At 46.7% G+C, this 139,944-nt stretch overlaps 7 protein-coding genes and 1 non-coding gene across 15 annotated transcripts in view; 3 read left to right on the forward strand and 5 right to left on the reverse strand.

Annotated features, from left to right (window-relative positions):
- Positions 1-1,682: 1,682 nt before the first annotated feature.
- TAFAZZIN (tafazzin, phospholipid-lysophospholipid transacylase) lies at positions 1,683-10,344 on the reverse strand. Of its 2 annotated transcripts, XM_044443768.1 has the most exons (11): positions 10,117-10,344; positions 8,078-8,232; positions 6,974-7,102; positions 6,580-6,625; positions 6,324-6,409; positions 5,844-5,924; positions 5,685-5,726; positions 5,535-5,597; positions 4,649-4,701; positions 4,424-4,501; positions 1,683-2,318 (listed from the first exon to the last, which is right to left on the reverse strand). In XM_044443768.1, the coding sequence occupies exons 2-11, from the start codon at positions 8,184-8,186 to the stop codon at positions 2,217-2,219; spliced, it is 789 nt and encodes a 262-aa protein (XP_044299703.1). In that variant the 5' UTR covers positions 8,187-8,232; positions 10,117-10,344; the 3' UTR covers positions 1,683-2,216. The 2 variants fall into 2 exon arrangements, with proteins under 2 accessions (XP_044299703.1, XP_044299704.1); XM_044443769.1 differs by lacking the exon at positions 8,078-8,232.
- Positions 10,345-11,933: 1,589 nt separating this feature from the next.
- On the forward strand, positions 11,934-32,530 carry DNASE1L1 (deoxyribonuclease 1 like 1). Its single transcript, XM_044443767.1, has 9 exons — positions 11,934-12,031; positions 17,274-17,461; positions 19,234-19,322; positions 20,494-20,583; positions 23,168-23,280; positions 24,212-24,324; positions 26,447-26,604; positions 26,856-26,952; positions 29,527-32,530. Exons 2-9 carry the CDS (start codon positions 17,315-17,317, stop codon positions 29,659-29,661), a joined length of 942 nt encoding a protein of 313 aa, XP_044299702.1. The 5' UTR covers positions 11,934-12,031; positions 17,274-17,314; the 3' UTR covers positions 29,662-32,530.
- A 356-nt stretch (positions 32,531-32,886) lies between these two features.
- Positions 32,887-42,912, forward strand: LOC123029955 (deoxyribonuclease-1-like). Its single transcript, XM_044443421.1, has 8 exons — positions 32,887-33,027; positions 38,323-38,411; positions 39,392-39,478; positions 40,173-40,285; positions 40,862-40,974; positions 41,060-41,217; positions 42,268-42,364; positions 42,464-42,912. Exons 1-8 carry the CDS (start codon positions 32,887-32,889, stop codon positions 42,536-42,538), a joined length of 873 nt encoding a protein of 290 aa, XP_044299356.1. The 3' UTR covers positions 42,539-42,912.
- A 1,198-nt stretch (positions 42,913-44,110) lies between these two features.
- On the reverse strand, positions 44,111-47,243 carry RPL10 (ribosomal protein L10). Its single transcript, XM_044443771.1, has 7 exons — positions 47,223-47,243; positions 47,072-47,104; positions 45,734-45,792; positions 45,375-45,482; positions 45,143-45,281; positions 44,730-44,892; positions 44,111-44,344 (listed from the first exon to the last, which is right to left on the reverse strand). The coding sequence occupies exons 2-7, from the start codon at positions 47,092-47,094 to the stop codon at positions 44,189-44,191; spliced, it is 648 nt and encodes a 215-aa protein (XP_044299706.1). The 5' UTR covers positions 47,095-47,104; positions 47,223-47,243; the 3' UTR covers positions 44,111-44,188.
- LOC123030151 lies at positions 44,946-45,079 on the reverse strand. Its single transcript, XR_006416050.1, has one exon. It is a non-coding gene; the product is annotated as a small nucleolar RNA SNORA70 (small nucleolar RNA).
- A 1,342-nt stretch (positions 47,244-48,585) lies between the features above and the next one.
- Positions 48,586-60,900, forward strand: IDH3G (isocitrate dehydrogenase (NAD(+)) 3 non-catalytic subunit gamma). 2 transcript variants are annotated; one of them, XM_044443763.1, is made up of 14 exons: positions 48,586-48,745; positions 50,560-50,601; positions 51,132-51,143; positions 52,816-52,913; positions 53,036-53,148; positions 54,342-54,402; positions 55,688-55,820; positions 56,567-56,700; positions 57,043-57,145; positions 57,617-57,763; positions 58,871-58,965; positions 59,316-59,376; positions 60,312-60,407; positions 60,667-60,900. In XM_044443763.1, the coding sequence occupies exons 1-14, from the start codon at positions 48,677-48,679 to the stop codon at positions 60,667-60,669; spliced, it is 1,167 nt and encodes a 388-aa protein (XP_044299698.1). In that variant the 5' UTR covers positions 48,586-48,676; the 3' UTR covers positions 60,670-60,900. The 2 variants fall into 2 exon arrangements, with proteins under 2 accessions (XP_044299698.1, XP_044299699.1); XM_044443764.1 differs by lacking the exon at positions 48,586-48,745 and adding an exon at positions 49,127-49,145.
- A 1,243-nt stretch (positions 60,901-62,143) lies between these two features.
- On the reverse strand, positions 62,144-96,234 carry SRPK3 (SRSF protein kinase 3). Of its 2 annotated transcripts, XM_044443758.1 has the most exons (16): positions 96,155-96,234; positions 95,797-95,884; positions 92,157-92,293; positions 90,710-90,818; positions 89,819-89,906; positions 88,560-88,647; positions 86,561-86,667; positions 86,024-86,189; positions 83,561-83,586; positions 73,920-74,055; positions 71,830-72,108; positions 70,289-70,386; positions 69,185-69,292; positions 67,000-67,069; positions 65,683-65,775; positions 62,144-64,612 (listed from the first exon to the last, which is right to left on the reverse strand). In XM_044443758.1, exons 1-16 carry the CDS (start codon positions 96,195-96,197, stop codon positions 64,428-64,430), a joined length of 1,821 nt encoding a protein of 606 aa, XP_044299693.1. In that variant the 5' UTR covers positions 96,198-96,234; the 3' UTR covers positions 62,144-64,427. The 2 variants fall into 2 exon arrangements, with proteins under 2 accessions (XP_044299693.1, XP_044299694.1); XM_044443759.1 differs by lacking the exons at positions 95,797-95,884; positions 96,155-96,234 and adding an exon at positions 92,795-93,076.
- Positions 96,235-103,718: 7,484 nt separating this feature from the next.
- The window catches only part of LOC123030121 (ATP-binding cassette sub-family D member 1-like), a 107,193-nt gene continuing 70,967 nt past the window's right edge, over positions 103,719-139,944 (reverse strand). For 4 of the 5 annotated variants that reach the window (XM_044443751.1, XM_044443750.1, XM_044443753.1 and 1 more), the window contains 24 exons: positions 138,606-138,816; positions 137,483-137,655; positions 135,360-135,511; positions 134,490-134,595; positions 134,016-134,146; positions 133,725-133,901; positions 133,054-133,252; positions 132,709-132,948; positions 130,921-131,082; positions 128,577-128,725; positions 128,350-128,450; positions 126,234-126,451; positions 125,068-125,246; positions 124,105-124,171; positions 122,713-123,034; positions 122,387-122,490; positions 120,075-120,162; positions 118,605-118,774; positions 117,288-117,448; positions 116,990-117,137; positions 111,837-111,901; positions 107,634-107,709; positions 105,753-105,827; positions 103,719-104,501 (listed from right to left, as the gene is read on the reverse strand). In XM_044443751.1, coding sequence (XP_044299686.1) covers positions 104,397-104,501; positions 105,753-105,827; positions 107,634-107,709; positions 111,837-111,901; positions 116,990-117,137; positions 117,288-117,448; positions 118,605-118,774; positions 120,075-120,162; positions 122,387-122,490; positions 122,713-123,034; positions 124,105-124,171; positions 125,068-125,246; positions 126,234-126,451; positions 128,350-128,450; positions 128,577-128,725; positions 130,921-131,082; positions 132,709-132,948; positions 133,054-133,252; positions 133,725-133,901; positions 134,016-134,146; positions 134,490-134,595; positions 135,360-135,511; positions 137,483-137,655; positions 138,606-138,816 — 3,579 coding nt within the window. In that variant the 3' untranslated portion in view covers positions 103,719-104,396. Of the gene's footprint in view, positions 104,502-105,752; positions 105,828-107,633; positions 107,710-111,836; positions 111,902-116,989; positions 117,138-117,287; positions 117,449-118,604; positions 118,775-120,074; positions 120,163-122,376; positions 122,491-122,712; positions 123,035-124,104; positions 124,172-125,067; positions 125,247-126,233; positions 126,452-128,349; positions 128,451-128,576; positions 128,726-130,920; positions 131,083-132,708; positions 132,949-133,053; positions 133,253-133,724; positions 133,902-134,015; positions 134,147-134,489; positions 134,596-135,359; positions 135,512-137,482; positions 137,656-138,605; positions 138,817-139,944 lie in introns of those variants that run through there. The other variant, XR_006416045.1, reaches the window with a different exon arrangement.

Below are 139,944 nucleotides of genomic sequence, written 5' to 3' on the forward strand. Positions count from 1 at the left end.
TGTGTCGCAGTTTGGGGGAAAAAAGACCATCTGCCCCATAAGCTCTCTGGATATACTCAATAGCTGTGCTAAGACTATTGGCTATTTTCATGTATGCTTCATGGGTCTCCTCTTAACTGAGGCCACAACTCTTAATTGCAGGAACAGTGAGCTAGACATGTACAGTAACAGAGCTAGGGGTGGGAAGCCTAGTATTGCTGTGCAGATGGCAGGTAACTATTTTTCTGACCAGAACATCTAGCCTGAGGAGGAAACCTAGAGCACACAAAAGTCTAAGGGAGCAATCCTGCATGGAGGAAATTTTTCTGTCTAAACAAGTCCCAGGGACATTGAAGTTTTTTCTGTCTAAACGTGCATATGATCGCACATTCATCTTGGAATTTCTTTTGGACTAACACATTTTACCATTTTAAGAGTGTTGTACCTAAAAGATTTGTAATGACATATTGAGCAACAGCCTTCTTTGTAGTTTTCTAATATAGAATTATTCCCTATAATTATTGATGTACATTTACCTTTATTACAGAGTGTTTTCTGTCATCACCTCCGTTTCTTTTAGTAGCTAAGTGAACTATTTATTTAAGGTTAGCTGCTCAGCATTTGTGTTCACTTTTGTCCTCATAGCATTCATTACTCTAGGGAAATCATGCTTAGGATGAGGACGGCACAGGCATAGCTAATTGATAAGAGTGTGCTGCTCTTAAAGATGCCTATAGCTGGTGCGTGATGCAGCAGCTAGAATGCTTGTGGTAGTTTGGAATGTCGGTCACGTTCCATCCATTCTGCATCAGTTATACTGACTGCCTATTCCTTTCCAGGCCCAGCTAAAGGTGCTAGTATTAGCTTTTAAAGCTTGTAATGGCTTGAAACTAGGCCTTCTGAAGGACCACTTCTACCATTATGAACCTGCATCTGCCTAACCTTTCTGATCAGCTTCTGAGGCTCTGCTGTCTGGTCAACCAGTGAGAGAAACAAACAGAGCCTTTCCTTCAGTGGCCTCTTATTTTTGAAATGTACTCCTCCATGAAATGTGACCTTTGCTGATCTTCAATAAAACACTAAAGACTTACTTTTCCCAGTATGCAGTTTGCTAATTTTAGCATACTGCAAAACAAAACCAAATCATTCCACTGAGGCTTGCACAACACCACGGTCCATTTCTGTCTATTTCTCATTCTACCACCCTTAAAGTCACCTTAACTCTATCCCTTAAAAGGGCAATCTCACTCGGCAGGACTTTTGGTTAGGATGCCATCCACCTAGCACGACTGCTTTGAGCAAGAATTATGGCAGGCCATTCTCATCACTTCCTGAATATAGGAAAGGCCATGGCCAACCTGGGTGACATTTTCAGAACAACCTTCCATCAGCCTCTAACAGTTGTAATTCAAGCAACTTCACATTGGGAATGTTCTCTGTGTGGTGTTCAGCTTCTTCTGGTGTGGAGAGATGCAGAGGTAAAGTACAGGGTGACCTGTCTCCTTTTCAACACCATGTCTTCTCAACTGACTGGAAGAGAGAGGGCCTTTTCCATCAACAGAGGTGTGTTGCCGAAAAAGGGGTGTGTTGCCCCTTTTGCACATGTACTTCTCTGCACAGAGCCCAAATGTGTACAGAAAGCCATCCTCAGTCCTAACCCTTCCTTCTCACCATGTCACCATAGAACTCAGGACAGGCTGCAGCACGGTTTGGAATAATTTACTGGAAAAAGGCCAAGTATAAAAGTCACCTACAGACCAATATTCTACAAAAGGGGAGAAACTTGCAGAACCCATCACCTATTTCCTCCAGCCCCCACTGCACTGAACAAGGGAAGCTGGTGCAGAGCAGGATCACTGCAAGGAGGGATACAGCTTGCCTTACTCCTCTCCCCACCACAACTCCTCTCTCTGCTCCTGTGCATGCATCGTCAACATCCACTAACTGGAAGCCCCAGCAGCACCTCGGGTTTCTGGCAACAGGAATGCCTGCATACAACAGCAGTTCTGAGACCCACTGTTCAGGAGACAGGCACAAGACACGGCTCAGCAACTTGCATCCAATCCTCTGTATGCACCACCAGTCCGCTTGTGGCACAGGCAGCAGGTGTGGGAACATTTCACGCCAAAGTGAAGGACAGAGGTAGTTCGTGCAGGGTCCGCCCTTCCTATCGTGCTCAGGATTCCACAATCCACACTTCAGTGGAAGGGCCTCCTGTGCTCATCCTAGCGCTATGGCTAGCCTTGCAGCTTGAAAGTCTGATGCAGTCTCTCGGCCTGCTCCTTCAGCATCTGGATCTCTTCCTGAATGAAGTCAGTCAATGCTTTGCGCATCTCCATCTGCAGGGAGAAATGGCCGTGGTCAGCAAGCCTGGGCAACCAGTGCTGGAGAGGTGCCTACGCGAGGATGTGTAGTATGGCAAGAAAGAGGGCGGCAATGCAAGAACTCTGCCCCACCTCCAGTCCACAGAAGTCTATTGGCCTGGTTCACATGTATATATTTGCTTGTTTGTTCATTTTTTACCGCCCAGCAGCCAAGGCTGTCCAGGCAGTTAACAAAAGTTAAACAAAGGTTTAAAAAGATACACACACACTTAATTTAAAACAACGAAACCATAAAAAGACTACCCAGCAATCCACTGGGTAACTAACTAGCTATGGTGGGTTGATGCATTATGCAAACACAGACCACTTACAAAGGATAGCTTGTTTTTTGTGTCCCCCCCCCAAAAAAAACCCCACCCTGACAATTCAAGGGCTTTTTAAGGGATGTTCGGTCTACAACAGATTGTTGTGCCATCTGAACCCAGGAATCTAAACCTACTGTGGGTTGCAGGAAGCAGGAAGCGAGGCGTTCAGCAAGAGTGGCAACAGTCCCTTGCTATTCTTGCCAAGCTCTTCCAAGCCACTGCCAGTGACAACCATTCCATGAGCAACCAGGAGGCACCTTGGGGCAACTGTCATTGATTCAGTGCATCCTGCAGTAATTGCAAGCCTCCTTTTTGCTTGTCACAGCCTTTTTCTCCATTTAGCCTCCCCCAGAGAGCACTAACAGCAAGCTCTGAATTGATAGCAGTGACAGAGTATGCATGTGGCACACTGGAATGGCTGTCACGATTTGCCTCGTAAAATAAAAATGCACCCTAAATATACACACTTCTTTTGTTTGGACCTGTGCAACTGCAAAGGCACACAGTTCCATTTGACTGGAAATGGGAAGCCCGACTGCTCAATATCCTGGGGCATACTTACTGTTAAAGTGCAGCAGGTACCGATACTGGCTTCTGACCCAGAGAAGCCTCCAAATTATTGTGAGTTTACTTTGCTTCAACATGACAGCTATCAAAGGGCAAGCTGTTCAGTAAAGCAAAGGTACAAGTGATCTTTGCTTTTGAAAGGGGGTAGGTAACATTTCCTCTTTACAGCAGGATCTTCAGAGTTTGACTGTCCTTTCCAAATTTTCTACCTGTCACTAAGATCCTGGGTTTCCAGGAACACTTGGCGTTCACCTGTAATACTAGATTTTGACAGCTGAAAATAAGAATTTAGGTAAGGCTAAATAGGATACTTAGGACAGGGCAATATATGGATTTCATCTATATTATATGTCCATATTATCCTGTCTAGCAAACTAGCCTATCATAGCATAGGGTGGATTAGCATGACACACAAATCTACCCATTGACAGAAATAGCTCTATGAATGGACCTGGGTTTATGCCGGAACATAATTTTGACCCACAAATAGTGATTTTTACTAATTCACAAAGGAAAGTAGACAAAATTTTTATTTCCCCAGTTCCCATCCATTCCAGCCTGAACTCATTATCTTCCCATGCAAAGACACTCTTCAGCTTCTCTTACAGGTAAGTCTTATTCTTACAATCTTTCCCCATCTAAGAACATGGCTGTAGGTTCCCAATAGAGGGCAAACAGTTCCACTTCTCAGAAAAATGGAGTGGCCAGCACAGGGAAAAGGTTGGACACACAATCTTCATCCAGTGGGGGAAATCTGACAGTTACCTATCTCAGCAAAAGTCCCTGCTTTGCCAGAGCCATTTGCTGCAGAGCAAGGGCAGGGAGCCTCAGACCCAGGAGCTAAATCTGGCCCTCTTTGGGGTCCTCAGATGGTCATGCCCCTTCCCTTCCATCAATTTGCTGATGGCATTGCAGCTTCTGTGCAGTTAATTACCACTCCAAAAAGGATGAAATGCCTCTTCTGAGACTTACTTTATGGCAATTAAATCTTTAAGGTACAATATGTTAGGCTGGGGGTGTTTTTGGAACCAGGAACTTATCTGAAATGGAATTTGGCTCTCCAACTGTTGGAGGCTGCTGCAAGGTACATGGCCTGAATGTTTATCCAACTCAAGACTCCCAAGCCCTGCAGTGCTTCAAGCGCTTAACAAAGCAGGCGGACACCTAGTGCTCCTCCTCCACACTCACCGCTGACTTGTTCTCTGCCCGCAGCCGCTCTACCAAGGGCCGAGCACTGAATGGCTTCCCAATTAACACAGTGATTTTCTGTAATGAGGAAAAGAGCGTTAGCAAATGGAATGCAAAATCTCTTCCCTTTAAAAGTAATTGGGTCCTTTGCTGCATGGAGTCGACCTGGCCACTCCTTTCTGCAATGCTAGTAGCACCTCCTTCTGCACATCTGAAAACACTCACCTGTCCAATGCGGGGCACATAAGGGGGTGCATTGGGGAGGACGTCGTTCATTCCTAGGGAGAGTGGAAGACAACATAAAACAACCATGCTTGATCCTAGTCCACCCCTTGCAAAGAGATCAGCAGTGTTTTCAAAAGTTAGAGAGGGAATAATTTTGGCAGGGGCTGAGAGAAGAGCTTGAGTCCTAGTGTGTCTGTGTGATCTTCTTGTGCTGATTGCAGGAGTTGGTTGCACATATGCACATTTTCATGTTCCAATGACAGCAAAGAAGCTTCTCAGAAGCTCTTCACTGATGTTAACATGTCATATTCAACAGAGGGGTAATGGGGAACATCTCTGCCCCCACCCTACATCCATGCTGAGAGGAACACTGGTGCTTACAATGAACTCTTTCTGCTGCACAGAATGAAAGTGACACCAAAATCATCATCCTAGAACCAGAAGAGGTGGTCTGTAACTTTCCTGGTTAAACTGGCCTTCCGCTAGCTCCTGCCTGTTGTGCTGGACTACAAATCCCATCATCCCCAGCAGAATTTGGGGGAGGCCGCACTGACCTGAGTTAAAAAGATAGATGGGGGCCATGGGATAGGCCTGAGCAGAGCTGGGGCCTAAGAAAACAGACTTGTCAGGGAGTCCTACTTTCCCAGTGGAGGCATGACAGAGTGTAAGCTCTCTTTGGGTGGCTCCTTGGTTTCCAAAGCCACTGTTTTGGCAAGAAGAAGTGGCCCCTGCCAAAATTATCCTTTTCCACACAGCTGTGAAAGAATCTGAAAGGAGCAGGCATCCTGAACACAGAATCCAGCAATCCTAATGCACATCCACCACCAATGGTCTGCCAATTACACCGTGTTCCTTTCTTCTCCCACTCGTCTGATTCAGGTCTCACCTACATGCCAGAGGGGCAGAATAATGGGATGCAGGTGGCACTCAGCCAGAAGGCGTCCAATACCTGAAAGAAATAAGAGGAAGGAAAGTCAGAACAGACAAATTGCCCCAATGCTCTCTTCTTCCTCCTCCTCCTCCAAAAGGTACTTACCCCATTTGAAGCGCATGAACTCTTGAGTCATGTTCACCTTGCCTGAAAGAGGAAGATGGAAGAAATTCAGGACAAGTAGGAGCACAGGAAGAAGCCCTCAGAAGCACCTCTGGAGGAAGGCTGCACCCAAACATGTTCAGACGGCCAGGTATTACTTACCTTCTGGGAACACATGTACCCAGTCTCCATGGTTGAGCTTCTCAAGTATGTAGTCCATGCCTTTCTGATAGACACCGTCTCCTGCAAAGAGAACAGACGGGTCAGTGAAGGCTCCGTCCTAAATGAAGGGCCAGCACTTTTCCCACACTGTGCATTCCTAAGCCCTCAGACTGCTCCAACCTGACCATCCTGAAGATTAAATCACAGCCACATTTTTGCCTGTAAGTCACTCTTTTCTTTTTTTTGCAGAGTGACTGACACTCTTTCTCTTCAAAGTCAAGACTGCTATTTTCCTCATGTGACAAATGGCAGATGGAAAACTGAGGCAGAGAAAAGGACATTGAGGAAATCCTACTTCTCAGGTCCAGATTTGGATGCCACTACCCATGGTCCTGGTCTTATGTAGACAGCCATTCTATTTTTACCCAAGGGGTTGCTTGCCCTGGCTACCTGCATCTACCAAGCAAGCCATCTGCTTACCTCGACAGATAGGGACACATCGCCCAAGGCTAAAGAAACGAGAATGTAGCTCCTTGGTGAAACAGATGTCTGCAGCTGTTGGGGTCCTTGAAGAGCAGAGAGAGAGTCATAAACATGGTCAGTCAAAATTTCACTTGTACTCTTAGAAATCCTAGGAACCCAGAATGGATATGATGGGCAGTGTGTCAGAGATCTAAGAACTTAAAGGAGTCCCTTTTCTATTTTATTAGGAACAGCTGCCCCTTCCCATTCTTACCAGCGCATCTTCTGCAAATTCCAGACATGTCGTAATTTCAGGATACCTGCAGAAGAAACAGTGGCCTTAACAATGGGAACAATCCAAACCAAATCACTGCCAACCTTCTGTGTGTACAAGAAAAAGTGCTGCAAACACAGAAGTCAGCCTTAGGGCTTACCTTTCTAGCCCTAAATAATAGCGAATAAAGCTTCTGTGATAGAATTCCTAAGTGGTGGGGAAGCATCTTATTTCTTTAATTTCTGTACTGCCCAAAGCTAAAGCTCTGTGGAGGGCTAACAGTCCACTGGGCTCCAAAATCCAGGAAGGCAATTGGCCTAACCAATCAAAGGGAAGACAAGTGCAAACCCCTTCCTATCCACAAGGTGGCAGCACTTTCTTTCCAGTACCATACCCCACAGGTGCGGATCATCCATGCAGGACTGGTGGTTGCAGACAGTGAGGAGCGGGGTGCCTGGCTGGCGCTTCTCAATTAGCTCATATAGTACTTCTTCGTTATGGACATTCAGCTGATTCATATACCCTGAAGGGAGGACAGCAAGTTGAGAGCTTGGTAATCGGAACAGGAACTGAGAAGATGAGTTCCTAAGAGAGATGGAATCTGTCTAGAATCCCAGTGCTTCCATTCAGGAGAATACTTAGCATTCAAAAGGAACTCTGGAGAATTTGAAGCAATTTGCAAGTCTACATCTACCTCCCAAGCTGCCCTCTACTGCATCAGATCACCAGTAGATAGTAATGTTGCCCGGCTGCCACTCTCCCAGTTTTCAGGCAGGTGGCTTTCCCAGCCCTGCTTGGAGATGCCGGGATAGAATCTGGGACCTGCTGCATGCAAAGTCTGTGCTCTGTCACTGTGCTATGTAAGAAGAGTATGCAGCGGCCAACCAGCTGCCTATGGGAAGCCCACAAGCACATTATCCTATTAAACCTCTTTAAACAATTCTTTAGAGTAGGTCATTATTAATACGTCCAGATTTGGCAGTGGGGGGTGGGGCAGAGGAGCAGAGAGAGTAGCTTGGCAAGGAATGCCTGCACCAGTTCTCACTGCAGAAGGGAAGGTAGGCAGGTAGGGGAGAAAATGGGGGGAAAGGGCTTCCGAAGGCCAAGGCTTATCCCAGACCTCGCTCCAGGGCTTTGGTGGCCCTCGGACAAGACTTCTCAGCCTGTGAAGTGGCACAGAAGACAGGAACATGATCCAGTGGGACATGTTGCTAGACCCCTCTCAAGATCCCTTTTTGCCCTATTTCCATTGTCCTTGCTAATCTAGTCCTGATTCCAAGAGCTTCTCTCTCCCAATTTTGCTGCTCAAAGAAGGGAGAGATCTTCTTGTGTCGTCCTGTGCCCTGAAAGCAGCACCCATCCCAGCCACTTTGCTCCAGTCACCCAACTGCATGGTAATGCAGCTGGCTCAAGGGAAGCCCCTCTGGGCCTCTGGCTCCCAGCGTGTTCTTGAACTCGAGCGCCAGCCTTGCAGGGAGTGGAGGCTGCACATACTCACTGGTCCAGAAGCAGCTGTAGGTGCCCACCAATCCCATGACCAGCCTGCTGGCCAAATTCCAGGGCAGATGTGGGGCCCGGGGAAAGGGCCATTTCACCTCAAGGGGCATCTTGCCATCCCTGGCAATCCTCTTGAGGCACCAATGTCAGCTGTCCCTGCCAGAGAGGAAACAGCAAAGTGCCTTTAGCTGTGCTGTTCCCATGACTCTTAGCTCAAAGTACTCTGTGCTACAGCCATCCCCCCCCCCCCACAAGAGATCTGCTTGAACTTGCAGCCAGCACCACACCCCGTGAGTCTCACCTGTCTGTAAGGGCTGTTGCAGTATGAAGAAAGAAAAAAAAAAAGATTGCCCTATATTTCTGCCAGGAGCCAGTGCACCCACATAGCATAAGGCCAGAACCAGAAAGTCAGACATCACAATTGCTCTTTTTTGGTACCTCCCCTCTCCATAGATAAGATAACAAGTATCACTTTTCCTCTTCTTGAATTAAGTCAATCACCACAACAATTAAGTGGACTATACAGTATAACTGAAGGGGCTACAGTCACCCATGCATATGGTGCAATACTATATGACATAAAACATATGCCATGTTGAAACTGCTGCTTTTCATTCCACCTGTAACTAAATGATTACCTAATCACTTCAGTTGCCTTGATCCATCCTGGCCTCAGAAAAACTAGTTTGGGAAATGGAAGGGTAACAAAGACCATTAATAAGCAAACAAGCAAGAATTTTTGCTAATAAACATAAAGGAGAACTAGGAAATATTTTTGGGGAGCCCCCTAACCCCCATCATACCCGATTCACCTGTTCTTTTTTAGACTGGTCCTTCAACCTGGGAGCTTAAATACACACCCCTGTGAATGACCAAATTAATCTGTGAACCTCCTAAAGAACTTTAGCTACTAGGCAGTATAGAAATGGAATTAATAATAATTGATTTAGCTAATTTTTTAGGTAGCAGCTGGGAATTGGACAGCCACACTGAGTACAAGGATCAAGGTAATTTATTGTCTATTATTAAAATAATGACAAGGTACATTAGGGTTGTTGTTATCATCATCAGGTTGGAGCAATCAAACACGTTTTCAGGATGGTGAAACCAAACATAAACTTGCTCAGAGGTTTGGTTAAGGCAATAAATGAAGCAGAAGAACACCATTACAGTGCCTGTGATTTAGCACAGAAAAGCACATCTAGCTATAGAATAGTTGGGGGCAGGGGAGAAGATACATTTGGAGATGCTTGGCACTGGAGAGCAGCTGTCAGTGGATTTTCAGCATGAGAGATTTTTGAGCAGAAGCTATTTGTCCAAGAATTGAACTTGGAATTTTGCCAGCAGTCACCTTTAATGTTCACAATCTCTCTGCCAAGTCAAATTGGGGGGTGGGAGAGAAGCAGAAGCATGCAGAGACTGGCTGTTTTACTTAGTTCCAGCAATGCTGACCACAGGCAACCCAATCCTTTTCTGCACACCTGATCTCTGCATGCCTCTGCTGCCCTGCTTGCCACTTTTACCATCAGCCAAGTGCTTCCTCCTAGGTGTTAAGATGACAGAAGGGAACTGGGGGCAGCATACAGCTGCCACTTGCTCCCCTCCCTACAGGCAAGCCTCACACCCTACCCTAGTTATTCCCAAACACATCTCATCACTTCACAGTGTCACCAAATATATCGCTATATTGAATCACAAGGGATAAGCATCCTATGCTAACATAACCCGTCTGCTTTGCCATCCCCAGAGCTCAACTTCTGTTGGTTACTACATTGCCTCTGCAAGGCCTCCTACCTACTGAAACAAATGTGAAAGATTCAACAGGTGCAGCATCCCCCATCTTCATGTGGGGGAATATGGTACCTATTGAACTTCCTGCTGCTACACGTTACAGGCCTCCAAATCCCATGCACACAGCAGGAGGGGAAAAAAGATGCCGAATCGATCTATCACCCAATTTCTTTTCCTCCTTCCCTAGTCGGACACTTGCGCTCCCTGTCCCACTTCATCCCTTTCGCTCATCCCTTTCAGCCCACTCACCTCTTCTTCCTCGCTGCTGCCGTCAAAGGCGGCTGCTCTCAAGCGCCTTCTGCGGTGGAAAAATAGCAGCTATCCACTTATCAGCCGAAAAGGGAGCCCCACTTTTTCAGCCTCTCTGCCCACACAGGCATATTTTAAGGCACTGGGTGGGCTGGAAGAAAGAAAGCGGACCGCGAAGCGCTCTCACGGAATCACGACCCGGAGCCGCTGCGAGGGCTCCCGAATGACGCATCTTCGGGCAAGCCCGTGGATGTAGCAAAAGGGTAGAGGGACGCGGGGACTGAACTTCCGGTAAAAAAAAAGTGAAGACTGCGAGCGGCGTCGCTCTATCCGTTCACATCACTATGGCAAAACCTCTTCGGGTCGGGAAGTTACATTGCGGAAAGTCAAGTTTTCGGAATGATTCTGTTTTAATACAGCCTGAGATACCGTGTGACTCTAGATAAATGGTTAGAATAAGAATAATGCTTATTCTTTCAGCATTAAGAATAAGTTAGAATGAGCAATATTTAGGCTGTATAGGGCTTTCCTCCCGCTGTATAAATATGCACAGGATTGCACCTTTATATCGCCGACATTCTCTGAGTTCTGTATTATACATTCAAAAAATAAAATGTAAGCATTAAAACAAAAATAAACGCGACAATGAATCAAGCCAAGTTTTTTAGGCTAGGAACCTTGTGCGTCCAAATAGCGCCAGCTGAAGGCACAAAAACGTTCTGCTTCTCTTTTATGCGTGTGTACATATAAATATATGCATATTCATTAGTTCTTTGAGGCTGCATCCTCTCTACTACTGGCAGGAGAACCGGTGGTTTTCCTGATGTTGCTGGGCTGCTGTTCCAACAGCCCCAGGGAGAACGGCCAATAGACAGGAAAATGAAAGTTGGAGTCCAATAGCATCTGGCAGACCTCAGGTTCCACACCTCTACCATACACACCTGGGAGTAAGTCCTATTGAACTTTATAGGAGTCCTGAGTAAGGATGTATAGGACTCCACAGTGAGGTGTGAACAGGCATAAGAGTAAACATAAACATTCACTGTCCGGGACAGTATTAAGCACATTAAACCTATTGGGTTCAACCATGTCTGTGCTGTATTGCATCTACAACATTTAAGTTTGCTGTTCACAATTTTTGATATAATGGATGCTGGGGTTTTGTATGTGATCTGGGTGACATTTTGCTGTTGGAAGTGGGAGACTGAATGATGCTCCTTGTCCTCACATTGCCCCCTAAGGAACCCAGACCAACTAACTGATTTTTGCACAAGAGGCAGAAAATCCTGCCTCCCCATTCCTGGAGGTAAAAATACTACAGTAATAAATTAAATGCCAGGTTGGTGCCCTTTCAGGACAGCCAAACTGTTCTGCCTCAACTTTCACTACCTAATGGTACAGCAGGCCCTGGATATACCAATCCTACATGCAGCTTTCTTGCACGTTGCTATGTAGGAAGATGATATTTTGTAAGGCGGGAAGAGCTACTTTGACACCGGGTTTCAGCGCTCAGTTTCCTTCCAACTGAACATGGCCAGACGTGCTGGCTTAGTAGGACTCGGGCTGTGCTCGGGCTGACACCGGGGCCTGGTGGAGGTGGTAGGCAGCAGACTGGCAAGCTGGCAGTGCTTCTTCAGTCATGCCCCGGGTGCTCTCTGCACATGCTCGCGTAAACCCCCAGCAGGGGCTTCTCTTTCCCGCGGCCTCGCTGGCCAAGGCTGAGCCCCGCCGCGTCCTGCCTGCCTGCCTGCCGCCCTTGCCGGGCTGCGGGCGGCAGGGGCGGGCCGGCGGCAGCTCCCCTCCCTTGCCTGGATATGGGCTTGGATTCTGCGAGCGAGCCCGCCCTGCCTGCTGCCGCTGCGGCGAGGGAGGAACAGCAAGAAATGCGCCTCGTCTTTTTCCGATCGCGATGCGAGTGAGTGCTGGGAGAGAGGCGAGCGGGGGACGGGGTGGGGGGCTTGGACAAGAACGGCCGAAGGTTGTCGGGAAGGGAAAGGGACAGCCAGAGCAGCCGCCACAGCGTCCGTTTCCTTCCCACCTGTGTGGCAAGCGATCCTCACTCGCGGGAATCCACCCTGAGTTTAGGTATCGACCTCCGAGTGTTCCTGCTGCGAGGGAAGCTGGACCCCCATGGAGTCCCGCAGGATCAGGCCCATTTCACCCACCCAGCTAGTGGGTTGAATAATCGTCCTAAGCACTTTATGCTTCGTGCTTCCTGGAAAATATTTGCTGCCTGCAAAGCGACCGTCAGCCTTATTCTCGAACTCCACACTCTTAAGGGATCGGGGCATAAGTCTTCCTGAAATCGACCAGGATTACTTCTAGGTAGATATGTTTAGTCACGAGCTGTTACAGAGATTTCAACGAGGCTGGAAGGCTGGTCTATCAATAGACGTTGGCAAGTATCCTTAGGCTCCATGAAGTGCTGAGCAAAAGGGCGGAGCTGTCAAAACAGGTGGCCGTCTGGTCTTACTTTCGACACAGCAGCTTCCGAACGTTTTCTTAATGGCTGTGAATTGAAACTGAAATAAAACAGGTTGGGGACTGTGTTGCCAATACTGTATAATACAATAATCATAAGAGGGAGGGTTTCTGGCGCAATCGTGAAATGCAGTTTCTGTAGAAAGATACTTCAGTTTTGCTCTGCCTACAGCAGGAGCTTATGCTTCCCATTGAGTTCAGCTGGTCTTATTTCTGGGTAAGGATGCAGATTCTGGGTAAGTGATCCTTCATGGATCACTGCCTTGTTGTGGTGAAGGGGCTTGTGTAGCTCAATGAAGCTATGAGCTATGCCATGCAGGGCCTCCCAAGACGGGCAGGTCATAGCAGAGAGCTCTGACAAAACGTGATCCACTGGAGAAGGAAATGGCAACCCACTCCAGTACCCTTGCCATGAAAACCCCATGGACAGTACCAAAAGGCAAAAAGATATGACGCCGGAAGATGAGCCCCTCAGGTCAGAAGGTGACCAATATGCTACTGGGGAAGAGCGGAGGGTTAGTACTAGTAGCGCCAGAAAGAATGAAGCGACTGGGTCAAAGCCGAAAGGACACTCAGTTGCACATATATCTGGTGGTGAAAGGAAAGTCTGATGCTGCAAAGATCTATACTCCATAGGAACCTGGAATGTAAGATCCATGAATCAAGGCAAGCTGGATGTGGTCAAACAAGAGATGACAAGACTGAACATCGACCTCTTAGGAATCAGTGAACTAAAATGGACAGGAATGGGTGAATTTAATTCAGATGACCATCAGGTATACTACTGCGGGCAAGAATCCTTCAGAGGAAATGGAGTAGCCTTCATAGTCAATAAAAGAGTAGGAAAAGCAGTACTGGGATACAATCTCCAAAATGACAGAATGATCTCAGTTTGAATCCAAGAAAAACCATTCAACATCACAATAGTCCAAGTCTATGCTGCAACCACTGGTGCTGAAGAGGCTGAAGTTGACCAGACAACACCTTCTAGAATTAACACCAAAAAATGATGTCCTTATCATCATGGGGGATTGGATGCTAAAGTAAGAAGCCAAAAGATTACAGAAATAACAGGCAAGTTTGGCCTTGGAGTACAAAATGAAGCAGGGCACAGACTGGTACAATTTTGTCAAGAGAATACGATGGTCATAGCAAACACTCTTTTCCAACAACCCAAGAGACAATCTACCAGACAGTCAACACAGAAATCAGACTGACTATGTGCTCTGCAGCCAAAGATGGAGAAGCTCTATACAGTCAGTAAAAACTAGACCAGGAGCTGACTGTGGCTCAGATCATGAACTTCTTGTTGCAAAATTTAGGCTTGAATTGAAGAAAGTAGGGAAAAGCACTAGGCCACTCAGGTATGACCTAATCCATATCCCTGATGAATATACAGTAGAGGTGACAAATAGATTTAAGGAATTAGATCTGATAGACAGAGTGCCTGAAGAACTATGGACGGAGGTTCACAACATTGTACAAGAGGTAGCAACTAAAGCCATTCCAAAGTAAAAGAAATGCAAGAAAGTAAAATGGCTGTCTGAGGAAGCTTTACAAATAGCTGAGGAAAGAAGGGAAGCGAAAGGGAGAATGAAGGGAAGCGAAAGGGAGAAAGAGAAAGATACACCCAATTGAATGCAGAATTCCAGAGAATAGCTAGAAGAGATAAGAATGCCTTCTTAAATGAACAGTGCAAAGAAATAGAAGAAAACAATAGAATAGGGAGGACCAGAGATCTCTTCAAGAAAACTGGAGATATGAAGGGAATGTTTCATACAAAGATGGGCATGATAAAGGACCAAAATGGCAGGGACCTAACAGAGGCAGAAGAGATTAAGAAGAGGTGGCAAGATTACACAGAAGAACTATACGAGATATACAAGATACATCCCTGATAACCACGATGGGGTGGTCACTGACCTTGAGGCAGACATCCTGAAATGTGAAGTCAAATGGGCCTTAGGAAGTCTGAGCTAGTGGAGGTGACAGTATTCCAGCTGAGCTATTCAAAATCTTAAAAGATGATGCAGTAAAAGTGCTACACTCAAAAGGCCAGCAAATTTGGAAAACTCAACAGTGGCCACAGGATTGGAAAAGGTCAGTTTACATTCCAATCCCAAAGAAGGGCAATGCCAAAGAATGTTCAAACTACCGCACCATTGCACTCATTTCACATGCTAGCAAATTTATGCTCAAAATCCTACAAGCTAGGCTCCAGCAGTATGTGGACCGAGAACTACCAGAAGTACAGGCAGGATTTCGAAGAGGCAGAGGAACTAGAGATCAAATTGCCAACATACACTGGATCATGGAGAAAGCTAGGGAGTTCCAGAAAAACATCTACTCCTGCTTCATTGATTACGCTAAAGCCTTTGATTGTGTGAATCACAACAAATTGTGGCAAGTTGTTAAAGAGATGGGAGTACCTGACCATCTTATTTGTCTCTTGAGAAACCTATATGTGGGTCAAGAAGCAACAGTTAGAACTGGACACGGAACCACTGATTGGTTCAAAATTGAGAAAGGAGTTCAGCAAGGCTGTATACTGTCTCCCTGCCTATTTAACTTATATGCAGAGCACATCATGAGAAAGGCGGGCCTAGATGAATCACCAGTTGGAATTAAGATTGCTGGGAGAAATATCAACAACCTCAGATATGCAGATAATACCACTCTCATGGCAGAAAATGAAGAGGAACTAAAGAGCCTCTTGATGCGGGTGAAGGAGGAGAGTGCAAAAGTTGGCTTGAAACTCAACATTAAGAAAACTTAAGATCATGGCATCCGGTCCTCTCACTTCCTGGCAAATAGATGGGGAAGAAATGGAGGTAGTGACAGATTTTATTTTCCTGGGCTCTAAGATCACCGCAGATGGGTACTGCAGCCAAGAAGTTAAAAGATGCTTGCTCCTGGGGAGGAAAGCTATGGCAAATCTAGACAGCATACTAAAAAGCAGAGACATCACCCAGCCAACAAAAGTGCGTATAGTCAAGGCTATGGTTTTCCCAGTTGCAATGTATGGCTGTGAAAGCTGGATCATAAGGAAGGCTGAGCGCCGAAGAATTGAGGCTTTTGAATTGTGGTGCTGGAGGAGACTCCTGCGAGTCCCCTGGACCGCAAGGCGATCAAACCAGTCAGTCCTAGAGGAGATCAACCCTGGCTGCTCTTTAGAAGGCCAGATACTGAAGATGAAACTCAAATACTTTGGCCACCTAATGAGAAGGAAGGACTCCCTGGAGAAGAGCCTAATGCTGCAAACAATAGATGGCAAAAGAAGGGGATGGCAGAGGATGAGGTGGCTGGATAGAGTCACTGAAGCAGTTGGTATGAACTTAAGTGGACTCTGGGGGATGGTGGAGGACAGGAAGGCCTGGAGGAATGTTGTCCATGGGGTCGCGATGGGTTGGACATGACTTCGCGACTAACAACAACAACAAGGATGCAAAAGATTTCAGCCTCCATTTAATGGGAAGCTTACACAGCAGTGTTGTCCCTCCAGGTTTCCCAGACCCAAACCCCAAGTTTCTAGACCTCAGGATTGCAACAGAAAATAAAAATGTACCAACAGTTTCACAGTCACAATCAGCCTAGGGACAGTTGATCCCTTCAGTCCAGCAAGAAGGACCAGTACTGAGAGGTTCCAAGACCAAGTACCTTCTGGTGGCAACCCTACCCTGATAGTGGACCATGGCAGGCTTGTCTGGCTGCTGTAGAACCAAGCAGCACTGGGCCACTAGTATTATTTCCCCTGCTTTCAGGAAAATAAGCAACAGTGTGCTGCCAGAATTTGGTGATGTGACAACACAGCAATAAAGAAGACCCAGCCATAACATGCAGACTGGTGCCATCTCACTTCAGCACTGGTGAAAGAAGCCTGAGGGCAGCAGGCTGGCTTAGGGGGCTGAAAGGAAATGATAGGCACTTTCCTCCTGTTCCCTGAATCTGTGGTCTGAGCAGCTGCCTTACTCTGCCCAGCAGTAGGGCCAGCCCTGGAAGTTGCTGTTCTTTCTGAGAGGAAACTTGCTACTGATTGGGTTCAGATTACACAATAACTCACTCTTGAGGGTTGTGTGTTTGTTGTTGTTTAACTGCGGTTTGAAACACGGGTTATTGTGTTTCTAAACCCAGTCGTGATGACAAACCATGGTGAACAACCTTAGCTTGCAATCTAACAACAAACCATGAATTGTTTGTGGTTAACAAGTCATAGCTTGTTAGTGCAGCTTGGTTCAGACAACAAAATAAACCATGTTTCAAAAACAACATACACTTCAGCGGTATCCCACACGTAACCCTTGAATGTTGATTATCCTGTTGTCTGAATGTCAATGACCAGCTGCTGATGTCAATGACCAGGCTTGAACCATGCTTTGTCTAGTGTTCTGCTGACCCAGGAAGCCTTAGGTGTCATGCTTTTTGCTGCAGCCTTTGGCTCTTTCATTTGTGTTCTCCTTTATTTATTAGTACTTTTATCTTTAGCATAGTCAGATCTGCAGCCAAATAAAAGAGAAAACCTGAATATGGGCAACTGTTGTTTACGTGTGGCTTTTTTGTGGACACAATACTGATCCCACGGCCCTCTGACCGGCATGTCTATGGAGTGCACAGGTCTCACCACCAATTTCCAGGTCACTCTGCTTTTCCATCTTTGTCTCATCCATGGTTTCACACAGAATCTATCTATAGAAGAAGGAGCCAGGCTGAATTCGTCAAGATGGGACCCTTGTGCTTCTGGCGGCCCACCTTGCTCCTCTTTCTGTTATGCCCAGCTGGAGCCCCCTTGAAGATTTGTGCCTTCAACATGCAGCGCTTTGCCGAAGGAAAGACAGAGAAAGCCAGCGTCGTAGACACGCTTGTCAAGGTGGGGCATCAAGATGCAACCTGGGCAGATGTAGCAGCAACCATGGAAGGGAGGGAACTGGTTAGAAGAAGTAGCTCTCAGCTGCAGGATCCAGTTCAGCCTCTCTCTCTTTCTCTGAATGTCATTACAACGTTTTCATAGGACCAGGACTTCGTGTATTCTGTAGCAAGTATTGGGTGCAGAATCCAGTATTCAGAGGAATACTGTGTTTTAAAAGCAAGTTTCTAGTCTGTATGAGTGCAGCAGTAAGCATGAAAATACATGGGTAAATATTTGGGGAGAAACAAATAAGCAATGCAAAATAAGCAAATGCAAGAAAACTTGTTACATTTGCAAATAATTTAAACAGCTTTCAAAAATTCATTTTTATATGTTCAATACATATCCAGCTCTATCCAGAATACAGATGTACCTCAGAGTTGGCCTAAATGGTGCCTTTTTAGACTGTGGAGACAGGGGTTCTTTATCAAAATACTGCCCCTGTGGAAAAAAATCCTTAATCATATGAAAACTGCATAACATGGAGAAGGCTGGGATAAGATCTGTTGTCCCTTCATGTTCTCAGTGAGGTGGTCAATCCATGTCTGGATTATACCACTTTCTGATGGTAGATGAGGGTTTACAAGATGCAGTGCACCTTCATAGAAAAACAATTCCAGCACATAGAAAATGTCAGCTCGCGCTCTCTCTCTCTCTCTCTCTCTCTCTCTCCCTCTCCCTCTCCCTCTCCCTCTCCCTCTCTCCCCGGAGGAGTGTTCGGTCTAAAGTAGTACAGTCCAGGTACAAGTTTACTGCTTGTGAGAACTATACCCATAACATCTAGTTTCCTCTCTGCAGGGAGATGTTACGTTTTGTGGTAACAGTACAAAGGTTCATCTGTAGTACATTTCAGACCCCCACCTGAAGTATGAAGAATATTGCTGAGGAAGAGTCCTGGCATATGTTTTGCTGTTGCTGCAGACTAGACCTAAAGATACATTCTAGAACAGGTTCTTTGTTAAGCACAGCAAAATGTTACAGAGGCAGACCTGTGCCTTAGAACATGAGCCACCTTGAACAGTTGCCTAGGGAGGGAGGGAGGAGCTGCCTAGGTAGAAGGAAGGAGTGCTGAAGTCTTTCACTGTTCACAAAATCTGCTTCCCCAGTTTCACATGCAAACACCACCAGTTATTGATCTCTTATTTTCAGAAAGAGAAAAGCAATTGTAGGGGAGTGGTGGTTCAACTCCTTCCGTACTTGAAATCCTGTCCCCATCTTCTCGCTTTTCAGCTACTTAGCACAACCTGCATTTTAAAGACCATTTGGGATATGCTTCCGTTGACCAGGTTTGCATATACCAAGAAGTTGGCATACACAAATTTCTCCTTGGGGCTTCTTGTGGAGGTGGCTGCAATTTTGAACATTTAAGCCATGGCAAGCATATGATGCAGGTGCTGTTGCATGAGGGTGGGTTGCTGTTGAGGTGGTTGATAAGTCACCCAGAACTCCTCTAACAAACCACACTTGCTCGGTTTGCACACAATAAGAAGCTACAGATGCATCCTGAATATTCAGTATGCAGCCATCACCATGCCAAGAAGTCCCACAAAGAAATTCACCCATGCTAACTTCTTATCTGTGACCTGAGCCATCATCTATCACTAGCAGCTTAGTCAGGGCAGGTAGGCAAAAGGGGTGCTGAGGTAAATCTAAAGAGAAAAAGAAATTAGCCCAAATTTATAATGGACTCATGTGCTCCTTTCTGCCCCATCCCCTTCTGGCATGCCCCACAGATCCTGGCTCGTTATGATATCTCTGTCCTGCAAGAGGTGATGGATGTAAAAGAAAAGGCAATTCCTGCCTTGGTGGACGCTTTGAATCGGTGAGTCTGACAGGACAAACACAATAATAACTAGTTGATGGAAATGTGGACTAAAGGATGACTGACTTGTTTTTTTTTAATGTTTTTATATGCCTTTCTCATAATCAAAAGTGGCTCTATGAAAGCTTTACTGTTCTCTGGAAAGAATATGAAATGGGAAAGAGGTGAACAAGAGAGAAGTTGAACAGTGTGGATAAGGAAAGTAGGGCTAGCCCAGATAATTTCATGTACACAGTGGAAAAACCAGAAGGACAAGTGTTTTGTTTTGTTATTGTCGTGATTTTGTCTTTTCATGCATTTGTTTTATTACTGTTTTAATCAAGTTTTAGTTATGATTATAAGCTACCCTGAGTGCCCTTTTTCTTTCTTGGTGGAAAGGTGGTGCACAAATACATACCCCCTGTCCCCAATTACTTTGCTCACAATTCATCTGAGTTTTTTCCTGCTCAGGAATTAGTTCAGCAAATTTCTGGGGGTTGTATCTGAGTAGAGTAGATCCACAGAATTGCATGGCATTTAAGTTAGATGAATATGGCATATAACCCCCGTGGGTCTGCTCTGAGTACAGTCAGATTGGATTCAACCATGTGGGTTGCTTCTTTGCTGCCCATAATGCTCCAAAAACCTGTGGTTTGACTTTGTCTCATGATGCTGCTAGGTCAGAGTTATGTCTGTGGGTGGTGGTGAAATAGGATGGGAACACTTGTTAATTGCAGTGTAAATGAGACATAAAGGAGCCTGGGGGGCAGGGGAGTTGCTTTCCATAGCCATGAGGTCTAAGCACCTCCTGGAGGAGGTAGGTGTTCAAAGGCCATCAAATATTTCTGGTGGACCTAAGAGAGGCAAGAAGCACCAATGAATGCCCTCGCACAAAGACAAACTGCCCATACTGAGGGAGAACTGGAAACAGGCATTTTATAGCTCAGGCAGCACACAGGATTGGCTCTCCAGAGTCACCTGACTGACTCCCAAGAGAAGGGCATTCTAGACATGGTGATAAGTGTGAGTTTCTCATCAGGGATGCTGGCAGTTGTAGCCCAAACATCTGGAGGATTCTTGGCTGGGGAAGGCCACCTTACAGTCTTCTGTGCCAATTGATGCCTTTCTATACTGACATATGACTTGTTTTGCAAATATGCTCTCCTTAAATCCAGCTCCCTTCTCCTGTTAGGTTTGATGGTGGCTCTGGCACCTATAGCTACCACACCAGCCCTCTGCTTGGCCGGGGCAACTACCAGGAACGCTATGTGTTCGTATACAGGTAAGTATGGATAATTAAATGGATAATATAAGCGCCTCTCCCTTGTTATTAAAGTGATTTATTTATTAGTACTACTGGCATTGATGCATTACTTGTATATTTAAAATACATTCTCCTGCTTCTTGGTGAAAAAAATCTCCTGAAGCAGCAGGCACATAGTCACTTAAACAAGACGGTCCTTGCCTGCAGATTTACAATCTAAAAAGAAACAACACACAAGGTGATAGGTGTGAAAGGATGATTTGAAACATGGGAGTAAAGAGATTTGAAAAGGTAACAAAGAAAATTACTTAGCCCAAAGGAGGGGAGGGGCCAAAATCAGTTAGCACAAGGTATGGGGAAACAGGCACATAGGCAGGAGGGCCAAATACTTGCTGATTGTTTATTGACAAGCTGGGCAGAACAAAATGAGCCTCTTGTAGCCCACCAGGGGCAGGGCTGGATTGGGAAGAAGGGCCAGTGTTGGGGCAGCGTGGAGTAGGTGGGCGGAAAGAGTGTAACCTCTCAGTACCCTATTAGCCAATTAGGGAAAAGGAGGAGGGAACAAGCCGCTTTAAAAGGGGTGTGTGAACATGTGCTCAGGGGAATAGGAAAATGGAAAGGAAACCATTCCTTTCTGTTCCCTTCATTGCAATAAAGTTTTAAAAAGAACTGCATGCCTGGAATATTTTTCTCATCTGACGGAAAGGAAAGAGTGATTATAACAAAGGTAAAGGGAATGAAAGGGGAAGAAGAGAAATAAAATAGCTTTTCAGCATGGCTGGTGAAATAGTCTCATTTCTCTTCTCAGTCCTTATTTCCCTTTCCTCAGTATTTATGTAGAATGCTATACTGTTCAAAGCATTTCAGTACATTATCTCAGATACAGTATCTTTGAAAATATTGTAAGTGGTTAGTGTTACTACCTCCCTCCTCCGTATGTGTGACCAGGCATAAGAAGAATTGAATCTTAAAGGCTGGGTGGTCCATACGATATGTTACACTTTTAAAGGATTTTAAACCCCCTCCTCCTATTACATTTTGTTTCATTTTATTTAATAGACAGTCCTTTGTTGTAATTTTGGTTCCTGCTTCTCCCACTTGATGCATGACCAACAACTTAATTCAATACCATTGCTTGAAGTTGTGGGTTTGTGGCTGAAATATGGGAGATTTCTCACAGCCTGTATTTGTAGCCACAACAGGATGGGTGGCCAGAAGGTAGAACTGGATCTGCCAGGATCTCTGGGTGATTTGCAATAGATTGTCGAAGGTTTCTGATTGCTATCAAAATGACTTTTCTCGAGGGCTGCTGAAATGAAGAAAGCTTGGGGATGCTAGGAATGGACTTTTGAGTGACAGGATTGTGAGCTCAATTCAGTCAGGTACTGAAAACAAATTTGTAGGCTTGGAGAGCACTCCGGGCACCTGGTTCTTTAATTCCAAATGCATGTCTTTTGCACCTGGCTCTGGTGGGTGGCACTAGTAAAACAGCCTTACCTTTCTAAATGCCTTCAAGATACATTGGATTACAGCTCCTATTTTTTCAGCCCACAGTGCCCATAGCCATACTGGCTGGGCATGATGGGGAAGGTTGTCTGACACATTTGAAAGTGAGGAAGACTATTTTCTTCTGTTACAATGTGAGTTAACGGTGCACTGATCCTTTAAGTAAAGTCTTGCCTTACCTTGCCTCTTATTTTGACCTAGGCCACTGATGATTGTTGGATTTCAACTCCCATTAGCCACAGCCAACATGACCACATTGTTAGGGATGATGAGATTTGGAGGCCAACAACATCCAAAAAGGCTTGTGCTCTTCCCTGCTGGACTAAGATGGAGTGGTCCTCCAGATATTTTATCTAGCAACTCTTACAAACAGTAGCAACTGGTTATGCAGAGGCATATGATGTATAATACATTACAAACCTATATGCTGTCTGTTGAACATAGATTAGAGAATTCCCTCCAGATGTTTCGACCCTCAACTTTGGGAGCTGAAATCCAAACCATTCAGGAGAAAGAAGGCTCCACTGACAACACAACAACCACAGTGAAGGTGACTCCTATTTCAGCAAGGCTTCTCATCCATTGTAGCCTTCCTTTTCAGCTTTATAGGAGCTATCCACAGTGCTCCATGATGGCAAACTTATTCTGGGCATGGGGCACAGCCCCAGAGATAGTTCCCATAAACTGCAAAAGAGAAACTGCAGCAGCCCTGCTGACTGAGGAATCACCAGCTGCCGCCTCTCTCCCTCCCACCGTCCCAGAAGACAGGCTATTTCTGCTTGTCTTCACCTCCTGACACATTTCACAGCTTGTTCCTTCTTCCCCCTTTTGCTTCTTTAAAACATGCTAGAGAGACTGTAGTTTGGTATTGCGACACACCACATTAGACAGCATCCCAGCCTCAACACAATTTGACTCATGCTTCAACATGCAGTGGGTTCCCCCAGCACCTGCGTCTTGCTTGACCCACTTGTACAAACAAATGGAAAATGGATCACGCATCAATAAAAGAATGCCAACCCTCAATCTGGACACCTCTACATATGTTGTAGGTGCAGGTCCTCCCTCATTTATCCATGCCTTTCCTTTTCCATAGGCACCAGAGGATTCGGATGATAGACTCTTATAAATACGAGGACAACCATCCAGACCGGCCTGATGTCTTTGCACGGGAGCCCTTCATTGTCCGCTTCAGTGTTCCAAACAAAGGTGAGTACCCAGGAGATGCAGGATGGCTGTGGGAGGGGACAGCTTGAGCCTCTAAAGGAGAAAATCATGACCTCCATTACTCCTCGGCAGGGTTGTAGGAGAGCCAGCACTTTTGGATTAGCAGGGTTACAGTGGAGTGAGAGCCAGTGTGATGCAGTGGTTAAGAATGCAGGATCAGGACTCAGGCAATCTGGGTTCTTGCCCCTGCTCAGCCATGGAGCTGACTGGGTACTATGGGCCAGTCACAGATTCTCAGCCCAACCTACCTCACAGGGTTGTTGTTGTGGGGATAAGATGGAGAGCGGGAAGAGTTATACAAGCTGTGTTGAGAATTCTGTAAGCTGTGTTCTTTGGAAGGAAAATGGCGGGATAAAAATATTATACACACAGGCACACATGTATACACATTGGATCCCCATGGGCACATTTGGAAATGTGAGAAACTATAGTGGGCACTATCATGAAATGGCTGCTATGAGTGCTTGCCTAATTGTAAAGGGAAAGTAACATACCTGAGAAACTGAATACAAGGCAGACACAGGGTCTGGGCCCTAAATGCTATTCTCTGTCTTTGTGACGCCACTTAGAACAACAAAACATTCATTAGATTGTGTCTTTAGGCACTCAGGCCAAGTTCAGACCTAAGAGAAAGTATATTTTCTTGATACATAGAAGAACCACAGTGAACTTCAGGCTTGTGTACTCCTCTGGAAGCATCTCCTTTTTGAACAAGCCATAGATTGTCATTGCATTAAATGGCAGGGAACTGTGGTTTGCTTAAACTATGTTCAGTGATAATAAGCCAGGAGAAAACGTTAGTTTCAGAATTTGATGTGATCTGGAACCATACATGGTTGGGTTGGGTTTAGCATCCAGTGTGGCTTGGTTCTTCCATTCTTTGTGGTTATTTGCTCCTTTTCCACTCTCCAAGAGCTTCCTGAACTGATGTTGATACCACTGCACACGGCACCTACACACGCAGAGGCTGAAATCGATGCTCTCTATGATGTTTTCCTGAATGTAAAGTCACGCTGGGGCATGGAGGTATGGGTAGGGTGCAGAAAGGCATGGCATGGATGCTGCCATTGAAGAGAAAATGTAGGGGGGGTGCTGTGTTATGGTGCATCTGAACAGATGTTGGTCTTGCTGCTTCAAACACCAGGACCACAATAGGTTATATCTGAGCCATTGCTGACTCTGCAATGTTGACCGTTGTTAACTGTGTATAATGCTGCTTAAAGGTGGCTTTCCCGTCTTGGTGCCCTCCAGATGTTTTGGGCCACACCTCCCCATGTTCCTGGTCATTGGCTGTGTTAGCAAAGGCCCAGGAAGTTTCAGGAATGGGGTGGGGCATGGAGGGGAATTAGTCATGGGAGTAAGCAGGGAACGTGAGGGCCCTCACCTGGATGTTAGTGCTCCTGCATGCTGCAAAGCTCTGCCTTTTGCCCCCACCCTCTTTTCCATTTTCCCCAACCTGGTGCCTGCCAGATGATTGTGTCTTCAGTGTTCATCAGGCCCAGCCAGTATCATCAAGAAAGCTGGGAGCTGTATTCTAGCCAGTCATGAAAGACCAATTATCCCAGACCTTTTCCCCATCCTCTTCTTTCATCAGCTTTAGCCAGCTGAGCGGGACTCCTTCTCAGCACATAGAAAGACAGGCAAGGATACCAGAGAGGAGATGGATTGGGTGCTGGGTGGCTGCTTGAGGCATTTGAGAACTGTTCTAATGGAGTCGCTAACAGGGCAGCTGTACTGGGAAATAAGTTTCAGGAACTGGTGTGTTCTCCTAGGTAAGTACAACACAGGATTGCTGCCTAAGAAATTACGCTGTGAACCAGGCATTCTAACTAATTAATTAATACATATGTTAATATTTCTGCCATACCTACTGGTTTGTCGAACTTTAGAAAGACTGCATTACTATTATTATTTGATTGATTGGTTTTAAAAATGTATATCCTGCCTTGCTTTACAAGAACATGAATTGATTACTAAAAAATGAACAACAATAAATGTAGAGGAGAACATTGTAATTTGTCTTGGTTTCCTCATAACGGGAAGAAAGGTGAGATTTAAGTGCAATATCATCATCATCAGGCACCCACACAGAGTCAAATGCTCCATTATCAGTAGCAAAAAAAGATTCTTAAACAGCCATCAATCACCACAAAAAGCTTCCCCTGAAGCCACTTTTTTTTTTTTACCAAATAGTGGCCAAGTGGACTTTCCTAGTGGGTGAAGGGTTCTGCACAATAGTTTCACAATTTAAAATGTTCTGTTTTTCAAGTCTGCTGGAAGAAAACAAAAGAGGGTGGTGTGAGGCAATGTAAGATCTTCAATGTTGATTCAAGTATATGGGAAGAAGCATATAGGAGAAGCCAGTCCTTAAAGTAACAAGTTCCCTAGAGTAAGAATCAATGCCCTGAACTGGGATCAAAACCAAAAAAGTGACCAGCAAAGACGAAACAACACTTGAGATATGTATGATGTGTTCATAATATTCTACTAGTGGTATTTCAGTCATGTGCTACGTTTCGGGGGATTTCAAAGTTGGGCCTGCATGACGCATATTGCAGAAGTCCAGTCTGGAGGTGTGAATGACTGAGGCAAGGATCTCAATAAAATTTATTATTATTATTTCCAGTTCATTTCTCACCTCTGCAGCCAAGGTACTAAGTGGCTTTAGGTAAGCTGCTGTCTCTCAGCCTCAGCCACCCCATCTGCAATAGGTGGGTATAATACTGAACCACACTGTGGAGTTGTTATATGGACTGCAAGATAACAAAAACGAAGTGCTTGGAATATACAAACAGCAGCTCATATGTACTAAGTTGTTGCTGGTGCTCTTAAGAGCATAGCCACCAACTTTGAGATTAGGCACCGGCAATTTTATATGTATTATTTGTTTGTTTATCATTCCACCCTTTTTCCTCCATGGAATCCAAGGCAGCTTACATGGTCTCCTCTGCATTTTGCCCTCATAGCAGCAACCCTGCAAGGCAGGTTAGGCCAAGGCCTCCCGAGGTCCAGTCGAGCACTCTTAACCACCACACCAGCCCACCACTTGATAGAACATAGTTGGCTGATGTAGGATTTCTGCATCCCATGTAATTCTTAAAGAGCCTAGAAGACCTAATAGGTTTTTTGCCACCCACCCCCTCTACAGGATATGATTTTCTTGGGTGATTTCAATGCTGACTGTGGCTACGTGGCAAAGAAGCGTTGGAAAGAAATCCGCCTGCGCCAGAAGCCTGACTTTCATTGGCTCATTGGGGACAAAGCTGACACCACCGTTCGAGAGAACACCCGCTGTGCCTATGACAGGTGGGATCAGGGTTGGGCTTTGGGTATTATCTCTAGGGCCCTGCTCAATAGCATGGGTGGGAGGGTCTCCAAGTACTGCAAGGCTGGCTTGCCCTCTAAAGAGGGGGCCCTGTCAGTCCATTGCGTTTATTGTCTAAAGTACCTGTTTGCATTACTGGCTGGGATCCAGGAACCCTGGAGTGGCTTGGGTGAAATCCTGTATAATCTACTCTACTTTAACCCATGTTTCATTCTCCTTTACCTCTAAACAGGATTGTAGTACATGGGCAGCGCTGCTTGGATGCAGTTGTGCCTGGATCAGCTCAGGCATTTGACTTCTCCAAGGAATTTGGGCTCTCGGAAGAAGAGGTACCAAACAGGTCTTTGGGGCATGTAGAAATCCCATGGTTACTATGACCTGGTTCACACATAGCAACCAATCATAGCTGTTTAACCCATAGTTAGTCGGGGCCACCCAGGAGTAAAGGAGCAAGTGAGCATGTTGTTTCCTAACTGATTGCCACTTCTGTTACGTTTCCTAGTTACATAACAATCCAGTATCCCTTTCTTTGGTTATATTCTGTGACATGTGAACCTGAAATGCTGGGTTGCTGAGGAAGAAACAGCCCAGAGTTTTAGCCTAACAATGTGCAAAATACCATCATTTAAACAAGGGCTAAATTTATTTTTATTTAAAAATATGTTTTGCTTATAAAATAAATTCAAAGTGGCTAACTGAAAAAATAACAACATGCATGAAACACAGCAACCCCCACCCTCAACAACAAAAATCCAGATTACTAAAACCAATTTCATGCCATCAAACCAAGAGCAGAGTAATGCACCTTGGCATTAAAAGATGATGAAATTTCAACCCATGCTTAGCAAAATAAAAAGTCTGAACAATGAGAGAAGGAACCAACTAAACCCTTGAAGCTTATGAGGGAACCAACTAAACCTTTCTAGTGAGGCTATTTTGCTGGCTGGAGACCATAATAGGAAAGGCCTATTAATGCTTGTGAAAGTGGTGGGATGCATATCAGGGTCTCCAATGTGGAATTCCAGGAGCACATAGGATTGTATGGGAAGAAGTACTTTTGCAGTTATCTTGGTCCCAAAGCTAACAGTCTGAATTGCAAGTGGAAACTGGAAGCCAGTGAAGAATTATGGGCCAATATTTACTAGATCAAGTTAGCCCCCAGAGAGAGAATTTGACCTGGTTCATACATCACAATAAGCCAGGCCAAAACCAAGTTGTGGTGACTGGTCAATCACTTGCCAAGCCACTCTACTGCTGGCAGATGATCGGGCACTTGCCACAGTTTGTCTCCCCTGCCTGCTTCTCAGAATGTCTCCCAGGAGTTTTTGTAGCAGAACTTGTCTGTAGTCCCACTGTGATGAGGCTTACCTTACTTTTAGGGTGCAGCAGCCTAGGGTTAGGGTTCTGTCTCCTTTCTTTAATACAGTACTTGGGGAAAAACCACACACCATTAGGTGCTCCTTGCAGCCTGTTCTTCTACCTAACACAGGCATGTATGTATGACTGACTTACCACTGTCTAAGCACTTGCACCTCCAGTTCAGAACTGTGGCAATCCAGGAGGTGAATTTAAGCTTCCTCCTCCTATTTTCACTCTGAAATTCCTCTCCCTCTTTCAGGGATGGTTAAAAAGGTGGGGACATACTCTTTTTTTCCTTTCCTCTCTCCCCCCTCAGCAATATTTTGAAAGGAAATTTTCCTTTCCCAAATTGCCACAGTCCCACATGGGGGCACAAGCACTTACTTAGAAGTCAGTCAGTCACACAAACATATATAGCTGTGCACATGTGGCTCTGAAAGGAATAATAGCAGTCAGCTGAAATGCTGAGCTGGAGGAGGAGGGGTGGAAAGCACTGCAAGAAGTTCCTGGCATTCATCAGGCGAATCAATACCCTTTCTGACAATGCAAGCACAAGTCACCGTGCCGGGTGTGGATGTCACAACAAACTATATGAACAATCCCAGAAATAAGGCAGATGCTCCCAGGATGGCTTGTGCATAGTTAACAACCCATGCTGAGGAAAGCACACCATGTTTGGACATCCTGACAAGCCACCCTGAAACGATCAAGGGTGTCATGTCATCCTAACCAGAGTTGTCAAGGAACCCATGTTACATGTGGATTGTCATGTCATGTACACCAAGTTGCTGTCAGGTGCTATGGAACTCAAGTACAGGTTCCTTACACCCTGCAGCATGGATTGGGGAAACAAACTTTTGAAATTCAAGCCATTGTGCTAAAATCACAGCTTAGAGATCAGGTATTGGAGATCAGGTGATCGGAGTGGTATAGAAAGACTGCCAACCCTAAGTGAGTACATCCTTGTGAAACAAGCCCTTGCAATGTCCTGCTCTAGCTTCAAGGGCACTGACCAATTCCCTCAGTTGGGGCAACTTCATGGCTTTATTTACTAATATACAAACAAAGAATACGGAGACAGAGGCAAACAGCACACACATGCTTGCAGGTGCACCCACACAAGGCCGCAGATCTACTATTTCCTGTATCAGATCCTTGAAAGAAAGAGAACACCCATGTGTTGTACTTTCAGTCAATTCACATCCTTCTCCCTCTGTCCACTCAGGGACTCTCTGCATAGGGATCAAATGCGTCTTTGGAGGTCAGGATCAGCTGCCCATGAAGTTCCCACAGGAGGGGTTCCCCTAGGGTGGTGAGCTGCAGAAGAGGATGGGGTACCTGACTCCTGAAATAGCTACACAGCAGAGGGGGCTTCAGTAGGTATGGCTTGCATGGCTGCACCTGGACACCTTCGGTACCCCTAGAAGAAACCTTGCATGGAAGCTTTAAAATCTGCTGCTTGGAAACACACTTTTCTCATATTAACAGCAAGGAACAGAAATGCTACCAAGCGCCTCATCCTGTTTCTCTCTCCACTGTTCCAGGCTTTGGAGGTCAGTGACCATTACCCTGTAGAGGTGGAGCTGTACTCAGCCTGCCAGGGGCTCCAGCCCATCCATCCAGCTGGCCTCGTGTTGCTGGCCGCGACCGTACTGTCTACCTCCGGGCATGGCTTCTGAAGCTCCCTGGACTTGACTGTGCTGCCTCTACAGTATTCGAGGTGTGCAGGATATGTTTCCCTGGAAAAAAACACTGGTCTAGAAGATGCTGTGAGAAGTTGTTGGATCTCAGGACTTGCTGAGTCTGTCTGCGCCTCCCCTGTATGGTAAACAATAGACTGCAGGTTGCACAGTGAACAACCATCGGGCCCTGGGCTGACTCTGCCAACCCAGGTTGACCCTCCTGGCCAAGAAGGAGTATCAAAAGTTCAGCTGTGCCCAAGCATCAAGGTCTTTTTGTATTCTGGCTTGTGCCAGAATAATTTTTGCGTATTCTTTGGTCCTTCTTGACTCCCAGCTCGCTGCTCTGTCTTGCTCAGTGCTGCCTCCAGGTTTTTGAGGGTGCTTGAGCAAGACACACTCAGTGGGCTCCTCCCTCAGTGAATCTGCTTTCTCACTTCTCCACCACCACCATCTGTAGCTGCTCTTTCCCTTCCTCTTTTCTCTCATCATTGCCTTTGCTCAGTTGCTGGACAGGAAAGAGTCATTGAGCAAGGAGGCAAGGCTGTCTCCTCCTCTGTTGCTGGGCCCAAGTGAGAGGCAGCTGAGGAGCAAGTCCAGGGCCCTATTGGGATGTGGGCCACTGGGGACTGCTCTGGTCCTGCCTCTTGGTAGTCCTGCTGCTTTGACCTTTCAGGGCTTCCTACTGGCTGACCACATGGCTCCTGCCCATGGTGAAGCCTCAGGACTGGCTCTGTCCTTAGATTAGTGAGGGGACTGCCTGAGGAAGCAAGTGCTGGGGAAGCAGCCATGCCACCCACCCACAGAGGCAACAGTGAAATCCAGTTGATGAGGAACAGCCCCACCCAGCTTGTCTTCCTCTCTCACCAACCCAGAGTTCCCCTGCATGTGGGGATGGGTGTACATTCTGCTCTCCAGTGTGTGCAGGATGCTGCTTCCTCACTGGTCAAATCCACACAGGCATTCAGAATCTCTTCCCTCATCTTGCTACATTAATGCAGTATTTCAGCTGTGTGGAAATCCCACTCTGCTTCTGCATGAAGCAGAGTTCTAAGGAAGGCACCCCAGTGGCAAAACCTCTCTTGGTGAGAAAAGCCAACACGTTAGTTTTCTAGGTAGGGGGCATGCAGCATCCACTGCCAGCATTTTGAAGCTGTGCTTCACTCCCAGGAAGGTTTGGGGAACTGACTTTGGGGATCTAAGTGTGGAGGGATGCTTTTTTTCTGACTGTAAATCTTCCTTCCTGGAACTTGATGCCCTCCAGATATTTTGGGACTACAACGCCCAGCATTCCTCATCAGCTGAGACTGATGGGAAATGACATTCAAAGCATAGAGGTTCCCAGGTTAGGGAAGGCTGGTGTAGATCTTCTTTAGATCAGGACTTCCCCATTCCTAACACAACTCTCTAAGATGTTTTTCAGTGTAAATCAAAAAGTATCTTCACAGCTTCCCTATTGCTGTTAGGAAGAACTATTTAGCAAATTTAACTTACATTGACCTCTGTGTTTTCTCCTGTCCTCCCTGAACAGAGTGGATTAACTAGATCTTCTACAAATATACTTACTGATCATGATCTGTAGGGTTAATTTAAAAAGAACTGATCATGTGTATCAGTCTTTCTGAAGAAAAGAGGTCAAGGTCAAAGAGAACTTTATAAAGGGCATAAAAGTAAAAACTATATTCTGAGATCAGGAAGTGGTATTCAAACTTCTTGTTTGTCTTCGCTCAGAGAAGAACTGGGGATGTAGAAGAAATCCACAACAAATAAATTCAGATTTCTCTGAATTCCATCTGCAGATCCTACTGCACCTCAGCTTTTTCAAGTCATTCTGGGTTTTTTTTAAACATTTCTGCCAATGAGAGGATGGTGGAACATAAAATATCTGACAATCTGTAAAACTCAGAACAGATTTATTAAAATCTGTACATCCCTAGGAAAAACCTACTCAACTTCTCGATGACAAATTTGTTTGTTATTCCACCCTCTTATACTGCATAATCAGTGTAGACTTGTGTCTACACTATTAGGAAGTGCATACAGTATAAGCAGCAGCCCAAACCTGATGCAATCTGAAATGCCTTTGAAATTGGTAAATTCAGATATCCAATTTAAAAAGCAATAGGGTAAATCATTATAAGCACTGTGGAGCTTTTATATTGTTTTGTCCTTCAGCTGAAGTTTTGTTCTCTCTTTAGCTATGAAAAAGGTGAATATGGATTGTGTATGTTATTGGCATTTCCATAATGTTTTATGAGAAGGCTTTTAAAAGACAGTGATAAATACAGAGGAAGTGCCTTTTCTGAAGGTCTTCTGTTTTTTCTGTACGCCTTACCTGTTCTTTATCTTCCTATATTCACTGCTGCCTATAAAAGCTTTGGACATTGTTGTGCCATAGTGAAATACTTTTAAAGAGCATTGATTTGAATGGAGAGCATGTAGACCTCAATAGAATGATGCACTGTTGATTAAACCATCCACAGGCATAATTCCTGGTTTGTAATGAAGGGCACAGGAACATCTGCAAAATGTATTGTTTTGTGCTCTCTCCCATTTACTTTCACCTCCTGTTATTTGTGAGGTAGCACAGTCAAGTGTCTGTGTGTTTTGTTTGATCAATTGTATTTCCTGTCCCTTGTTGGCACTAATCTTCCTTGAGATGCTTTAGAATTTTTTTAAAAATACTATCAGCAGAGCACAGAAAATGCACATTTTGATGCAACATTTCTTGAAAGGATCCTGTATGACTTGATAAAAACACACCCCATAATACTATCCATAATACTATCCATGCACATTCACTTGGACAGAAACAGGGAAAACCAACAGGAGAACCAGAAAAATATCAATAAAAGAAGGAATGAATAAACTGGCTTGTGTGGTTTAATTAGATTTTCAACTAACCTGACAAAGAGGTGCTCCCAGGAAATTCCTGAGCCTTCATCACAAGAAATTGCCTCATTCAAAAAGATGATTTATGAATGCTTCTGGGTAAAGAGGAGAAAGTAAAGATCTTGTTTCTGGGGTTCCATTCTTGCTCAGCAAGTGATATCCTGCTGGCGTGGCCCAGCACTTTCTCTGCTCGATCAGGTCATCACATGTCAAACTCAACCGCTAGCACAAAGGCCCATGTCCTTCCCTGCCCAGCAGGTTGCTGATGCTGCTGAATAGCTCCTCTGGACCAACATTCTCCTCTTGGACAGCTTGATAATTTGCATCCAGGGCATGGCACAAGCCTTCACCCTCCTGTTTACCTTCCTAGGTGTGCAGTTTGTGCTTGCAACCTTCAAAATCTGCGCTTTCAATATACGCAGCTTTGGGAGAGCCAAAGCGGCAAACCCAAGGGTCATGGCAGCTCTTGTTCAGGTGAGTTTGTGACTGGTTCAGGTGAAGCCAATGCTGGTGGCTGTGCTACATTTCTTTCAGGAGGGGGCCAGCTCCCGGCGCTACTAGAAACTATGCCCCGCTCCCCCAGCCAAGAAGACTAGAGACCAATGCAGCGATGCAGAGGCAAAATCCTAACGCACAACCAGCCCTTTGGAAAGGCTGCAAATGCAGCTCGCCGGCGGCTGAGCACCTGGGGCCCTCTGGTGGTTTTGGTGCGCGAATCCCGGCATGCCGGGCCACTGGCGGGCTGAGCCGGCCGGCCGCGGAAGGCTCAATTAGTGAGTACGCATTAGCAAGGAAAGAATCCCAGCCGATGGCATGCTTGTTCCGTAGTTATTTTAATTAGGTGAACGCTTGATTGTCACTGATGTTTTAACCTTATTTTTTATGTTATTAGGTGCTGCCGCCAATATGTTTTAAACCCTAGATTTTGATACAACTAAACTAATGGGTTTTGTCTTATTTCTGGGTTTTTATACACACACACACTATTATTTTTATTATGTTTATTTGGTTATTGAACTCTGATAGCTTATTTATGATTTCATTGTTATTGGTCCTTTGTAATTGTGTATTGTCATGTGTTTTGGACTGTTTTCTGTGGTCTGTGGATTTTAATATGTCAGAGGGGCTATATGGGGGGCAGCATATAAATCAAATAAATAGATAGATAGATCTATTTGGAACTTGCAACAAACGGATCTTGGGAACAGAGGCATCATCTTGGGTCAGGCACAGCCCTGATTCCCAGTACGATGTGAAGACCTGCTCTTGGACATATTAAATGTAAGCTTCACATGCAAATATGTAACACATCCTGAGAGTATAAGTGCTACTTTAAAGTCTCTCAGCTTGGTGTGCAGACCCTTGGCAACTCAGCCAGGGCTGGGAATGGGAAAGCCCTGGTTTGCCAGAACGCTGTGTGTCCCAGTAGGCAACCTCGTGGCATCCAGATGCCCCCTCAGCCCCAACCAGCATGGCTACTGGTCAGTGAATTATGGGAGCCATCTGGAAAGCAGCAGGTTTCCTACTGTATTTGATGGTATCCAGCTGTCTCCACCTATGATTAGAATGGAAGCTGCAGGCAGAATGGGTTCCCCCTTCCCTTTGTGCCCCCCTGGAAACCTTCCACAGCAGATGCAGGGGGAGGGAAGTCAGAGAGCAATTTTATTAAGCCTGTGTAAGTCTGATCACGTGATGTTGGATGTCTCCCGCTAAGCTGTGTAGACCAATGATTGGACAGCACCCAGGTGAACACGCATTCAAGCAAAGGGCTTCTGAATTCTTTCTCATGGTCACTCAGGACAGAGAACCCATGAACTGCATCTGAGGAATAATCAAATATGGAATGGGGAAGAGGATGGTTGGGCAGGGTTGGCTTAAGGCACTTTGCACCTGTGTGAACTAAGGGGTGCACCGTTCAGGTTCCTTTGCAGTGCTGCAGAGGTTGCTGGGGTGAACATCGTAGAGCAGTTGTACTTAGTGCTGGGTTTGCACTCCTCCATCACCTGCGAAGCAGAAAAGGAGCCAGGGCTGTAGCCCTCTGCAGGGACACGCTGCTTCCTGGGCATGGCTAAAAGTATGGCAGTCCTCAAGAGGTTTGCATGTGGGGGGAGTGGAGGGCAAAGGCCTGTCTGCAGTGACACTCCTGATCACACTGAGCGCTAGAGTCAGGCTGCCACCGCCTTGTCACTTGATCTTGCCCTTGCGCCTTTGGCAGCAGTTTGATCAGAAACAGCAAGCCAGCCAAGCTCTTCCTCAGCTGGAGATAAAGGTGTGTGTGTGTGTGGGGGGGGTGGGTTGGCCCTGTAAATATCCATGTGCCAGGCTGTTTGCTTAAGGCCCAAGGGCAGGGCCTGCAAAAACAAACCATGCTGACAGTCCTAATGTTACAGAGCAAAGGCCAGCAGGGGCCAAGGAGAAATAAGGCTCAGTGTTCCCTGTGACTACAGGGTTTTAATGGGATTAAGCCTTCCAAAAAAGTTTTCAACACTGTTCCCAATTAACTGGGCAGCAGATGCATAAAAGTTACTATTTTTTGACGCAAATACCTCTGAAAATGGGAGTGTGTGGCATCCAAAGTGGACCATCGCTCCCTTTTGTCTCTCACAGAAGGAAATACCTCTCCTAAAGCAATCCCTGCATTGCTCTGATGTGTGCATTATTGAAAAGCAAAGGGAGTGTGCCTCTTGCTTCAGAAAGTGTTTTTGTCAAATATTTAAATGCGTGCATCTAAAGGACAGCACCATCCTGGGAGCAGGGAAGAAAGTGCAGCAGGTGATTCACCGCTTCCTCAGCTCTGATGAGTGCATGCTGGACAGAGCGGAAGGAGAGGGGAGTGGCTTTTTTATCCCCCATTCCTGACTGGTTTCATAGTTGATCATCATTATTTCTCTTTCCATTGCCTTCTTGAATCTATATTGAAAGAACTGGGTGATACATATCACAGGCACGGTTGTAAGGACACTTGTGTTGCATGGTGCCCTGGAAACATAGGACAGTGTACACGTCTGTCTCCATGAATGGATTTCCTTTGTGGATGGTGGGGGGCCATCTGCCGGCTGTGATCCTCTCGGGGCAGTGGTGAAGCCTTCTGCCACTGTGTCCACAATGCTCTGCCATCAATGAGAGAGCCAGTGTGCAGTGGTTAAGAGTGTGGGACAGGGACTCAGGAGACCTGGGTCATAGTCCTTGCTCAGCCATGGAGCCAACCAGGTGACTTTGGGTCCGTCACAGACTCTCAGCCCAGCTACCTCACAGGGTTGTTGTTGTGGGGATAAGACTGAGAGGAGGACGGGGGAGGAAGAGAATGATGTAACTTCTTTAAAAAAAGAAAAAAGGTGGGATATAAATCTAATAAATGAAAACAAAGGCTGGGGAGCATTCCAGGGATGAACTGAGGAACACTTTGCTTCTGCCAAAGGCCCTGTTTTCCTTGGAAGCACCCCTGCAACAGGGAAACAATTCATGGCAGCCCTGTGGTTCACTAGCCAGGAACCCATTACATGGCCAGTCATATTTTCCATGGAAGCCATTTTGTATTGGTGCCCAGAGCAGTTTCTTGAATTCCCAAATGTGATCTCAGGTCTAACAAGGTTGGGGACCCTTGTTTTCACAAAAATAATAGATTGAAATGCATTCAATTGTTCCTGGGCAGTTCGAGATACAAAGGAATTACCCAAATGTGAAGAGAAAGCAGATCTAAAATACTATTTGCTTGTCTTCCTTGTTGCCTTTGCATTACCAGCAATGTTCAAGCCCACTAGGTGGCATGGCTGGGCAACAGCCAAACCCCCAGACCAGCATGAGGCTTGCTGATCACAGAGAATGGCCGGGAGAGCAGCCAGCTTCCTGGCATTACTCCCAGGAGCCCAACAGACCCCTCACAGCCTGTGGCTCCCTGCGGTGCACACCTGAGAGAGCTTTAAAGCAACTGCAGTGATAAGGCCAAGAGAGAATGAGCAAGGCCATGGACAGCTGGTGGCCATCTAAATGTTCTTTCCTCTAATGGCCATGATCCCACCCCATCAGCTAGGCTGCCTAGGCCTGATGGGAGTTGTAGGCCAAACCATCTGGAGGACCACAATTTGCTCAACCCTGATCCAGAGCAAACAACTATCCAAGTCTCCATGGCCCCTTGACTGTGATGGCCAGGGCATCATCACCATCTTAATTTGTACGCTGCTTTCCCACAAAAGGTGCTCAAAGTTGCTCACAATGCATTGAACTCTGCATTTATATCCCACCTTTCTTCCTATTCCAAAGACCCAAGCTGGCTTACAAGGTTCTCCTCCTCTACATTTTCTCCTCCCAACAACAACCCTGTGAGGTAGGTTGGGCCAAGAGTCTGTGAGTGTTCCAAAGTGCCTCAGTCGGCTCCATGGCTGAGTGGGGATTCACACCTGGATCTTCTGAGTCCCAGCCCAGCACTCTTAACCACCACATACACTTGTTTTTATATTTAAAAATGACAAATGTGTCTCAATATTCAGCTGCAATGATACAATAAGAAACACCCCAATGATTCATTTCACAAGTACCAACACCATTTCAAATTCATCACAAAATAGATAATATCCATAACCAAAATATTATACCATTATTATTTATCACAAATGCATCAGGTAGAACCAAATACAGCAATCCTCTCCACTGCACTGAAGCACCAACAATGCACACAGGGGTCCCTCAGGTGTGTCAGGTGAGGAAACAGTGACCGGGGCTCTTACAGCCAGCAGCAGCTGATCTGCCCCATGTTCGCTGGTGCAGTTCCCGAGCAGGCTTTCCCCATGGGCTCCAGAGAGCCTCTGGAAACTGCAGACAGGGCTGACACTACTTTAAGCAGAGTGAGGCTCCCACCTCAGGCCTTGCAGGAGAGAAGCTGCATCCCTAAGCTAGCCTGATGCCCTCAGGCATTGTGTGCTGTTCCTTCACCAACACAGGAGAAGGATTTACCTGCCAGTCCAGTGGGCTCTTGTGCCTGGGATGGGACTGGAGCCATCTTGGACTTCGCCTCAGGAGGCAAAAGGTCTTGGGCCAGCCCTGGCTGCAGAAATAGAGCCAGCCACTCTGGGACCCATTTTGCTAAGCCAGCACTCACCATGTCGCAGCTGATCTCCCCATGCCAAGGGGGATGGAGTCTTGCCTCTTCCCCTACATGCTGGATCAGTGCATGCTCTGGGGTTTGAGGAGCCTTGGGCAGGACTCCCTCAGTGGGCCTCTCTCTCAGCAAGCCTATCTTCTGAGGAGCTCCTCTGTCTTCTCCTCAGTCGCAGGCAGTCAATGGGGAGTGCCATCTTCTGCTCCTCCTTCCTTCACAATACCAGTTTTCCGGGCCAGAGCGAGAGGCAGGCGAGCAAGCGGGTTGCAGTGGGGCAGAAGAGGAGGAGCCGGGCTGGTGGGCTCTTGTCACTGGGCCCCTGTAGGGGCACAGACCTTGGCAGGGGCCCAGGCACACTTCCCCTTGACACTGCTCTGCATGTTCCAGATGCTGCCTGCCAGCATGCTGATTTCTCAGCCCATGTGGTTACTCCCACATAACAATGGACTTAGTTCTTAGCTTGACGGAAAGGGCAGGCAGCAGCTGCAGGACGGTAACGCAGGAAGGATCTCTGTCTCTGCTTCTTCAGTGGCATGTGATCCACAGCCTCTCCTTGGGCATTAGGATGGCCTCCCTGTTGGCTCTGAGAGCCAATACCCACAGTGCTTCAGCAGCAGAGGGGACACTGCGACATGTTTTTTTCTGACCCACCACTGTTCCTCCCCCTCCGCCAGATCCTCTCTCGCTGTGATATCTCTGCTGTACAAGAGGTGCGTGACTCCAAGGGCTTGGCCATTCGGATGCTGCTACAGGAGCTGAACAGGTATCAGCTGATGCTTCCTCCAGTCGTGATCCTCACATGTACCAGAACGAGGCGTATCATGGCCAGCCTTCCCTGCCCTAATAGCACAGAAGGCTGGGTTGAGGAAGACTCTTTATCCCAGATGTGCTGGCGTGTTTTTACAATGCTGCAAGTCAGATGCGGAGCAACCCTGTTCTGTCATTTTGTCCCTCATTAGCAAAAGCCAGCCATGCCACTGGGGAGAGCAGGGACAGGTGGCCACTTTGGGCAGCTGAGCTTGGGTGGCACAAAAGGGCAGCACATTGTTTTGGGGCAATCCTAAAGCATATTTAGTGAGAAGAAACAACCCTACAGTTGTTCCCTATGACCCATGTCAGCTTGGGAATACCAGGAAGGGCAGGACGTTTTCCTGTCTAAACATGCATGCAATTGTGCATTTATTTATTGTTTGGTTGGTTCTGATCTATTTTTACTGCCAGGGAGAGGGGCTTCTGGGATTTTCTGCATCAGGTGCCTGATGTAAAAGTAACCATTGGCTGCTCTGCCTCAGGTAGCAACATGTCCTGGGCCAGCCCTGCTCATCCCTTGGTTGTGTCCCGCTGTGGCATCTCACATGTCTGCCTGCTCCATCGTCAAGCCCAGTCCTGCTACCCAGCTGATTTTGGATTCCTCGAGGCATTATATGTGGGGTGCTTTTGAAAGCAGTGGGACTGTTGGCAGGCACTACATGCCATGGTCTTGTTATGCCAGTGCTGCACCCATGGATGGCAAGATGGCGGGGCAGACAGCCCCTGGAGATTGGAAGCATCAAATGAAAAATTTGGGGCTCTGTCCCAACTGGGACTGCTTCCTGCACCGCCTCTGGTAATGTAGAGCAGCAACCATCATCATACCGTGCAAGAGGAGGGAGAAGGGAAAGCGCATGCAACTCCTGACTGCAGTTCCTGTTCTGGGAGAGTAGGCAGGGCAGCAACATGGCACCACGGCTCTCTTGTGTGCAGGTGTGACCCTTCTCATCACTACAGCCACCTGGAGAGCAAGAGGCTGGGGCAGGGCAGCTACAAGGAGCAGAATGTCTTTGTGTACCGGTAATTCCTTTTTTTTTTTTGGGTAGGGGGCAGTTTTGCAAAGCCCTTTCCCCAGTTTCTTCTGAGAGTGAGACAAGTGCTGCAAGACTCTGATATTTCAAGCCCCACCCAATGAACTTCTTGGCTGCACAGTGATACAAACCTGGATTTCAAATATGGCAGAGGTCCAGCTTTTTGTCCACCACATCACACTTGCGCATTATGGTTAGGCCCCACAATGCAGATGGGGATCTGAGACCTAGTTCTCACTGAGGTTGGAAACCAGTGTTTGAACTGAGCCACTTCACACTGACCGAATCATACATAAAGAGATGGATCCCTCTATGCAGAAAACTGGCATGGCAGGGTAAGGACTAGGCTAGTTTTTATGTAAATATATACAGATAAAGCAAGCTGTATCTACCTATGTGTGGGAATTCAGTCGAGACAGCCCACCCACCCAGTAATCTCCAAAGTAGTATAGACCCAGACACAAATGGAACCCTCTCAGTAAGAACCAGTTTGAATGGCTCACTTAAGAGCATGCAAGCAGCCTGCAACAAACCTGTCTCCTAAATCCAACTGCAGCTTCGTATACAGTGAGCCAGACTATGCAAGCTAATATGCAGGGGGAAGCTCCCATTCTGGAAACTTGTGAACTACAAAGCTTCCTTGGACACCTCCTCTTTCTGTTACCTGTTTTTCTGATTGACAGGATGGATGTTGTGTCAATCACAGATTGGTGCCAGTTTGGGGAGGAGGATGTCACCGACTCCAAGGCCTTTGCCAGGGGACCCTTTGCTGCACGTTTCCATTCTCCACATACAGGTAATGCCCAGTTTCTCCTAGTGGAGCCCAAGAGAGTTCTGGACATAATGACCACAGATTCCGAGACATAATTCTGGACTAAAAAATGCTCCATTTAGCATCCAGTATACATTATGCAAGTTAACACATTTCTATAATTTTGTGAGCTGATTTTACTGTTTTGCAAAATTTGTTCTGCTGTGTTAAGGATGGGAACATCAAAATATGCACGAAACTGTAGCCTTGTCCCTGACCACTCCTTCTTGAAACCCATCCCACTTTTGAAATTTCAGCTGGCATTTCAAGTGTATCTTTGCTGCCATAAGGTTTAGAAGCATGCGCTTTAAAAAGAGAAAAAACTCAAATGCCACACCTCTGGTATCACTTTTATGTTGGGATTGGTTTCCTTTTCAGCCCCAGAGGACTAAATGGTGTTCAGAGGTGAGGAAAGAAAGGGCGGGGGGGGGGGGAATACAAATGTATCTAGAAACTAGGATGAGAAAAGCAGCTGGTATGTTTTGGGATAGTGGAAGAGAGTTAGAGGCGCACATTCTACCATCCTCCCCTATTACCTGAACCACTATCATTCACCTGCAGCCATAGAGGACTTTGTACTACTCTTGCACCACGCTAGTCCTCGAGAAGCTGCCCATGAGCTTGACCTGCTCTTTGGAGTGTGCCTGGAACTGATGCAGCGGTGGAAAACTGAAGTATGTTATATGGGGTGTGGGTGGAGAATGTTGCTCAGATGAGCCAGTGATTCCTCACATCCTTCCCCTGCCACAATCCAAGCAGAATGTGATGGTGCTAGGAGACCTAAATGCTGCCGGTGCCTACATCCCAGCAAGCGCTTGGGCTAGGATCCGCCTGCGCACTCACCATGCCTTCCACTGGCTCATCGGGGACAAAGAGGACACCACAGTCAGCCACCGGACATGCTATGCCTACGACAGGTACCAAATCCGTATTTCCAGCTCCAGCCATCTCCATTCTTTAAAGGAATTTCTTGTCATTCACAAAAGCAACCCATAGCCGCCAGCCTTTTGGGCAAGCATGGCATAAATTATCTGCAGCATATTGTAGAATGATTTCTCAAAATGGCTTGCAACAATAGACACCAGCATTACAAACTAAAATGACAAGACACACAATAGAAAGGGTGCAAGATATTAATTTTTCAGGGCCAAAACAATGTGGTGAGCTATAACTAGGCATTTAAATGCACTTTGGGCCAGGCTGATTTTATTTATTTAAAACATTTGTATGCCACCTATTGTGCCTTAGCATCTCTAGGCAGCTCACAATCAAATTAAAAACCATTATAAAAACTAATTATGCAACTAAAGCCCCCTGAAATCCATAATCAATTAAAGTCAAATAAAATACAAATAAAGGTCCGTGGCATCCCCGAGATGTTTGTAGGGGACAGGATAGAAAAGCTTTTAATTAATAAAATATAAAAATGTTTTTTTTTTAAAGGTAGGTCTTTGTCTGGTGCTGAAAGGAGTATAAAGAGGGCACCAGGCGAATCTCCTTGGGGAGAGTATTCCAGATATGGGGAGCAGCAGCAGCAAAGGCCCTCTTCCTACTCCTAGCAGCCCTCCCTCTCACTTCCCCAAGGGATGGCTCACACAGGAGGGCCTCCTACATAGATCTCGAAAGCCATATATGAGTGTAGGCGCTCCTTAAGGTGACCGGGGCCTAAGCCGTTTAGGGCTTATATATCAGTACAAGCACCCTAAATTGGGCCTGGGCTGATTCCCTTTCTACTGTTCATGCTTGAAGAGGATTCTTCTACCTTAGGACAATTGATGGGTTCAGGACATTCTTTGCCCTTACTTGTACAGTGGACTATGGTACATACACAGTTCCTCTTAGACATACCAGACTCTTACTACTGCAACAGATTGCTCTGTTTGCTCAAGTTATGCACTCACTTCATGGGGTCCTGGGAACGAAGCCTGCCCAGTTCCTTCTCACACTGTTGTGCTCTTCCCTGCTAGAATCATAGTCCACGGAGAAGAGCTATTCCGTGCTGTTGTGCCCAGGTCAGCCAAGCCCTTCAACTTCACAAGAGCGCTTGGACTCTCTGAAGATGAGGTGAGTAGTCAGTTCATCCCTCTTCGATACCCACCGCAAAAGCTGCTATCATAAACAGAAGAGTTCTGGAAAACCCACACCCATCTATTATTTCTACAGGCTCTAGAAATCAGTGACCACTATCCTGTGGAAGTGAACCTGCGGCTTACCCCCAGGACCCAGGAAGAGCTTTAAGTCTTTGGTCAGCCTCCTGTTCCTTGAGGCTAAATGCAAAACAAGAGGAATATGGAAGAAAAGAACCACTAAGGTAGCACCTACATTTAGGCACCAGATAAACACACATTAAGCAAAACTCTGTTCCTGAGATGTTTATGGCTATGGCAATAGACTTTTAAGAGTGGAGGAGTCTAATTTATTGTACGCGTTTTAAGTTGCATTTTCTGCCACCAAGTTGAAGTTTCAGAAACAGACATGGCTAAAATCTTTCCAACGGCTGGAGCATCAGGCCCAATCAAAAACCTTGCTCCTCCCCACATTCAAAGGTAGGTGAACACAAAACCATCATGTAGTCATTTAAGTTTTGAGATTTAGTACAAATGTGCTTCCTATTTGTGTATGATTTCCCATTTGTAGTTGTGTATCTTACACTTCCTCAGTCCAACTTGCTTTCTATACCTTTTTAGTTTCAGCTGAAATGCAATCAGTTCCAAGACACCACACTAGTGAAACCAACAGCTGAGCTAAAGCAACTGTATGCCTTTACAGTGTAAAAGGTGTTTGAATTTGGAACTTAAGGGGTGAATGACAGGGTCAAGCACCTTGTGGTCCTCCCAGTTTTGACCTATAACTCCCATTATAGGGAGTTCACCTTTAGCTATAGGGCTATAGTATAGGGCTTCACGTTTAGCTATGTTAACTAGGGTTGCTGAGAATTTGCAGCTAAAGCATCTGGGGGGCCATACTGCCCACTCCTTTATACACCCTTATTCTGCCTTAAAAAGTCAACAGACATGTTTATTAAACCAAGAGGAAAAAATGGTTTTCTACCCTAGATTTTAGATCCAGGGAGCATCATCTCCCTGCATCAGGCATTGGCAGCCATACAGACAAAAATAGTGACGGAGGCGTGGCAGGCTACTTCCTGGGTTGAGAGGATCTGCTTCTACCATTTCTGTGATCAAAAAGGGGTGGGTGCCTCCAGGGAGCTTTTTCTACATATAAAGATCACAAACACAAATATTGTGAGAGATGCTTGCCACTCACCTCCCCAACAAACACTGCACAAATAGTTTAGCAGGAGCAAGCAACTTGCTGCTCACCAGAGGGTTGGCCTACAAAACTGTCTTCCTCTCTTACTTTAGTCTATGCCAGCTAACCAGATGGGAGTTGTAGGCCAAAGCATCAGAAGGGCCACACGTTTCCCATTCTGGATTATAGCCATGTATCCAACTTTAGCTATGTATTGCAGGGCTAGGATTGGTAATGGAAGATAAATTGCTTGAAAAGTAACTTTCCCAAAATGACCAGTCTTACCTAAAAGAAGCCAGTACTCTAAAGCATTGGTACACTGGTACATCCTAATTATGTTCTCCTGCAAGTTTTCTGGCTTTTCTCCTTTTTCAGGTGCACACATAACATACCAAGGGGGTCAACACTGTGGAAACTGCCTTGAGCCATTGACAGGATTACAAATTCTCCCATCAGTTCAGAGGTACCTTAATTTTGGTTGTAAAGAGAAAGCAAATCATACCATGTTAGGTTATATGAATTCCAATCTTGCCCACACATTAATGATCACACAGCAGCTAGATAGAACTGTTTATTCTCATGAAAGTTTGCTCAAGTAAAGAACTGAGTAACACAGCCTAGGAATGCATCAGGCACTCATGCTGCATGAAGCACACGCCACTTGTCCAAAGGGCCCCTGTTGGGGATGTACTTAACTCCACAGCCATCAGGGATAAGGCGCTTCTCAGCCACCATTTCCTCAAATGCATCAGCATTGAATTTAGTGAAGCCCCATTTCTTGGAAATGTGGATCTGGAGGAGAGGGATGAGAACAGAAAAGTAACTCAGCATTTCTAAATTGCCTCCAAGTACTTTTCTTTAAAGGGCTGGACAAATGAACCAACATCCCCACCCCAGCTACCACTGCCTCTAATGAAGCAATACAGATCATAAGCAAGCTACAGTCAAGTTGTGTTATGAAGAAAGAAGATTTCACATACACCCTTCCACAAACAACTGATATCAGTTGGTGGAGACTGACACATCTGTCTTGGCTTTAAAAAGAACCCAAAGGCCTCACTAGTCAGCTGAGAGATTAACCCTTCTTCAGCATCTTATACTGAAGCACCACAATGCCTTTACATCTACATGTCCCAAAGACAAGTCACAGCAAAGTAGGGTTCCAACCATAAATTACCTTCTGCCGGCCAGGAAACTTGAACTTGGCCCTGCGTAGCGCTTCAATCACATGCTCCTTGTTCTGCACCTTGGTGCGAATGGACATGATGACCTGGCCAATGTGCACGCGGGCCACAGTGCCCTGAGGCTTGCCAAAGGCTCCACGCATTCCAGTCTGGAGCCTAATGGGAAACCAAAGCATAAGGTTTTAGTCTATGGCTTGACTGAAAGCCAAAGGTGTTCCCAAGGTCCCTTAAGGTGCTCTGTACAAGGAACAGAGCACGTACACAACCAAGGGACTTGCTGTGCGCAGTCAGTGCACACCATCCACTGACAGCAACAGGGGCTGGTCGGCTTAATTGACTGCAGGCTCAACTCCATCACTTCCTTGCAAGTTTAATGTCCGAATCAGATCTATTAACCATTCCTCACCTGTCAGCTCCAGCGCATGATAACATCTTGTTGATACGGATGACATGGAAAGGGTGAAGGCGCACACGGATGTGAAAGCCATCCTTGCCACAACTCTTCACCATGTATTTGTTGGCACAGATGCGGGCAGCCTCTAGAGCTGTGGGGAGAAGCATGTGGTGAATGGGGCAAGTGATACAGCCACAGAAACATCAAGGGCTAGTTACATGACCCGCTTGTGGCCAGTCCTTACCTTCTGATGACAACTGTTCATATTCATCTGATACCATGTGCCCACAGAGTGGGAATTCATCAACCTTAGCCTTCTTCCTGCCCAGGTCAAAGATTCTGATCTTAGGATCTGGAAGAAAAAAAAGCAGCCATTACATGAGGACACAGAAAAATAAAGATAATTCTCTGACACTGCCAGTCAAATGTGGGTAAACCACTGGCCAAATTAGGTGCCATCCATTTTGAACAAGCTGCTTGAGTCTTATCAAGAAAGCCTTCCTCAGGTTGAGTCTATTGCTCTTTTCCCAAAGCACAAATATGCATTTATAATTCATCTTATGCAAAAACAGAAATAATCTAGTTCACCATCACCTTACTTACCAGGAACACCTCTGCAGAAGCGGGACTTGGGGTAAGGCTTGTTCTTGCAATATCGATAGCTGCAGTAAAACAACATGATGGTGAGGAGCATGTCTTAACAGTGATTGCAACAGCTAAACATTTAAGTAGGTCAAGTTCTGGCATCCCCATCTCCTGGCCTGGTAAGTTAAGTGACACCCTTAATTCCTAAACATCTCCCAAATGGCCAAAGTGATTCCTCTAGGAAACACTGTCCCTTGTACCAAAGGCAGTGATCAACTAAGCAATCAAGAATGGTTGGAGACTCAGATATTTACTAGAGTTGTAAACTTGTATGTAAACCCTAAGTTTACCTGCCTGCAAAAAGTTTACTAGCCTACTGGGTCTGCAACAGAAGTGTTGGGCAGAGAGACATTCTACTCAATTGTCTCCATGAAATTACATGCACTCACCCTGCACACAATTTCTTATCTCCTATGGCTACAAGGCAAATAATTAAGTTATTAACAAGGGTTCACAAACACTTGACTTTATTTACTGGAGAAAGAGGCATGGCAACAGACTGGAAGTCTGCAGTTCATTTTTATTTCCCTATGAATTCACTAGGTGGTCTTAAGCAACACCACTTTCGGCCTTAACTCTTCTTCAGCGGGGGGGGGGGGATGTTAGCCTAAATTTACAGTGTTGTCCTAAGCATATCAATATATACTTAAAATGTTCTGCACATTTGTAAGCACGATGTACACTCTGTACCTGCATAAGTCACATACTAGACTGTAGGAAGCATCACAACATCCATTCCCTGCTTGTGGACCTTCCAGGGTTTTGTGGCTGGCCACTGTCAGAAACAGGATGCTGGCCTAGTCTGGGCTGTTCAATATGAATCTCCCAGCATGATAGCTGGCAGCCACCACATAAAAGCTACCTTGCTAATCAGATAAATTATGATATAAACATAATTTAGCGTTCCCCAACCTAGTGTTCTCCAGATCTATGTTCTACAATGAGATTATGGCAATTGCAGCCCAGCACATCTGGAGGGTCCCAGACTGTGAAAGACTTCTTTAATACAATATTCTGGCTCCCACCAAGAGGCCAACTAGATGCAGTCAGTAACTCCTAAACACATCAACCACCAGCAAAATTTAAGCTTGTCGCAGTTAGTGTCTGTTGATAGGTTTTATCCTCGAGAATCACGATTCGTATCCTGGAAGAGTGGAAACTAGAAATCAAGGAGGTCTCCCGAATAACAGCGCATTGCCTCCTCTTCCCTTCTCTTTTTCCCATCAGTCCTCAATACAGCCAGCCACCTCCACTCGCCTGCTTCGCTGTCTACCCCGGGGCGGACAGAACACTCACCATCGCGCGGGTCGGCGGCCCATGGTGACGGCTCTGAAAGAAAGACAGAAACAGAGAGTCAGGCACAGGCCACAAAGGGGCAGTGGAAACGGGTCTGGGGCCTACTGCGCCTCCGCCGACCAGAGCAGCGACGCAGCCACCTCACACTCACCTCGCCGAACGGAAAGAGAGTGGAGACGCGCGTGCGCGCCGTTTATGAATGGTGCCACTCTAGGACTGCTAAAAACCATAGATGTGGAGCCATGTGGTCGCCTGTAATAGACCGCGGAGTCATAGAGTCTACATTATAGGCTAGAGTGGCATTAGGCTCTCCCTGGCTTCCCGATTGATTTGCGAGGGTGTGTTTTAAATTCTTGGAAGCGGAAAGAATTATGAGGGGTTTCTATATGTAGGGTATGATCTTGTCTGTTTCGACAGGGTCAAATAGTGGCTAGGCAATGCTGGGAATTGTAGGAATTTATTCTGCGTAAATATATGGAAGGTTGAGCTTTTAATTGGGGAAACGAAGGCAGATGGAAGTGCGATTATAGTCAGCTGCAGTGCAGGTTGAGTTCCTTGTGGCCTATCGTTTGCTTTCAACATTTGCTTGCTTTGTAAGCCGTCCAGAGACGCAAGTAATGGACGGCGTACAAATTAAACAAACAAACATAATGTGAATGTGTACCTTTTAAGGGTGCAATCCTATGCTTGTTTAGACAGAAGTCTTACAGCTCCCAACATGTCCCCGCCAGATATGTCTATTGGGTAAGCCATTTAACAAAACTCTGACTTACATCATTAAAAATACTGAATCAAGCAGTAATCGAATGCCCATTTAAACAGAAAAAGTCCTACAGTTCCCAATATTCTCTAGTCAGCCATGCTGTTTAGGGACTGCTGGGAGGTATGGCTTTTTTAAGTTGTAGGGCATAGCTGTCAATGACAGGACATTTTGGAGAGCACTCATTCATAGGATCATCATAACTCGGAAATAATGACAAGTGGCAGCAACAAATCTTCATGAAAGTACAATCTCATCCTGGTTGGGAAATGCTGGGAATCATACGACTTTTTATTGGGGCACAATCCCATTCTTGTTGGGGAATGTTGAGAGTTTATTTCTTAATTAGATTACTATTCTGCTTTCTTCTTACAAACTCAAAGTGGCTTACATCATTCTCTTTATCCTCCTACTCTCAATCTTATCCCCACAACAACAACCCTACGAGGTAGGTTGGGCTGAGTCTGTGACTGGCCCAAAGACACCCAGATGGCTCCATGGCACAGTGGGGACTAGAACCCAAGTCCCAGGCCTGCATTGTTAACCACACTGGCTGTAGGTGTAGACTTTTTTTGTCTAAGCATGGATAGGATTCTGTTCTAATTCTGCAGAGCAAGAACGAGACGCACTCCCGATAAAGGTTTGCTAGGGATTTCAGACTCCCACTTTTCCCCTATCTGAAATGGGGGTAACAGGAAGTCAGAGAACCTTTTCTGCCCATGCGCTGTTTCTACTATTCGCGCGGGGAAGCTGTCATTCTCTCTCGCGGGATTTTATGGCAACTCTCGCTGTGAAGGTTTCTTCAATAGTACATCCGGACCGCCACCCCCAAAGGAGACTCAAGGATGGCAGCTTCGGTAGTTTTGAATACCACTAAGCATCTCTGGAGACCGGTCTTGCTGACACCTCGTTCGGTGAGAGGACGACTAGCTTACGGTTGTGACATTGACCTTGTGGGAAGCGAAGGCAACTCAGGACCACTCTGTTTTGTCCACGGGGGTGGGAAGAGGCACTGCGGCATTTCTGATTTGTTAGAGAACAAATAGTAGGCGGGACAAAAGGAGAACTTGGCTCTGCCATTGGGTAGATGCTCTGAATGAGGCGTTCCCAGAAAGATACCTTGGTGCGGTCTATTCTCCAGAGGGGTGAGAGTAGTTGCTTTAAGGATTGGACTACGCAGATACAGTAGACGAGAATTAAAGGGCTGTGTTGAGTCTTCTACAGATCAGGAATGGGGATATGTCAAGTTTTGCTTTCTAATTATTTTCGAAGTTAGTATTTTTAAAAACCCCGAGATGCACCAACAAGATCTAGGTAGAAACGACTTGCATTTCGAATGAAAGAATGGAATGCCATTGAATGATTGTATTTGAATGCCGTCCTATAGTCCATTTTAGAACATTCTGAGTCTGGGAATCTGTTTTCTGTCCTTCAACTGAGCTGTCTTCATTTCAGCAACTGAGTGTAGGTGGGAGAAGTAATTGTGTCGTTGGTATTACCAAATATCTGGGATACAGAAAGAAGCTGATCTCTTGCAGAACGTGCACAAATCTGCCAGTAGATACACAATTACAAGTACCCATTTTCTAGAAGGCAAACTGGTGAGGCTAAAAAAAACAAACCCATGTCCAAGAAGCTAAGTAGAAGACAGAAATGGTGACTGCATTCTGAGATGCTTTTGAATGCTCCACTTCCTACTCTAGTACCTATTTCACATGTCAGACTTGTGATTCTCTCAGAGGAACTCGTGCTCAGCATGGGCAAAACACCTTGTCTCTCTTCCTTCTGTTCTCCCCAAATGTTTTGTACCATCCTTGAGTTTTCCTTTTTTACTTCTATGAATGGGCGGGGGCATGCATCAAAACAAAGCACTATGCTACAACCACCCAACATTTTTATTTTCTGAATCCTGAGAATATTCATGGAAATAAACATTGCTGCTGGAATTCAGCACTTTTATCTTGCAGTATATTAGGCTCTCAGTTTAAAATAAAATGCATTATTTAAATCAGAAACATGTTTGGGGACCAATGCAAGTGTCTGTGGAAACCACCCTGAGAACACCAAATGTGTAAAGCTGCAGCATTGACAAGGATGTGACTATAACTAGGAGCAGCAAAGGAATTACAGGATTGTGCTTCCCTGTGTCCTGCCCACGGACATGCTCCATTTAAGTCTATCTGCCAGTATATCTTAGCTTACAGAATAGCACTGTTGGCATATCTGAAATGTTCCACTATTGTATTTTTTTTCTTTTTGTGGTGATGGCATATCCAGCATCATGTGAGCATTACAGGGCTTCTGCTGAATTCTGATGCTTCTCAACTAGTGGATCTTGGATAAAGGAATGTGCTTTCAAACATGTATTTGTTGTGTGTAGTTTGATTTTGATCAACATGTGCAACTGTCAGTTTATTAAAAAACTGCTTGACTGTGAATTAATTTGGGTGTTTGTGCTTAGCATAAGGTTTTGCACAGTTCTACAAAATGGTGGCTTTAAAAATGCAATCAAATCAGCTGATCAGAATACTGTTCAAAAGATCAGGTGCTGAACCCCATGCTTGGCAAAGAGAAATGACAAAGTCTCATTCAAGGCCAGAATTCTCTGGGGCCAAGCAGGGTGCTTAACCCCAGCTAAGTCCTATTCCCCTCTTGTAAGAATTTATACCCTTCTAGATTCCCAAATCTTGTTCCTTAGTCTGTCCTATTTTTCACCTCTTCCTCACAGGTGCAGGCTGTAACAGATGGCAGTCGCAGGAACGTGGCCTCGGTGTGTATAGCTTGCGTGTGAGCATTCAGTATCTTTTAGCCTGAGGGCTGAAGGCAAAAGGAGTGCAGCCAAACACAGCACGCCATTTTACTTTAAAGTTCTTACTGCCAATAAGTAAACCCTATGAATGGCATTTTAGTCAGTCAGATTGGGGGAAAACTGCAAATGCCTGGAACCCAAGAGATGATTGCTGGTTGTGGTGGCAGGGGGGTGGCCATCTATGGTCCCAGGTAGCATGATTAAGCTGCCAGGCCTAAGGTTCTGCACTTCTGCTATGCAGCCTTAGTTTCAGAGAGATGCTGAAGTGAGTGGGGCAGTCATGTGTTGTTGGCTGTCACTTCCCCCTTGCCGAGGCAGGTTCATTTACAGCTGTTTTAGATGCCTGGACTACTGTAAGGACATAAGAGATGGTGAAACACCAGGCTAACAAAATAGTCAAGATGCCTTTTAGTTAAGGTTGCATTTTCTAACTGCTGCCTAAATACATCTTTTTCTTTCCCCAATATCTGTTCCTGTCATGCCTCCTACAGCAAACAACCATTGTAAGTATTTTTCCTACCTTGTCAATACTAAATCTAACTTTCTAGCCAATATGCAGAGGCCTCAACTGCACCTATCAAATATTCAGGGGCTGGAAGAGACCTGAGCTGGATGGTGATGGGCAAGGGGTGATGGCTGATTGTGTGCTTCTCTTAAAAGTGAATGGTGAGAAATAGGTATGGTTCTGAGGTTGTAGGATCTGCATATGCAACAGAGAATGTGCTTTGCTTGTATACAGTGTACAGTCATAAAAACAATGGAAACACCTGTGCTGTATCAGACCACAAGCACATCTAGTAAATAAGGAAACAAATGAATACTCCTGTTTTTCTCAGTGGTTGGGTGGATCATCCAAGGGCCTGAAGGCAGTAGTCCTGCCCCTACTGTACTCCCGAGCCTTGGTGTTCAGGACTGGCCATGATGCCTTTAGTTGCTGCATGAATTTTTCTGATCCCCCTTTCCAAGCCAGTTTGTGTTCCATCAGTTATGTGTTGTGTGAAGACATGCTTTCCTTGAACCTGTTGCCATTATATTTATTGTTCTTTATATTATATTATATTATACATTATATTGTAGGGTGAGCCCCCCAAGTTCTAGTTTCATGGAGCCATCAGTGGCAACCAGTCTTGATGGCTATATGCTGTATGTATCAAAAGCAGCATGCTCATGTGTGCCAGTTCCTGGGGAACATGGACAGCAGGGTGCTGCTGCTCTTCTGCCCTGCTTGTTTGCCTTGTGGACAGCTGGGTGGCTAGTGTGTGAACAGAATGTGTGCTAGATAGACCCTGGGTCTGATCTAGCAAGGCTCTTAGGCTCTTACAGGAGAAAGATTGCAGAAAATTATCTCCCCATTCCCATCACACTATGCATAATTTTATAAAATTCTGTCATGTCCCTCCTTACCTCTGTTTCCCAGCCTTTCTAAACTATAAGGAAGATCCCAAATGTTTTTTTCCCTAATATAGAACATACCCCAGCCGCTAAATCAGTGTCTTTGGCCTTCCCTTTGTTTTTCTCTTCGCAACATTCTTCTCAATATTCTCTAGCGATCCAGATTAGTCCAAACTGTTTTGTTTATTCAATAGTCCTGCCGCATTAGCTAAGGACTCTCCCTGAGTGTTCCAGGTGTATAGGTTATATCATGCCTTTAGGATAATGACTGGTTTATTTTTAATCCTGTTCTTTAATATAATAATTCCGGGCATGGAATTGTTCTTATCTGACGCTACAACACATGCATTACACAAAAGTAAATCTCAGAAATTCATGGGACTAACTCCCAGGTAGGTGCGCATGCAATTGGAGATATAGTTGATGTTTTCAGAGGCCATGCAACTCTGAGATCTCTTTCCTGGCTCGTTTAGCAGTGGTTATGTGTAGACAAGATTCTTTTGCCCCAGTGTGCATTACTTTACATTCATTGCTGTTTAAATGTCCACTCTTCCAACCTTGGCAACTTCTTTTGTGGTCTTATTCCTTGTATCACCAGTCCAAGGAATTTGGACCAGAAGCACGGGAAAGTTTCTTTCTAGAAAGGGGCAAATTAGGATTGATGTTACTAGCCATTTTTCTGTGCATTGTGCAGTCCTGGGGATATCTGGGGCTAATTGGAGATGATGAGAAATGTCTGGATTTTGTTCTAGTCTCCCTGTACCTATTTCTCTTTTTTTACAGCCTCCACCTGCCAAATATGGGGGACGTCACACTGTCACCATGATTCCCGGAGATGGCATTGGGCCAGAACTCATGCTTCATGTCAAGGAGTTGTTCAGGTATCAGCTCCCTCCCTCTCCCCAGTTTCCAAGCCTGTGCATCAATGGAGACCTCTTATGCCCCACAGAGCCATGATCAGGTTCCCAGTGACTGCCCCAGACTTCTCTTATCCCTCCACCAGGCATGCTAGTGTTCCTGTGGATTTTGAAGAAGTTCTGGTGAGCTCAGAGGCATCTGAAGAGGACATCAAGAATGCCCTCATGGCCATCCGTCGGAACCGTGTGGCCTTGAAAGGTAATGGTGGTCTTTTCACAGTGGACATAGTCATGCAAGTAGAGTCATTCTGCTAAAAGGAGGCTGAAAAGATGAAGTACCTGGAGTGTCCTGTGTATCAGCTAACTGTGGGTGGGGAGCTGCAAGGGCCTGTTGAGCAGAAGACAGTCTGGCCTAGACCCGGGGTACTGTACCACATGGGCTAGAGGGCTTGCTAAAAGCCAGAGGAGAGGGGTGGGGGACTCTTGTTGGGTCATGGGTTCTTTAAGCAGAAGCAGGCGCCACACTTGTTTTCTCAGCTCAGTGTTTGTGGGGCATAACTGCAAAATGGGGTGGCGGGGAGCTTGCAACCTCAGTGGTGGATTGGCTTGTAGCAGGCATGGGGAACAGGTAGTCACTGGTGGACTGAAACTCCCATCAGCCCTAGCCAGCAGAATCAGTGGTTAAGAGTGATGGGAATTACAGTCCAACAACAACTGGAGAAACACCTGTTCCGATGTCTGTGTTCTGTTGGTCCTGTGGAATGGTGCCCTTTTTGTCTCCTGCTTTCTGCGATGGGGTCTTAATTCCAAAGTGGCTGGCTTAATTCTAAGGTGAGCTGGTGCATGTGACTGATGGTGGTTGGGACTGATGGCTATCTTGCCCGTTAGGCTGAGAGATATTATTGTATTATGCCATATATAGGCATTACTACTAGGAATAATAATGCACAGCCCCTTGATACTATGGATGGTGCATTCCTCATGGTAGACCATGGGGTGACTTTTTATTTCCAAATGCTTTTTGGATGACAGACATTTTTTAGTTCTTTCCTTTTCATCATCTAGAACGAGCCCATTCTGGTTTTGCTGTAACAATATGTGAAAAGACGAGCTTGAGGAGCCTCTGCTATTACTCATGCCTTAAAGCAATTTTCCCTGGAGGATTGGTGCCACTCATTCCCATTTAATGGATAGAGAGACAGAAGCTGACAAACTGTGTATTTTCTCCAGAATCTCAGAATATTTGTTGACAGTTTGGAATTCTGAATATCCAGATTTCTAAGCTCTGGTGGTTTATCCACATCTATGTGCATCATGGGTTCCTATCCCTAGACTTAAGACAAGGATTAGCACAGACACTGTTATTAGGCTGGCCCATCTTATTGCATCTTGCTTACCAGGGCCAGAAATGGGTCCCGTTTTCTAACTGGTTCTTTCTTCCTGGCTTTATAGGAAACATCGAGACAAACCATAATCTACCACCTTCCCACAAGTCCCGGAACAACATATTGCGGTAAGATGAGAGAAGGTTAACCAAATGGCAGGCAGAGCTTTGGAGTTTCTTTCACTGGGCTCTGCACAGCTTGAGCTAACCAGTCACAGAGAGTGGCTCACCAGGAGCTCCATGAACCAGACTGGTTCTTGTGTTGACTGCCTTGGACTGCAAAAACAAGGGGCTGATGTCAGACATCTGGCAGGCAACAACCCATGTCTGTCAGACCACACTGCTTAGAAGGTGAGGTCGGGGTTGGACAAGGGGCTGGGCTTGAGGGGCAGGGTCATATGCTGATTCTTGTACATTGCATTTCTCCCTGTGCATTTGATTTCTCATGAGGCTTGATGTCCCATGCTGTCTTTTCTGCTTTCTCCACCATCTCTTCAAGGATTAGGAGGGTCCTGGACAATGCTTTTCTTCATGTTGCATCACCTGTACCCGGTTCTGCTGGCAAGCAACTGATAGGCCAGAATAATGGCCCTTGCCATGCTAACGCCGTGGCTGGAGTTGGGAGTACCAAGCTGGGTGGTGCTTCATTTCTTACAGAGGCCCTTGGATAGCTTCTAGGAAAGATTTGAATCCTTTTCCTAGTATCTTTTCCCCAAAGTTTTTAGTACTCATTAGGGTGCAGCTTATGGCACCTCCAGGGACCTCAGTTTGCTTTTCTGCAAAAGTAGGGGAGTGCTTGACTGCATGATGCTATATTTGATAAGGTCATTGGAGTGAAACTGGGTCTGGGCAGCCCACACAGTTTGGGCTGGGAAAGAAGCTGCAAAACCTTAAGCAACAGCTTAGTAGTCCTTCCCAGGAGCTCTTTCCCAGTCTCTCTGCCTCTCTCCAGAATCTTAAAAATTAACAGCCAAAAGTATGAATCTTGGAACTGGATGGAAGATGTTATGCTAAAATGTATGTGCCTGTGTCCTTCATTTCTGTGTGGCTTGCGTGGCAGTGCTGCCTGTCCTAAGAGCGAGGCTTGTGTGTCCTCCCATGCACATTCTGTGTAGCAGCATGGCGAGGCTTTCCTCCTCGTTGCTGAGCAGAGCGCCATGCAGCACAAGAGGGGCAGGTGGGTGTGCAGGCCTGTATTCCCGTGCCCGCTTCTCCAGCTCCTGTCCAGGCATGTCGGAAAAGCCTGCTTCCTGTGGCACAGGTTGTCCTCCCGCAGCAGGGCAGGACTATTGGTAGCAACACAACCCTCTTATTGAGGCTACCGGTGGGGAAGAGTGGGTCGAGTGCCCTCCAAAATGCCTTGTGCGTGAAGTCTGTGCTGCTGACCTGCTCCTTGGCATTTCTGCCTCCACAGCACCAACCTGGACCTCTTTGCCAACGTGATCCATTGCAAGAGCCTTCCACGAGTGGCAACCAGGCACCGTGACATCGACATCCTGATAGTCCGGGAAAACACGGAGGGGGAATACAGCAGCCTGGAGCACGAGGTGCCCGTTTGCAGAGGAAGCTAAGCTCGCCTTTGGCATCCCCCGGCCACCCTCACCCGGGGCTCGACCGTCTTTGCATGAGGGCTCATGAGTGCCTCCTGTGGCACGCCTGCTCCCAGCTTATGACAGCTCTGCAGTGGGTGTTGAAGGATGGGAATGGGAGGGTGCGTCACCGTACAGCAGGTGACCTTCCACTGTTCATAATATTCTGCATAGGGGCTGGCAGCTGGCAGTGCGGGAGCTCAGTCTGGCCTCGGTCGCTCCTCCTCCCGGTCTCCAGGGTGCCTCTCCTTATGGTGCACCTCCAAGTGCTTTCTCCTACCCAAGTCAAGAAGCTGATCTTTAACAGTGTGAACAGCCACGCAGTTTCCCCATGCACCTCTTAGAAGCAGCTGCCAAAGCAAGGCAAACGAGTGAGCACTTGTGCTTCAGTGCATGAGGGTTCTGCTCATGAAGGCAAGAGCCGTTTGATTTTTGCCTTGCTGCATGGGGCTGAGAGATGGGCAGGTGCAGAGCCCACAGCTCCGGCTGCATTAAATCTAGGTCCTCCCTTGGAAATTACATATGGCAGATATTTTGGAGGGGAAAGACACAAGCAAAGAGTTTGGTGTCTAAAGACAGTGGTCCTCTCTGGCCAGCTTTGCAGAGGTCATGCCTAGTAGGTACCCCGTCCTGCCTAGCCTCCGGTTCTTCAGTCCTGGGGCTGGAGGGAGCTCCAGGGATGCTGATGATGGCACTCTCCACAGAGTGTATCTGGTGTAGTGGAGAGCCTGAAGATCATCACCAAGACCAAGTCACTGCGCATTGCTGAGTACGCCTTCAAGCTGGCGCATGAGACCGGTCGCAAGAAGGTGACTGCCGTCCACAAGGCCAACATCATGTAGGTCATGGACACATGTAGTGGGTTTTTTTACATTTCTTAGTATCTGGGGATGCGAAGCAATTGTGTGGGAAAGGAATGGGAATTCTCTAGCTCAGCTGAAGATGCTTCCAGTTCTGATGCCTGTGTGATATGGGCTACTGGGTCTTGGGAGCATTTTCCTCCTAGGCCATGCGGTCAGGAGCAGGCAGGGAAACTGGCTCAGTTCTGTGCTTTGAGCAGCTCTGCTGAGCTTCCTGCACTTGTCCAGGACCCCACAGGGCTTCCTCTGCTGCGGGTGGCAACTCTACAGCAGGCTGGCCATCTTCTTTGCTGACACCCCTTCTTTGTCCTCCTGTAAAGGAAGCTGGGGGATGGTCTCTTCCTGCAGTGCTGCAAAGAGGTTGCGGCCAGCTACCCAAACATCACCTTCGACAGCATGATTGTTGACAACACCACAATGCAGGTACTGTGACGCTGGCCTGGTTTCATGCCCATCTGCAGTCTCGTAAGCCTTATATGAAGAAAATCCAACCTTGGTTTTCATTTGCTCTGACAGTACAGAATTGCCCTTCAAATTTCTCCAGTAGCCTCTCCCAATTTTCCAGTTTTTCCCAAATCCACAAACCTTATGTGCAGAGCCCAGAAAATGAGCACAGGTGTTGGTCCCACTGGTCTGTGCCCACAGACCATTGGTATTATCCTCTCTGCAGTCAGTAGGACTGACTGTTGCATTTTCTTGTGATCAAAGCAATATAGAATTCCTTGGAGATAAAGGAGATTGAAGTAACATTCACTGGAATGATTTAAATTCAGAGAGCCTTTATGCATGATATTGGGTAGACCTGAAACACATTTATTTCTGACTGGGTTGGCTGAGAGAGGACTTTCATAGCAGCCATCCACGTTGCTCTCACTACTTTCTTTGAATCTCTAGCTGGTGTCCCGCCCGCAGCAGTTTGATGTTATGGTTATGCCTAATCTCTATGGCAACATTGTGAACAATGTCTGTGCTGGACTGGTTGGGGGCCCAGGCCTAGTACCAGGAGCAAACTATGGACGCGACTATGCAGTTTTTGAAACGGTGAGGACTAGAATGACGTTGAGATTTTGAGAGGGATAGATATCAAATGTTCTGGTAAAGTGTGGGGTGGGTGATGACACGGGCAGGAACATGTAGTTGCCAACTGACCAAATGTTTTCCTTATGGGCTTGTGCAAACTTAATTGTGTGGGGTGTTCTTTACTGTAATTAAGAGATTGAAAGCAGGCAACAGGACTACATTCTTTGCTCTGGACCATTTTCCACACCTGTCTTAACTATGGTGAGATACAAGATTAGCACCAGCCTTAAGTAGGGTTAAGGCCAAGCAGGATTCCATCTTCAACAGGATTGGAAACCAGCTCGGGTGTGTGCAGTGATAGGGCCAGATACACAATGTAGTGGAGAGGAGGACAGTTCGAAGCTGAGGTTTGCAAGCTGGACACAGGATCCTGAGGATATTTGCAATTTCACTTGCAACTCTTCTTGTTGCCAGTGGCATCATTGCAATGCAGAACTGTTTATGCAGCAAAGGCAGGCAACATGCCCTGTGTAGCCTTTGACTGCTCTTGGCAGCCTGCCAGCTCAGGGAGCCCATCTCTCTTCCCTGCAGCCCAGTGGGCACCTGGCACCCCATGGGATCTGCCAGGTAGAAAAGGTTGCTCACCTCTTCTTTACAGCATGGAGTGGGACAGCAATAGGCCTCTGTCCCAAGGATCCTGCAATATAAGATTTGACCATGGGCAAAGAAGCTTAAAAAGTGGAGGTGGAAGTCAGTTACCTAGACATAAAATTTAGATGTCCTCAGAATTGGCACCTGAGTTGTAGAAGCAGGTGGGGTGCTCGATTGTTCTGGGCCCCATGTTTTGGGGGGGGAGGGCAGCCCTGAGCATCTCCTCTCAGCTGGACCCTCAAATTGCGATTGGCAGCCATGTAACTGGAGAAGGGATCTCTCAGTGAGGCTGTGATGACGGGTGAGGCTGGCATCCTAGCATCTTTTTAGCATTGTCTGGAAGCAGTGGAGAGCAGATGAGTTTGAAAAAATGTAGCACGAGAGAGTCTCTTGAGTTTTGGAAACAGCCTTGTTCCACGGCTCATGTAGTTCAGTGGCTAACACATCGCCTCTGTTTCTCCCCGCTTCTCTCTCCAGGCCACACGCAATACTGGCAAGAGCATTGCGGGCAAGAACATCGCCAACCCTACAGCCATGTTGCTTGCCAGCTGTATGATGCTGGATCACCTCAAGTATGTGTCTGAGCCCTCTCTCCCCATCCCGGCTGCAGCCGTGTGCTTCCCTTCAAGGCCCAATTAGTTCAGCTCCTAGCTGCAACAGCTGGCTTCACATTTCATTTTGGTGGCAACATTTCCTGGGTGACATTGGAGTGGGAGGTGGTGAAAGACCGATGTACCCTACAAGGCTGTTCTGAGGAGAAAATGTGAGCATTCCCTATTCTGCCCAGAGCTCCTTAGAAGACAGGCGGGCTAAACATGGGTTAGAACATATATCCCAGCTAACGTAAGAATGCAGGTGGCAGTGGGGCAGCATACTGTATTTGGGCACGCCAGACACCCCTTGGGTTTGTTGTTCATTACAGATTGCACAGCTACGCATCTGTGATCCGCAAAGCAGTCCTGGCCTCCATGGATGATGCAGATGTAAGTTGCTCCAGTCTCCTAATAATAAATGAAACACTGGGAATATGAGGAGTTTCTCAGATATAGAGTGACTGGGCGCCTCTCCCTTGGGCCTTTACATATCAGCAGAGGGCTTGAAATCCACTGTAGAACTTCTTATGCTAGTTTGCTATTCAGTCTGGAGGGGAACCCAAAACCTGTGTGGTCATTGCTGTGTATGTTTGAGATGCTCTTAAAACACAAGTTGTAACCATTCCCCAAGAACTAGCAAATGCAATGAGAAAATCTGTGCCTCTCCCCATCTTCTGCTCAGCTCAGGAGAGCAGGCAGGGCAAAGGAAAAGGCAGCTTTTCTGCCTCAAGTCCTCGCTCCCCATAGGATAGCTATGCCTGGACCTTGAAGAGAAGCCCCACTTCAGGAGGAATAGGCTGCTGCTTCTGACACTTGGCATGAGGGGCAGTGGTGGCACAAAGCTGATGGGGCTACTCTGAGGAGGCTGGGCCAGCAGCCACGCGGACTGGCAAATGCACACACACACAAATCTGGGGAAGTCAAGACCTTGTCGCTTAGCAATTGCATTCTAACTGGCCTTGCCGTAGGGGTACACAGCCTGTTTATACCACAAACCTGTGGTGGCTTTATAAATATTTCTTTTGCAGAAGTTATGATGGTTAATGATTTTTTAAACCAGGTGAGATCTTAGTGCACACACATCCCTCGACCTTTAGTTCTGTGGGTTTCCAAGAGCATGGAAACATAGGATAACTTTAGCTGGTTCACAGTAGCAGCACTTTCACCATACAAATATATGGTAAAATAATTGAGAAGGGAATCTCCAACTGTATTTTTAGGCTAAAGGTCGAGCCGGATTCTGAAAATGCTGGAGACAATTATTTGATTGGAGCAAGAGTGGTTGGAACTGTTTCTCATGGAACTTTTTTCTTTCTTGTCTCCAGACTCATACACCAGATATTGGGGGCCAGGGAACAACTTCAGCAGCTGTACAGTCAATTCTGAAGCAGATCATCAATGCCAGCCCTAGCGTGGCACAGGTGAAGAAGGCAGCAGCATTCCACTCTTGGGGTGGGGAGGGGGAAATGTGGTTTGTGGTAGGTATTGAGGAAGAGAAGCCTTCCTGCATTGAGCACAGCGAAAGCCACTTTTATGATGGGAATTTGAGTAGGGAGATAAGTGTGAGTATAAGTGTGATTAAGAATTATAAGTGTGATTAGACAGAATGAGAGGAAAAATGATCTTATTTCCAAACTGCTCATGCTGGTCAATGGATTGTTCTTTTGTTTTCTCTATTAGTGATATCCTGAATCATAAGGGCAGCAACAAAGGAGTTTTCCCACACCAGCCGCAATGAAACCAATTCCCTGCTGCCACGTCCACGAAAGAGAGTGGAGTGACCCTTCTTTTAGCAAATGGAGCTGTCCCTTCCATTACAAGTTATTAAAGCACAATCTCCATCTTTTGTACATAGTGTGCAAATTGACAGTTTCTCCCCACCTCCCCATAGGAAATAAATGTCATAGTGAGGTCTCTCATGTTTATGCCTGTCTCTTGCTTTTAGGCTGACTCGTGTTGGAAAATGGATTGTCAGGATGAGGGAAAAAAGCAGAAGGGTTTGGGGTACGATTTGTGTGGGGGGGGGGGCAACTAGTGAGTTTTACTGAACGAATCTGCAAGCAAGGGCAGAATAGCAACAATTAAAAAATTAGGAATACCTGGTTTTGTAAGGAAGCAGTTGCTTAATTTCAAGGTACCCGAGTGTGTTAAAAACGCTAGTTTTTTGATGGCTATGCTTTGCCCAATCAACTACAAAAAGGCACGCTTACTTTTCAGGCTTAACTTTCATAACACAAGCCATGTCCCATGCCTTTGATGCATGTAAGCCTCTAAGCATGGAGGTTTACATGCATCCTGTGCATGGAATAAGATGCACCTGCCACATCCTGCCACCTAGATGGCCTTCTGGGTAAGAGTTAGAGAGGGAAGTAGGTTGGGACGCGACCAGGAATGTGCATACAGCCTGTCAGGCAGCACACCCCTTTCTGCCCTGTGTGAGGCCCAGTTGCAGATGGAGCAGGGCTTGGAATAATGCTTTGGCCTCCCAGATGATGTCAGGTAACCATCTCTTAATGAAACTATGCAGTTAATAGTTTCAGTGTGGAAGGAAGGAAGTTTTGCTCTAAGGGAGTGGATATTTTTCAAGAGGCAGAAGATTTCTCAGTGTGCCTGGTCTTGCACTTCTGTTAGCAGTGGAGAGCACCAAGGAACTGCAGGATACGAAAGCTGTACCCCATTCCTTATAGCCATAAGGCCTAGAAATTTGCCCTTCTATTTAGCAACCGAAAACAGGCACTGTGCAGGGCACAGCACCCATATACATGTGATGCACAGAGACCACAATGAAGAATTATGCCTGCAGCAAACTTGTGCATCTATAAGTGGTGCATTTTGTTGCTCATCTGGGCCCTGTTGAACTGAGTGGTTCTTTAAAAGAAGCATGAATTCTCTTTTCAATGGCAAAATGGACAGCTTCAGGCTGCTGAATTCTAAGATTCCACTGTCCTTTTCCAGCACTGCTCACAGATCTGCTTTACTTCCACAGCAATGCATTAAAATGTAATACCAGAATAACCACAGTACTTCACTTCAGAGAAAGAGTAAAAAGCTCCATCCCTTTACCCTCACAAGAGTTAAGAACCTGTTCCTGACTGGGTTCTTCCCTGCCATGGTATTCTTAAACATAACTTGGCCTTAGAAAAGAAGAGGCAAAGGCTACTGCAAATGTTTTAATGAAAATTCTTGAATTTAATCCCTGCAACAGCACGGGGAGGGGGTGGGTTCAAAACAGCCACACGCGCACACACTCTTTCTCCCTGGACATGAGCACACACAGGCCACACCCAACACCAAGGCTATGGCTTTGCATGAAAGAGACTGAAGTGCAAGGAAAAAGTCTTGTCTCCCTTTCCTTAGGCCTGGTTTCCTGCAACCCAACTTTGGTTTAAAGACACTCCTCTTAAATAACATTGTACCCAGATGGCTCCATACCCATGAACAGCCTTCCTCACCCTGCTGCCCTCCAAAGGTGTTTGCATTGCAATCAGCCTGGGAATGATGGGAACTGTGGGGGGCACCAGGTCGGGGAAGGCTGTCCGAGAAGCTCCAGATCTACTTCTGCTGAAATATTATTCCTTGGTTCCAGTACTACAGATTGGATTCTGGTTAACTTAGTTGACCCTATTTTGTACTGAAATCAATGGGACTTAAGTTTAGTTAAATTGTGTTGGATCCGACCAGATGTCCCCCTGGTAGAAGAGACTGGAACCTTGGGTTTATGCCTGCCACTAAGTATTTTTAGCCCTCTGTGTCTTTCCTTTAGTCATAGTTCTTTTTTGAGTCCAAACTATTTTAGGGAATGGCCAAGGAGCCCTCTCATCCTCACTCAGTCCTTCATCACAAACAGTAGATAGGCTCCTTCTTGAAGGCACAAAGTAGCCTGAACATTTTGCTCATCCTGAGCTAAGCTTTCTGGAGCAGCTGTTCTCTCTGCCTTAAAAAATAATTAAAAGCTGACCACATGTAGCAAAAGTGTCAAAAATATTAATGGGGTGGTTGTAGCAGCCACTTGAAATGGTAACAGTTCTGCCTTTCCTGTACATCCACAGGGAAGGAGGGAGTTAGAGGGTAACCACACAAGCTCAAACAATATACAGCTAATATCCTCCTTTTTCCAGCTAGGGATAAGGCTTGAAATACATTCTGCAAATAGCTTGGCTATGAGCATTGTTGCTCCCCACCAGTCGCAAAAAGTGGGGCAACAACTGTACTGATGAAGGAAATGGGCAGCACAGGAATAAAAGTTAACCAGAGACAACCTTACTTCTCCAAGGTACAAAAAGTTCGGCTTGGTTGAAAAGAAAAAAAAATCACTTACCAATTTGCAAAAATGTATTTTTCATAATGAGGGCTGGCAACTTGTTTTTAAAGTTGTGATGGTTGGAATATCAGCTTTTGCATGGCTGCTTACAACTCAGCCTTTGGCTAATGTAAAACATACGTATTAGGGACTGCAGCATTATTTATGATTTATATGTCTAGGCAGTGGGAAACAGGACTCAAATATCTGTGGAATAGAAAAGGGTTGATCACCACTCTGGGGAGTCTTCCAGCAAATGCATGTACGTACAGTTAGATCCAGTCTCTGGGCGAGAGTCAGCTTGGAACAGGAATCCCTCCCCCGTCCCACTTTGCTACCTACCCACTGCTGCCCTTTTTTGCCCCTCCCACTGCTTCTACCATAGAGATCCTATCCCAAGGCCTTATCAGGTTGCGCAAATTCAACTGCTTGCAAAACAGTTTTGGTTCAAGAATGCCCCAAGCCTCCTTGGTATGGAAGTTTGGAGGGCACCCACCAGAACTACATGGCGCCTGTGCCATTTCAGGCTGGGGACTCAAACTTAAGAGGTCACACCATCACCTCCAACTTCTTGCTCAAACACTCAGGAACATCTTCCAGTTCACCTTCCAAACTGTATCCATGTATTTAACCTGCACCTCACAGACACCTGCTGCAATCTTTTCCTTCCCTACCACTTCTCACTAGCATGCCAACAGGGGTTAGGAAAGGCAGGAGCCTTTGTTCCTTCTGCCCTAAAAGGGGGGATGCACATGCGTGCACACGCACACACACACTCTTGCGAGGAGTTCCCAGACTAATTAAAAACTATTGGCGTCAGTCAAGGGCACCTGGCAAGATGACCGTTGAAAGCACCAAGAAGGCAACTTCTCTGAAAAGAAGTGGTGAGGGGTTGGGAAAACTTCTGGCTGTGCTTCAGAAATGGGTTCTGGGGTTCCATGTCCAGCCCTCCAGCCCCTCCCTGCCATGAAACCAGCCTCCTGCCCCCTATCCTGGAATGGCCTCCGCTTAGTGGCAGGAACCGTGGAAAGAACAAGGCCTCCTCCCTTCACGCCAGGGACAGCACGAGGTGCTGCGCCAAGGTGATCCACAAGGGCTAGAGGCCCTTACTTCACCAAGCACTTGGTCTGGACAGTTAGTCCTAGGAGTGGAGCCATGGATGCTCCAGACACTGGGCCGCCGTGGCACGCTCTTCGGGGATGTACTCCATCATGGGCAGCAGGAAATCTGTGAACTGGGCAGCCTGCTCAAGGGGCCACTCATATTTCTCCACCAGGACCTCATAGAGGCCCCAGTGCTTCAGGTTCTTAATGTGGCGCAGTTCCCCTGGGGAAGAAAGGCAACAGAGAGTCAAAGACTGGGGACAGCCAAAGATGAGAGCTTTTTGTACGAGGGTTCTTCAAAACGTTTCCACACTTTCTTTTAACTCTGTATGTTAAGAATTTCAAAAACAAATTACATTACTTTTCTACATAGTCACCTTTCTTTGTGATGCATTTTCCCCACGTCATACCAACTTTTTAATGCCATCAGCAAAAAAATATAAAATATAAAAGTGCAGAAACTTTTTGAAGACCCCTCATATTTCATACTGAAAAATAACACTTTACAGCATGTGCATATTCAGCGAGTTTGCATGCCCTCTCTTATTGGGTATTTGATTGCAGCTTATGCTGGCTACAGGAAAGGGCAAAGACTTGTGCAGGACACTAAAGCATTAACTTCTGAACATGGGCCACTATTCAGCAGGCACTGCCCAGGCATTTTCAAGTGTCTCTTTTCAGACAAAAAGGCTGGAAACTTGCACTTTACAAAATAAAATAGACACTGGGGTCCTCAGGACGAAGGAAGTAGCAGCTTGGGCCTGACCACAGGAGGCCCTGTGATGATTCATGGTGCACTGGCCATACCGATCTAAGCTACTGTGTGCATCACTCTTCTACGCGCTCGAACAAGCAGGAGTTCTGCACAAGAGCACATCCTGCTGAATTGTGTTCCATATTGGAAGGGAAGGAATGGGCAGCAGAATGGTGCCAATTAATCCAGCAATTAATTGTGTGGTGGAACATAGATTGCTTGTTCATGAAATCAACTGGACTCTGGAATCCACCACCCTGAACTGTTGTAACCTTCAGGAAATTTACTGCTGGTGGGTACAGAAAGCCCACAGCAGACTCCGTGGTGTGCAACATTCATTCATTCATTCATTTGGAGAACTTATATGCCGCCCTACTCGCATAAGCCTCGGGCTTTAATGGCCCTTTCGTCCAGTACTTGGTTCTGCTGTACCCAGGGTCCTCTCTCACAACCTCACTCCCACAGAAAGGCTTGGAACATACAGGTCAGGAACATGCCTCCTCCAGATCAACAAAGAGACATGACATTTCCCAGCTCACCTCGCCGATTGAAGTACTCCCGTGAATAGCGTCCCGAAAGAGCAAAGTGGGGAGGGATATCTCCCAGTAACTCAACAATGTGCGCAATGTGATCTGAAAGAGGGAAAGTGTCAGAGCCATGGGGCCTTGAAGGGAAGGCTGCCCCACTGCTGCCACAGCATCACCCCCAATACTCCATCCATGGTACAGCTGATCAGCAGGGAAGAACTTGGGCTGTGGGGGTCACTCCTGGGGAAGGAGCGGGTTGGATAAAGGGATGGAACCCAGGCAGGGGAGGCAAATGCAGTTCCTCCTCATTAATGCAATGCCAACAGACATTGAGGGTTGACTAATGGATATGGTGATCTTGGAATAATGCCTTCTTAGAAATATCTGCTGGAGGAGAGCTTTGTGAATACTGGGCTGACAGAAAGACACACAAATGGGACCTGGATCAAAGCAATTCAAAACTTTCCCAGGAAGCAAGACTGACAAAAGTGAGGCTGCCATACTTTGGTACATGAGAAGGGAAAATTCCCTGCAGAAAGGCCATCGTGCTAGGGAAAGTCAAAGGCAGATGAAGAGAAGGAAGACCAAGGATGAGATGGCTTGACTCCATAAAGGAAGCCACAGCCTTGAACTTGGAAGAATGGAGCAGGGCTGCCGAGGACAAGACAGAGTCGGGGGCTTGCATTCACAGGGCTGCCCTAAGCTGGAAATGACATGATGGCACGTAACAAAGGGATGCGGACCCTCCTGGGACTGGCACTGAACGGAGGCATGGCTGGGAACCCTCCGAGGGCCCACAGCCCAGCACTGGCCCCATGCAGGTGCTCCTCCTCCTCATCACTGCAACCCGCCTGTTCGGCTGCCTCTTGCTCTGACCCAGACAGCAGCCCTGGGGAGGAGGAGCAGGTGCTGCGCCCTGCGGCCTCACTAGCCCTCAGCCTGCCAAGCAAGCAGGTGGTGGGGAGAAGAAGTCAGAGCACCGGGTGACAAGGGGAGACGCCATGCAAGGGAGAGGCCCTCCAGGGTGCCTTGCCCCAAAGCCTGGTGCCAGCACTGCACCTCCCTCAGGCTGAGGCCGGTTTCTCCCTCGCCCTCTCCCACCTTCCATGTGAGAGCTCCTTTTCTCCCTATTTTCCTTTCTGTAGTAGGACAGAAGGGCCAGGCGGGTCCATTCCCCTCCAACAGGCCCCTTCACTTCCCCTTCTGGCAGAACCCTGCAAATCAGCAGCAACATCACCAGTGCTCGGGGGGGGGGGTTGTTTTTTTTACAATTATGCCAGCCGGCAACCCCAGATTCAGTCCTCATCAACTCAAACAAGAGCTTCTTACCTTCATCCCTGGTGTAATCCTCGCCAGAGTGGGGTTCAAAGAGGTAATCGCCAGTTGCCAGTTCAAATGCCTGCCCAAGAAAGGTGGGAGGGAATTATTGGGGGGGGGGTTGTACCCACACTTGGGAGTAATAACATCTGTATTGTTAAGAGATCTCCCCTCTCCCTCCACAGTCAACCAGTGTTTCAGATGAACTGATGTCTGGATTTTGGCCCTCAGTGGGTCCTGGACCCTGCAGACTGCCACCAACCTCCAGGAAAAGGCAGAGAACTACATGAAGCTCCAGCCACTCGCCATAAGGATTCAGATGGGACTGTCTGGACTCCAGTGGGGCCAGGGACAGGTTTAGCCTCTAGTCCAAACAGCGAGGGAACTCTTCTGCTGGCACTGCCCCGTTCCCTGCAGAAGCCAGCTTGGCAGGAGCTGTGTTTGCTGTTGGAATAGGTGGCATCATATACCAAAATCAGATCTTGGGGACACACAGAGAGGTATTCTCCAGGCATGCTGGCACATTTTGTGAGCTGCTTCATGCAGCACACAGATGGCAGGCAATGTCTGCTTCAGCAATTGCTGTGTCATCACCAGATTAGGTATTTGTGCCGAGAAGTTGCAGAAAGGGGAAAACACCCACCCAGCCAGCCACAGCTCAGCTGCTGGGATGTGGAACGTGTGGCCCTCTAGCAGCTTTTGGACAGCCGCTCCCATCAGCCCCCACCATGAACTATGTAAGCTGGGGTTGATGGGACTTGCAGCCCAAAACACCCAGAAGGCTAAGCATTGCCCACCCCTGCTCCACAAGAATGAAATAAACAGATATGGTAACAGCATCATATGGCGCCATTACAAGCAGCCTTTGGGAGAAGGAGCTGCTGCATCTGCTAGGCCTGATTTCTGCTGGCTTGGATTAGGGCTTATTAAATGAGTGGGGTGTTTTTACAAGTTGTCCTTTTGTATGTTGTTTCAAAGGACATTTTAAATATGTGACAGTATTAACAGGACCGTCAATGAAGGAAGGGGATTTAATCTGTTCATCGTCTAGCTTATAAGTTATTTGGTTTAAAACACGGGCGGGAAACTTTTGGGGGGTTCATGGCCCTCCTCCAGAACCTACTAGGGGCTGCCCTCTCCCCCACCAATGAATTTGCTGCAGCAGAAAGAAAAGTGGAAATACTGTGAGGAAACCCAGGCATGCAGGAAGTACACAGCTGGGTGGCAAGCAGACTGGTGACCCTGGAAGGGCTCCTTGCACAAGGGCTGTTCGTTGTTGTTGCAGGAGTGGTGGCAGGAAACAACCATGTGAGGGGAAGCATGGTCACCCTGCCTAACTCCACACAAGCTTGCATGTTGCTCTGTCATGGCAGCACAAGACTCTGCCTGACTGCAGAGGAACTGCAGCATAACAGATGATTTAATAAACTGAAGCTATCACACTGTGGTTAGAAGGGAAAGCCAACCTTTCCTATTTTCTTTACAATTAGAAAACTGCAGGGCTATTTCCACTGTTCTTCTATTGTGCTGGGAGCATATCTCTTCTGTGCTCAGCCTCCGAATGGCCAGGAAAGCTGCAAACCTTTCTGGAGCTCTGGAGGCCTACAAGCCCATATGTATGACATACAGAGACTATGAAAAAGAAGTAAGGCAACCTTCCAAAGCTTGTGTTGCCATCAAAAAAGAGTGGGAGACACACAAGAGATGATCTTTTAGAGAAAAGAGTAGCCCTGCTGGATCAGGCCCAACCCCAGAGGAGTCTGGCATCCTCTTGTCCGCAGGAGCTACCCAGATGGCTCTGGGAAGGTCACTAGCAGGAGCCAAAGACAATGATAACTTTTTTCTGTTGCCCTTCTCCGGATATGTGCATGTATTTAGTGACACATAAATAAATATGTGCATTTATTTAGTGGCACATTAAACCTGGAACTACACCCAGCAGCCATGGATAGTGTGTCTCAGAGCAGGTTAGCAAGAGTCTCCCCGGCCCTACCCAGTCCTCCAGGCCCTGCAAGAGCAGAGGGTAATTCTTGTCAGAATTTAGACACCCTTCCCAGGGCTCTGCTTCCAACCATATATGCTGCTGCCTTCATCTAAAAACTGCAGCCCTGAGTAATGCCAACAAAGCCACCCACCACCACCAGAACTGAACACGGAAGGGAGTGAGTAGCCGTTGGGAAGGGGGCCCTTAGCATACCATACATGCTGTACTCCAGATATCGGCTGGAGTGCTGTAGTTGGCACCAATCAGGACCTCCAGGGCTCGGTACTGTCGGGTCTGAATATCTTCGGTAAAATGTTTGTGCTGAGGAAATTAAGGATATGATCAATATCTCTCTCCCTCTCTGCACGCACATGCACACACACACACACACACACACACACACACACACAGAGGGGGAGGCAGGGAACACAACACAGATGCCACATGCTGTGCCATAACAAGTTAACTGAAAGGTAAATGTGCACATAATTCAAGAGCCTGTGGTGGGCAGCTCCTTCAAAGAGCCACCCCCAGAGACCAAAGCAAATGTCCCTTCCACAATGACATGCTTGGTTCAGTTCAGACGGGCCTGGGAGCAGCACCCTGTTTCATCCCACCTCCCCAAAGGCAACAAAGCTCCCCGTTCCTGACAGCACACGAGTCTCACTACTTCCCCATGCAAGCCTGGCCACTTCCCAACTTCCTCTGAGATAATCATCAAAGCACTCTCTGCAGTGTTATTTAAAATTCTACACGGTGTTCTCTACCAGTATGTTTTAGCAAACTGCATCCCACCGGAGGAGCCACTGTGGTACAGTGGTGAGAGTGCTGGACTCTTGCCAGGGAGGTCAGAGTTTAACCCCGCCCTCACCATGAAGCCCATTAGGCAACCTTGCTGACAAGCACTTCTTTGCAGCCTATCCTACCTCACAGGATTCTCATGAGAATGCAGTGGCGGTAAACTACCTGGAACTTATTAGAAGACAGGTGGGCTATACATCAGTTACCACTTATTTAATTATTTGTAAGATGGGAAAAACTGACATTTTCCACTTAAGTATTTGTGATGCATTCTCTTCTTTTGTTGAGGGTGATTATTCCTCTATGTGCCTTCCAGGCCTGCTGCAAACACCTTACTTATTAAGAATTCTATCCACAGTGATTTAGACTGCTTCCAACCTGTTTCCCCAATTCCCTAGAGAACAAGCCCTTAAACAACCCACATGCACTCCAGCCTCTGCAAAACCACCCCCATCTCCCCATGGCCAACCCGACCAAAGCAACTTGTCCTGTCTGGCAGATGGTGGGGGCACTCACCACCCAGCAGGCATTGCCCAGATCTGCTATCTTCACTTGGATCTTGTCTGCATTTTGGGGCTCCAAGGGGTTCACCAGGTATTCAGAGGTACCTAAAGCTGCTCAGGCAGTCAAAGATGGGGAACAGAATTAAAAAAAAAAAAAAGAAACCAACAAGCCACTGCATGAAGCAGTAATCTGTACATCCACCTTACCTCTCCCTGCTAAAAATGAAGCATCTTAATCTGTCCACGTATTGTTTCAGAGGCACTAGCTCACAACATTATCAGTGTCTAAAATGGAAAATCCAAAATGGCACTCCCTCTCAACCTCCGTTTGATATAATAATTAACTGTCATTTCGCTACCCCTCATATGGGATTGCTTTATTCCCTGATGCAAAATGGCCGCCAAGGTGAAGAGCAACAGCTGGACAAAGGTTTGAGTGTCTCCCGTGAGGCAGGGAAAAGCCTGGCCAGAGTTCTGTGGGACACCAAGGGGTTGACTGAACCCCTGCTTCAGCCAGGCCAGGGCTCGGTCCCAGAGCCAGTCCTGGCACACGATGGCTGCTCCCTGAGGGGCTTCCAGAGCACCACCAACCTGCTCTGTTTGCAGGTTATTACTTAGGGCCAGTGGCATCACCTCTCCTGGGTTTTTCCACCGCTGCTTCTGTCTTTCCTCTTACTGGAGAAAAACCATGAAGAAAGGCAGAACAGCTGCAGAAAGCTTGTTGGCTGGTACTGCTAGGAATCCCTCGCCTGAAAGCACCCCTGGCATCACCATTAAGAAAAGGTTGCCTCTGACCACATAAGAAACATTTTTACCCTTATCACCAAGAAGATACAAGCAGCCTCCCTTCCCCACAGCATCTGAGATCAGGTCGCAACGCACCATTTCCAGGCAGGCTGAAGCCTCAGCACCTCCCTTTCCAGAGGTTAACTATTCAGCCATTCTGCTGGCATGTGGTACTGAGTCACCAAAACCCCAAATTCATTCAAAAATGAAAACTCCCCTGCGATCCCCAAACAGGGGCTGCCTGCCAGGCAGGGGCTGCCTGCTAGGCCTCTCTAATCAGGCTTGCTGGGGACAGACAATTCTGCCAGTTCTCTGCCTCTGTTGAGACTGAATTTTTCAAAATCAGAATCATCACAGTGGAACGACACCCTGAAAGAGCTGGGGAGCAGAACATAAGGCCCTTCAGCTGTTGTTAGACTGTAATTCCCATCACACTCTACTGGCTAAGGCTGGGACTGATGGGAGGTGCAGCCACTAGGTCCCCACCCCTGCAACGCATGCAGAAATGTGTTCTCTTAAGAAAGCAGGTGATTCTGTCTCTGAAAACATTCAAAAATTGAATCTTCCGACCTGAAAAGAGGATGAATCTTTCCAGTTTTACCTCAGGGAGAAGGTGCTCCCATTGTGTCACAACTGTGGCCAAGGCCAAGGCTCAGCATCTGGTACCTGAGAAACTGTAGATACCCAGATGAAAGGTTAAGCTTGCTTAGAGTTTGCTCCCTGGACACCCTGCTCTGGGAGCCTCCAGGACTGGCAGGGGATACTCACTGCTGGGGGAGAGGAGCCCTCCACGCTCCCGCTGGTTAGAAAGACCTGACAAGGCTGAGCCGGAGAAGAGGGACCCTGAGAAGCCGGAGGTTGCCGAGTCAGGGCTGAAGTGGCGGCTGGCTGAGCCTGGTGGGGAGTGCCCGTTGCAGCTGTCGTAGGTGTTGTGTGTGTGGAAACCAGAAGACGATGTCAAGCTTTGGGGGCTGCAGGCCAGAGAGCCCCCCAAGGGCTCTGCTCCTTGAACAGCGGAGACTGAGATGGGGGTGCCACCATGCAGCTCTGCAGGCGAGGAAAGAAGAGGATTGGGGTTTCTCAGACACTTTCCCAATGCTGGGCAAAAGGGCGAAGCAGTCATCATTGTCACAAGAAAAAGCAACAGAGCTCCACAGAAGCCACATTATCTGAACAAGGTCATACTACCTGCCTGCTTTTTTAAAAAATAGTATTTTTACCTTGTTTTGGTATTACTGTACTGTATTTTTATTGTGAACTACTTAGTATATAAATGTTAATGTATTCAGTCAACTAAAAGAATTATATGTAAAAAAAACCCCAAATAGATCTATGAGCACTCAACAAGAATGATATGGGTAAAAAGACCTCTAAGAGACAGAGGCAGGCAGCCAAGAAGCACCCCATAAACACTTGGAATGAAAAAAATCAGAACCCAGGTATTACAACAAATAGTGCAGGGTGAATAAAAAGCAATGATTTTTTGAAAAATTAAAAATGAATTTTTAAATTTTAAATGAACATTTTTAATTTAAATTGGATTTTTAAAAACTAAAAACTTTTTGAGGAAAAATCTAGCTAAATATAGTTTTCTACTTAAGATGCAGTATAATCGAAAGGTTACTCATCATGAAATAAGGTTTAGGGGTTTTTTATGTAGCGTGAGGCTGTATGTTCATGAAATGTTTAAATTTTTGAGCAATGTCATGTTCTTCCAGAGGTTTCTGTAAGATCATTGGGCAATTTTTCTATCTAGATTATCACAAATGCTTGGTTTTACAGTTCTCAAAACTGAGAATTTGTCTCTGTGGAGATCACATGCCTCTTCTTCACAGCAAAATGTTATAAAATAAACATAAAGAGAGGAGAAAAAGACCTTAATCTTGTTGTCCCTTCGCAAATCTATGTACAGAGAATCAACCCCTTCCTTCTGAAGTGCTAAGTTTCAAAAAATGCAATGAACAGAAGGTTGTTAGGAGTGGAACAGTTCTGCACAAGAAGTTAAATGTGAAGAGGGAAGGCAAGCAGTAAAAATGAAAGTGAAACCTTTTGAGGAGAATTCTTCCCAAGTCTCTGGATCTTTTTGTGCATAGCCTGAGGTTTATATTATTCTCTCCCTCAAGGAGAAAAATATAATTACAGCAGGCTGTGAAAGAGACCCAGTTTGGGAATATTTTAATGAAGTACCTCTACCTACAGGTAAGACAGGCATGCATGCAAATTATGTAGAAACCCATGACTTAAATCTAATCTTACTGACTAGTGATTTAAATCTATCCACCCTGGAAAAGTGCTCACAAGACATATATTCTCCCTGAAGTGCTGCATCCACCTGTTCTGGGAGACTGTCCTACTTCAAGCTCTGAGGAACCCTCAGGGTGAAACATCCTACTGCAGTAAAAATAAAATTCGTTTCACTCCAAACTTCAAGACAAAGGGTAGGTTAGACTCCTTCTCACATCTAGTTTATGTGCAGTGGTGTCTTTATTGCAGTACGGAGAAGCATCTAGTCCCTTAAAGCCCCTCCTGCAGGTTGAAGTGGTGTAAAAAACTATGCATGATGTGTGAAAGGGGTTATCTCAAGAAGTAATTTCATGCCAGATGAAAGGATGCACGGTCAATTTAGAAAATTCACAATTGCAAGCTGGGGCAAAGGCTGCCAACCTGAACAGCTTTTAAAGGGGTAGACAAATAAATGGAGTGCGCAGCTATCAATGACAACTGGTCACAGATGTTTAAGCTGGGCAGAAGAGCAAGGCACAAATGGAGAATGTGCATGCAAGCGCGTGTTCATCTAAACCTTGCAGGCTTGACCACACAGAGGCAGAACCACAGGGGGTCCCCACCCACAACCTCACCTGGGGTCCACGAGGCATCACCGGCTGCCAGTTCCTCCAGCTGTTGAAGGTCCCGAAGGCGTTCAGCCAGGAGCTGACTCTGCCGTTTCTGCTTTCTCTTCAGTTTCTTCCTCTTGTTCTTCGAAAGCTTCCCATTCTGGGAGATGAAAGGGCCTCATGTCACAGCCCTGTCCACTCATAATTCTGGGGCTGCATGGGAAAGTGGGGTGGCAAGGGGTCGGGTGGAAGCATGCCAATAGCCATGTGCCTGCTCCTGATGCTTGGAGGCAGGCATGGGGGGATTAGAAGGAGCAAACCAAGGCAATCACCTGGAAGCAAACGGGACAGTCAGTGGGCAGGGGAAGCCCAGAACAACAGGGATTTTGGCCCACACCAAAACACAGCAAATGCAAGAGGGTAGCCATGTGCATACAACTGAGGGGGAAAGCATCAAAAAAGGCACTGCTGATCTGTACGGTGCACAAGGAAAAACCTGTCTATTAACAGTGCAAATGTTAAAAGTGAATGGCTGGAAACAAAGGCCTTAGTCTATTCTGCATTCGAGCTATTTCACATCAGATTGTCAGCTGAGGGCTCATCTAACTGAAAACTCTCCCAAAAAAATGCTTCCTCTGCAGAGAAAATAAGCATGTCAAGGAATGCTAAGTGAATGCTCCCTGCATCCTGACACACAGGTTTTCTATGTGCAGGATAGATTTACTTATTTTGGAACGGAGGAAAGTTTTCCCTCATGTCTGCTCCTGGCAAGAATCTAAACTGGCATAGCCCAGACACAGGTTGGCCACCTTGCATGTCCTGCGCCTAATAAAGGAAGAATATCCTATCAAGGAAGAGAAGCTGGAGTAAAGGCACAAATGAAATGTAACAGGAGAAGTTACAGCAGGATGGGGAAGGGGCGTATGAAGTAAGCTGGATGGGTCCAAAGGCAGAGCAGTTGCTCAAGCCAATCAAATGTTTGGCGTGCCGGGAAGACAGGGCAGGGTTTGAGAATGGAGCTTGTGCCCCCACTGAGCCTACAAAGCAGGGATGGGGGAACATGAGGCCTTGCAAGTGCTGCTGGAACGAAACTTCCATCATTCTTAACCATGCTGGCTACAGCTGATGGGCACTGCAGTCCAACCACACCTACCGAGCTACACGTTCCTCATCCCTGCAGTAAGGGGCCTGGCAGCCCATCTCTCAGGATGCAGAGTCACTCTTTAAGCTGGTAAAGCTCTTGGAGCCAGCCTTTGCTGGGCCAAAGCCAAAACGGGCAGAAGCAAATGAATCACGTACAGAGACAAAGGCGCACTTGGTGACAGAAGTGTGAACTCCGGAGAACAGGCACAAGGCATGAAAAGCATGCAACTGGGGATGAGAAGACAAATAAACCATAATGGGTGTGCAAGGGGGAACAATCTTGCACTTGCACAGGCAAAGGAGGATATAACCGTGTGTGTGTGTAGATGGAGATGTACAGATGTGGATACATGCACAGGTGTGTTTGAGATGGAAAAGTTAAATGGGCGTGTGTGAAAAGGTTGCGGTAAATGCATGTGAAATATGACCCTCTCGGTTTCCAGCACAGCAAGCAATGACAGGATCCATTGCCAATGCAGGAGAGCAGCTGGGACAACTGTGGGCATCAGCAGCAGGAATTAGGGGATCTTCGAAGGACATTTTCTATGCCACTTCCATCTACTTGCAAGTCCATGAACTGGTACCAGAGGTTCCCTTCATGTATGCACCTGGGAACTACATTACAAAATACGGGCATCTTGGTAATGAGCTGTGGGCTCGCATGCAGAGAAATGCCCAGGGCAGACTAACTGAAAGATGGAGGCTTCTGCCACGCGAGCCAAAGGACCTCCATCTTGGGCAGCCTGGTGTGTCATAAGGAAGCAGGTGGGAGAATCACACTTTCTCCAGCTGCAATTCTGGTGGGACGTGCAATTAAAGTCTCCCCCAAACCAGGGAAAGTCAATGGCAGAGAAAGAGAGGAAGCCCAACTAGGAGAGGGATCAATTCCACAAAGGAAGCCACAGCCTCAAACTGAGAAGAGCTGAGCAGGGCTGTCAAGCACAGGACATTTCAGTTGCAGTAAGTCAGAGATGACTTGACAGCACATGACAGCAAACAACCTCATGCCTTCCAGGGGTCTTGGACTACGACTCCCATGATCAAGTTGGCAGGGGCTAATGGGAATCCAAAGCCAGCAGGTTGGTGGAGGCTGTACAAAAATGAACTTGCCAGGATTATTTTTTCTACTGACAATTTTGTCCAGGTTGGAAGTAGTGCACTCAGTTTTTGCATCCAAGGAATGCAGAGCTCATCCTTGCAAAGTGCAATTTTGTAGTGCCAATGCCCAGATTTCAGAATACCTTCAGAATGGCCCCTCCTCTCGGATGAAAGTGAGGTTTGCATCTTGAGCGTTCTCTCACACAGCTGGGGCCTGCCAGGGTACTCTGCATGGGGTGGGAATGGGGCCTTTCTTAGGGCATCCTCCCCCTCACTTTGTGATACTTTACATCAGGGGTGGGTGCAAAGTAGATTGAGGTGCGATGGTAGAGCCCTGGGTGATCTGCACTACATGAACAAGGGCTTCTGACACCCCAAACCCACCACAACTGGCTTCTTTCCCCAAGCCTCCCTACACTGGGCCACTGAGCTGGTGGTGGGGAACCAGGTGTGAACATGTGGGTAGCAACAAGCATGGTTGTTGACCATGGTTTATCTAATCTCAGACATGACTACCCACATTTCAGTAACCCATGATTCAACAACAACCCAGACTCAACCCTTAAGTGTGGGTTACCATGCAGTAGGAACGAAGTCAATCTATGCCACATCATGGTTTATTCCACTTGGATATATGGCTCAGTGGAGGGTATGTATGTTAATACAGCCTAGCTGTGACAGTCGCACTAGCATGGCTTCTCAGCCCTTACTGTGGCACAGGCAGGATGGAAGGAAGCATGTTGCTGTCCAGAATTTGTGACACAGGATTTTGAAAAAATGCCTGAGCAAGGAAGGGAATTCAAGCACGTGGCGACAAGCAGAAGCTTGTGTGTGTTACTGGATGCGTGTGCACATGGAGGTGCAAGCTCAGGAAATGGCTGGGGGCCAACACGAAGATGGGGAGCTAGAGGGCTGCTTCACACTGAGTCCCACACTTGACAACAGCATCCATGGACAACTCACACACATCCATGAAGCAGCACTGATCAGGCATCACAAACAGCCCTTTCCCATCTTCCAGGATCCATGCCATGGTAGTTCCAACTAAGCCTCACTGATTCAGTGGGAATGAAGTCAAGTTACACTCATTCCATTGACTTCAACAGCCTTCTTCTAGAACAGCGATGGCGAACCTTTTAGAGACCAAGTGCCCAAACTGCAACCCAAAACCCACTTATTTATCGCAAAGTGCCAACACTACAATAAAACCTGAATACTGAGGTTTTAGTTTAGAAAAAACAACTCACAGCCAGTCCGAGCAAATATATGTCCTTGGCAGCACAATGACTGGCCATGCGAAAGCTCAGACAAGTTGCGGCTAATGAGTCACAGCCCATGATGTCATTGCCTGGGGCCTCTACTCCTTTCTGAGCATGTGCATGGCCCCTATGTGTGCTGTTATCCGATGCTCAGCTGCTGGGGTGACTTGGCTCATTTGCCGACAGAGAGGGCTCTGCATGCCTGCTGTGGCACGCATGCCATAGGTTTGCCACCACTGGTCTACAACCACCCTGATACATTGCAGCGGAGTCAGCTTGAATATTCGACCATGAGCCCTGCACAGAGGAGTGATGCATGAACTGGTCCTGGGAGCCCATACAAGGCTGGTGCTGCATCCACCACAGTGCAGAGTGTGGACATGCAAGCCAACAGCCTCATGAACTCAAAGGTGAAGGCAGGGGAGTGACACAGCAGCCCAACGCTGTAATGTATTGTGTGGCTCCAATTCATGGGAGCTCACAAAGCTGCAAGCAATGCTTATGGCAGACCAACTGGGGAATACACCTAGATCCAACATGCTGCTGCTCCATACATAATTCCTCATTCCTTCAGCCTCTTCACTTAACTGGGTAGCAAATGGGCCTGTCTACTGGCCAATTGTTTTTGTGAACTGGAAGGACTGGGCAGAGAGAGATGTAGGGCAGAAAATGGCAGGGCTTTGCTCTTCAGAGTCTCCTGCAGGACTTTCTGTCCTGCACTGCTGTTTGAGAGCCCATAACTGGGGAAAGTAGCTTGGGCATGAGCATTACAGCTGAGCATCCAGACACAACAATTCAATGCACGGCCACCCTGTGTTGTGTCTGCATTTCAGCCTGGAGGTAGGGACTTACATGGCTGGACCTTCCTTCACACAAGTACATCCTCAGGCAAAGAAAAGTAGCATGTCAAGGGGGTTAGCCTGGAAGCTTTCTCTCTCAATGCTAGTTTCCCATGTGTAAGGATTTTTAATTTTACTTTTTAGAACCAGCCTCTCTGAATCAGCCACCGCCACCGCTGCAGATCCCCCACCCGCCCGCTGACTCCACCGCTGCCCCAAAGGACGAACAGCGGCCACCGCGGGACCGGGGATTGGAACGCTGCCGGCCTGCGGGCCCTCCATCCTGCTGGCAAGTTCTCCGCGAGCCCTGCCCTTGCCCCTCCCACCCCGGCGTGGGTGGCAGCTGCACCAAATTGGGGGCGGGGCGCACGGAGGGGCCATGGCATTAACTCGCTGGCCACAGCCAAGGCCGATGGCATTGGGCCAGCAGCCCAAGGGCGACAGCCCAAGGGTGTCACTGCCGTTTGGGACCGTTTGGGACCGTGCAGGGGCTGGGCTTGCCAGAGACTCAGTTCGTGTGTGTGGGTGGGTGGGCTTTTGTAACTGGGTGGGTTGGAGGGTTTTAATTGTATTTTAATTGTATTTTATTGGATTGTTTTAATGGATTCACGCCTGGCTGCTACTATGGGGTTGCCTGGGGAGCGCGTGGGCGCCACCATTGGGGTGGTCTTGGGCAATGGTTGATATGGCGTTGGGGGTTTAACATGTCGGCACAAAAGGAGAGACAGATGGTTGACACCTGTTCCCCCTTCTGGTTATTCCCCCAACCAGAAGGTTCCAGGTATGCTTATCAACTGCCCTTTGGGCCTGACGGTGCTGTTGCTTAATGCCAGGTCAGTCCATAACAAAACATCCCTCACCCATGACTTAATTGTGGATGAGGGGGCCGACCTGGCTTGCATTACAGAGACCTGGGCGGGAGAGGGGGCAGGATGTGTCCCTCTCTCAACTGTGCCTGCCTGGGTATCTGGTCCAGCACCAGCCACGCCCGGAGGGGAGGGGAGGGGGGGTCGCTTTAATCCATCGAGCTTCAATTTCCCTTGCGAGGCTTCCTGTTCTCTCGAGACTGGGTCTAGAGTGCCTATACCTGGCGTTGGATGACTGAGACAGATTGGGGATTCTGCTGGTGTACCGTGCACCCTTCTGCCCATCAGACTCCCTGCCTGAGCTGAGGGAGATTGTCTCGGACCTGGTGTTGAGGACCCCCAGGATGTTGGTCCTGGGGGACTTCAATCTCCACGCCGAGACTGTTCTGATCGGGGCGGCTCAGGACTTCATGGCCTCCATGATGGCCATGGGGCTGTCTCAACATGTCATAGGCCCGACCCATGAATGTGGACACATGCTGGACCTGGTTTTCTCGACGGGGCAGGAAGAGGGTGATCTGAGGGTAAGAAATTTAGGTCTGACTCCCTTGTCATGGTCAGATCACTTCCTCGTGAGGTTTGAGCTCGATGCCAGCCTTTCCCTCTGTAAGGGTGCGGACCCTATTGTGTTTTTATTTAAATAAAAAATTTCAACCTAAAAAAAAAAAATTCAACCTATTGTGTTGGTCCACCCTTGGAGCCGGATGGATCCGGATGGATTCCTTAAGGCTCTGGAGGAGTTTCCGGTTGATAAAGCTGGCGCTCCTGTTGATGCTCTGGTTGAACTGTGGAATGGGGAAATGGCCAGAGCTATCGACATGATTGCTCCTAAGCGTCCTCTCCCATCCAGCAGAGCCCATTCATCCCCATGGTATACATCTGAACTATGGGCGATGAAGGGAGTTGGGAGACGTCTAGAGCGTAGGTGGAGGAAATCACGACATGAATCTGATCGAACACGCTTACGAGCTCATTATCGAGCCTATGCTGTGGCAGTGAGGTCGGCAAAAAAGAAATTCTTCTCCGCTTCCATTGCCTCCTCACAGTGCCGTCCAGCGGAGCTCTTTTGAGTGGTACATGAGCTGATACATCCTGGCCCTAAGAAAGATCCCATACCACCCTCGATAGCCCGCTGTGACGACTTTCTCACTTTAAGGAGAAAATTGCTCAGATTCGTCATGAGCTGGACTCCACAATTCAGATCCTCTAGGGGAGGTGCCAATGACTCCGTCCGGTCAGATATTATTGGATGAATTTCAGTTATTGCGGCCTGATGATGTGGACAAGGTGCTTGGACAAGTACGTCCCACCACCTGTTTACTTGACCCTTGCCCGTCGTGGTTGCTGACCAAAGCCAAACACAGGATTGGTGCCTGGATCCTGGAGGTCATTAACGCCTCTCTGAGGGACGGCCGGGTGCCTGCCCCTTTAAAGGAGGCAGTAGTCAGGCCAGTCCTAAGGAAGGCGACCCTGGATCCAGAGATGGCCGCCAATTGTAGACCGGTGGCCAACATCCTGTTTTTGGGCAAGGTGTTGGAACGGGTGGTGGCAGGACAACTCCCAACACTCTTGGATGAAACTGACTATCTGGACCCATTTCAGTCCGGCTTCAGACCCGAGTATGGTACTAAGTCTGCCTTGGTCACCCTGTATGATGACCTGTGCAGGGAGAGACACAGGGGAGTGCGTCCCTGTTGGTCCTCCTGGACTTCTCAGCGGCTTTCGATACCATCGACCATGGTATCCTTCTGGATAGGCTAGCGGGACTGGGAGTAGAAGGCACTGCTTGGCAGTGGTTCCGCTCCTACCTCGACAGTCGATTCCAGAAGGTGGTGCTGGGGGACTTTGGCTCTGCGCCATGGCAGCTATGCCATGGAGTACCGCAGGGGTCCATTTTGTCACCCTTGCTATTCAATAACTACATGAAACCGCTGGAAGAGGTCATCAGATTTGGGCTGCGGAGTCATCAGTATGCTGGTGACACTCAGCTCTACCTCTCTTTTTCAACCAATCCAGGTGAGGCAGTGGCTGTACTGAACCAGTGCCGGGCTGAGGTAATGGGCTGGATGAGGGCCAATAAACTGAAACTTTATTGAATAGCAAGGAGGTCCTGTTGGTGGGTGGTTCGAGCTCCTGGGTAGGTGACTTAGACCTTGCCCTGAATGGGGTTGCACTCCCTCTAAAGGACAGTGTCCACGCTTGGGAGTGCTCCTCGACCCAGAGCTGTCCCTGGAAGCTCAGGTGACTGCGGTGGCAAGGAGCACTTTCCTTCAGCTTCAGTTAATCCATCAGCTGCGTCCCTACCTGGAGGACAACTGCCTAGCAACAGTGACACATGCACTAGTTACTTCCCGGTTGGATTTCTGTAACGTGCTCTAGGTGGGGCTGCCCTTGAAGACAGTCCGGATACTTCAGATGGTGCAAAATAGAGCAGCCAGGTTGCTGACGGGGACTGGGCGTTATTCTCATATAACCCCAGTCAGTGGCTTCCCATCAAAGTCCGGGCTCAATTCAAGGTGCTGGTTATTACCTATAAAGCCCTAAACGGCTTGGGACCTGGATACCTAAAGGAATGCCTTCTTCCGTATTTGCCTTCCCGCCCCTTGAGATCGGCAGCAGAGGCCCTCCTCCGGGGATACTCCGTGAAAAATATTAGGAGGCAAAGTACCCAGAGGAGGGCTTTCTCTGCGGTGGCGTCCTGCCTATGGAATGCGCTCCCCAGAGAGGTCCACCTGGTGCCGTCGTTATTTGTTTTTCGGCACCAGGCTAAGACCTTTTTATTCCAACAATATTTTAATAACTTTTAATATTAGCTATATTTGTTTTAATCTGCAGCCAGGGTGGATCTGGAATTTTATTAGTATCATGTTTTATATTATTATTTTTATTTATTTATGTAAGTCATCCTGAGGCTCTGCGAAAGGACGGCATATAAATATTCTAAATAAATAAGTAAGTAAGTGAGCGAGCAGGAGCCAAGCAAGAACACTAGATCAGTGTGCTGTATTAACTGGGGCAGGGGTCGGCAACCTGCGGCTCCGGAGCCACATGAGGCTCTTGAATGCCTCTGCTGCGACTCCGTCGCTCGCGTCACAGCTGCCGCCGATCCGCAGCCCATGCCGGCCGATCCATGGCCCATGCCGGCACAGCAGCGCAGCCACCGCCAACCGGTCCACAGCCACTGCTGACCGGTCTGCGGTCCGTGCCGGCACAGCGCTTGGATAAATCGAAGAAAAGAAACGTTTCTGAAGAAAACCAAACGTTTAATGATACTTTGATAGATTCATTTGCTTTTACTGCTGACAAACTTATAGGGTTTGCTGTTTAATGCATGGAGCCCTTTAGCACTGACTTTGACTCTTCAGAAAGCTGTTCTCCTATTCAAAATATATGAAAGGAGTCCTACTAGTTTATAATGTAAGATTAAAAATAACAGTTTTTAGTGAATGAACAAGAGCTGCAGCTAAATCATAATGAAGATATATATAGCATTAAGGTTAAAAACGATATATGCAGTGTTATCTTCATTTTAGATGTCAAAAGGGTTTTATGGCTCCCGGTGTTTTCTTTTGTGTGAGAAACGGGTCCAAATGGCTCTTTGAGTGTTAAAGGCTGTCGACCCCTGAACTAGGGGAATGGCAACATTTTCCACAGAAGTCCTAAAATGTCTTGGGTGGCCTGATGTGAATGGGTCATAATACAGAGGTACAGAACTGGCTTTTTATTTTATTTGTATGTATTATATGGATACCCTGCCTTTTTGCTCCAAGGAACCCAAATCAGCTTACATATTGCTCCCCTCCATTCTACCCTCACAATAACCCTGCAAGGTAGATTAGACCAAGAGTCAATGACTGCCTAAAGTCACCGAGCGAGCTTCATGATCAAGCAGGGACTAGAACTGGGATCCCCCTACGTCCAGCCCAGCCCTCCAATCACTGTGCTGCATGTGCTTTGGCTAAAGGGCTGAAAATCAACCCTGGCACCTGCAGTTAAATGGGGCCGGCAGCACACAATGCAAGAGGCCTGTGTCTGGCAGCTTGCAGAGCTGCTACCAGTCAGAGTCAGGTGCACTCCTGGGGCTAGTATTCTGATCTGGCAGACTATGTACGTCTTCTCCTTCCTACAAAGAGAGCATCCAGGATTCTCTCTTTGAGAGTCCAACAACTTGCCCTGAGAAGAGCCCACGAGCAGCTGGGGTTGCTCTTCCTTTTTCTAGGGTTGGCTTTATGTAAGAAAATGTCCGCAGTAGGTAAATACAGGTGTGGCTCTAGAAGCAAACTGCCAAACCAGGGGGGCAGGGGGGAGGACGGCCCACCCATCCACGCAAGGAGAACAGCTGATGGGTCCTGGCCAGCTAGCTCCATGGAGCGAGTGAGCCCTAAAGACAGGCAATTAAAAACTTCATTTTCCCCACTGCCCCTGGAAGAGGGAGGACACCCAGAGTGGGGGGGACTTACCAGGCTTTCCTGGGGTGCAGAGCTGACTGAGGGAAGAGGTGCACAGATGGAGTGAGGAGAGAAAAGGGGGAGAGAGAAAGAGACAGAAATGATTCCCAGAATCACAGAGCCAGGAAATCCAAGGCAAATAAACTTCAGTCGCTAACACTAAGAAGGTGCAAGGTGCATGAGGAACAGGATCTGGGGGTCAAATTCCCAATGTGGCTGAGCTAACCTTGTAGGGTCAGACCTACCATTGTAGAGCCAGGGAGTGAAGCTGTAATTTATCCACATAACCCTAGCTTTCCCTACAGCCATGACTGACACAGTCTTGAACAGGGAACTGTCATCTTTGGCAACCCTTGAGGCCACCTGTGTGATCAAATAAGCCACTTTGCTACAACCTGGGGCCCTCCAGATGTGTGAGACTACAGCTCCCATCATTCCCAGCCAGCAAGTTTCTCTCTGGAATTGCAGTCCATCACATCTGGGAGGTCCCTAGTTGGGGATGGATGAAATAAATCTTGCAGAATGTCCAGACTGCAGGTTTCAGACTTGTCATCAAGCTCTGCTCCCTACAGATGTGTTCATTCATGCTGCTCCCCAGCAGCCAGGGCTTGAGTGTTCCCAGAAGGCAATGGTGCCTTCCAGAAGTGTTGGGCTGCAGTCCTCACAGAGCTGCCTGGGAGGTTATGGGAGTTCTCATCCAACACATTTGGAGGCAATCAGGCCAAGGCAAGGCTGGACTGCAGTAAAACAACTGTGAGCTCCTAATGGCAACAAAAGAAGAAGAATGGAGAAAGCTGCTCTACTTGTGTATGTGTGAAGGGGCAGACAGGCCAGGGGCAAGTCGATGCAGCTTTCCATCCTTTTTCCTTTCGCATTTTGTTGCCCTTTGCTGTGCTGCTTAGAACAGCATCTCAAGCTGCTTCCCAGCCTGTGTTCTAGTCTCTAGTCTGAGGATCGGCCACTGGGATCCCTGAGGTTCCCTCTGGCTCTGCAGCAGGAACCAGGTGGGCCCTTCTACTGCCATGGCAGAGGCACAAAAGGATGGGGAGTCAGGAGTCATCCTGGCACTTCAGTGCGTTGGCGTGGTCGGCTGTTGTGGGGGTTGCCTGCCAGCACATATTGTCAGGAACTCCATGTGCCTCCTGTGACTGAGCCGCCTGCAATGGTCCATTCTGTGAAGCTGAGCCTGGGAATATCCCTTGGGCCATCTGGATGTGCTCTCCCACGTTGTCCAGGGCCTCAGGAGCACTGCAGCAGCCTCCCCACCTGGGCTGAGGAAGTCCAGCCATGTCTGTAGCAGCTTTCTGACCCTGCCCTCTCCCCAAGAAAGCCTGAGAAGACAACTAGCTCCTGGCAACCTCTCCACTGTCCAATAACCAAAGCTCTCCAAGGGGTTCTCAGCAATTCATAAACACAGGTAAGGTGATGGTCTAACAAAAATCACCTTAGCATGACTAAATGTTTCTTGGTATAGAACCAGGGGCTACACCTGCCCATCATCTTCATTTTTGCCTGGCTTCATTTGGCCCTTTCCATTGGGACCACTGATTTCTGCAGTCCTGTTCTACTGAAGACCTGTGCCTTGGTACGAACAGGCAGATCTAGTTGGGTCTGCAGTTTTGCCTTGTAATTAAGTACACTTTACAAAAATTGTCAATTTACCACTGGTCATGGTTGGAAATGTGTACTTTAGTCCAATTAAGACATTAAGCCTTGGTACTAAGCCCAGGACATTCCTCTTGGTTATTGCTACAGCTGAAGTTTTCAGGCTTAGGGCTCTGAAATAGAGGGTGCGAATTTGGGCCATTGATTCATAAGCCTCAAGCATGCCCTGAAAATCCCCTTGCTCTGGCTGAGCTGGACATGGAGGGTCATGGAAACCTCCCTTGTTGGGCTGGCATTCAATCTACACTGCCAGGAGCTGGGCTGTGCACACACCTTCCTCCTTTCCCAGTAGCCTCCTGTAAAGATAGGCTAGTCCTGGGCAGCAGCTTTCACAAACCACCTGATTTTAACTTCCTTGTGCTTCTCACCAGTCACCTCTCCTCTGCCTCAGCATTCAGCTAATTTTTTTGTGTTATGCTTATGAAAGAGTCTCCTGACAATTCACTTTCCTCAGTATCACTGTCTTTGTGCTTTCTGCTCTCATTGTCCCACCCGCTTCTTTCCTACAAGTATAATATTAAACTATGTCCATCTATCTTGCGTATTCCATGGCTACCTAACACTGTTGCATTCACCAAGTGCTTCATACTGTAACATAAGCCACAGTTCTGCAAGCTGCTGCTGCATTCTTATTTCTAAGCTGCCCAAAAGCTATGCTTGCTAGCTACGACTTCTGAGTTTTTCACCTGTCCCACACATCTGCTTTCCTAACACAGAAGGGGGAGGGGGACAAAGCCAGGAATCACCCTGTTTTATATATAGTGTTTGCATAGGAAGACGATAAAGCACAGCTCGGACATGATTAGTTACCTGCAGAGCCCGAGGGTGGGGGCTCCCCAGCCTGCTGCCAGAGGGTGGCCTCAGCCGCTAAACGTCGCACGTAACTCTCATCTACACACAGCAGGATGTTCTCTGGTTTTATGTCTGTGTGGATTATTTTGCACTTCGTGTGGAGGTAGTCAAGGCCCTGCAACACCTGAGAAGCGAGAGGCACACTCAAATGGAGCAAGTGGTGGTGTTCTCAGGTACTCCTGACCCTGAGCGCCTTTGTGGGGAAGCTCCAGCCCCAGAGCCCTAAGGGGCATGCAGCATCGCCCCTTCTGATCAGCACATAGGACAAAGCCTTTGGATTGGCCAGGCCAGGCTTACTGTAAATACCAGATACTTGTCCTTGTGCTTTGATCAACAGACCAGTATCATAGTGAAGATAATACAAGATAGTATTGTAATCTAGATCAGGGCCGCCTTAAAAAGGAAAGGTATGGCCCTGACTGCACAAGCCAAACCTGCCCCCTCATCAATCGCCCCCACCCCCACCAGCAACATTACAATGAATTCTATTTTTACCTGCAGTAGGATACTCTTAACGCAGGGTATAGGAAGCCCTTGGTAGTTGGATTTAATGATCCATTTCAACAGCTGGTGCCCTAAAACTTCAAGGACCATGCAGACATCTGGGTACAGGCCAAGTCAAGGAGAGACAAGGGCTGTAAGAGTGACTTGCTTTGAATGTGTCAGAACAATGCTTCTTGAGCCCCCTTTTCCCAGAATATGATTAATTTAAAAACATGCCCTAAAGCAGATGTGGGGGGAAAGAGACACACGAAACTTTCCAGTGTTCTTGCAGTGGTAGTAGGTGGTGGTGGGAATGTTGAATACAGACCTTTTGAGGCACCGGATTGTTGATTATGGGCCACAGTGAACATCAAGAATCTTTCTAAACAACCAGAAGACCTGAATTCCTTTTCAGAGCCCCCCTCACACAACAGATGGGCAGACTTTCAGCAGCACAGCACTGGCCAATGGCCATTCTCTTCCACTGTTTTTATTAGACAGGCAGCAAAAGAAAAGGGAAGCACACAGCATGAGAGCTGTTCGCTAAATGGCAGGGAACTGACACAGCAGAGGGGGAGCCTGGCTGCTGTTTACCAGCTCCCCTGCCCTACCCTTCACCACATCTTTTCATTCTAAGATGCTATGAGAAAATGCTGGGAGGGACAGAAAAGCCAGGAGCACGGCCCTCACTGGCTCATACGATTGCCAGAACATTCCACTTCAGAGAGCAAGAGGAGGATTGCAGGGCTGGACACTCTCCACCACCCTAGGAAAATCACTGTCAAACAGATGTTGGAGAGAAGTGTCCTCAAGTCAGAACTTCCCTTGGCATGCTAGTTTTCTATCTGCCCGAAGAAGCTGGCACCAATTTTTGTTTTCTGGGGAAGCATTCAGGCTGCCTTGCACCTGAATGGAGAAGAAGAGTTTGGTCTAGATTAGGGCTTTGGCAACCAAGTCAGGCATTTTTAGAAGTAACATTTTTGGAACCAGAGCAGATCCTAATACAGTGGTGTCTCTGCTCACAAATGCCTTGGTTCACAACCAAATCAGGTCACGAACAAAAATTTCATGAAACATTTGACTTGGGTCATGAACTCCACATTGGATGGCAACCAAGATTGCAGCTATCTCCCCCACCCCCCCGAGTGGGGAGATGGCCACAATCGCAGTTGCGTTCGTGCAGGGAAGACGTGCGTGATCACAGGCGCACTCCTGCAGGAAAGATGGGCACAATCCCGGCCATCTCCCCCACACAACCAACACGATCACGGTCATCTTCCCCCCCATCCCCCGAGTGGGGAGATGGCCACAATCGCAGTTGCGTTCGTGCAGGGAAGACATAGAGGAGCTGACGACAGAAGAACTTGCTGAACTCCAGAGTGAGCAGCAGAAGGCACTTGCTGAGGAGGATTCCACTGAGGAAGAGGAAGACAGGGAGGAGTTAGCAGTGATGTGATACAATCCATTATGAAAAAATGGAATGAGTGCCAGGATTTCTTTGAGAAGCAGCACCCCAACGTAACTGTAATGAACAGAGTGTTGAATCTGATGAACGATAACGTGGTCTCTCATTTCCGGAGGGTTATGCAGCGCAGGAAAAAACAAGTGACTATAGACAGATTTTTCACCAAAATTGACCCTGCAGCTAAGAGACAAAGAGAGGAAACCCCTGAAAGAGATCTCCCCAGTGTCCTTATGGAGGGGGACTCTCCCTCAAAACAATAATCTTCCCCGCACCTAAGTTAGTGTTCTGTACTGTATAGTTCTTTGTTACTTTGTTGTTCTTTGTCACTTTGTTTCAATTTTTTTCTGATTAAAAGAGAATGGATTAACCTTAGAGAATGGATTAACCTTATTTACATTGAACCTTATGGGGAAATTTGACTTGGGTCACAACCAATTTGGGTCACAACCAGAGTCGTGAAACGGATTAAGTTCGTGAGCCAAGGTACCACTGTATTATTGAACAGGAAGAGGCATGATTTTTGTGGGTTACCCCTCAAAAGGATACGGACACCATTGATCCCTGAGATCTTGAAGTCATCAATCAGCTGGACAATGTTCTCACGCTTGGGGTCAGTGGGATCAGAGTCCCGCACCTGGGAGGATGGAAAGAGGTGCCAGGTAAAAGGAAGGGAAATGAACCATCCAGAGTCCAAATTGCTCCCCTCTAGCTGCCAGTGCAGAGCCAAGAGAAGTGGCATCCGTGGAAAGTAGCTTCCTGGCTGAACTTTTCAGAAGGTGGGGAAAGTAGGCTGTGGTCCACAAACCTACCTCAAACAGACCATCATGGAAAATGAGTTGCTGACCAGGCTTCTAATCATTTCTCAATCAGCTCCCACCACCACCCTTGGATGAAGAAGGGTTGGGCTTGTTAAAATGAACCTCAGCCCACACATTTATTAATATTGTGGTTGGAGGTGAAGGAGTGTGTGTCTAAAGGCACCCTGGAAATGTAAAAAACACTATATTTATACAACTGGCACCTCAGGGAACAGTTAGCCTAGAATTGTGCCACCATATGCCAGCTCTCTAAGTATAGTGAGCTTTTTTAATGTGAGGGAGCACTCCGTCACTTACCTGCAGGCTGAATCTGCATAATCTCCAGTGTATGGTGTGCACTGATTTATTTGCAGGATTGATATCCTGCTTTTCTAACAAATACTCAGACTTGCTTACAGTCAAATATAAAGGGGAAAAATCCACAAAGCCACAACAAAACTCCAGGAAAGCAATACAAGAATGGAAAGGCAGAAGCAGCATGAAAGACATTGTCCAGCAAAAACTTGCTAGAAAAGAACAGCCATGGCTGCCTTTCTAAAAGTGAGCAGTGGCCTGCCACCAATGGGAAACTGGTCCAAATCCTGGGTGCCAGGATTTGAAGAGGTCTCCTCTCCGGCCTAAATGCAACTGCTGTGAAGGGGAAATTGCTGTGCTAGCAGAGCTTCACTGCCTTTTTCTGCTATTCCAGCAGCTGTGCAAGTGGTGGGGGACCACTCTGTAAGCCCAAGATCTGTACGTAGTATCTGGGCTTAGGCCCCCAAGACTCAAACCTGGAGTGCATGGAACAATATTGGGGACATGTGCAGGGTACATTTCCCCCACTGCAGTGCCTTTCCTGCAAGGGGGGCGGTATCTGAGCAAAAGGTTAGGGTTATGTTAACCCCACCATCTCCCCTTCTAGGAACTAGGAATAGCTAAGACTAATCCTTGAAGTACAGCTCACCTGGAATTGGAAGGGGGCAGGGTGGGGCAAGGACTGAAACTCACACATTTCAGCAGCTTTATTTCATCCACAGCTGTCTCTGTATAGTGGATAGCACTCTTCACAACCTTCAGGGCCACAAAACGCTTCCGCCTGAAGTGCAGGAAAAGGACGGAGGGAATGGGTTAGCCCTGGCTTCCCCATCCTTTTAAAAAATGCACATTCCATGTTATGGCCCCCCCAAAGCAGCCTCAAAATTGTTGAGTAAATGCAACAGCTTCCACTTCTAGGAGGGTCTCTTGCTCATTCTCTCTTTGCCCACCCATTCACACAGAGGGAGAACCCTGGATTGTCACCTTTCTATTCAAGCTCTACACACACAGAATAACTATTCCCTTGCATCAACCCACCCTTCTGCATTCCCAGTGATGAGCTGCTTAAAAAGAATGGGTTTCCTTCTACCTTTGGCATTCTTATTGGTTCAGAGTGGGAAATCTAGTCCACATTAGTGACTGTGAGCCTTGAACTGCAGGGTATCAACTATTTTGGAACAACTACGTATGAGTAAAGGTTACAAGTTGACACACACACAGGAATCTCATTCCCAATCTCGTTTGTCTTTGTGCTAAGGTACCAGACAGAGCAAAACACATACAGTTGGCTTTTGTGACAATAATCTCAAGAGCAATTTTTAAAAATAAGTTTCTTGTCCTTCGAGAAACAGAGAATATCATGAACCTGTCTCAGCAGAGGCCCCTTCTCCCGATCTGTTTAGACTAGAAATGATTTCCTATGTACTTCTTCTTTCCTCCCTTCCCTCCCTCTTCACATACCTTCTCATGACTGCACCTCCATATTACCATTCTGAAAATACTACTTCTTTGCTTTTCCAGGGAAGCGAGGGACATTTGGCTAATACTCCTGGCTAATATATCTCCCTTCCCACAAATACTCACTGAATGTCCCAACAAAGCCAGACAGTAGAAAAGTGCCCCCAGCCAAGCTTCCGCACCACGTGGTAGCGCCCGTTGAACAGGTCCCCAATCTTCACTGGATAATACCCACCTAATGAAGAGATGAAGCGGAAACCAATTAATTATGGCAGCTCCTAGAACCTTGGCCTACAAAGAGGTCCTACACACCTTCCTCACATCTCTTGCACTTACCTGCTTGGAGCTTTGGTCATCTACAGAGATTCTTCTTCAGGTGCCGCTGCCCAAGCAAGCTAGGCAGGGGACTGAAACGGAGAGGACTTTCCCAGTGATGGCAACCCATTTTTGAAATGAGCTTTCCAGAGAGGTTCACCTATGAGAGGTTCTCCTTTCCAGAGAGGTTCACCTGGCACCTATGTTAAATATTCTTTTGGTCTCAGGCAAAAATAGTTTTTTCTCCTGGCATTTTTAGAGACTGAGTTCCAGGTATTTTGGTGGTTTTACTAATTTCTGTACCATTTATTATTCTGTGTCATACTATATTTTATTATTTTAACACTTTGCACGTTATACTTTTACCTGTGTTATAAAATGGCATTTTTGTTTTTTGTAACAGGCTATAACCTGCCCAGGGAACATTGGGAAGATCTGTTGTTGTTAGTCGTGAAGTCGTGTCCAACCCATCGCGACCCCATGGACAACATTCCTCCAGGCCTTCCTGTCCTCCACCATCCCCCAGAGTCCACTTAAGCTCACAGTGGGAAGATTAGAAATATACTAAACAAATACATAAATAAAATATTCAGGTTGTTCATAAAAGAGATTAATATATTTCTGTTATTCTTAAGGGCAGGAGTGCTGTGCCTTAACAGCTGAATTCCATTTTGAAGAAGCTCTAAGAAGTCACATTTTGGGGTGGGTGGGCCAGCAATACCAGCAAATTTGAGAGTGAAGCCCTTACTGCCAATATCTAAGCCTTAGAAGAGGCTTTCCAATCTGATGAAACTACACAGATCTACCCAAATGCTCAGTGGTCAGAGAAAGGTCAGTAACCATCGGGGGAAGTACAGAGAGCCGGACTAGTGACCCCAGACATGAGCTTCTGCCCCCTGCTCTAGAGACGGAAGACAGCCCTCAGCCTGTGGAATTCAGACACTATTTCAAAGTTGTGTTTAGCAGCTATTCCATTTTTCATATTTACTTTATAGAAGCACAAAGGCCCAAATCTGGATTAGAACCCCAGCATGGGGGATGGGGGACAGGTAGGAAGTTTTTAAAGACCTGGGTTCCTGTTCCTGTTGTAGAGTAAACACTATAAAAGGCATCACTGCTAGACACAGGTTGAAAGTAATGTTTCAACTTGGCCCCCAGAAGACTGCAGGGTCCGAGCTCCCCACTCACAATTCTGAGCAAAGAGCGCCTCCCCTGGCTGGGGAGAACATTCTGTCCCACTCCCATGATGCCCAAATACCTCGGCAGTAATCTCGGGGGTCCTCTTGCTCCTCATCATCAGATCCCAACTGCCCCCCTCTGTTTGCAGCAGGGAGAGGCAGGGTGGGTACTGGAGGGGTATGTGGAGTGTCATCTGAGCAGGAGGGGCTCTGCGGCCTGGAAGGGGGTTGTGGAAAGAAAGGAAGAAACAAGACAAGCAGACAAAGAAACCCATCAGAAGCCACCGAGATAGTATCTCCTACTCCCAATGCTAATTAATTTCATTTTTAGCCTGCTTCCATACTTAGGAACATCCATGTAAGACACGCTTTGCCTAATCTGGATTGAAAGCCACCTCTGGAATGAATCACTTACAAATTAAAAAAAACAGATTCTGGTGGCACCTTAAACAATCTCCAATTTACTGTTTCTAGGGTCTACAGCTCACTTCATAAGATGGAGAATTAAAGCTTGAGTAAATGTGTCCTCATCTGCTCATATTATTCCCACTAACCTCAACTCTCCTTTCACCTGCTCTGTTGAAATTTAGTTTGTAAGCACTGCAGGGCAGGAGCCTATCTTTTTTGGTTTACATTATTTTGTAAGGTACATCAAAAGCACAATAATAAATAAATAAAATAAAATTGAACAGCCTCTTCAAGCCATCTTTGTACATACCTACTGCTTCCTAGTCCCTCCTGTTCTGCCTCTCCCATCTCAGGAGACATCTGGTGGCAGAGTCACCGTGGCCAATCAGAAATCAAAAACAGTTGGTAAAAGGGCTATAAGTACCCCATCTACCACTGCTGATGTTCCAGCTCTTGTCCAAGGAAGTGGCAGGGGAATCTGCTCAGGCCTTCCCCTGGGCGAAGAACTATTCCTCCAAGGAAAGCTCCTGGGTCTGGACTGGAGCTGCTCCCAATTCTGGTGCAAATGCCACGGCCAGCCTTGGGATGCAGCCAGAAGATTCTGCCTAAGCAACAGCATGCTGGTGTCCGGCCACCTTATCTGTTCCACAAGCTCCCCTCATTAGTAAAAGAGGCATTAATACTTTGTGAGCTCAGAGGCTTCCTTCCCGTCAGAGCCCAAATGTGCACAGCAATGAGGGGCGGGAGTGGGGTTAAAAATAGCCCAACAGCCCCCAGCAGCTGCAGCCCAGGATGGGAATGGAATCTGGGTGGGGGGGATGGGACCGGCAAGGGAAAGCAACCAAGCCTTGCACGGCTGAGGCCTTGGTGCCGCCAAGGTGATAATCCCATGTCTGGACCAGACTATTTAATACTCTAGGCTGCAGGTGTGGATTTGCATGGCTAGATGCTCCTCCAGAGGAGGGAAAAACCCTCTGAGTAAAGTGTTCCAGCTACCCAGGAGAAGAGATTTGGCACAGTTTCTCTCTAACTTCCTAACACCCTATGTAGGGAATTATTATTACTTTTGAGGTGTGTATTTGTGGGACAACAAATCACTACACAGGAGGTACATCTGGAAGTACCAGTAACTCACTGGTACTTTCATCATCCACTAACAGGTAGCAGTGCTCAGCCCATCTCCCACACTTCCCTCAAGTTTCTAGTTAATGGGAACTTGCTCCCATCAAAGCAAGGCAACAACCTCCATTTTGCATGCAGCTGGTTTCTTCACTGGTCTTTGGCTTTGTCTTCAATGCAAGACAAAATGCTGAACTATCAGAGGTGATCTGCATCATGCTACCAAGTGATAAAGAACTGTGTGGAACACCAGGCAGTGGTAAAATATAGGGTGAAATACATTATTGTTTGTTTATTTAAAGGTTTTGTAAAGTAGCCCATTCAATTAGCCAGATCAGGTCTCAGAACAACTTACAAGTCAAGATTCTTGTCATCACCATATAATTAGTGGAAATGTTTGTGTTTCTAATGTAGCAATAAGAAATACTCCAGTTCCTTACATTTTAGCTGGCAGTAAATCCTATTATTAGTGCTACAATCACCTCATTTCTTTACCACTCGTTGAACTCAGCAGGAGTTCTGAGTGGCCATGTACAGAAAGCACCATACACAAGTCAGTATATAAAATTTGCATAGCTTGAACACTTAAGTACACACTTCTTGAAAATGTGATGGCAGCAACACTTAAAAGTGTGTAAGCTTCCCAAAACAAGCAGAACTGTCCCCAAATTATCATGTGTAAGGCTACTCTCTGTCCCAAGTTATACAGATTTCTCAGCTGTAAGTCCATCTGTCCTTCTCACCATCCTTTTCTCCCTGTGTAGCAGTGGGGGGGGGGGATTCCCTTTCAGATGTTTTTGCCTTCTGAAAGGACTCAGCAAAGGGCCAAGGATCTGAATCACAGATTCACTAAGACAATGGTAGGCTAACTTTTGGAGCCATGGGCAAATTCGGCAATTTGAGACACTGTCATGGGCATTGACACAAAATGGCTGCCATAGGAGATATGGCAAAGGACAGGTGAGGTCTGAACCCCAACAATACTAAGCAACTCCTCTGAACCCAGACTTATCGGCAGCAACAGAAACATCTTTCACATAAGGAAATGTGTTAACAAACAAACCCATGACCAACAAATGTATAAAGGGCGGGGCATGTTGGTGAGTGCCAAAAAAGTTGTTTGGGGCCATGCCATGCTGCTTACACCTGCACTGTGGCTGTCCCCATCAAGTCAGACTGGGCAGTGACCACAACATTACCTCACCTTAGGAATTACCTCACCTTAGGACACATAGTTTGGTTTGCTTGTTCAAGTCACCTGGAGCAGTTCTTCTGTCACAGCCACCAAGGTGCAAAAGGCACCTGATCCACATTCATGAACTCAAAAGCTTACTGTAGGTCACAGCTTTCCGAATGAGCACACTGCTTTTCAGCATGAGCACTTCCTCCACCCACCCACCCACCCACCCACCCACAAAAGGTCCCTGCCCCAGAAGCTCACACTATAAATGTTGGTAACTGAGAGACAAACAAGAGGAAAGTGGGAGACAAAAGTCTCAAGCTGTTCAAACACAGTCAGTTAATTTAGGCTTTGCTGATTATGACCAAGGATATCTCATCTGAAACCTGAATTTTCTTCTCTATTATCTTTGTGTACCTCAAGCATCATTAAAGCCCATGATGCAATAAAAGAGTTATATTGCCACAAGTGTACTATTAGATCTGCACTCTGTTTGGTTTTCCTTGCAAGGGACTTAAGGCTTCTGGAAAATGCAGCTTTGCAAAACACTTTGGTTGGTTCATGCATACAAACAGGTCACTTGCTTTCTCAACAGCCCCTTATGCGAACTGACTCCTCTAAAAACTGCATCACTGCACCTCTGGGGGCACTTTAGTCCTCTGAGTCGCCCTTATACCTGCGACGATGGCCCATTCACACGAGCTGGCCATCATGCAAACAAACGTGCATGTCTAGGCCAGCCCTCAAGAGGCCATCCGCCGTCCTGGCACACCCACACCCGGTTCTTCTGTACCTGCATCAGTCTTTTCAAGAAGCCCCGCCGCCACCACATAAACCAGGCTCGGCTGGGGGAAATGGCAACTCGCACCGAGAACAGCGATTTGCGGAAGAAAACCAGTCGCTTGCACTCCCTCTCCCCAACAGATCGGGCGGCTTTACTCACTGCCCTCCCGCCAAACCAAGATGCCGGATCAAGCGAGCTCCATAACCCCCTTGTCTCGTCCCACACTCACCCCGTGGGGGTCTTGCTCTCAGCATGCGACGGGGGCGGCGCTTTCTCCTTCTTATGTTTCTTCTTTTTGCCCCGGCCGTTCCCCGGCCCTGCAATGAAGTGGAGGGGGCAGCAGAAGAATTAACACACAGCGGTGCTGGAAAGAGACCCTCTCCCTACAAAAGTTTCCTGAGCAAGCTTGCAAATGGCAGCAGAGTCCAGCCAAACGACAACCCCCACCTCCTTCTTTGCACCTGCTGCAAGCCCCTCCTGGCGCAACCGCCGAGCCTCCTAGCCAGCCTAAAAGTTTTCCGCTCACTCCCCCGCCCCACAATACGTGCCCACCACACTTTTCTGGGGGAAGCCGCGCCCCCCCTTACCTTTCTTGCTGCTCATAGCCCCCCCAGCACCTGTGAGCTCCATAGAAGCCAAGGAATCCCGACTGCGCCTGCGCGGGCCGGCCCCTTCCCACCCGCAGGAGCACCTTCTGCTCCACCACGTGAGGTTAAAGGGAGGAGACTGGCCGCCCTTCGCCCTGCTTTGCGCTGAGTTATGAGGAAAGGGAAAGCGGGGCAGGGGAGGAAAAGGCGAATGGCAGGTTTATACGTTACCAAAAGGCAATTATACAAGTTATGTATGTGTCCGTAAGATCATGCACTGCTTTTTAAAATGTGAAAGCTAGATCACGGCACATCCAGTTTCATCATCCTTGACAACCGTCATCCAGAAAAGGTGGATCACTCTATGGCCCCAGTGTTACGGATGGAGAAAACGGAGGCTGTCATCAGAATTCTTTCTCAAAAACAATAAATAACAAAAGTTCGAAAAATGCTTCAAAATCCAGATTAGTGTCATACTATAAAGACAACCCAAAGCTAGGAAAAATGCATTCAAGATCTCCCTATTTGTTCATCATGCAAGAGGTTACTAAAAGCCAGAGTGATGGTCAAGTCAAAGGTCCTTCTGGTCCAGCATTTTGTTTTCACAGTGTCCAGCTAGACATTAATGTGTCCAATTCCCCTTTAAAGCCATCTGACTCAGCAGCCATAACTAGATCTTGTGGTGACAAATTCCATATTACAGTTTCTTACTTTCCTGTGCTCTGTGAAATATTTTCTCTGTCTGGAATTTGCCATCAATCAGCTTCATGGATAAGCCCAGGTTCTCCATACCCTGCAAAATTATGTACACTTCTATCATAACCTCCAGTTACTCGCCTTTTTTCTAAGCTAGACAATCTCACCTATTGTAACCTTTCCTCACAGGAGAGTTCCTTTAACCCCTTGCTCATTTTAGTTGCTACTTTTCCCAACTCTGCAGCATCCTGTTCTAAGTGCAGCGATCAGAACTATACACAATATCCGAAGTATGGTGACACCACAGATTTGTAAAAGGCAATATAATTTTGGCAGTTTTAGTTTCTATTCCTTTCCTAACTATGCCTAACATGGAGTTTGCCTTTTCTCCAGCAGTTCCAGTATCAGCATTTTCATCAAGCTGTCCCCCAGAATCCCAGGATCACTTTTTCCATCTTATCTCATAAAATCCCACAGTCCTAAGACAGGCATCTCCTTCCATTTAAGGACACTGACCCACCCAAGTGGCACTTTCCCTGTGCAGGCATTATTTCTCTCTGTTTACATGTTATGCATATGCACATGCATGTGTATTTACATACAGAGAAGAGTGCATATACTATCACACATGGCTGAATGCACACAGAGCTGTTGTAGTGCTTGGAAAGCCCTTGTGGGAGCCACACTGACATTGGGCTCCTGATAGAATCTGGCAATTTCTCATGTTCATACCTAAGAAGTGAAAGCCTTACCTGTTAACTTAAGTCACAAAGGATAAATGAATACTATCAAATCACACATTTACGTATGTTGTTTTTCGTTCTTGTTGGGCCCACAAGGCAACTTCAATAAAGTTAGCAGCAGGTTGCAACAGCGGGTTGTTGGGCCCTCAAGGCAACTGGTAACGTTAAAGTAAAGTAGGTTGCAACAAGCAGCTAAACCACATAGACTACACCGTCTGTGACTTCTCAAGAGTTACAACAGAGCAGAAGGCAGTTGCAAAAACTTGATTTGTGATGCTGAAGCAACCAAAGAACAATGCTGCCCACCCGTGGTGTAGGATTCAGCAACTGGAGATCTCTGGGTCAAATCTGGCCTGGCTGAGGGGCCTGGCTGCAGTTGCCACCCTTGAACCTACCAATGTGTGGGGAGAGCGTATTTGTTAACCACAGAATTTGACATCAGCAAGAGGCTGAGATATCTTTTCTTTCTTCTGGCCCTCCAAAAGAACAAGCTGTTGTCCAGGGCTGCCAAAGCACCTTCCACTTTAAACTGGCTCTCCCACTTCCATCATATTACAGCACTTTTGCATTTCCTCCACCCAGGAATGGTTGGACTGCACTTCCATCATGCTTTATCACTAGCTATCTTGGCTAGTACTGATGGGAGTAGCAGTCCAATACCACCCAACAGGATTAGTAGCTTTATCCTGTGCATTTTCCATCCCCCTTTTAAAGCCATTCAGGATGGCCATCACTACATCTTGCAGGGAATCTCCTTGTATAATGGTTTTAGTATAAGGAAGGACCGTGCTTTTTTTGTAAAAAAAAAAAGTGCCGGAACTCAGGTCTTGGGGTCACACTTTTACACAATGGTTGCCGCCGGCAGGAAGCACTCAGTGCGTGACCACACAACCGATCTCAAGCCGAGCAGCACCCTCACAATCAGCGCCAATGATTTTTGCCTCTGACCTGCTACGCCCAACAGGGCAATTCACAATCACTTGGAAAAATCTGTCAAAAAAAGGTGCCCGGTTCCGGTGCGTTCTATGACAAAAAAAGCCCTGAGGAAGGACAAACATCTCTCTCCACTTTCTGCACATCATGCATAATGCGTCATCTCTTTATTGTGACTCCCTGAGGCCATCTTTTTTGACAGATAGACAGTTCCAGACATATAACCTTTCTTCATAGGGAAGTTGCTTCAGTCCATTAATCATTGTATTTATTTATTTATTTAAAACATTTTTATGCCGCCCCCATCGCAATGAAGCCTCGGGGTGGCTCACAACAGAGAAAAAATACATAAATAAATAACAATATAATAATAAAAAAATTATTTAAAACCTCCGGTGCATATCGGCTAAAAATTTAAAATCCTATAAATACAAATAATTTAACAATTAAAATAAATTTTAAATAAAAAGGTCTTAGCCTGGCGCCGAAAAACAAATAACGACGGCACCAGGCGGACCTCTCTGGGAAGCGCATTCCATAGATGGGGCACCACCGCAGAGAAAGTCCTCCTCTGGGTATTCACCTTCCTAATATCATTCACAGAGGGTTCCCGGAGAAGGGCATCTGTTGCTGATCTCAAGGGGTGGGAGGGCATATATGGACGCAAGAGTTCCTTTAGATATCCAGGTCCCAAGCCGTTTAGGGCTTTATAAGTCATAACCAACACCTTGAATTGGGCCCGGACTTCAATTGGGAGCCAGTGGAGCTGATGGAGAACTGGGGTTATATGAGGACAACGCCCAGTCCCCGTCAGCAACCTGGCAGCAATATTCTGCATCAATTGAAGTATCTGGACTGTAGAGATACACGTAGAGCGCGTTACAGAAATCTAATCGGGAAGTCACCAACGCATGTGTCACTGTCACCAGGCAGTCGTTCTCCAGGAAGAAACGCAGCTGATGTATCAGCCAAAGCTGAAGGAAGGCGCTCCTCGCCACCGCCGTCATCTGAGCTTCTAGAGACAGCTCAGGGTCGAGGAGCACTCCTAAGCTGCGAATCCTGTCCCTCAGAGGGAGTGCAATCCATTTAGGACAAGGCCCAAGTCCCCCATCCTGAGGCCCGAGCCACCCACCAAGGACCTCCGTCTTGTCTGGATTGAGCTTCAGTTTATTGGCCCTCATCCAGCCCATTACCTCGGCCAGGCACCGGTTCAGCACAGCCACTGCCTCACCTGGATTGGTGGAAAATGAGAGGTAGAGCTGGGTATCATCCCCCAGCACCACCTTCTGAAATCGGCCGTTGAGATAGGAGTGGAACCACTGCCACGTGGTGCCTCCAACTCCCAATCCTGCTAGCCTATTCAGAAGGATACCATGGTCGATGGTATCGAAAGCCGCTGAGAGGTCCAGGAGAACTAACAGGGACGCACTCCCCGTCTCTCTCCCTGCACAGGTCATCGTACAGGGCGACCAAGGCAGATTCAGTGCCGTACCCGGGTCTGAAGCCGGACTGAAATGGGTCCAGATAGTCAGTTTCATCCAAGAGTGCCTGGAGTTGTCCCACCACCACCCGCTCTAGCACCTTGCCCAGGAACAGGATGTTGGCCACCGGTCTATAATTGGCAGCCACCTCTGAATCCAGGGATGCCTTCTTTAGGACTGGCTGGACTACCGCCTCCTTTAAAGGGGCAGGTACCCGGCCGTCTCTTAAAGAGGCGTTGACCACCTCCAGGATCCAGGTCCCAGTCCCGTTCTTGGCTTTCTTAAGTAGCTAAGATGGGCATGGGTCTAGTAAGTAAGTGGTAGGGCGTACTTGTCCAAGCACTTTTAGTTACCTTCTTCTGCACCCTTACCAAGCATACTACAATACCCTTGCTGGGGCTTGACATTTAGCCCCCTAGACAAGTGTAGTTGCATTTCACATTTGTCTCAGGGCATTTGATATTGGCAGTTTTATTTCCCTTCTCCTAACTATGGTCAACACAGAATATGCCTTTTTCATGGATCCACACTCCAGATCTACATTTTAATTGGGCTATTTATCAAATCCCTAGATTCTTTTCTTGGTAGGTCACTGCAAGTGCAGACCACATCAGTGGATATGGGAAGCTGGGTTTCTTTGCCTCAGCATGCATCACTTCACACATGCTTGAGTTTACTTGCTTATGTTTCGTTTTCTGAATTTGAAGAGAACTTTTCAGAGCTTTTCTCAATTCCTTTTCTGTTTTAACTGTCCCAAATAATTTGCTGCCATCTGATCCCTTGCTTGCCCCTCTAGGACATGGTGACCTCTATCAGAAATGGCTCACTGTTAAGACAGTTCTTTCAGAAAGTAGTGTTTTGTCCTTGGCAGGACATGGAAGCGACAATTGCCGTGCCATCAGCTGGCTCTGATCTTCGGAGATCAAAGTATATTTGAAACCAATGCAACTCACTAAGAAAGTGCTAGTGTAATATCCACATTACAGTTCCACATTACAGTTCCAGTATCCACATTACAGCTTAGCTAGGAACTTGCTGTGTGGCCTTTGGCAATTTATTTAGGATCAGCTCCTCAGTCTGCAAAATGGGACTTAGTGACCTACTTCACAAAGCTCATATATTTCAAAGGTTTTTCTAGATGCCTTACATGCCCTCATGTCTCTTAAGACCTGCAGGAGAGACTTTGCTCCAGGAGCCCTCTTTAAAGGAGATAAAAAGAACAACTACCTGGAGCAGGGCCTTCTCTGTGGTGGCGCCCAGATTATGGAATGCGCTCCCTGGAGAGGTGCGCCTGGTGCCGAGTTTATATTCTTTTCAGCGCCAGGTCAAAACCTTTTTATTTAATCACTATTTTACACATTAATATTTTAATTGTGTTGAACAGTCGTTTTGATGTTGTCCTTTATGTAAATTTTTATTGAATTGTTATTTACACATGTGATTTTATTGTATTTCAATTTCATGGATTGTGAGCTGTCCCGAGATGCCAAACAAAAGTTTTAAATAAATAAATAGATAGATAGATAGATAGATAGATAGATAGATAGGGAACATTAAGCACTTTTCACTATGTAGCAACATATTTGGTATTATACTAACCAGGGCCAACATCAGCAGCTGCCACGGCTTATTGCTTGATGCCTGATCAAAGTTTTCTTCTGGTCCAGCACTCCAGGAAGCACTGGTGGCTCAAACTTCTAATTTCCCACAATGCCCCTGATGTTGCATCACTACGGCAAGAGTGAGCTGCAAGCATCACCAATGGTGCCACTTGAACTGAAGTGTTGGGCTCGGGTAGAAGTCAGGCACATTGTGGAAAAGAGATCTGGGCTAATTGTGGAAAAGAGATCTGGGCTAATCAAGATGTTGGTGTGACTGCAACTTTGCTCTTCAGTGAGCTTGAACTCAACTGCAGTTTTTAAGAACTACAGTGGTACCTCAGCTCACGAACACCTCAGTTCATGACCAAATCGGGTTGTGAGCAAAAATGTCATAAAAAAATTGACTTAGGTCGCAAACTCCGCATTGGGTTGCAGCCACGATTGTGGCCATCTCCCCCACTCCCGAGTGGGGAGATGGCAGCGAACATGCTGGAAGTGGGGGAGAGATGGCCAAGATCATGCCCGTCTTTCCTGCACAAGTCCTTGTGCTCTAAAACAGCCTGTATCTATTATTGCTTATAAGCCAAAGTTATAAGTTCAAAGTTCAAGTGGGAGTGGGGGTGTTGATCTGGATCTACAGCTCTGAGACTGGAAAAGGGAAGAACGCTATTTCTTCTCAATACTGTATGTCATCAACCTCACAAGCATCAGGTTTTTGTGGTGGAAAAGCTGAATGCCCAAAAGCTCCAGAGCAGGTTCATGGCACAGCAAGGATTTGAATTTAGATCCCATCCACTTTCACTGTTTTATAGAAATCAGAATCCTGTCCCAAGCTACCATGGGATAAAATATCTGGAGGGAAAAAACAATTTGTGGGATAAAATACCTGGAGAGAAAAAACTCCTATTATCCCTTACCACCAGCTATGTTGGTTAGGGCTGATGGGAATTCTAGGCTAAAATATCTGGAGGGATACCTGTTACTTACAATCATAATCAAAGACGTTTGCACATTGTATCTCATTTCATATCATTCATTCTACATCTAAAGAGAAAGCCTTGTTCCCTCAGCAGACCCCCACTGTCAGAGAGGCTGTGCTCAGAGAGAGACAGTAGTGGGATTGTGAAGTCACAGAGAAATTCTGGGTAGAGGTATTCAGTTGGCAAGACAAATTACACAGCAGGACATTTGTAAAACCATTGAACTGAAACTATGGTCTCTCTTTAAGGGAGACAACATGCCTCCACTGCATAAGGATTTACTAATATTCTGGCCTGCAGCAAGACCAGAAATCAAGACCATCAACAAAAAGTTGGGTAAGGAGAATATGGAATACTGCCTTGCTAAAAAAGAAAGAAAGAAAGAAAAAAGAACCAAAGGGCTAAGTGCCTTTGCACAGTCATGCAGTTGACAATGACTTTGACATGTGCTGGCAACCTTAGATTTATTTAGCCAAATAAATGGGGGAGGGGTTGATCTGCATCTGTAACCATCTGGAAAGACCTAATTAGTGTTTCCTAGCTACACTGAGATCAGTAGACCCTTCAGAGGAGGCTAAGCCCTTTAGTTTAGTATATTTGTATTGCTATATCCAGGTCATTGTTTAAAGGTTATTTTAACTTGAAGTCAGTTATGTTTTCATCTTCTATTATTTGCTGATAAAATAATTAAAATTTATTTATAAAACAAAGCCTTGCTCCCTCTGCACGGACACTCCTAAAATATTACTAAGCTGGCATTGTGTCCTTTCACCAGGCAGTTCCCATTGTATTTGCACTCATAAGACTAGAAACTTGCTTTTAAAAAAGATAAAGAAGCTGAAATCTGTACCTAACGCTATGGCTTGTGTGGAATTGTGGAACACACATAGGCTTGGTTTTGAAATGTGTGCAGTTCCTAATCAACAAGCTGTGAGAGAAGAAAGAGGCCCATGGAAGGACTAAAGCAAAACAGTACCACCCCATCTTAATTATTCTGAGCTAAGATGTACCACCATCCCAGCTTTTTCTGTTTCACCCTTTAATTGCTAACTAGGAGTCATCTTGCTAAGCTAGCCCTTTCCATTCCAGCCCTCTCATCTCTGTATTCTTTGAGTAAATCAGATAATTGTATTTTTCTGAAAAGATTTTCTTTTAATTCTTCCAAATCTCATTAAAATAAATACAATCCTGGAGCAGACAGCTCCCATATATACATAAAATTGGGGATGGGAGGAGATAGATGGGAAGGGTTAAGAGAGAGACTAGTTAAGAGTCTGTTTGTCCAGAGGAAGCTGGAAAGTGGTGTTGCCACCCCAATGTTAGTGCATTACCGCCCTGGAAATTGTGGGTGGAAGGAGTGAATCCCCAAATCCTGGGCACTGCAGCGGTCAGCAGGGAGCTGCCATGATTCCCCTCCCCACAAGAGGGGAGATAGCAGCCAGCACGCTCTTCAGAGAGTGTCCGAAATAAATACACCCTTTTATTTACAAAGCCAGTGTATCAGACTGGGAGGATTCCCTTTGCAGCTAGTATTTAAAGAGAGAGAGAGCACCAAGTGCAAGAGAGCCTGGCAGCATCGATGCAGTTAAGGCACTGGGTGGGTGAGGAGGGGTGGGGGGAACATGTGCACAGAAATGGAGCGCTTTCAGGGTAGATCAGCCTGTCCCTTCTGCTGCAATCACAGAATGCAGTTATTCGGGAGTAAGCCCCATTGAACTCAGCAGGATTTACTTCTGAGTAAACAAGCTTAGGATTGCACAGTTGGTCATGTTCATGTTCAATCTGGGCATGTGGCAGATTCAGGAATGTCACAAGTCAGTCACTTTGTTCTCCACGAGAGCTGCAATCTGCTGCAGTCGATATGCTAACTGCATCTTCTGCCCCAGTGGATCCTCTTCTAGCGCACTGATGATCTGCAAAAAGACATACAAAGCCAACATATTAGCTTTAGGAACTTTAGGAAATGGGTTAGAAAGGATGGGCACATAATGCTTCCTCTCCTGCAACAGCTAATTCAATCTTTCCCACTGTGGTGCATCCAGACATGGTCTGCAACTAACCCCTAACTAGTTAGGGTGGTCAGAACCAAAAGAGATTGTGAGGAGCTCCAAAGGGATCTCTCCAAGCGGGGAGAAGGGGCATCAAAATGACAAATGCAAGTTCAGTGTAAGCAATGGTAGAGTAATGCATGTCTTGGCAACTTAAAGTATTGATTGGTCAGGTCTGAGCTAGCAGTGATGGGTGGGGACTGAGCTAGCAGCTCAAAGGAAATGTTGACTCGGTGTGTAGCTACTATGAAAAAGGCAAACTGCATGTGAGGCACAATTAAGAGGGGACCTGAAAATAAAACTGCCAAGACTGTGAACCCCTTATACAATGTTTTGGTGTGACCACATTTAGAATGCTGTATACAGTTCTAGTACCACACCTGAAAAAGGGCATTATTGAGTTGGAAAAATGCAGAAAAGGGCAACTAACATGTTGAAGGGGCTGGAGCAACTGCCCTAGGAGCAACAGTTAAAACAACTGGGATTGTTTAGCTATGAAGAAAGGTGAGTAAAGGACACAGGATAGAGGTGTTTAAACTTAAGCATGGTGTAGAGAAAGTACACATTCTTCTTCCTCTTCCATAATAAAAGAACCTGGGCTCACTCCATGAGCTGACTGGTCCGAGATTCAGGACAGATAAAAGGAAGCACTTCTTCACACAGCACATAGCTGAACTATGGAATTCACTGCCATAGGAAGTTGTGATAACCCCTAATGTGGATGGCTTTGACAGGAGATTGGACAATCTATGGAACAGAAGGCAATCAGTGAATTCAAGTCTTGCTGATCATGTGCTGCCTTCGTGATCAGAGGCAGTAAGTTTGCGTGCACCAGTTGCTGAGGAGCTCGAGCAGGTAGAAATCCTGTACCAATTCTGCTTCAGGGATTCCGTAGGCAGCTGGTTTGCCACCATGCAATTGGAGTGCTGGAATGGATGGACCATAAGCCTGATCCAGCGTGGCTGTTAAGTTCTTAAAACCATGTTGGCAGGGGGTTTGCTGGGAGTGGAAGTCCCTTACACCTGCAGTGTGCCAAGGTGGGAAAGGCTGAATTAGCTTCTGCCCCCTTTCCAGCTCTGCTGCAACCACAAAATCCCAAGAAATTTACCACCATACCTGGTCATAGTACTTGTTAATATAGTTGTAAAGTTCTTGCAGGGCCACCAGGCAATTGAGGTCCGATGAATATTTCTGCCAAGGCAATATGATGGGGATTATTATATTTTTGATTAGAACATTTGTAACACAAGTATTCTTTTATTCTTATGGATTTCCATCTACTGTGTTATGTGTATTTCACCTTCATATACGTGTCCAATGGCTTTACAGTCTGTTCAAACTATCCTGTATGCCCATTTTGCACATTGAGGAAATGAGGACTTACCCACACTGCTCTCACTTAGAAGCTCAAGCCCAACTCTCACTATTTTTATGTTGGTCAACCCTCTCACATTCATAAGGATAAAGAAGACTATTATAGCACAATCCTACTTGGAAATAAGACCAACAGAATTAATGCGGCTTATTTCTAAGTATATGTGTATAGGTTTGCAGCCTTAGCCTGAGAGCAGCTTAGGGTGGGGGAGCAATAAAGCCATCTCTCTCTCTCTTCCCCCCCACCCATACACACACTCCCCTGCTGCTCCCATACCCAAAACACTAAGGTATTGTCTTCCCTCACATGTGCTCATTTTCTACATGAAGGGGTTCTGTAGTTTTTGCTAATGAGGAACATCGAATCATTTCAGCAGCTTCCACTCCAAACTTACGCAGCTCAGACACAGGTTTAACGATCACAGAAAGGAATTATAGCAGAGACTTGAATGCAAAGAGCAGCAACTTGCGATTGTTGGAGTAAACAGTTTAGCCCCTACTTCAAAAGGCCTTCAGTCCCTCCCACAGAAGCAAATGACAGTCATTCATTCCTCTGGGGAAAAGCAAGGCACTGATATTGTTGCAACTCAGACCGCAATGACTGGGTCTCCAACAGACTGGATCACACCAACAGTGGTGCTTTATTTTTTCCCAGAGGAATGAGTCCCACAGCCATGCATGCCATCAGCACAGAAAGGCAGTGTCCCTCAGCAGTCCTTGCCATATCACACGTGCCCCATATGTTGTTAGTGATCCCCATTTTGCTGAAAGTGGTAATTCTGATTTACAGAGTCGGTGCAAGATTACCAAGATAATGAACACAAAGTACTTTGAAGGCTAAGGAAGAGAGTATAGAAACAGTACTTATAGAAACTTATAGTATTTATAGAAACTTACTTATAGAAACAGTAAGCATTATTTTTAATTCATGTGGCCATTTGAAGTGACCCAAAAAACACTGAAGGCCAAATCCTGCGCATAGCAGGAAGTGCCATGAGCAGATTCAGCCTGCACAGACTGTTAAAGCCCTTTCCCAAGGGCAACCACAAGCCTGCTGGTGGGTTGAATAGCCCCATTTTTGGTGGAGCAGCACATGACAAAGTAATCTTGTAAATGATTGAAGCTTCATCCAAACTAAGTCACAAGTAGCCCTTGTTCAATCCAGCTTGTGAGAATCTCTCCAGGATCTGTTGCACTATATTCCAGACAAGTGTAGGCTCAGTGTATGAAAAGGGGCTGAAATGGCTCCATCTAGAAGATTCTACTCATTTGACTCAGACAGCAGCGAGTGCAAGACAGAGACCATGTGTGCATCTGTCAATCCAATTGAAAGAGGCTGGATAATGCCTAGCACAGCCTTCCTGAACCTGGTGCCCTCCAGATGTTTTGGACTGCAACTCCCACCATTCTGACCATTGCCCATGCTGGCACAAAGTGATGGGAATTGAAATCCAGAATGGATGTCTATGGATAGCTGATCCAGAGCTGCTTTTCCTGATGGTAAATTACATCAGCATGGGATAGAGCTTGAGATCAATTAAACTGAGAGTTAGGCTGTCCTTGTTTATATACTATTGGGGTTCTTGAACTCATAAATGAGAGGACATTGCAGCAGTTCCTTACCCCTGAGAGTTCTGTCAGGGCTGAGTTCATCTCTTGGTAGCTGGCAGGAACAGTCTGTCGGATATCAGCATAATATCTGACCGAAAAGCAGGAGGGAGAGGGAAGGAGAACAAGATAAATACTCATGGTAAGCCAAGATGGAAGACTTGGCAACACAGACTCTACAAGACTCTACAGACTCTACAAGATCATTTTCCTACCCAGATAGCTACCCAGATACAGGGTGCTTCCAGACAAGACTTTTATTATACCATCATCCTGTCTCATTCACAAAATTGTATGGAGGTCAAAATGTGGCCATCTTCCATTCATAAAGCCCCTGTGTTTTCCCACAATGTTTTTCTGTGTAACTTGTTACCATGGAAAAGCTATATTTGAGAAAAAGATGGCATAGTTGTACAATACATGGGAACATACAACCCAGTATGTTCCCCAAATGAGTTGCCCTCTATTCAGGCAGTGCTCAATTGAGCATGGACCATGACTCAAGGGACCTGGAAATTATAACCTCTGGGTTGTATCCAGCAATAGTCTACTTTTAAGAAACAATAAAACAATTGGTAAACAGGTGAAGAGGAATAGCTGAAAAGTCTAATAACTTAGTCATTAAGCAATAAAAAGAGCAAAAATTTAATATGAGAAATAACCACATTTCAATTGTAGGTCTTCCTCAGTGGTTTAGTATATTAAAAAGTGTATGAAAAGGCGGGCGGGTGGGCGGACGCATGCACATGTGCACACACATGCCAATCCGAGTGTCTCACACCTACTGACTGTACAGGGTATTGCAGTGTCTCCATCAGTTCAGGCACAATTTCATGGACTTCACCAACCAAAACTTAAGTGCGCATACAAAAGCATATGCATATATGGGTATTGTCAAAAGGAAAGGGGCTTCTTCACTAGCTCATAGAAGGGAAGGTTCCTGAGAGATTTTATTTACACTTTGGTTAACCTTCTGATACAGGACCAGCACAGTTCCTTGCCTTTTTCAGAATTATATATTCACAGAGGTGCTTAAGGCCCCTTCAGCTTGACAGCACTCACATACCTTCTTCTATTGCTTAATGGCTGCTTGTTTGTAGCCTGCATAGGTAAAGGCAATGTTATCAGACTTTATAGATATTCATCTTCTCCGGTTTATTTATCCTAGCTGTTTTAGTCTGCTTCTTTGTGGGGGTTGGACAACATTTTCTTTTTAATGTTAAGTCCCATTCATTTCAGTGGGTCTAGTCTAAATCTGGAGACAATCTTCTGTCTTATCCAATGAGTGGCATCGGCTGCACTGATTCACTGATGAGGAAATACACTGTCTTGATGGGGCTAAGTCAGCTTGGAAAGGAATGGAATCAGTGGACAGACCCAACCAGAACTGTCACACAGGGAAGGTGCCAAAATCTGCAGCCCAAGCACTAAATGTTGGGCATCAGTAGTATGTGGAGTTCTGAGGGGGAGTTAACCTTAGCTTGTTCTGTGAAGGCAGGCATCCCTTTGCTTTGCTTCTGAGACGCTGCCTTCTTTTGCATCCATGCTATTCTGCTTTCTTAGTGTACTGAATCATTATGATTCCACTCTTCTCCAAGTGCCTTTGTTCATGCAGCAAAACAGCATCATCAGTGCACATGAAGTATCAGGCTCCAGGAAACCCCAAGGATTGCAGAAGTACAAACCTCTCTCCCACACCTAAGCTTTTTTTTTTTTTTGGTGGGGGGGGGGATAATAAATGGGGACTGAACATGCACAAATGGTCAAAGGGATGGAATATTGCTGGGATGAGCGGGGACATAATCAAGATTATGCATGGAGTATTTTAGATAGCTGTTTGGCATCGGGAATTGTGAACAAGGGTACTCTGTGTTGTAGCATTTCAGACTTTTATCCTGCCTGTCACAAAATATTAGCTTGGTATGTACAAGGAAGAGGTCCTTTCTGTGGTGTTCCTGACCTCCTTGCAAATCTTCAGGGAAGCGCTAAAGATTATAAAGATTGCTGGTTTTCCCTTAAGTCTGAGCCATTGATTTTGTTTTGTTTGTATTGATTTTAACAGGAAATATTTGCTTCTAAAGTTTATTGAAACATGTTCTATGATGTGTATGTGTGTATGTGTCTTTGTTGTATTCACTTTGTGTGGTTATTTATTTATTTAAAGTTTTCCTAGACCATTCTATAGTGCTGCTCTCAGACTGGTTTGCAGCATAAACACAATCACAATAATAAATCCACTGTGATTGTAACAATTCAAGAATAACAACAAAAGCTTAACCTACTGCTTTTAAGCTACTGTTGCTGGTGATATAAGGGATGGATATAATTGAGGTATGTTGAAGAATGTAAATAGTTGGGCTTTTGTATGGAATTAACTGTATTTGTCTAAATGATGTTTAAGCTAGATGAAACATTAGTAATTTAGCTTAAAGAAAATTTGTTTAAAAGATATTATAGGTATTAGTTACCACCAAATAGAGTAGCTAAGATGCCTTTAGAGATGTTAAATGGATGTTTTTGATGCTATTTGTAACTGTGGTAGTGAGGAAGTTATCTGTCTACCATAAGAAAAATGAAAAGATTTTGAATGTTTAGAATCTGTCTAGAAATGTTTAGACTGAACTTATGGAAGAAGAAAGAAGATACTGCATTTTTACTCAACTTGGAGATGCTTCCCTTTAACAGTGGTCAAGAGAAACAGGACTTTGCAAGAAATGAAGGGATTGATTTTACTGATGAAGAAGAAGGAAGATAGTGACTTCTATCAAATTTGGAACTTTTTTTTTTTATTGGCTGGAGAAACGGGACTTGGTTCTGATCTAAAGATGTTTTCAAGTTATTATAAACGGATTTGAGTATGATCACAGAATGTTAAAAGATATGTAGTAGGGGGCAGACCCAGTAAGTCCGATGTGTGTGATGACAGATGTTTGTAGTATCAGTTCAAAATTTTAGTAAAATTTCTTTAAAAAAAAGAATAACAAAAATAAGTTTAAAAATTAAATGATAATAAATAACACAACAGACATTGATTCACAGCAACCAATCAAACCTTATCTAAATAAAAACCACTATAAAATCATAACCATCTTGTTCAACAATTAAAGTAACAGGAGAATAAAAAGGGTTTGAGCTGGTGCCAAAAAATTACAGTGTGAATGCGAGCACCTTGAAGCGGGCCTAAACTTGAATTGGCAACCAGCGAGGTTGAGGATGATAAAGAACAGGGGTTATATGTTCATATTGGCCCATCCCAGTTAGCAGATGTTATCTTGCAAGCCACCTTGTGGGAGGTCCACCATTAGATAACCTAGAAATAGCATCAGAGAACACTTTGTTACAGGTTCCACTTGTCATAGCTTCAGCCTGATGTATCAAGCAAGCCAGTAAAGTTTATAACATTTCAAATTGTCCGAAGGGCCTCTTCCTCCACCTTGCTCTGTCTAGCAGGGAAATAGGTGCCATTCTTTTAAATCCAACAATATTGTTAAGCAAGGTTAACCTGTAAGTGCCTTTCTCATTAATAATTTTGATTCTTATTATGTAAATTTTGAAAGGCATTTAAAATCTTCATTATAGCAGTTATAGTTATCTTTATTTTGTTTTATTGTGTGAACCACTCTGAGGTTTTTATCACAGCACAGCATACAAACATTAATAACTGTGTATTAACCAAAAAGGTAGATCTTTCCATTATTTTAATTTGTATGTTTGCATGAAATCTTTGACCAATGTTAGTTACAAAATGCTGAAGGGCTGGTATGGGGAAGAGAGATTAATTATTTTTACACTACATGGTCAGGGATGTCTACATGTCTTTTATTTCATACGAATACAGAAAAAATGTACAAATTGGCTTCAATAGCTAAAAGAAAGCCTCTAGATGTTATGATTGTGAAGATATGCTTTAAAATGTGTGAACAATGACCATAAAATCTTCAGAGCTGGAGGAGGTGGGTGGATTTTTAGCTGCTGGGGAAATCTTCAGAGCTTTGCCTAGCTCCTTGCCTACTTCGTGTCAGGCCAAATTATGCAAAAGCAGAGGTTGTAGAAACTGGGGCTCAGTTTGCAGAATCTATAGAATTGGTAAAATGGATATTTCCTTTCTGCATACTGTTGAAGCAGTACAGAACATTGCAAACACAACTTCTTGTTCACAGCGGAGACAGCTATTCACCACCAGCCCCTCTCCTTATTTTATTTTTCCTGCACACTTACTTCTCAACCATTTGCTTGTAGTGTGGAATTTCCCTGGCATAGAGCAGTTTGTTGACTGGTGAATCCTGAGGAAGGAGAGAGAAAGCGAAAAAAAGGGACTGATCAAAAGAACTTTTGAAAGGGAGACACACACACCTGCAGATGGACTCAAATTATGTCCTCAGGCCTGGCAAGTGAGGATAGGGTAAGAACTCTGGCTACAGTGGCTCAGTCTGCAACATGGGGAGCCATGAACAGCCACAACATTCACAACCCATTGACCCACAATTCACAGAATAATAAAACAGAATTTATTATGCCTTTTTGAAAAGTAATTTACAAAATATTCGCTGCCTTGGTTTCTTTTGGGAAAAAAGGGGATATGTATTTTAAAAGTATGAATAAGGGGTGGGAACCATGTAAAATTTAGTAGACTAGTTCAGCACTTTAATCAGTGTACCAAAGCCCATTTCAAAGGCAGTACTCTGCATAGTTTACAAAAAATATATATAAAAAGAATTCCTTGGACGATAACTTTCATTCACCTTCAGGAATCAAGGGGCATGCCTTATTATTCAGGGGCATGACTTCAGAGAGGTCTTGAGCTCCCAAGTCTCATGGCTTTTAAAAAAATAACCTTTTGACTGACTTGTCATTTAAATATTAAACAAATTTTAAACTTCCCCTATCCCCATCAAATTCATTCTTCAACAGCCATAAAAGCATTCCTGACAATGAGGAAATAGATTGTGTTGCCTGCCCAAGGGCAGTTGGTTTGTTGCCAGGGCCAAGAACAAAAAGCAGAAAAGAGCACGCTTATCTGAGGCCTAGTTCTCACTAAGATGGTGAATTTGTGGGAGTCCTTACCTGATAAAATTCTCCTTTGTACCAAAAAAAGTTCCCTGCACCCTGAAGAGTTGACACCAAAGAGAACAGTTATAGCATTGTGTTCCCCTTGACACACTAGTTTTCTTAGTGAGGGGGAAACAGATTTGCCTAGTGATGTAGTGGCAAATTTAGAAGTGGGGGTCTCTTCCTGATAGTCAGGGTCACACCTCAAAGCCATGTCCCCATCAAAGCCACACCTATTTCCAAGTTTATGCAACCTTTACAATAAAAATGAGCTTTGTCACTTGGTTTGAAGTTTGGTTGAATAATGAATGCAAAATGAAGGTATCTCTCATTGAGGTGACACAATTACAGCTTCAACAAGTTATTTGCTGTTATCCAATTTATTATGAAGGATTTAAAAAAAATTATACTCATACCCTGCTTGCTAGCCAAAACCTCTCCAAGTGGCTTATGTGGAATTAATAAGTTCCTAATGGCAGGCTTGTTATCTAAAAACATGGCATACAAAGGTTAACCGTGAGGGAAAGTGTCACAGAAAACCCATGTGCTGGCCTGGCAGACTTCTCCAGCTGCCAGCCATGAACCAACAAAACTAAGTCTCTTGAGAAGTGGTGGGGGAAGGACAGTGACCTTGGCATCAGGGATCCAGCAACCCCTGTGGGGGATGCCCTCCAAAATAAGTGGGGTGCTCCAACCCCCCTTCACTACCCCCTTGGATTGGCACCTCAGCGAGTGTTCCGGAATGATGGGAAGGTTGGGTTTGCTCAGGAAAGCAGCCTGTGCCTCACACCTTAGTTAAGCCTTCAAGAAACCTAGGAGGCAGCATACTCAAGCTATCAGAAAGAAAAGCCCAGCTCAAAAGTTCTGGTGAGTAGCTATGCAAGTTCTCCCAGAGCTTGGGCAGTAGCTAAGGGTGTTTGCACAAGGGACAGGGATAAGAACACTTGTTAGTCTGAAAGATAGAACTCCTGTTCTGATTTATCAAATCATGCTTCACAAATGATTTGGAAATCCTGAGAGGTTATGCCCTATCGATGACTCTTAGCCATGACAGCTGGGAAGTGGAGAGGCAGGATACTAAATTTTGGGAGGACCATCATCCCCTTCTGAGCTTCCCAATGGCATCCAGCTGGTTGGCCGCATTGGAAACAGAATGCTGGACAAAGTGGGTGTCCATTTGATCCAGCAAGCCTGATTTTATGCTCTTATTTATTTAAAGTTTTTCTATGCTGTCCATTACTAAAACAGTCTCTGGACAGCTTACAAGGAACAAAAAAACCAAGGAACAAAATCCTTGTTCTTAAGTTCTTGGAGTCTATGAACTAAAGTTTAAGACTTGTCTGCCACCCCAGAGAAATCTAAGCCTCAGTTAAGCCTGCCCTCATTTCCTTTACATTCTGGAGTGGTGCAGTGGTTGAGAGTGCAGGACTGAGATTTAAGAGATTGGGATCCTAGTCCCCATTCAGTCATGAAGCTAAGTGGGTGACTTTGAACCATGCACAGACTCTCAACCCAACCTAGCTCACAGGTTGGGATAAGATTGAGAGGAGGTGAATTTTGTAAGCCATCTCGAATTCTTTGAAAAGAAAAAAAGGCAGGATAAAAATATAATGAAGAGGTAAACAAAATGTTCTTTTCATACTCAGAAGAAGAAGAAAAGAGCTAGCTTACAGGAGCCTTAATTTTCACTACGATCAACTTTTTACTGAGCAGGACAGAATGCAAAGAGACCACTTCAAATGCAATATGCTTTTTTTCCTCCCTTTTTATACTGGTACTTTCTAGCCAACATATGTTTTTCATTCAATATAGGAAGCATAAAGAATGATTAGAGTGATGGTGTTTTTTCTGAACCTAGCTTGGGGGTTAAAAACAAACATCAATCATCCTACAGATTATGCTGGTTTAAATATAACAGTCTCCCCCTCAATGGGCCCTGTGTGAGATGGAACCCTTTTGCCTTCCTCCCTAACCTTCTTGTCTGCAAGTTTTATAGCGCTCATCATCCTAAGAAAACTACTGTTCCAAGACTATCTCAGGCAGGCAAAGCTCCCCCGGCAGAATAGCACAAGCCAGATAAGAGCTGCTGAGAAAGTGGTTGAACTCAACCCCTAATTAAACATGTAAAACGCCTGCATCTTAAAATGACAGCATCCATCAAATGAGCTCTTGGTTATGAAAAAATAAAATAAAATAAAGTGTGGGAGAACCACCAGTACTTGGGGATGATGCCTGAGAGGGAACAAAAGCCGGGCTCATTCTGGTCTGACCAGTCTGACAAGTTGTTATGTGAGACTGAGAGAGATCAACAATTTCTGTATGAGGAACAGCAAATGCTATTTTGTCCTTAACATTGCAGGGTGCCCCCCACACAGCCTTTAGAGCTTTTGGGCATTGCATTACATAATTATTTCTTCAAAAGTCATTTTGCAAATGCTATAAGTAGAGGAAACCCTTGATTTTTTAGGCGTACAGTAAAATAAGGTTTTAGAAGAGAAAGGATAGACAGGTCAAGGCTCACTGTTCTCAACAGAAAGCTCTCAGAAATCTCCAATTTAATTAAAAAAACACTTATAAGGCTTGAAAGCATGGACAACACAGGTGAAATATTAAAAGCAAGGCAACCAAAAATTTCTCTGCTTCTCTTGTACATCCCAAAGAAAATAACATAAATGAAGAATTCTGAAAACAGATGGGCCAGATTTAGGCCTTGGGATGCCAGCTGCTGTGTAAATTGTTTTATTCATTCTGGCCTGAATTTGAGATTGCTTATAGCTACCATTTATAGCATCCTGCCATGGAAGAAGAGAAATTAAATTATCAATGTATGTAACCTGTAAAGGAAAAGTACTCAAATGTGGGAAAGGAAATGTTTTGCAACATGAGACTATTAAGTAGAGTGATGCAACACAATTAAAAAATCTGAATATTAAATTATCCTTTGAGCTTGATGGGAGTAAAGCCATTCCCACACATTCAGCAGTAAGTGCTATGAAATCAGCACTTCTGTACAAGTGCTTGAAACAGAATGAAACCACAAAAGGCATCTTGGTACCAAGATGATGGTTTGCTTGATTAAATATATACTGAATCTAAAATGGCTTCTCAGCTTAAATGCTGAGCTTTTTGTATTAGGCAATTCCAAAATCCTTATCCCCAATCAAGACAAGCCAGAAATAATCATATTTACACTTGGAGCCAATTAGCTATGGTGGTGCTGGGAACACGTTTTCCTGCCCTTTTGCTCAAGATTTTGGGAGTTCCCTGTCTCTCTGGAATACCTGGATAATCCTGAATAGAAACAGGATGTCAGGCAAGGTGATTTCTGCTAGCAGAACAATTCTGCTCCTCCACAGTGCTGGTTAGAAATGGTTTTCCAATGGGAACTAACTCTACAGGCTTCATCAAGCTGCATTCTTTTATTAAGCTGCATTTCAAACGATTTGAGCCCCTCTGGCTTGGGACATCTGTTCAATTCCTGTTCTCTGTTTAATATGTCAAGCTGTTAACTGTGAGGATAAAAACATGTGCTAGGTCAAGACATTTTATCAGGCCTGTGCCAAGATATTTTGCTGCCTCAGGCAGGAAATGCACATGTCTAATTAAGACAGGGCTCAATCAATTAGGAATACCCCTCCGCAACCCTCACTAAAATAAGCAGAATATACAAGGTAATGTCTGCGTGGACTGTGCTCTGTATGGGTCCTATGTAACCACCTCCAATGCGTTGGCTCCTAACAGCATTCAAAATACATTGTCTTACCTTGTTTTATGTTAGGAGGTATCTTTGGTGGTAGGAATGGGAATAATATGAAAGAGAAATGCCCAGGGGGCCTATTTTAGGGCACACGATGCACTAAAGGGTGGGGGAACAGCACTGCCTTCAAACTGACTAATATACTGAGCAAAAGACAATAAAAGCATCTAGCTATTTTCAGGATGGAAGGATTTTCAACTAACTTCAAATTATCATATAAATGTAAGGTAACTTGAATCTATTGTTGGTACTGTGGTACTGGATATCGATAACAGACTTATTGGTAACTCTTGAATGAGCTCTAATTAATTTAATATAGTGTTATAATTTTGTCTACCATATTGGTTTGTTTTTGTGACTCACTCTGAGGACAGTCTATTGTGGAAAATAGGGTATACATATAAAGCCGGTATGACTCCACCTCTTCCAACCTTATGTCTGTATTCTTTGTGGGAATGGATCAGAATAAGCATGACCTGACCTGTTTTGAGCTGTATTGAGTGTGACTTTTAGGTGTGCGCGCACACACACACCGTTTGCTGCATGGACGTACATACTGACTTACTCTGCCAACTTTGTGCTCAGCAGTGGTGCAGGCATCGATGAAAGTTTGAGCAATGACACTCAGATTGGCATCCACATTGTTGGAGACTCGCACATCGAAAATGAATTGTGGGTTCTTGAGAGTGTTCACCCAGAAACGCAGCAACAAGCTGGAGAGGATGAGAAAGAAAGAATATGCTCATCGGCTGACTTGTCTGCCCGTATTCAACTTGCACAGCCCTGAAGTCTCAACTCCCCCTGCCATTGTCAGTTCCCAGCTGAAGCTGCACTGGGCATCCCAGGCCCAGCATTCACTCCACCTGTTGGTCTTCCAGATGTGCAGTATCTCTGGCTCGCTGACTCCATGCCGTGCTGCAAGCTCATCCAAAAGGTCGAACAGATACTTGACAGCGATTGGTACTGGGCGGTTAACACTCAGCACAGCCTGGAAAGCGTCATCCACAAACTTTTGCAGTGTTCCCTTTGGTGGATGAGTGGGGAAAAAAATAAAGGGGATTAGACAGATTATCTGATGCACCCTGAACAACAGAGACCTCTAGGAAGCACCACTTTAAAATAGCATAATCCTACTGTGAACCTTATTCTGCAACCCCAAAGTTGGCAACACGCCATTCCAATAACCTCTTCTGTACAGTCTACTACAGGCAGTCTCCAGCTTACGAATGAGTTCCACTCCTGAGAAAACAGAAATTTGTCTTTAAGTTGAATCTGTACGTAAGTCGGATCATGTATACGTGTTCCTCCACATTCACAGGGGTTAGGGGCACAGGACCTCCATGAAAGTGGAAACACTGCAAATATCTATAGGCCCCCCTCCCTGCCCAAACTTGCCAGGGCCTCCTCTTTGCAGCAAGGAAATGCCACAGAGATATTTCTCTCTCCAGATGGGTGGGACAGGAAGGCATGCTTTGGAGGCCTCCCTCTCTACCCTTTGCTTCCTCTCTCTCTATGATGATGCTTGGAGGCCCTCCCTCTCTCCCCTTTCAGCTCCTTTCTCTCTATCGTTATGATGTTTTTCTGCACTAATTTTTTAAAAGTTAATAGGCTTTATGACAGTTTGTTCATAAACACAGATTGTTTGTAACTCAGGGACTGCCTGTAGTCTGTCCTTCCTCTCTTGAAACAAAATTTAAGCCCATAATAGTTAAATATATAGAACTGGGCTCCCATCTCCAGTGCAAAAAAAAATCCAGTTCCATGCTCAGGAGCACTGCTTATATACCTTTCAGAAGGAGTACTCAGTATTACTCTCAGAAATTTTAAATTGTTTCCAGGGTTGTCTACCACTGTGCCTGAATATTTAACTAAACAGAATCTGAAGGTCAGGTCTGACTTAGAATCTTCAACATGGTTTGAACAGATTGTTTAGGTTTGGCTTATCATTATCAATCTCTTCTGAAATGTTTCCAAGGCATCCCAATTGGGAAACCACTGCTCTACAGCAGGGATGTGCAGAAAATAGACCCCAGAAAGTTTGGACTTCCAGTTCCCAGCATTCCTAACCACTGACTTCTGGGAACTGAAGTCAAAAATATCTGATGACTGAGTGGCCTAGAGAACTGCTCTATCCGAGGATTGGGATGGGGGGATGGATGAAAACGTTGCCTGTCCTTTACCTTCATAGAAAGCAGACGGGTGAGGTAGATCTCAGGAATAGCCTTTGCACGCTCACGCAGGCTGCTGCGTCGGTCTTGCTGCTGTTTTGTGGGTTCAGGTTCCTCGGATGGCTTTACAAGGTGCCAGAGGCGCAGTCCCCCCTCCTCGCCATCCTCTAACATAGGGGTATCTGAAAAGGTTGCATGCGGGAATTCATGACGTTGTAAGATGAGCTGGTCTGCCTCTTACCGCCTCTTCCCCAAGGGCCACAGTGTATCCTATGCACACCCAAGGGCTTGGAAAAACTACTGGGGCAAACAAAGCTGTGAGAAAAATGCTGATGCCTCTCCAAAGGGGAAAGCAGAGTTTCAGTGAGTCCATTGGAGGCTTGCTGTGTTTGATAAGAGCAGTATCAAGTGGTACCCACTGAAAAACAAAAGATCCTAGCTAGAATGCGGGATATCAGAGAATTCCAGACTCATTTCAGCCCATTCTGGATTCAAGTGACTCTGGCCTGCAGATTCTGCAGGAGACTCTCTTTCCAAATCATGAGGGTTCTTTGGATCTGTGGACTAGTTTTTCACTACTGGGGGGGATTTCTGCTAATTTGCATTAGCACTAATACATACTAGTGTTAATGTGTACTAGTGGAAATGGTGTCAAAAAATTCCAATTCCGTCAAGGGGAGGAAAACAAAACAAAAAATGCCTGACAATCTGCAAAACAAAGATGGAGCAGATTTAATACCTCAAGACAGGATCACAGAAGACCCATATAGAGGACCTACCCTGCTGTTTACTCTGCTGCCCACTGTATGATGCTTTGAAAACAAAACTTTATTTTATTACGTGCCTCAATATACAGGGTGGTCAGTCAATAATGTAGTAAGTCTATAGTAGGGCAAAGATCTATAAACTTGTATCAAAGCTGCTGCTCCAGTACAAAGCACAGAATTTAAACTAATCTCACAGAAACTAGGCTTTCTTTTTGGAGAGAAAACTCTAGTAAACTAGTCCTCATTAGTGCTCAGCCTAAGAAAAATCTAAACACTTGTGAACAGTTATTGCTGAAAGCTTAACAAAAATAATAATAATGGAATATTCACCAACCAAGGAGTCCACCCAGTTAGTGGACTCCTTGGATCCCACTCCACCCAGTTAGTTCCACCATCATCTGCCTAAGGTTCCATGCATCTGGCCTTCACACCCTTTGTGGCACAATGACCTGGTTCACATGTTGCAACCAACTGCAGGGTACCTAGCCCTCCTGCAGTTTTGTCAGTGATACGGCGCAGAGCCTCCCAAGAATGATCCTGGTTTATTCCCAGGATCTTTGCTCTTCATCTTTACACTGGCCATGCTATCTGCGGCATGCTGGGGGTTGTACACTTTGGAAGGCACCAGGCTGGGGAAGTCTGAATCACAAAGAGGAGGAAGCTCCTGTGCACAGGCTAGCACTGGTTCCAGGGCAAGGCAGAGACTCATACTCACTTTCTCCAGAGAAAATGTTCTGGCCAGTTCCCTGGGAGATGTCATTGTGAAGGCGGGGGATGAGGCTAACTGTGGCCCCATCTGGAACCTGAAGGAGGTTAAAGAGAGAGAGAGAAAGGAAAGCAAACAAGAAACTAAGATGGTGAAAAATTGTTTGGGTGAGAGAATGAAAGAGACTTCCTCTTTCAGGGAGGGAAGAGATTTGCAGGACATGCTCTGATCCAGGAAGCTCTTGTCAGAAACAAACAAAAAATCTAAACTCACAACTGCATCAAAGGCCATCCTTGATCATGCTTTTGGCTCTGGCCTCTTGGGCTTTTGGCTCTGGCCTCTTGGCAGAGCAGCAGAGGCACAGGCTGGGAGAGAGCGCTGAGTGGCCATGGCGAAGGCAAGGTAGGAGCTGGGCAGCGGAGCAGAGGGCCGGGAGCAGCAGAGAGGAAGGGGGCGGGGCCAGAGGGGCCAGGAGGAAGCAGGGGGCGGGGCCTCGTCCCTTGTCTGCGTCCCTTGGCTGCGGCCCGGGCTGTCCGGAGACTCCCTTCCCTGAGACACAGAGGTTTGATTGTTTGTTTGTTTGTTTTGTTTGTGCTGTGCTGTGCTTTGTTTTTCTTCCAATTTAAGTTTATTTTATCCTTGTGTGTGTGCGCGAGTGGGTTTTTGTCTGGGAGAACTGGGCAAGTGAGAGGAACTGCAGGACAGACAAGGCAGGGGACCAAGGTAGGGGCGGAAGGGATCCCAATGGCAGACCAGGAGATGGCCTTGGCGGGAGTCACGGGTGTTGCTGTCCGCTGTGAGAGCTGCGACATGTTTGCCCTTCTCCCCCAGGAGAGGCAGGGATACACTTGTCCTCGGTGCAAGATGGTGACCCTGCTAGAAGAGGAGGTGAGGTGCCTGAGGGCCGAGAGAGCTCTCCAGGCCCCCCCGGGGCAGCCCCCCTCTGGACAGAGGGCTGAGGGAGAGGCCAGGGGAGGAACAGCTACGGAGACATGGAGATATGTCACCCACAGGAGGAGGAGGTCAGCACAGCCTCCTCTTTCCCCTGGCACCAATCTGGAGCTGGGAAACAGGGTCTCTCCACTTGGGGAGGCTGGGGCTGATGAGGCCTCGGGGGACCAGCAGGACCCCCAGCCTGGGATGTCAGGCGGCAAGGGGGCCGCTGCGGGAGAGGCGAGGGCCAGGACACGGCCGCCCACCAACACCAGGAAGACACGGCGGTGGGTGATTGTTGTTGGGGACTCCCTGCTGAGGGGCACTGAGCCGGCGGTGTGCCGCCCCAACCTGGAGACAAGGGAGGTTTGCTGCCTGCCGGGCGCACGCATCCGGCATGTGAAGGACAGAGTGGAACGTCTTGTTCGCTCCGGGGGTCACCAGCTGCTCCTGGTGATCCATGTGGGCACAAACAATGTGGCCAGGCAGGGTGTGGTTGGGACCACCAGGGACTGTGGATCTGGACAGACTATGGAAGTGGGCAGGAGACAACAGGATGGCATTCAATGTGGATAAGTGCAAGGTCTTGCACTTGGGGCATAGGAATAGGTGTCATAAATACAGGCTAGGTGACAAGTGGCTGGAGAGCAGCACTTGTGAAAGGGACCTCGGGGTACTGGTTGACTGCAGGCTAAACATGAGTCAGCAGTGTGATGCGGTGGTCAAGAGGGCGAACGCCATCCTTTGTTGCACAGCCAGAAGTGTGACTTCTAGATCAAGAGAGGTATTACTACCACTCTACACGACTCTAGTGCGCCCGCAATTGGAGTACTGTGTTCAGTTTTGGGCCCCTCATTATAGAAAGGATATAGCCAGGTTGGAGTCAGTGCAGCGTAGGGCCACAAGGTTGGTGGCCAGTTTGCAGGGGATGCCATATGAGGTGAGACTGAGGGAACTGGGTCTCTTCAGCCTGGAGAAGAGGAGACTCAGAGGGGATATGTTGGCGACATACAGGTATGTGAGGGGATGTCACATGGAGGTGGGTAGAGACCTGTTCTCCCCTGCAGAGGAAGGCAGGACGTGCTCCAACGGAGCAAAGCTCAGGGAGCCAAGGTTCCATTTGGATGCCAGGAAGCACTTCCTGACAGTCAGGACCCCGAGGGTGTGGAATGGGCTTCCCCGGGAGGTGGTTGAGGCCCCATCGGTGCGGGTGTTCAAGGATAGGCTGGACGTCCACATGGTGGGCATGTCGTGAGCGGAGCCAGCTGGTGCCGGAGGTCAGACTAGATGGCCCGGGAGACCCCTTCTGACTCGCTCTGTTTCTATGTTTCTATAACCTTCCTCCACCCTTTCCTGTTCAACCTTATCCCACACTCACCCCACTGTACCTTGTAATGTTGTAGCGTGTTGAGTCGCTTCCATTGGTTTTGTGTGACAGATGTCAGATCCTCGTCAGAAAGTGTTAGGTGGCCAGCGACACCTGAGCGCCACTCTGAGGAAGGGAGGGAGAGACAACAGGTGAGGATCTCTTAGTTCCACAGCCTACCTTTGAATCTCCACTGAAGCAAACCTGAGTCACAATTTAAAGAATTCTTTCAAAATGAATTAAATGGCCTCAACAGATTTGTATCCTTCTTTATCCAGTACAAGGGATGCCTCCTCCCAGCCACCCAGAAATCCACAGATGGAGGAAAGAGTGAAAGAGACTCCTCACCTAGGTCAAGCGAGTGCACGGAAGGGCGCTGAGAGAAAGGCACACCCTTGTGGACCTGATCCAAGATCTTTTCCTTCACCTGGGTAATGGTGTCTGTGTCAAGGACACGGGCTGGGATGCGTTGCATCTCAGCCCCACCACTGGGCCCGCTCCCCCGCACCAGGACAGTCAAGGTCAGGGGCCGATACTCCACATCTTCTCGCAGCAGCCGTCCATCATTCAGCGTCCGCTTGGCCTTGCCTGTCACGGCATCCACTGGGCCCTTGTCCACCTGGTACTTGATGGCGCGGAACAGCATGTACAGGGGCTCCCCAGCCACCTCCTTCGCCCGGAAAGAAAGAAATAGGAGGATAAGGATGAAGGTTGGGCTCCTGGGTTGAAAAGGTCCCCTCTCTACAGCACATCCATCAGGAGCTCCATAGTCGGATCTTCCTCTTTTTCACCAGACTAACATCAGGGTTATTTTTGGAAGTGTAGGTAAAAAACAGCTGGTGGTATTGGCTGCTTAATTCTGTTTTCAGAGAATGTCAGCTTTAAAAACAAAATGAACTACTCCCCCCAGCTTCTAGTCTCATAAAGGTTGAAAGTGTCTGTGTGCTAAGTCTTGGATGCCAGAGGAGAGGCTGCATAGGTTTCTCAGCAACCACCAAGGCAAGGCTGCAGGATCCTGCATGACTCCCGATGCATCCCCATGACTACCAGAATGAGAATATATAATGCAAGACAGGTAAAACAAACAAACAAGCCCTCGTGCATGTTTCCTTTACATAAAGCATACAGAATACAAGCCTCAATTTTCCTCAATGCAAACTTGGGTTACTCTGGCATGTGGTTTTAGGCTGGCTTGATTTTAGGATAGGTTAAGCCCACCCCTCATCAGCGCGAACCATGGAGGGCTGCGGCATGCTACTTTATAAAGTGGAGTAGGGGTAATGGGAGGGAGAGAGAGAATGTGAGGCACAAGCAAGCATTTGCTGCTGCAGCACAGGAAATAGAGATTTGCTTCCTGGTACTATTACTAGGTGGATGTCTTTTAAGCTATTCAATATAAATGGATGCACAAAGGAAAGCAGGAAGGGGGAAACTGCCAAGCTAGCACTGGTGGCTGCACACAATTGCTTAAGGCAACCATACTGTGAGCAGCTAGGCCTGTGCACCATTTCCCTCCTTCTTCCCAGCAATGCAACTTCCTCTCTGCCTCCATCCTCCACTCCTGCCTTAGATTGAGAAAAATAATCTCCGACCTGCTGCTCCTTGTCAGATGTGTTGGACTACAACGCCCATCATTCCCAGTCAACACGGCCAACAAAGAATCATGGTCCAACACATATGGAGAGTGCCTGGTTGGGAAAGGCTGGCCTAGAATACACAATCCAGACATGCTGAGCTTACCCTGAGATAGGAGTAGAGACAGATGGACATCCAGTTGGTCAGTAGCTTCTCCACCATGGTTTCTGTCCTGCAGAATGGTCATAAAAATGAGTGAACTTGTTTCAGCAATATCCCAACCATTCCAAGTTTTACTACAAGAACCAGCTCTTAGTCCCCACTGCCAACAAAAGGTGGGGCAAACTGGCTTTAGTTCACTTGGTGTTGCAGAATATAAACTGCCCACAGAGCCTGAGGTTTTGAATGTTTAATCCTATTCCGCAGAACAGACACGGGGTTATGCAGCATGGTTTCAGCAGAATGGTCTTGATACCAAAACTCTTAGCTCCCTTTACAGGCACAGAGGTCCCTTCCTTTGCTGGAGAAAAAGTTAGATGTTTTAACAAAAGACTTCAGGACAATGCCTCTGAGTATGTGCAGAGTACTTAACACTAAGTTCAGGAAGTCTATAAAGTGGACAAGGAGTGACAAGAAAGAAAGGGTGCAAGACAGACATGCAAACATTGCTGCTGTTACAGAAAAAATCAGTTTTTGCTTTTCTCTGCTATTTGTTTATAATTATCAACAACAGTAGTTGCTTTCATATAAAACAGCAAAGGGGAGAAAGATCAGGGGGTACCATAGAAATAAATTTATTGCAGCATGAGTTTTTGCTGTTTGTGAGGTTCCAGGTTAAGCCTTAATTACCTCCTGGTATCAGCAAATAGAAGGAAAGTGGGGAAAGGAGGCAGACAATTCCTGTCAGTTAGTAACCCTAACACAGACACCGCCACCAGATGTAAAGGCTTCTATACTCTGCAGAGAAGGGTGTAAGTGCCTTTGAGAGACTTCTCTGGATAAAACACCTTTCCTCACTCTTCATGCATATATGCAATGCTTCCATCCATCTTCTCCCACCTGCATGCCCAATGCCTCCAGCGTACTTTACCTATAAACGGTCTGACTCCCTGCCGCTCCGGGGCCTACCTGCGGAGCATGAGCTTGGCGTTGCGGGCCACACACTGGGCAGCAAGATCACTCAGCAGGGTCTGCATGATGTCAGTTAGGTACTCCAAGCGCCCGTGAAGAGCCAGTGAGAGGAGGGACGCTGCATGACATCGATCCCGCTGGGAGAAGGTAGGTTGGGCCTCCAGTGTTCGGATTAGCTGAGAAGCGGTAGATAAAGCCCATCACCATCCCTTCCAGGATTCCCACTCTGTGCTACAGCCCATTCAGTGTGTTTCTCTCCTGAGGCTTGAAACACACGAGGCTGTTCGTGTTCTCAGCTGCTGAGACAGCAGAAAAAAAGCTCCCAACAAGACAAGGCCCATCCATGTGGGACTGCATTCCCCAAACCAGCACCCTGGGAGGTGCAGTCCAAAATGTCTGGAGGGCATCAGACTGGGGAAGGATGATCTAGGAAGCACTGGACTGCAGCTCAGAGGTTGGCACTGTGAGCTTTACAATTCTGCAATATATGAAGTGGGAGATTTTCGACAAAAGAGTTCCCTCCTCCCAGGAATTCCCTCCACCACAAATCTTTCTATTTGCCTCCCATCTCCCACCTCCTGCAAAACATCAGTTGTGCCTTTATGGCTGGTGAGTGGCTGTAGGTACTTCAACTCCCACTGCACGTAAGCATTTAAATTACAGCTTTGATCTCCAGGTAATAACAGGCACCCCTCCATACACACAAATTACAAGTGCAAAGCTCTCCAGTTACAATGGGGGAGGGGGGCAAGGAGTGGCCCATGGGCTGCATGCAGCCCCCACTGGTGGTGGTGGGGCTGTTGAAATTGCTGCTGCAGTGGTGGTGGCATAAAACCAGTAATTCTGCAAGAAATGTGGGGACCATGTGTCTTGTTTACTGACAGAGTCACGCTCCTGGAAGCCTCTGGAGTGCAATTCTGCTTGCAAACAAGGTACTTTGTTTCCTGGCAAAATGTCATCTTTTTTGCTACTGCTGCAGCAATTTCAGCATGATGCAGTTCACAGTTGGTCACAGATAAGGTCATGTGAGCCCTGACCCCAAGGGGTTGCCCATCCCTGACTTAAAGCACAGCCTGCCTCTCCCTCCCAAGAGTGGCAGAGAATCTACCTGGTAACCCAGCCACTTTCCAAAAGCTGCCTTTTCCCTTCCCCAGAATGCCCACCGTCAGCAAGAAGATTTTGATGTTCAGCAGATTGGAGAGCTGCCCTAGGCCCTGCTCCACTGTGGCACGGCGGCCCTCGGGCAGGTCCAGCACCCGTCGCAAGGGCACATCCCCCTGAGCCGGGAAGAAGACACGTTGGGTGTAGGTGTTGTAGTCCAGGAATGGGATCCCCAAGCCCTCTAGCTCCCCGCTTAGGTCAGTCATTTCTGTCATTAGGTCTAAAGAAAGAAGGTTGCATTGAGTGGCAGGGGAATGAAAAGAAGCAGGGAAGAGGGAAGGGGGAAGGCAAGCATGAGCAACACTGATAATTCACGTGTAAGAATAGCCGGTTGTTTGATAGAAGTCTTTACCTAAAACTCAGCAACTACATGTGTCAGCAAACACCCCCCTGTGATGCACCTCAAAGAGCTCCCTTTTTGCAATTCTGGAGATTTTTCCTTTCAGAAAGTAGCTGCCCACCTAGGGCTGTCCCCTCTTTCACAAGGTCTGCTCCTGCCTTTATAAAACAGCCAGCCACACAGATATGACGCTTTTCTCACCACTAGGCTCCATGCCAATAAATCTGCTTAATTTCTGAGGGTCAGGTTGATGTTAATTGCATGGAAGTAGAGCTAATTAAAAAAAGAACTGACAGTTCTCTTCCTAATCCAACAATAAGATATAAATCCACTTTCACTCTTGCCACCTGTTTCTTCATCCAGTTTTTCAACCTTCAGTTCTCACTGCACTAACAGTAAAATCCTATGCATGCATACGCAGAAGTAAGTTCTACTGCATTCCATGGAATTTACTCCCTGGTAAGTGTGCCTAGGATTTACACCCCTTTCTAGTCAACATGGGCTCGATCCAGAAAGGCAGCTCAGAAATATCAGCTTAGGTTGATGGAGTGGCCATGTCCTTCTCTATGCTCTCCTCTGAGAGGCTCACCCGGTACCTACATTATAGCTTTTGGTGCCAGATGAAGACCATTTCATTTTCTCAGGCAGTTTAGTTCTTTAGTTTTTATTGTCTGCAATCTGGTATTGTATTTTTAGAGCACTGCAAGTGTACTGTACAGTAATTTTAGATTTTTAAAGGCTTGATATTGTGTTTTACCATGCCATTCTATGTTATGGTTTTATTTGTTAGGCATTTTCCAGAGAGCTTCCGCTGTTAGGTGGTATAGAAGTATAATAAAGAAATGCTTCCTAAATCTCTTGCCCACCCATGATTTTCAATCAGGGATATCAAACAACCAAAGTCCCCAGGCAATGTATACATCCAGATGGGAAAGCCAATACTCTTTCTCACCGCCTTACCCTACACCTCCCAAGATTTCCCAAAAGTTGTTGAGTTTTCAGCCTTCACAAAAATGGTTCTCTGTGTGGGATATCTAAGATCTGTGTGATTTGACAGGAAAACAACTATACAACTAGACAAATCAATGAGCAACTGAGATGCTTTTCACATCCTCATAGCTGGTCCATATAATTCATATTTGTTCCCTCTTCCCCATCCAGTTTGGAGCTGGTTCTATAGCAGAGAAGGGGACCTCCAGATCATGGACCAGAGAGGTTTTCACCCAACTCTCAATTTCTTTTGCTATTATCTTTCATCATTGATAAGAGTGTACTAAAATTAATCCTTAAATACCCTGCAAAGTACTGAGCTGTGGCAAATATTTAATGTACATTTTGCTGCTAGTAAGTGGACCTGCAGGGACTTGGTATTTGGGATGCTCTCTGCCAGTACTGCAATCCTACTTGCTTCTGAGTAGACATGCAAAATACTTGTTCTGCTTACTAGTGAGTAGGCTTAAAATGGGAAGCCCGCCCTGCTTTGGGCCTGTCCACAGATGGAACATGCCACTGCACCTGAAACCTTTCTTCTTTTGACATTTGGCCCTTGGGTGGAAAAGGTTCCTCACCTCTGATCTATACCCCCCATCCCAGTCATCCCTCTTCCTTCCTTTCCCAAGTTCAGAGTCATCTCCTTCCTTCCTTCTACTATATACACTAACTCGGCCTTCCCCAATGAGGTGCCTTCTAGGTCTATTAGAGTACAATCCCAATCATTGTGTTCTAACACAACTGAAGGGTGCCATATCAGGACATCTTGGGCTGGTCACATTCCATACCAGTGAATTCCTTGCGACATTGATCGCCAACGCTGCTCTCCATGTTCTCCAGCTGTACCAGCACTTTCTTGTAGTCTCGAAGGGCTTGTTTGCTCTTCCGTCTGCCAGGATGTGGGGAGAGGGACAAAACATACAATTGCTCAGCAACGAAGTTGGGACTAGAGACACAAGGTGGTTTCCTCTGCTTGTGCATTCTCCCCCCTTGGATCGTGGCCATCATTTTTTACCTGTACATCAGGATGAGGAGCAACACAACAAAAGCCAGCACAGCTGCTCCCACTCCCAGCCCAATTTGGGCTTCAGGAGGGAAACGGGACGGTGGCTCTGTGTCATAGCGAATTCGACCAAGATCCAGGAGTAAGTTTCCCATCTGTACCTGTAAAGGAACAATAGAGGCACAGAAAGCTGATTCCAGAGAGGTATATTTGGTCACAGCAACAAAACAAAAACACATACTGAACAACAAAGTTGGTAACACCTTAAAGACTAACATTTTTAAGCCCTGGTCACCTAAGATCAATATACAAAGCTGAGGAAATGAAAGCTCCCAATTCCTTATTTTTTTCCCCTTCTAAACCAGCCTCCCCCAACCAGGTGTCCTCCAGATGTGCTAGACTACATGTGTTATCCCCATCAAGCCATGCTGGCTGGGCAATGCTGTGATGTCCAACACATCTAGAAGGTGCCAGCTTCAGGAAGGCCGTAAAATAGCGGCAGGAAGCGCAGTTAGGCTAGGCCTACAGGCCTAATTGTACTGGACAGGAGCTTCCCCACTTAAGCCAAATCTAACATTGCAATCATTCTGTCATAAAGGAATCTCCACTTCCATCAGGATTCCATTTCCATCCATCCCTTTTGTTCAACAGCAGTCTGGCAATCCATTCACAAGTCTCACACAATCTATGGATGGGTTTTGAGCCACCATGTAGGACCTATATGACACATGGTTCTACCTAGTTATATTAAATCTTGTAAGGAACCTTTCCCAACCTGATGTACTCCATATGTGCTGGACTGAGCATCAAGTGTTGGGAATAGGTGGGCTCAAAGACAGGTATTCAAATATGTCACCACCCTTTTCTCTCTTCTTGTTGTTGTTAGTCGTGAAGTCGTGTCCGACCCATCGCGACCCCATGGACAACATTCCTCCAGGCCTTCCTGTCCTCCACCATCCCCCAGAGTCCACTTAAGCTCACACCAACTGCTTCAGTGACTCCATCTAGCCACCTCATCCTCTGCTGTCCCCTTCTTCTTTTGCCATCAATTGTTCCCAGCATTAGGCTCTTCTCCAGGGGGTCCTTCCTTCTCATTAGGTGGCCAAAGTATTTGAGTTTCATCACTATCTGGCCTTCCAAAGAGCAGTCAGGGTTGATCTCCTCTAGGACTGACCAGTTTGATCGCCTTGCAGTCCAAGGGACTCGCAGGAGTCTCCTCCAGCACCACAATTCAAAGGCCTCAATCTTTTAGTGCTCAGCCTTCCTTATGGTCCAGCTTTCACAGCCATTCATTGCAACTGGGGAAACCATAGCCTTGACTATATGCACTTTTGTTGGCAGGGTGATGTCTCTGCTTTTTAGTATGCTGTCCAGATTTGCCATAGCTTTCCTCCCCAGGAGCAAGCGTCTTTTAATTTCTTGGCTGCAGTCCCCACCTGCAGTGATCTTGGAGCCCAGAAAATAAAATCTACAACTCTAAAATTACTGATGTTGCCAGTACCGGTTCAAATACAATGGGTGCTGTCCTTTTAAAGGAAGGTTTGGGGGCTGTGGAGAAAATACTGGGACCAGGTTCCTTTTCTATTTGGAGAGTAAATTTTAGGATTGCTATGTTCTGCCACCTAATCTTGCTTGACCAAGGGTAAGCTCAGCACCAGACAGTCTGTGTGTGGGAGGGAAAGAGTTACAAGCCCCGCCTCTGGATCAGGGTTCAGCAAGCCCATTCCTGCACAAGGAGTGTTTGGCTTGAAGCAGGAAAGAACATTCAGGGCCACCACACAGCTTTGTTTCTTATCTCTTTAATCCTTCTGAATTCACACTATGGGCATATAAAGGTCTGTAAAACAGATCTTTATCTCGAAGGCATATTTACATAACTGACATAGACCAGTTTAATAGTCACTCCCTCTCAAAGGAGCTGCCATTCTCTGTGCATGGAACAGAGGGGGACTCCAGAGCTCTCAGCCCCACACCACCCAGTTACCAGGAAAGAAGCCATAACAGCTCAAACAAGCATCAAGCCAAGGTATTTGTATCCCATGCATCTGCAGTCCCCCCTGCAGTGTTTTATGGATGGATCAGGAAATCTAATCTGTAGCGGCCAAGGATCCAATTGTTAGTCATTATGCAAACTCCAAGGGCGTGATCTCCTCTGTGTACTTTTAGCAAGTCAGGCACCTAGTAAGAGAGTTTCCTCCAGAACTGGATCTACACAGAAAATCTAAACAGATGTGTGCGTGTGGTGGGTGGCAAAGTACAGGTGGGTAAGGGAATGATTCCTGCATAGTGCACGCACGCACACCCGCACGTGCACACACACACTTTTCCTTCCCAACAATCTATTTCCTGAACTCACAATGAACTCTGGCAGCACAGAGGAAGCATTAAGTGGCTGGGGGGGCTGCAAGGGGGGCTCACAGTACAAATGGTTAAGCGTGAGGGTCTTGACTGTGCAGACGCTGTTGCCAATGATGACCCGCACTTCATCCTTGCTGATGCCAAGGTTCAAGCCTTCTCCCTGCAGGGATGCAGAAAAAGAGTGTCCAAGGTACAGTTCCCTGTTTGTTTGTTCACACAGGATGAAGCAGCATTGTGGGGTAACTTAACCCTGTATCCCTTTTGCTCCACGCTGGGCACTGCGCCGTAACTCCAATGCCTTTGAGTGGCGATTCCTTTGCACTTGATGAACAAATCAGAGCACACAACAGGGTGAGTGTCCCCCACCCCCACTTAAAAGACACTGCTTGGGACAAAAAACAAGTATCGATAAAAAGAGGAAGAGAAGGTGGTCAAGGCAGCTATCAGGCAACAAGATATGCCAATTGGGCTGCATTCAGATAGGTCTGTCATGAGTTACACAGGCCTAACTACTCCCATAACCCTTAAACTTTTGGATAACTAGGGCAGGGGGATTAGAATTCAAGCAGATTTCATGCCTGCCATCAAACAGAAGCACACATGCATGAACATATGAGTAGACTGATAGGCTCCTAGAAGACCAGGCAGCCTTCCTCCCCAAAACTGCAGGAAGGCTCAGTTAATATTGCCTTCCAGCATCTTGACTTCCCTTTGCCCAGTCAGTCAAAGCACAGGGGTGCTGAAGTTCCTGGAAAGCACCCCACTCCCTTGTTGAGGGGGTGCAACAGGGAAACTCGGTGCATCTTTATTCCTCCCCTTGGAAAGATGCCCGTCTTATATTTGAGGTAGGCAATTTATAGGACAAATGTCTGGAAGGCTGTAATACCCATCAGCCCTAGTCCAACCAATAGCAAAGACAACGGGAGCTGTGGCTTTCCAGATGTTTTGACCAGCAAGCTACCCAACCCTGCCATGTATCACCAAGATGCTAGAGGAATGTAGGGCCACAAGGTTGGTGGCCGGTTTGCAGGGGATGCCATGTGAGGCGAGACTGAGGGAACTGGGTCTCTTCAGCCTGGAGAAGAGGAGACTCGGAGGGGATATGTTGGCGACATACAGGTATGTGAGGGGATGTTCTCCCCTGCAGAGGAAGGCAGGACGCGCTCCAACGGAGCAAAGCTCAGGGAGCCAAGGTTCCATTCGGATGCCAGGAAGCACTTCCTGACAGTCAGGACCCCGAGGGTGTGGAATGGGCTTCCATGGGAGGTCGTTGAGGCCCCATCGGTGCGGGTGATCAAAGATAGGCTGGACATGCACATGGTGGGCATGTCGTGAGCAGAGCCGGCTGGTGCCGGAGGTCAGACTAGATGGCCTGGGAGGCCCCTTCTGACTCTCTCTGTTTTCTATGTTTCTATGAACCAAGATTTCAGTGGGGCTGCCCAATCCAAGGCACACTTCATGTCTCCAATGACACACTTGTGTGCCCCAGTGCACAAAAAGGGGATCGATACTCTTCAATACAATTCTTTGCTGACATTTAGCTGTATTGTACTCTGAGTGCAGCAAGAGAGGGAGCTGCTGAGATTTTTTGTAGGCTTTGATGAAGGTACAATGCAGCACCAATAGCTGAGCAAATGACAAGAGTGGCGATGAAGCAGGTTCTGAAAAGTATCACTGTCCAGGAAGCAAGGGAGGCATGACCACAGCATCCCTGGAAGCTTCCTCCCCACTTCCACGGCCTCACAACCAACCTTGATAGGGTCCTGGTGTCATCTCCACTCCTCACCTCTATGTCTAAGACGTTGCCAGGCTTAAGACTGAAAGGACGTCCGGTGGAATCCCTGCCAGGCCAGCGCAGTTGAGGATTAGGCTTGTAGGAGAAATCTTGGCCTCCACTGGCATTCCTAAAGGAGACACGGAGCCCATCCAGCTCAAAGAGAAGATGGTGGAAGCGAGCATGGGGTGGCACAGCAGGTGAAGGACAGAGGAGCAGGGTGGATGAATTGGCACAGCAAGTCTCCCAGCACTGTGAAGATACAAGACATGGGGGCGGGGTGAGTAAAAGAGAGAAGGGCTCCCAAACTGCAATTGCCAAGCCAAAACATCCATTCCCCACTCTCCCTGCACTCACCTCCAGCAAGTTCCCAACCTCAACACAGGGACGTGGCGGAGCTGGGGTCAGTGGGGCATGAGGCCCCTGCAAGGAGTCACATGCTCTTTTCTTCCGGCGGCTTTCCACTCCTTCCTCTTCCGGCTCCAGAACAGCTTTAATGAGTGGCTGCAGCACCACATCCAAATTCATCCCTTCAACGTGAATGATCCGTCCTCCCCTGAGGAAAACCAGCATCCAGAAAGGTGAAGAGTGGCCTAGCTCTTCTGTGAAGGCTTTGGTTGAACCCCCAAGTGAAATGAGGCCCAAGACATACATTCATTCTGACAACCCTGCCTCTCTTTCCTTCTCCCCCTCTGACAAAATTGAAGACCAGCAGGATGGAATATTCTTCACATTTTAGCTTTTATGTGGCTGCTTTTAAAGAAAAGGTGGCATGTGGAGGAGGGGCAGGCCCTGATTGGATCAGGACCATAGTGTGGGCAATGGCACAGAGCCCTCCTTCCTGACGCCAGGTCCCTCGTCCAACTTACCCAGCTGCCACCGGGCATTATCTAAAACCAAAGATTGTGTGTGGTTTTTGATCTGTTTTAGCAAATGCAAATCCATGAAGATTTAAATTGGTCATTCAAGAAATATTTGATTCAACAGCTGACAGCCTTAATCATTCTCCCTCCCCAGCAGCTTTTTACCCATGGAAGCTGGTGGATGGGAAAGCTCCAGTTAGTTGCGGGTTAAGTGTGTAATGGAAGGGTTTCTCCTGCAGTAGGCGCTGTGCTTCGCCGTACTGGACCCAGACACGTGCCTCTTGTGGTTTTGGGCTGGCACTGGTGCGGCAGATGATGGCCTCAGGTTTCATGGGTTCCTCGCTGTTGGGTGAGAAGGCAAAGAGGCCAGATGAGGGCTCAGAGCAGGACTAGATGCAAAAAATGAGATTGGGGGAACCAGCAGTAGGGGGAATAAAGAGAAGCTGCATCACTCACAGGATGCAGGGCAGGTCCCCCACAAAGGTGGCTATCTCAGTGCCTGTCAGAAGCTGCTCCCCAGTGATGGTGAGCCGAGTGCCCCCAGCCATGGGACCAAGCCTTGGGTACAGATCAAGAAGGGTGGGGTCCTGTGGAGAGAAGCACCTATCAGGGCTGCAGATGATGCTTAAGGTGTTCACAGCATCCGCCCTGCCCTTCCCCTTCCTCCCAAGATAGTAACTTGATACTGGCACTGGGGATGTTCATCATGTCAGCGAACCACCTGGAGCTAACCTGCCTTCCCCTGCCCCCTCATCTGCCAGTTGCAAAGCAGTCTTCAGCTCCGAGAGTTACAGGGCCATTTCCACCCCTGTGGGTCACATACCTTCCCATAGGTCCTGAAAACATTGGTGAGGGGATTAAAAATAAAATAAGCCCTCAACCCCGGCTTGAACACCCAACTGCTCCCCTCATTCTGTGTCAGACACTGACCTGGTAGGTGAAGTGGCTTGCAGAAACTCCTGGGGGACGGTCTCCAACAGTGACCTCCACAGGGCCAGACAATCCTCGCTTTCCAGGAGGCACCTCACAGACAATCCTACAGGGTGGTACAGAAAAGCCCTATTGCAGAGAAGGTTGCAGAATGTCTCATCAGAGACAGCTTCTTTTTTTAAGAGAAAGGACAAAATGGTGAATGCAAGATCCATGAGCTCTTGTTAATATTCCAAGAATGCCCTTTAAAGAAAATGTATGAATTTGCCACAAAATATTGCCATGGCCACTACTTTTCCATGAGCTATAGACAAATTCATGGATGCATGGAGGACAAGGTACATCACCACCTCTCAGCCCTCATGGCTGTATGGAAAATCCCAGTTCAGAAGCATCAAACCAATGAGCACCACTTTCCGGGAAGCAACACGGCCTGCATGGGAGTTCCTGGCCATGGAAGGAAACCATGGAAACAGATGTTCTGGATGATGTCTCCCAACATTCCTGGCCTTTGGGCAGGTTAACTGGGGTGAGATGGGAGTTGAGGTCAAAACCTCGGAAAGGCACAAGGTTGGAGAAAGGTTGTTAGAATCCTTGTGCCCTGTTCAGACATTTCAGAGTTAATGAACTAACAGAAGAAAGCTGCACGGTAGACATTCAATAACATGGCCAGCTGCTGCAGCCGGGCAACCACTCTGTCAATAGAATTGAGATGCAAGTCATGGGAATGGATTGCGCAGATCAGCTGAAACAAGCCCGCTTGGGACCAGCTTTTCCTCGTCGCCCCAAACCAGAAGTGTCTAGTTTAGTTTCAGAGAGTTTGCAGTGGGTGGCGGGAGAGCCATACCCTCCTACCAGAGGCCTCCTTACCGAGTAGAGACTAGATACTGGGCTGGATCAGGGATGCACGGTAGCCCAGCCACCAGCACGGTTCTGGCCACATCCTCAAAACGATGGCCCAGGTTGGATCCTGTCACTGTGAGAGACATGCCCCCTTCCAGCGGTCCACTGAGGGGATGGAGCTAGAAAAGAGGAATACGGCAGCATAGTTCCAAATGGGCTCATCCTTGCAGAGTTTAGGATATCAAAATGAAAGCACTGGCAGCAGAGGAGGACTAAGAAATGTGCCATTCGTCAGATAGTTACCAACTACCACTCCCATCACCTGCCACTTTGGCCGGACTAGTTGGGGCTGATGGGAACTGGAGTCCAACAGCATCTGGGTGGCCACAGGTGTCCCAGTCCTGCACTGGAGACCAGCTAGTTTACTGAGAGAGTTTGCATCATTAGATACAGGTACAGAGGCAAGCACTATTTGGGTGTTCTGAGACAGGGCATGCTAAATGCACGAGGAGAGGCAGCATGCTAGCCCTGCTCCCCTCATCATGATTCCTATGCATGGAGGGCGACTTTCTGACACGGAGGCCTGTGTTGGACCAGATCAAGGGCCATCCAGCCCGGCCATCTTTCCCTGTTCGCAGCCAGCTGCCCAGGGAAAACTCCCCCAGCAGGGCATGAGTGCGACGGCAGCCACCCTGCCCACTTTCCCTAGCAACTGGTGTGTGGAGGCATCGTGCCTCTGACACTGGAGGCAGCCCAGAGTCATCAGGACTGGTAGCCGTTCGTAGCTGTGCTCTCCAGGAATTTGTCCGATCCGGTTTTAAAGCCAGCCAAGCTGGCAGCTATCACAGTCTTGCTCCCCATGGAAGTGAATTCCACAGTTTAACTAAGCACTTTGTGAAGGTCCTTCATTTCTCTGTCTTCCATCTTTCACCGCGATGGGATGTCTCTCAGCTTCACTGGACTCCTCCACTGGCTTCCAGTATACGAGGGGGAGAAAAATGCTTCCCTATCCCCCTCCTGCACACTGTGCATGAGTCTGTACACCTCTGTCATGCCTCCCCTTACTTGTCTCTTGTCTAAGCTAAACAGCCCCAGAAGCTAAAATCTCTCTTTGCAGGGAAGCGATTCCAAATGCTACAAGATCAGGATTTTAAATGGTGTGGAGAGCCTCTCTCCACAGATACAGAGGTGTCTCTCCATCAGAAGGTCAGCCTTCACATGCAGGGAGTGATGAAAAGAGCAGCAGAGGGATGAGGGCTGGCATCGCCCTCTCCTCATTTGCAGATACAGTGCAGAGGTAGGGAATGCCCCCAGAGGGGCGCACACACACACACACACACACAGCAGACAAGCCGAATTCTCACTGAATTTTCTATGTCTGGGTTATGCAACCTCAGATTGTATTTCAAGGAGTAGACTAAGGTACCTGAATACCCCTTCATATTAAAAAAGCATTATCTTGTATACAGAAAACTAGATGTATGCATGTATGTGAAATCTGCATGCTTCTACTTTTTACTCAGGATTTACTCAGTTTACACAAACCCAAATGAACACAGACTCAAACGGAATTGGTGACCAAAGTTCATACATTTCACAATGTGATTTGCAGACAAAAAACCAATTGTGTCTGACAGCTTGGATGCATTTGAAAAGTATGTATAACAACTGAATTGCGCACAAAGGTGTTTTAAATTAATGAGAGAAGAATGTATACATTTCAGAGTTGTGTGTACACCACTGACATGCACATTTCAAAAAGTGCACTCACATTTTCATGTGAAAAGTGGAAAAAAGCAAAGACTATAAAATGAGCTTCAAAGTGGAGAACTTGCTTGCTTGCATAAACATTTCAAGATGTCCAGGAGAATGATTCTAGAACAAACCTCTCCCCAAAATATTGGCTTTCTAGATTAAGGGAATGTCTTCAAATGGAAGAGTATTCAGATACCTGAACCAGAATTGAGAGCCAGAACTGAAACAGCCCAGAACTATGGCAAATTGCCATGTTGGGTCCAAGTTAGTATACACGGATCTTCATCTACTGTATGTCCCAGCTCAAGCACTGTCCAAAAACCTGACAAAGAAGCAGCCTTTGTACTGCAGCACGAGGCAAAAGGACACGCTGGAGCATCGGTGGTGATTCTTACCGAGTGGATGACTGGCGATGGACAAGCAGCCACACCAACTTTGGAGGGGCATTGCTCCTCATAGACGCAGCTAGGCCCTTCTTCCAGCTGGCACCAGACACAGCGGAAACGCCGGGGGGCAGCCTTGCAGCGGCTGCAGTCAGAACGGCCAGCAGAACAATTGTACAAAGTCACTGACACCGGTGAGGCAAGAAGATAAGAAGTGATGGATCCAAGTAACAACAACCCACAATTCAACAGCCCTCCATGCTCAACCCATTTTCTGGGTTGCTGTTTTGTGCAAACCAGGTCATTATATATAATTGACTTTTCTATCCAATGCATTGCCTAACCTGAATTTCCAGCTTTGCTAATATAGAGACTGCCATGCTGCTCTTTATTTTTGCTCTCTTTCCACTGACGGACTGCCAGGGTAAGAGGCAGATTTTGAGTTGTTGCCAGCCTTTATGTATTTAGAAACAGGCATTCGCTGTTGCTCCTTTGTCCTAGCTTGCTGTGTATTACCAGATACCTGCAACACCTACCAGTGACTCAGCCAATCTACAATCAGAGTTTCAAAATGGTGTCCTTGCAGCAGACTGTATGGTCCCAAAATCTAGCCAATTGCTGAGCCTTTCTGTTTCTTCCCCCATTTCTTGCCTCTTGCGCCACTTAGCCTGATGAGGGGGCCTCAAGAACTTGAAAGCTTGTGGAAATTTGGTTAGGATTAGAATTTTATCCTAAATGAGGATTTGGATTTCTTACTCATGACAATTTTTGGTTTTTATTTATTATATATATTATTCATCTGAACATTATGCTGATGACTATGTTTTTGTTTGGTTAGTTGGTTTCGATACTTTGAGGAGAGCAGAAAGAGTTATATGGGTCACTCAAAGTCCATATCCAACACTGGAAATGTTACTCCTCCACTCCCCTCTAGCTTTTAGAACTTCATCAGGCATTGTCCATATACTGTCATATATCTCTTTGCTTTTTGTTTTAAACTTAAAGCTGAGATTCTCATGAAGCTGAATTCTGCACCCAGCCACATTCTGTGCTCCTGCGGGCCTACATGCATCTCATACACAAGCCTGGGAATATTAGAACAACAAAAATGCAACCTTGGCTGGCCATTCCTTACCGTTCAGGTCTCCATGGCTGTCGAGGCGCTGGTCATCCCCGACCATGATGTAGAGTGGGACATGCAGTTCTGGGGCAGACTGTGTGTAGCTATAGGCATGGGGCAGGCATTGCACAGGCTGGGAAGTTCCCCTGTCCCCTTCTTCCAGGGATGCTGGGACCAAAACTGGGGTTCCCTCCACCTCCAGTACACAGGAGAGTGTCACTGGGCCCTGGAGAGGAGGACAGGGTGAGATGGGGCCCTGCACAGCCCACCTGCCCCTCCAACCCCAGTCCTGCCTCGGACGCTGTTCACTTCCTACCCAACCAAGGTTAACGGGTGCTCCTGTCGAGGCTCTGGTCGAACTGTGGAATGGGGAGATGACCAGGGCTGTAGACACGATCGCTCCTAAGCGTCCTCTCCCACCGGGCAGAGCCCGCTCTTCCCCTTGGTATACTCCTGAATTGAGGGCGATGAAGCAGGTTGGGAGACGACTAGAGCGTAGGTGGAGGAAATCACGAGATGAATCTGACCGAACACACTTAAGAGCCCACTATCGGGCCTATCCTGTGGCGGTGAGGGCAGCAAAAAAGAGATTCTTTTCCGCTTCCATTGCCTCCTCACAATGCCGTCCGGCGGAGCTCTTTCGAGTGGTGCAAGGCCTGGTCCGTCCAGGTCCAAAGGAAGACCTGATTCCACCCTCAAAGACCCGCTGTGACGACTTTGCCAGGCATTTCAGGGAGAAAATCGCTCAGATTCGTCACGAGCTGGACACCACTATTGATTCAGAGGTTTCAAAGGAGACACCAATGCTGCCGTCTGGTCCAGATTTATTGGATGAATTTCAGTTATTGCGGCCCGATGATGTGGACAAGGTGCTTGGGCGAGTACGTCCAACCACTTGCCTTTTGGACCCTTGCCCGTCTTGGTTAATAAATGATTCCAAGCACGGGATTGGAACCTGGATCTTGGAAGTGGTTAACGCTTCTCTGAGGGAGGGTCGGGTGCCGGCCCCTTTGAAGGAGGCGGTAGTCCGACCGGTCCTGAAGAAGGCGTCACTGGATCCAGAGATGGCCACTAATTATAGACCAGTGGCCAACATCCCGTTTCTGGGCAAGGTGTTAGAACGAGTGGTGGCGGGACAACTCCAAGCACTCTTGGATGAAACTGATTATCTGGACCCATTGCAGTCCGGCTTCAGACCCGGGTACGGTACTGAATCTGCCTTGGTCGCCCTGTATGATGACCTGTGCAGGGAGAAGGACAGGGGGAGTGCGTCCCTGTTGGTTCTGCTGGACCTCTCAGCAGCTTTCGATACCATCGACCATGGTATCCTTCTGGATAGGCTTGCGGGATTGGG

The sequence above is a fragment of the Varanus komodoensis genome, unplaced genomic scaffold (assembly GCF_004798865.1).
Source record: "Varanus komodoensis strain SLA01 unplaced genomic scaffold, ASM479886v1 scaffold42, whole genome shotgun sequence".
Lineage (NCBI taxonomy): Eukaryota > Metazoa > Chordata > Lepidosauria > Squamata > Varanidae > Varanus > Varanus komodoensis.

Coding starts and splice junctions, on each gene's coding strand:
- TAFAZZIN (XM_044443768.1), bottom strand. CDS start 8,186: ATGCCCCTTGAGGTGAAATGGCCCTTTCCCCGGGCCCCACATCTGCCC. Junction 6,410..6,579: donor AATTTGCAGAAGATGCGCTG/GTAAGAATGGGA, acceptor CTGCTCTTCAAG/GACCCCAACAGCTGCAGACA. Junction 5,925..6,323: donor ATGTGTCCCTATCTGTCGAG/GTAAGCAGATGG, acceptor TTCTCTTTGCAG/GAGACGGTGTCTATCAGAAA.
- DNASE1L1 (XM_044443767.1), top strand. CDS start 17,315: ATGGGACCCTTGTGCTTCTGGCGGCCCACCTTGCTCCTCTTTCTGTTA. Junction 20,584..23,167: donor CGCTATGTGTTCGTATACAG/GTAAGTATGGAT, acceptor CCTTTTCCATAG/GCACCAGAGGATTCGGATGA. Junction 26,605..26,855: donor ACCCGCTGTGCCTATGACAG/GTGGGATCAGGG, acceptor ACCTCTAAACAG/GATTGTAGTACATGGGCAGC.
- LOC123029955 (XM_044443421.1), top strand. CDS start 32,887: ATGGCACAAGCCTTCACCCTCCTGTTTACCTTCCTAGGTGTGCAGTTT. Junction 39,479..40,172: donor CAGAATGTCTTTGTGTACCG/GTAATTCCTTTT, acceptor TCTGATTGACAG/GATGGATGTTGTGTCAATCA. Junction 40,975..41,059: donor TGCAGCGGTGGAAAACTGAA/GTATGTTATATG, acceptor CAATCCAAGCAG/AATGTGATGGTGCTAGGAGA.
- RPL10 (XM_044443771.1), bottom strand. CDS start 47,094: ATGGGCCGCCGACCCGCGCGATG. Junction 45,793..47,071: donor GGCCGCCGACCCGCGCGATG/GTGAGTGTTCTG, acceptor GTTTTACTGCAG/CTATCGATATTGCAAGAACA. Junction 44,345..44,729: donor AGTTTCCTGGCCGGCAGAAG/GTAATTTATGGT, acceptor CCTCTCCTCCAG/ATCCACATTTCCAAGAAATG.
- IDH3G (XM_044443763.1), top strand. CDS start 48,677: ATGGCAGCTTCGGTAGTTTTGAATACCACTAAGCATCTCTGGAGACCG. Junction 48,746..50,559: donor TCTTGCTGACACCTCGTTCG/GTGAGAGGACGA, acceptor TCTTCCTCACAG/GTGCAGGCTGTAACAGATGG. Junction 54,403..55,687: donor TCCCGGAACAACATATTGCG/GTAAGATGAGAG, acceptor CTGCCTCCACAG/CACCAACCTGGACCTCTTTG.
- SRPK3 (XM_044443758.1), bottom strand. CDS start 96,197: ATGGAGCTCACAGGTGCTGGGGGGGCTATGAGCAGCAAGAAAG. Junction 86,668..88,559: donor CTCAGGGATCAATGGTGTCC/GTATCCTTTTGA, acceptor GCCTGTACCCAG/ATGTCTGCATGGTCCTTGAA. Junction 83,587..86,023: donor CCCACCCTCGGGCTCTGCAG/GTAACTAATCAT, acceptor CTCTTCCCTCAG/TCAGCTCTGCACCCCAGGAA.